The sequence below is a fragment of the Nuphar pumila genome, chromosome 12, assembly GCF_984573655.1.
Source record: "Nuphar pumila chromosome 12, dmNupPumi1.hap1.1, whole genome shotgun sequence".
Classification (NCBI taxonomy): domain Eukaryota; kingdom Viridiplantae; phylum Streptophyta; class Magnoliopsida; order Nymphaeales; family Nymphaeaceae; genus Nuphar; species Nuphar pumila.
Window position 1 is genome coordinate 65,997,422 of NC_143260.1, and position 127,699 is coordinate 66,125,120.

General features: G+C 37.1%; 2 protein-coding genes across 2 annotated transcripts; both read right to left on the minus strand.

Annotated features, from left to right (window-relative positions):
• Nucleotides 1-17,360: 17,360 nt before the first annotated feature.
• Nucleotides 17,361-85,151, minus strand: LOC149821002 (Peptidyl-tRNA hydrolase II (PTH2) family protein). Its single transcript, XM_089982244.1, has 8 exons — nt 84,931-85,151; nt 84,568-84,827; nt 83,202-83,260; nt 81,330-81,389; nt 76,418-76,487; nt 40,195-40,264; nt 40,044-40,070; nt 17,361-17,779 (listed from the first exon to the last, which is right to left on the minus strand). Exons 2-8 carry the CDS (start codon nt 84,766-84,768, stop codon nt 17,730-17,732), a joined length of 537 nt encoding a protein of 178 aa, XP_089838370.1. The 5' UTR covers nt 84,769-84,827; nt 84,931-85,151; the 3' UTR covers nt 17,361-17,729.
• A 37,796-nt stretch (nt 85,152-122,947) lies between these two features.
• LOC149821003 (E4 SUMO-protein ligase PIAL2-like) lies at nt 122,948-126,114 on the minus strand. The gene is made up of 6 exons (XM_089983776.1): nt 126,021-126,114; nt 125,017-125,084; nt 124,891-124,939; nt 124,686-124,758; nt 124,509-124,607; nt 122,948-123,473 (listed from the first exon to the last, which is right to left on the minus strand). The coding sequence occupies exons 1-6, from the start codon at nt 126,042-126,044 to the stop codon at nt 123,250-123,252; spliced, it is 537 nt and encodes a 178-aa protein (XP_089839902.1). The 5' UTR covers nt 126,045-126,114; the 3' UTR covers nt 122,948-123,249.
• Nucleotides 126,115-127,699: the final 1,585 nt, after the last annotated feature.

Below are 127,699 nucleotides of genomic sequence, written 5' to 3' on the forward strand. Positions count from 1 at the left end.
GTTCTTCCAAAACTAGAAAACCTGTTAGCACAAAAATGTAGGTTTTTCTGAACTTATCCAAAAAAATTGGAAATTATCCGATATTATTCAGATATAAACCCAAAATCATACCTCCTTTGATATAAACATGAGAAATAATGAATAAATTTTTAAAATAAACTTGCAAATTCGAAATTGGGGTCAAAATGCCCCTAATGACCTTGAAATCAGGGTTTTCTCAAAGAAATTTTGTAAATTTTGGAATTTTGAAAATCAAATGAAATAAATCAAACATAATATGATGCAATATGATGACATGCATGAAAACTTATGAAATTAAAAATTTGAATTTCGAAATTTAGATCAAAATGACCAAAATATCCCTGATAACAAGATGGCCTTGAAACCAGGGTTTTCTGAAATAAATTTTGCAAAAATGAGAAATTGAAATGCAAATGAGAATGAAATTAATCCTAATATGACATGTCATGCTTATTTATATAAATAAAACCCTAAAATGGCAAAAATATCATAAAATATCAAATTTAACTTGATTTTCGCTTCTGAATTTAAAGATAAAGTAACATATAAAGCAAATGAACTTAGATTTGAGACAAATTTGGCATGGACACCTAGACTAACCCTAAAAACAGAATGGAGCTCAAAAATATAATTTTTTTTGTATTTTCTTAATATGGAAAATAGCTAAAAATACTAAAAAATCAGAATTTTGCCTAAAATGTTGAGTCTAAATGGGATTTCTGATATCAAACTTCCATAAAAGTTTCTCAAAATTTATGGGGTCACAGAGGACTGTAAGTCCAAGATTTTTGCGTTTTACACATTCTAGTTTTGACATATGGTCGGAGCTGGACAACTCTGGCAAGTCGGATCAGAATCCGGTGACTCTAGGATTTAGGGGAAACAGACAGGTTTTGGAAAAAAATGTGGGAAAAATAGCAGACTGATGGAAAAATAGCTGAAAGTGTGGTAAAATGTCTCTGACAGAGAGAGGAAAATTTTATCTTTTTACAGTATTGGTATTCGGGTTACGGTCTGGAAATGGGCACACTGTTATCAGAGACCCAAATCTCTGAAATTTCTGGATATTGGAATCTGTCAGACAGAAAAGATAAATCTGTGAAAAATATTTGGACAATCCCAAAAATTCCCAAATTTTAGGAAATGACAAAAAAAATGGATTAGAAACAACTTTTGTGTTGAAAGTTTTTGCATTCGGGCTACAGGATGAGCAGACACAGTACATTAGATTCTGTCTATACCCTAACAAGGAAAAATCAAAGTTTTCCCAAAGGTCTGGGAAAATTGATTTTTGACAGAGGTCAAATCTACTTGTAAAGATCTAAAAATTTTTAGACAATTAGTAGATTCCACTGTGAATCTACTGTAGTTTTTAGGGGTGGATTCATATCTTCCATCTAGGGTATCTCATAGGTTCTTGTTTGCTAAAACTGAATTTGGAGTTTTTGAAGAACAGAAATCTCAGTTTGGGATTCGATTTGTTTGAAAGGGTTTTGAAACTCAAATTGATCCGGATTTTTGCAGAGAAATGAATATTAAACCCACACATTTATCATAAAAATTTTGAAATTTATAGACGAACAATTAAACATGAAATGAAGGCTGGACTGACGCTTAAAATCAAAACCTATAAACTAATAAGCAAATATTAAAGAAACTAATTAAAATACCCATAAAGCATTAAAATAATCTAAATATAAGGCCTATAATACGAAATTTACATGAATTTAATGATAAAATCAAAATAATCATGGGGGTACAATCTAAACTTAATTTTGATCCATCCATCGGAGGGATCCCATACTCCATGTAGCCTTAAGCAAGAAAATAAGGGAAATAAAAGAGTAAAAAAATGAAGCTCTTACCTTGGGTTTGCTGGGATTGGCTGAAGGAGAGCGGATGTGATGGAGATGATCCAATGTCGAGGAAGTTGAGGCGGTAGGTGGTCTGTGGCTGCAATGCTTTGTGGCTGCAGTTGTGGGTAGCCGCAAATAGTAGATCGACAAGGGAGAAGGCAAGGAGATGAAGGCGTCGGCTGGTAGTGATGGCGGTTGTAGAGAGGCTGGAAGAGCTGACTGCCTTCCTGCAAAGAGGATGCTGGATGGAGGTGTTGGAGTAGATGCCAAAGTTGAAGGTTGTTGTGTAGAAGAGGTGAAGAGAAAGAGAGAGAGAGATCAGTCCACCGTCAAAGCCCCTTCCTCCCTTTTCTTTTTTGTTTTTTTTTTAACTTAGGTGTTAATTTGCCTCTACCTAGGGTTTAATGAGAAAGAGAAAGTCTTTTACGTGAATGGGCTGGGCAAGAGGGAAAGGAAGGAAGGAAAGAAGGGAAGAAGGAAAAAAAGGGAAGAAGGAAAGAAAGAAAGAAAAGAAGAAAAGGAAGGAAGAAGGAAAAGAAGAAAGGAAAGAAAAGAATGAAGAAGAAGGAAAGAAAGGGAAGAAAGAAATGGGGCTGGAGGCTTGGTCGACCCCCTTGTGGGTCCCACCTCCTCTCAAAACATGAAATAAAATAAAAAAAACAAAACAATCAAATAAAAAGAAAATTGAAAAGAAACACATTTTTTTTAATAAAAGGGAAATGTAAATGAATAAGCCATCTCAGAGTGGGCTTATTTTTTAAATTTGAAATTCGTTTTGAGAATCTTAGGGGTAGAATAGTCTTTTTAGAAAAACTCTCGGATGAAACGAGCTATTTTTGGCAGTTTTTGAAATGAGCTCGGATTTTGAAGTTCAATACCCAGTTGCGAAGCAAATCCAGTATAGAATTTGAAAATTTGACTTTGAAAGAAATCCAAATTGTTTTTCTCGGGAAAATATTTCCAAATTTAGAATCCTGGGGGTAAAAATGTCAATTTTGGAAACCCAGGGTTTGAAATTGATTTCTGAAAACTTTTAAAACTCAATCTGGATTGAAATTTATTAAACTGGAGTTCTGGACTTCGAAAATGAAATGAAATGTGACGAAATGTTATGAAATGCTGAGAAATGATATGAAATGATGAGAAATGACATAAAATGACATGCAAAACGCAGACTCTGAATGAAGAATTTTGGATATTTGACCCCGATTGGTAGTTGTACCAGTTTAAAAAGCATTAAAATTGATAAAATTTGCAAAATGGTTGAAGAAATGGTTTTCAGGCTCTACCGAGCTAGAGTGACACTGAAAATTGGGGTTTGAACTGATTTAAACTGAAATGAACTGGATTGAGCTGGGTTTTAGAGTTTCAAAACTCAAATGAACTGATCAGACACTGACTCAACTGACCTTTCAGACTAAATTTTCAAGAAAAATTGCCATTTTTAGAGAAATGGTACGGAATGGTCACTGGAGTAAAGTGAATTACGAATCTGAGTTGGGTTCGAGCTAGAACAAAGGTCAGTAATACTGACATGAACTAAAATTGAAGCTCGAACACTAGCTCAAATGACTGAACTCAACTGTATTTCAAAAGTTCCAGCCTACGCTGGTCGAACTCTCAAATCAATTGTTTACTTCACAATCAAACCTTCGGGTTTCAATTTCGCAATTCTATCATTTCTAAACCTTCAGATTTCAATCTCTCAATTCTATCAGTTCCTAACCTTTAGGTTGCAATATTCTCAAAATTTCATCATTTTCTCAACCCTCGGGTTATAATCTCCCAAATTCAATCATTTTCAAACCGTCGGATTAAACCTTTCATTCAAAATTCAGCTTCTCATAACTGGTCAGGATTTCAAATCCAGTGTTTTCACTAGTCGGGATTTTAAAATCCAGTTTCTTATAACTGGTCGGGATTTCAAAATCCAGTGTTTTTACTAGTCGGGATTTCAAAATCCAGTCTCTCATAACTGGTCGGGATTATCAAAATTCAGTTTCTCATAACTGGTCGAGATTTTAAAATCCAGTTTCTCATAACTGGTCGGGATTTCAAATATGGTGTTTTCACTGGTCGGGATTTCAAAATCTAGTTTCTTATAACTGGTCGGGATTTCAAAATTCAGTGTTTTCACTTGTCGGGATTTCAAAATTCAGTCTCTCATAACTGGTTGGGATTATCAAAATCTAGTTTCTCATAACTGGTCGGGATTTCAAAATCGAGTTTCTCATAACTGGTCGGGATTTCAAAATTCAGTATTTTTTCACTGGTTGGGATTTCAAATCTAGTATTTTTCCACTGGTCGGGATTTCAAATCCATTGTTTTCACTGGTCTGGATTATCGAAATCCAGTGTTTCCACTGGTCGGGATGTCAAAAATCCAATTTCTTATAACTGGTCGGGATTTCAAATCCAATATGTTTCATTGGTCGGGATCCAAAATCCAGTTTCTCATAACTGGTCGGGATTTTAAATCCAGTGTTTTCACTGGTCGGGATTTCAAATTTAGTATGTTTCACTGGTCGGGATCCAAAATTCAGTTTCTCATAACTGGTCGGGATTTCAAATCTAGTGTTTTCACTAGTCGGGATTTCAAAATTCAATTTCTTATAACTGGTCAGGATTTCAAAATCTAGTGTTTTCACTGGTCGGGATTTCAAAATCCAGTCTCTCATAACTGGGCGGGATTATCAAAATCCAGTTTCTCATAACTGGTCGGGATTTCAAAATCCAGTTTTTCATAACTGGTCGGGATTTCAAATCCAGTGTTTTCCCTGGTCGGGATTATCAAAATCTGGTGTTTCCACTGGTCAGGATGTCAAAAATCTAGTTTCTTATAATTGGTCGGGATTTCAAATCCAATATGTTTCACTGGTCGGGATTTCAAATCCAGTTTCTTATAACTGGTCGGGAATTCAAAAATCCAGTTTGTTATAACTGGTCAGGATTTCAAAATCCAGTGATTTCTACTGATCGGGATATCAAAAATCCAGTTTCTTATAACTGGTCGGGATTTCAAATCTAGTTTCTTATAACTGGTTGGAATTTCAAAAATCCAGTTTCTTATAACTGGTCGGGATTTCAAAATCCAGTATGTTTCACTGGTCGGGATTTCAAATCCAGTTTCTCATAATTGGTCGGGATTTCAAATCCAGTGTTTTCACTGGTCGGGATGTCAAAAAATCAGTTTCTAATAACTGGTCGGGATTTTCAAAATCTAATTTCCCCCCTAAAGCTAAATCAAAGGTTCCAGCCACGCTAGTCTGTCTGTCGAAATCCAGTTTCTTATAACTGGTCGGGATTTCAAATCCGATAATTTCCACTGGTCGGGATGACAAAAATCCAGTTTCTCATGACTGGTCGGGATTATTAAAATCAAGTTTCTTTTAAACTGGTCGGGATTTATGAATCTAGTGTCTTTCACCGGTCAAGATTTCCAAAGTGTGACCTTCACATCATTCCTCTAAATTTCAGCCAAGGGTCTCATCAAAATCTATGTTGAATGATCATTTCACAAAGGATTCTCGAAAACTTTGTCAATTTGCTAAAAATATGTTGATTCCAATATTTTACTGCACAAAAGAGTCACCTCAAATTACCTCTAGTATTCTTTTCAAGAGGGTGAAGCTTTTGCGAAAAGGAATAAAATTCAAATCTTTTCTCTGTTGATCAACCAAAAGGATGTAAGAAATATCCTTGGTATGATTAGCGAAAGAAATATTCAATGATGTTGCAAAGCTAGAAGTGAATCAATATTGATCATAGCTATGGCGCATGTTTAAAGACGATTTTCGGGCAATCAGGCAGTGGAAATATCCTGAGCGATAAAAAGAATCCACTCAATCCATATCTCCACATTCATTTAAGCTGCAATCAAGTATCTGCAAAAGGGATCTCTCAATTGTCGTCAAGATGAAGACGAATATGAGAGCTAGACCCCCAGAGCCAAAGAAGATCTGGATCATCTCCGAGGTAAAGGAGTTTGTGACGGACCGTTCTAAGGAAAGTTCAGATCACCGCTAAGATGAAGGCGGATGTGATGAACCTACCGACAAACACTAAAAGATATTTGATTTTTGCTTTCATCTAAAGATTTTGACCAATGAGCTAATATCACCATTATAATTCCTGAGAAAAAGAAGGATCGGAGCATCTCCAAGATGAAGGAGTTTGTGACGTAACCTTCTCCGAAGAAAAAAAGAAAAAGCTAGGACATCTCCAAAATGAAGGATGATGTAATAAACTTCTCCCGAAACCCAAGAAAGCTCAATGTCTCAAAAAAAATGCCAGAAAGATCATTAAAAGAAAAGCCCCAGGATGTCAAAACTGTCAAAATTGCCAGAAATCATCTTTTCTTATGCAAAATTCTTTCATTAATATCTTTTCACTGTTTGCTTTTATGAAATTAAGAATGTCTCTTCTCTTCTCATATCAGGGAAATGGATAGCTTCCTTGAAGAAAATCATCAGCGCTAAAAAATTTGAATTTGACTCTTAAGACCGAGGAGTTAACCTCGTTGGAGGAATACTCTAGGTGAAAAGAGGGAATATCTTTTACACACACGTGCACATTCTCAAGCATTTGAATCAACTACGAGTTATCTTATTGGCAAAACTTTCTAGCTATCCAAAAATGAAATAAATATTCAATATCTATTTTTTGATGCAACCTAGTGTTGTTTACCTTTTTCAAAAGAGTTGTCTCATTCAGGCAATGTATCTCTTCTAGTCCCATCACGGTTTCTTCATTCGAGGATTTTGTACGGTCTCACCTGCTCAGGATAAGGGTTAAAACCTGAGCTTTCTATGAAAAGTCATTCATTCTCAAAAGTTGTTTCAGTCTCAGCAATGAGACGCCCAAGATCATCCCTTTTCCATGCTTTAGGGAACCCCATTTTCCTCCTTTCGCAACCCCCCTCTCGGATTTGTTCGTCCAAACTCCGAAGGTCCCATCATGGTTTCTTCGATTGAGGATTCCATATGGTCGTTTTGTTCAGGTTTGGATTAAACCTAAGCCTCGTTTTGATGAGACAGTTCTCCCAGTTCCATCATGGTTTTCCTCATCAAGGCATCCATACTTTGTATATTCATTTTGTAAAGGATCATACTTAAGCTTCATATCGCAGGGCATCTTTCTCAAAAATGTCCCATCAGGTCCTCATGTGAATTTGTCTTGCTATGTCTTCGTCCCATCCAGGTTAAGGGCTAAACCTGAATCATTCCAAAGATGATCTTGTCTCACCTATGAGACTTGATCAAAATTCCCATTTTTACCACTCCAGGATCTTCATCCCAAAAGTCCCATCACGATTTCCTCATTTCTGTTTTTTAGTTATATCATTTTCAAGGATTTCGTCTCCCCAAAGTCATTCAGGATAAGGTTTTAAACCTGAGAAATCATGTCTTTCAAGATAAATTCTTCCATACCCAGTTCGGATCTGTTGATTGAGGCATTTTTCAAAATTTGGAGTATTTTCTTTGCCAGTAAGTTTGGCTTTCAATCGGCTTAATAGCAAAGTGGAGCATCTGTGAACACCCTAAATTTTTCAAAATTTTGGGAATATTCCATTTTTGCCCCTGACCCATTTTCTGAGTAAATCGAGTCATTTTCACTCAAAATTCTAGTTTATTTCTCAGATTTACTAGAATCAAATCCATTTTACATATCTGACTCGATTTTGGATCCGGATCTAGTTCAAAATCCAAATTTGAGTCTCGTTATCCAAATTTCAAATTAAATTTACAAAAATACCAAAAATAATTTTTGAAAGGCTCAGACAGACGATCCGATATCCATTTGGATCAATTGCATTGTATTTCCTCAAGTCGAGGTTAAAAACTCGAATATTTTCTCGAAATCTAGATCCTAACCCATTTCTAAAGAAATTTCCAAAGATCGGGCTCGAATTCTCAGAAAACCCTTCTTTTGTAAATATTTCTCAAAAATACAAAAAAAATAGTTTTAGAATCCCTTATTTTCCTTCAGTTTTTTAGAGTTTTATTTCAAAAACACCAAAAAAAATAGAAATACAGACAAAATGAACAAAAAATCAAAAATAGAAAGGAAAAATACGAAAGACTGGTTGAGAGACCCTTTTTAGGTTGTTTTAGTAAAAACCCCTTTTTGAAAAATCTTTTTTTGAGAGAACCCGATTTTTGAAAAATGGGAAAAACTGCAACGGTCTTTCTCTCTCTTCTCTCTCTCGATCACGCTCAAGGTTCATCTCTCTCTCACTCTCGCTCAACCCTTCATCCCCAACAACCACTGTATGCCTCTTCCCTCCATTTGCTTATTCAGCAGATCGCCCATCCATTTTCAACCTCCATCCACCTTCGTCTTCCTCTCCCCGTTAATCTCCAACGAACCCCCCCCCCCCCCCCCTCTTCCAGATCTTTCTTCTGTCTCCTATATAAGTAATCATAGGGGAAGGCTAAAGGGATCCACTATTCACCCAATCCGATCATCAAGGACCCATCGATCGTTCCCGCATAGCTTTTCTCCTTATCCTCCTCCCTTCTGCTCCCCTCTTCCGGAATCCCTACAAGCGAAGTAAAGTTATCAGACTTCTCTCTTATTTCCCTTGAAGGAGAATCAACCTCTTCCTTCCCTCAGAATCCTCTGCAAACAAGGTAAGCACTTCCCAACTTCGTTTCTCTCAGTTGGTTCTTTTGATTTTTTGTTTTGTTTTGTTTTCGCTCCCATTTGAAGCACCATGGCAGCACTGATTTGCCTTTAGTAAATCAGCCTGCCTTTCGTGCAACAGTAATGGAACAATAGTTCCAACATTTCTTTATTTTCTTTTGTTCTTATCTTCTACCATTCACGCTGCAATCTTGGGCTCAGGTTGTCGGGTTCAGTAATTCGATAGGGTTTATCTGAATCCCAGCCCAATTTTACTGCTAAAATCCACCTTCATTTTGGTTTTCTGTTGAACTTTAGATTTCCTGTATAGTATTTGTTTCGGGGTCTGATTTATTACCCTTGTTGGCCATGATACTTGAAATTTTTTTATGCTACTTGCTTAAGTTTGATATTCATTATAGTTCGTTGAAAGGCTTTATATAATTCTACGTCTATACTATGTGTTGCGATAGATCGTTATTCCCTTTTTTTATATATATGATGTTATATGTTTATTCCCCCCTCCCCCCCCCTGTCTTCAAGCTAATTGTTCATCGTGTGTAATTTCCCATTTGCTCGATCAATATCCCAAGTTTATTCCCAATCTTTGATTTACATTTCATCTTCTACTTTACGGTGTTCATCATACTGCCTGTAATTAATGAGCATTAGATTTCATTTTGTTCCTGGAATCTGTTGAATGGTGATGTTTGGATGCCTTTCCCTATCCTTTTGTTATAGCATTATCAACCCATTTTCATCCAATATTAGTTTAACTCAGAATGAGAATTCGGCAATATGGCAGTCTTGAAAATTCTGAGTTCTGGGATAGACTACCTGAAGATAAAAAAATCTCGTTGGTCTGGAGGGTAATGTGAATGAGACCATGGTCATCAGTCACGATGAGTCGGGGGTTCGATATTCACCTTTGTCTCAAATCTCCACCTGCATCCATTCACTGCTACTTTCACAGCAGCCACACAATAGTACAACTATCCCCTCTTACCTAACATCTTTTTTTATTTAAGTTATGAGTTGCTCATCCAACCTACAGGGAATTGGTTGTTGTGGAGAATTCTCTGAAACATTGCATATCATTACCTCTGAGCAGGTTCTTGACAGATCCATGGGGGATTTCAATCAAACTCATAATTTCCTGTTTTCAATGACTTTAACCATCTTGTTAATTTTATGTTTTGGGTATCCCCAAGAAGATACGCTCTACGTTGGTGGTTATCCCCATAGCCATGGTCGATTTTCCTGCTTGAAACCTTAATTGTTTCTTTTGTGTTATTTCTCTTTGCTTTCGTTATCTCAAATCTTCTGCTTAGATTCTTGATCTTTGGCTGACGTCCTTCATGTCATAAAGTTGATTTTTGCATCCCTTCTGATTCGCTATTTCATGCACAAGGATGCGTAACCCACAGATGGCATCGAGAATGGCACATTTCATCACAGTAACCACTGCCAAAATCTGGTTCATAGCAGCATCTGTTGAGAATGTCTCAATCTGCTAAAAACAACTATTGGGATCAACCCAGAGATGGATTCAATTTGTTTGTTGCATGGAATCATTTGGAAGATATGTTTGCTTCCACCTCTCTTGTGTTTGATAGTCACGCCTTCCTACTAGTAATGGTTAAACCTGAATGTAGCAGAACCAAACAAGAGAGCGATCGGCCACTAGCATGATTCGGGGTTCTATAATAGAGGATGCAATTTTGATCTTTTCAACACATCCCTCGTCCATAAGAGCTGGAAATAATTCTTTAACACACTTATTTCAAAAAAAAAATCCCTTTTCCGAGATCATCTGATCTGGATTACCTTGAAGTGGTTAGCATCCAAATTATTATGAAATTCGGCATGATCATTCGATTTATATGTTTCATTGTATATTGTTGCAGGTTCGGTCCCCTCAGCTCATCATATATCTCCATGTTAGTCTTTTTGGTTCCTTTTGATATCAGTAGCATTGCATGATATTTCCATACCATGTTATATCTTCCATCCATTATATTCCATGCTGATAGAGTGCCTTGTATATCTTGCCTATGTTGATGCATCATTTTGTCTTGCCTTCACTATTGGTCTAACAGGATATCCAGCTGATCCAGTAAACCTCTTGCCGATGGCTATTCTCAAGGATCAAATCAAATTTACTTTACCATTTTATTGGCCATCATGATCATCAATAGCCCGCTATTACCCACACTATCAGTAGCACCCACCCTTCAGCCGCCTAAGTGCTTACAGCAGATACTTTGTATTGTTGTAAGTGTTTACAGCAAATATTTTGTTGCTATAAACACTTACAGCAGACACTTTGTATTGTTGTAAGTGCTTACAACAAATATTGTGTGTTGTTGTAAACACTTACAGCAAATACTTTGTATTGTTGTAAGTGCTTACAGCAAATATTTTGCATTGTTGTAAACACTTACAGCGAATACTTTATGTTGCTGTAAGTGCTCCCAGCACCTATAACAGTACCTTATATTGTTGTAACATTTACAACAACACTTGGCATTGCTACAACACTTGTCCACTTGCAGCAATGCCCAGCATTGTTGTACCTCCTTCTCTGCCTTCTTTTATGCTATATCTATGGCATTGCACCATATTACACGACAATCATGGCACCCCGCTCTTTTGTATATTCTGTGCAGGATCTTTACGACATGCATTTTAGCTTAGGCATTGTATCTGCACCATATAATCATAAGCTTCTTATCTGAACATGACATTTGCACTTTCACTTTGTATTTTGCATCTTGTTACCTTGTGCTAACCCATTTCTTTGCAGAGAATGTATGGAAAATATTATTTCCTTCCTTAGTTTAGATGTTGTAATTTATATTTAAATTTCCAAATTGTAATAGTTAGATTGCAATGATGGAATAATGAGAATTTTACACTTCCTGTATTAGATTAGAATGTATGAGCATATATATCTTAGAAATTGCTTGTTTCATACCATTTTCTTCTTTTATTGCCAAGATTCACAAATGGGAACATGAATGACACGTGCACCATTCTAATAAAAGGTAATTAAATCCTAAGTTGATGATTTGCATCAATGGCCATAGTCAGGGTGTGAACAAAACTTATGATTTTTGTCTTTTATGGAATAACATTGGATCCACACTGGATCTTTTCAAAAATCATCATATTTTGCTAAAGTTTTTTTCCTTTATCAGAGTTTAACTTAAAGTAAATTCAAAATATATATCAATGGCCATAGTCAGGATATATTGAGAATTAATTTCATTTTAAACTCTATAAAGGCACCAAAATGTATTTTATTCTTCACTTGAATTTAAATATGATTACTATATAATACATTCAATGACCATAATTAGGGATGTATTATAACTTCAATCTTATTCCAATTCATTTAAAGAATAAAATATGCTTTTTCAAAATACAATTTCAAATTCTTTAATTCATTTCATCATCTAGGATAGAACTACATCATATTTTCAAAATCCTTTCTCAAAATCCAAGTGATTTTGAGTATCTTATTTATTTCTCAAATCAGATTCATCCTTCTATCTTATTTCAAAGATTCAAATTTTAATTTCAAAGTCCAATTTGACTTTGAGATTTCAAATTCATTCTTGTATTCTAAATTCAATTTTTAATCTAAATCCAGTTTCAAAGTTCAGTTCAAACTCGAAAATTCAAAATCATCTTCATTTTCTGGATTCAAATTCAAATTCAATTTAGCATTTTAGATCAAATTTTAAAGTTCAATTTAAACTTTGAAATTCCTTATTCATCTTCTGATTTCAAAACTCAAGTTTTAAATCAAGTTTATCCTTTATTTTTTAAAATCTTCAAAGTTCTATCTAAAGATTGAATCTTGATTCTCAATTGAAAATCAAGGCTTTGAGATTGATTCTGAATCTCAAAATTTGATTTTTTCTAAGTTTTTAATTTAATCTGGGTTTTCAAAACCCAGATCCATCTTCAAAAGTCCCATTTGGATTTTCGAAATCCAATTCCATCTGGGATTCTAGATTTAGAACCCAGTTCCACCTTTGATTCAGATTCCCAAATCCAATCTCCATCTTGGATTCTAGACTTCGGATCCAGCTCCATTTTTTCTAGACTTCGGATCCAATCCCATTTAGGATTCCAGATTTCGGATTCAACTTCATTTTTGGATTCCAGACTTCAGATCCAATTCCATTTAGGATTCCAGATTTCGGATTCAACTCAATTTTGGATTCCAGACTTCAGGTCCAATCTCATTTAGGATTCAGATTTCAGATTCAAATCTATCCAGGATTCCAGATTTCATATCAAATTCTATTCCAAATTTAAAATCCAATTCCATTTCCAATTCTCATTTCCTAAGCCAATTTCAAATCCAGTTCTCAAAGTCTAAATTCAAATTCAATTCCTGTTTTATGTCTTGAATTCAAAATTTCTTGTTCAAAATCGATCCAAATTCAAAAGTCCATTATGACTTTGAGAATTCATTCTTATTTCAAAATTTCAATTCTAAATTCCTTTTTTCTTCTTCTAAAGACTTATCTTTCCAAATTCTGATCATTCCAAAACTTGGAAACTCAAGTCACTCTTTCCAGATATATTTCAAATTCTAAGTTAGATTCAAAATATAACTTTTTTTTTTCAAATCAATTTCAAACCTTTAAAATTATTTCTTCACTCCATTATCAAATTTATTTCAGAATCACTTGGAAAATTCCAAATTTCTAAATTGTTTTCTCAAAAGCATACATTTCTGCATTTGCATTGCTCCAGCATGATTCTTTGTGCATTTTTTAGAATAAATTCTTAGATAATATTTATGCAAAGCAAAAGGCATAAATTCGATCCTTGGTTCGATTACTCCTGGTAAAGGCGCCAAGAACGGTCAAACCTCATACCAACGAGCGAATCCCGTCTCTCCATTTTTTCGCAAATATTTCAAAATGGAGGCGAGTAATCTTTCAAAATCTTTTCAAAATTAAGGTCAAGTGAGTCCTTCGCAGAAGAGTTCATCTCTCTCTTCTTTTCTTTTCTTTTCTCTTCTCTCTTCTTTTATGTCTTTTATTTCTCCTTCAAAAAGGGAAATAGAGGCTAGAAAGGCAAAGAGAAGGAAGAGAGAGAAACAAAGAGAAAAAAAATTACAATGATCACAGAATGTTTTCTGCATAATTTAATCATTTGATGAAGTCTAATCGAGGATCGCTAAGGTACATTGAGACTAATCAAAAAAAATATTTCAGTACCTATTCTTATCATTCTGTCCAAGCATCGATGGGTTTTTGAAAGGATGCCCTCTAGTTCTTATAGTAAGTGACGTGTTTCTAAAAGAAATATAGGTTCTGCCTTTAGATGCTTCAAAAATCATGCCTATGAATTTTTTGACTCTTTATCAACAACTGAAAATACTACTGAAAATATCTCACCACAAGAATCAATACTATGGGCCGACAATAATATATATGCATATCTTTATTTTAGGAACATGTCATCTACCATAAGAATTAGAGGACATCCTTTCAAAAACCCATCCATACTTAGAAAGAATGATAAGAACAAGTACCGAAATTGATCTTTCTGGTCGCTCTAAATATACCCGAGCGATCCTCGGTTAGCCTTCATCAAATGATCCAATTAGGCGAAAAGCATCCTGAAGGACTCTTTGAATGAACCATATAGCAACTCTTTAGTTTGTTCTAATGCACACCATACTTCTTTGTAAGTAACCTCCACACATTTCTCGTGATTAATGTCATTCATGATTTTTCTTGGAGTTATCTTTTGGTTATTGTGCATGTATTTGTGAATAACACCTGAAATCTATTTGGAATGCACCTTTTTCACTACAAAGTTGTTCAGTGATCTACCATATGTATACTCGCTTTGGTACTTCTTCACTTGAAAGAACCCTACTTTGCGCACCTTTGTACAATGGATCTTCCTGTAGTAATCAACTGTCATCTGTGGGTTTTTTCATGTGTATACAACATTAACTTTGTTATTAAAGTTCTTTATGAATTTTGCTTTATACTTATTTTTTATCACATGTTCTTTCACAAACTCGCAATAGTGCTCGAGATCATTAAACCTTTTGTCGAAAGTAATTTTTCGATCGTTTGAGCTTGTTGTTAGCCACTAAAATTGTTCACAATCATGAAGTTGTTTGCTATTCAAGTCATCATATAAGCGAGATGTCTTCGCTTCAATGATTTTCAATTAATTTTAATTATAGGATAATCAATCGAACGAAAACCTATTGAACCACACCCCATTAGTGTAATACCATAAAACAGTTATAATGGTCAATAAATGTTCATATAACTTATATAACATACCAAGGGTTTAACTTCTCAAATGTCATTTATTCGATTTCATCATTGTCTTCCTCATCTCCCATTGACATAGAATAGTTATCATTTGATTCTTCACTGTCAACATGATAACTTCTACTACTAATTGAATGTTCGATTGCATAAACTAAATCAAAATTCATTGAATCTTTCACTTCATTTGTTTTCATGCATTCAACATTCTTGTATTTTCAACATTTAAGATTAACCATAAAAACTTCACTAGCACATACTCAGAGTTTTATGAAGTCCATTCAAATTACTGCATAAATTATAAAGTCCAATAATTTATACTTAGCTTTGTCATCTGCTCGGGAAAGCTAGATGTCATTCAAATTACTGCAATAAAGATCACTAGCACTGGTTTTCCTATGTGGTTTTATATCCTCTAAAATGATCATTTGATCATGTACAACAACAAATGTTCATTTTTCATTGCTTGCACGTCGAACATCAATATCCATAATAGGTTCGGGCAGCTGCATGCGCTCCGTTGCTTTAGCTGAATGTTTAAAACATCAATATCATTCACTATTTGGGATAGTTGGATGATCATCAAAGGACTGAGCTCGATAGATGGTGTCTGAGATAGATAATTATCCACTTCTTTTTTAGCTTTGCAAACAACTAAATAAACATCACCATGAAATAACATCCATTTCACATCATCATCCAACACATTTATCCATATATGTTAGCTATCTAGGTTCAGAGAAAAAATGTATTGAAGGATCATTGACTCCTTCACATATCTGATTTTACGAAACATCAAAATCATAAATTCATTATAGCTGCTATTTTTTTAGACAATTATAGATCTTCAAGTAGGGTGATCAATGCTACAGTAGTGTATTTGCAGATCTCTTAAGAAACTTTTTATATTTGAGATAAAATTCGCATATTTGGACAAAAAATTGCATATTTTTTTGAAACTTCACATATTAGGAGGGTACATATGCACACTTAAATATTTGCAAAGTTTCAAGGTTTGAGTTTAATAGGATCTTCGTACATATAATTTATATGCGAACTTCGTGATATCCGAAAAAAATGTGTAGACCGCTTTTTTAGGTAGGATTTTGCAATACATTGCGCGAACTTCATGAGTTTCACACATGCAAAGGGTAAAAAGTTCTTAATAAAATTGTCTATTTACGGTTTTGGTCATTGGGCAAATTTTGACAAGTTATAGAGTGTTTAGAAAAATACATCATTTTTTCAGTCATTTTTCATTTAAAAAATGCTATCGTGAGGATGCTGTAGCTAAATCCACACTGCTGTCATCGCCACTCCCAACCATGGCTCGCAAACAGACTAAAATGATTTAGCAACCACTTAAAGTCATCCAATCTCTCTCTCTCTCTCTCTCTCTCTCTCTCTCTCTCTCTCTCTCTCTCTCTCTCTCTCTCTCTCAATTCCCCAAGGAGAATTTGCATGACCTGCGAAGCTCTTTTCTACCGACCCCACCCCTGCTTCCAGCATGCACCAACCTTTAGTTCTTTCTACATTTTTATTTGTACGTAAAAATATTGATAGAAGCAAGTCTGATACTCATATATAATGTAATAGAAACACCTTTCGGATGGAAATATGCAAAATTTCCCACGCGATTGGGATGAATCACTTAAAAATCTGACAATGCTATTATTGTAGCTTCTTACATGAGTTTCATCCTAGCATCTAAAACTGATGTCTGATAGAAGATATGCCAGAATATACAAAAGCAACATGCAACTGCAACTAAGCTTTTTTATAGGCAAGCTGTGGAATAAACCCCATGGGATACAACGCCGGAGAGCCAGTTAAGATAGTGTGACCTAACCATCCAGCAATCTCATTCTTAAGCTTAAAACCCATTCAGGTAATAGGGCGACTCCGATTCAGGACTGAATCAAACAGAATCGGCCAACTTTCAACCACAAAAAGGCACGTGTCACAAAAATATTAAAATAATATTAAATCTATTTTGACCTTTTTTTATTTATTTGAAAATAAGCCAGTTCAGGTCAGTTTCGTGTTGATTTTCTGCCAACACGATACGAATTGGCCCAACATTGCTTAAAACCATAATTTTTTTCATGCACGCATGTCCCCAAAACTCAAAAACCCTACCAAAACCCTAAATATTTCTTTAATTCCATAGTAGAATCTTTCCATCCCACGAGTACTAAATAAAAAAAAATGTTTGAATTGAGGTAGATCATATAAAAAACAAGAGAGAGCTTGTGTTCTCGTTATTTAAGTGGTCTTCTAATCTCAGCATTATGCAACAAGCTGGCATGTTCTTAATTAAGGCAACAATCCAAAGGTACAGTAAGAGCTTTCAAACTTTTCCTACTAGGATAACTTTCCCACCTCTCTCACCTTCGGTCTAGGAGGATCAAGCAAAGCGGACCCAACCACAAAGAGATCCACCTAATAAGTTACCATGTGAATCAGTCACTAGTTCAACAAAAAAGAGGCAAAGAGAAGAAAATGTTTTCTGATTTCTGAACAAGGAAATGACCGCAAATTAAAACGAATCCATTAAATTAAAAGGGAGTCCTTGTATCTGTAAGATCAAGAATTGCTCCTTTACCTGAACAAGAACCTGCCTGTGACTTTCCCTACATATGCCCATAAAACACGAGCTCTTTTAACACATGCATGTTAGCAGAAGATAATTGTCCATGTTCGATAAGCAAAATCTTCTGTGACCGCAGAAGTGAAGGTGTAGGCATAGCAAACAAAAAACTATTACCAAATTTAAATGGCTAAAAGGTGGCTGGAACACGTCATATGCAAAAGAAAATTTGGGTGAACTAGTATGAAGACGAATATTCCACGTAGCAACCATAAGACCTTTGAATCTAAGACGAGTGCCTATTCATTCATATTGATACTATAAAAGCTTCAAACCACCAGTAACATCATCAACCACATCAGCAGGGCCTGCACAAGATCACAAATAAAACTCTTCACTACAGTTTTCAGTCATCAGACCAATGAAATAAAACATTAAGTTATGCCAACTGAAATGGTGCATGGAACTTAGATTTTAAATAATTCCTTCTATCATCAATTGAATGGTTACAACTACATATACTAAGTAGAAAATGCAACAATCTTGTTTGGGCTACTTGAAATGGCTAGGTATATTGAAAAAAAATGAAATACTCCAAAAGAAAAGATGCTTATCAAAGGAGATGGGCAAATTAACTCTCATGCCCAATCTTATGACAACAAGACCTAGGTATACCCTCCTTCCTGCTGGTGGCTCTCCTCCCTCAACCTACCCACCCCTTTATGTCCTATGCACAACAACCATATTGTTCAGGACTATTCTGTTCTCCAAGGTCAGCCATCCACACCATCAATCCTGTGCCCATCTCCTTTGCCAGTCCATATATTCCTCCGCCTGTCTCCTAGTCCAAACCAACCTCTTTTGCTTCAGTAGTAGGGAACAGGGGATGTAAACAGGCTGAAATCAGGTCAGATTCAGAAAGGTCATTGGCCATTTCATACCGATCAATGTTTCCAAGGCAATCTCCAGTAAAGAAGTATATGCTTCCACCTAAGTTCGTGTAAATTATAAACTAAGCTTAAAAAGGCTTTATATAGAGTCTTAGACAATTCCCAAGAGTATAGCTTTGAAAGGATCTGTCATTCATATAGTTGAATTCAAGAACAATAGATCAGTGTTGTAAGTATACCATATTGTATGATACTGTACGGTACGGTACGATACGTATCATTACTATTGAGGTTCTCGATATGATACACTCGTATTGCAATATGAGTGTATATCATACTCGTATCGGGTGTATCATACGATACATCCCTATATCGACCAGTATCATACAATACGGTATTAGTATAAGAAAACAAGTGAGAGATAGGTTTGCTTCACGCCTCACCTGCACATGAAACAGAAAGAGAGAGAGAAGCACAAAGCTGGGGCGGCAGAACACGCACGACCTCCAAGCCCTAATTCTTATATAAACATAAGTAAGAATACAATGGGATGATATTACAACATTGCCATTAATGAAACATCATTCTGCATGTTCTATTTAACGTGCGTATGGATCTGGATCCAGATCCAGATCCATACGCATACTATATTTTAACACCCTCCCTCAAGTTGTACGTGGTTTTGAAACATATACAACTTGCTCTTCAATAGCCAAAATTGGCGTCCTGTTAACCCTTTGGTAAACAAGTCTGCCACTTGATCTTCTGTTCGAACATGACGTAGTTCTATCTCCTTCATCTCGACTTTCTGCGTATAAAATGCTGATCAATCTCAATATGCTTCGTTCTGCTATGTTGAACAGGATTACACGCAATGTTTATTGCGCTTTGATTATCACATAGAATAAATGATCGAATAATTGTCTCCCCAAGGTCACTCAATAAGTGGCTAATCCATGTAGCTTCTGTCGTGCATGCAGCCATCGACCTGTATTCAGCCTCTGTACTTGATCGTGCCACTGCCTTTTGTTTTCTGCTGCTCCAGGACACTAAATTGTGTCCAATATATACACAATATCCAGAGACAGACCGTCTCTCATCTGGATCTCCTGCCCAATCTGCGTCTGTATAAGTGATGAGTTCATGCCCTTTATGTAGGTTATTGTTCTTGCGATAAACAAGTTTGTCTCCTATAGTTCCTTTTAAATAGCGTAGAATGTGCTTCACAGCTTCCATATGACCTTCCGTTAGAGCATGCATAAACTGGGATACCTGATTAACAGCATAAACTATATCAGGTCTGGTAAAGGTCAAATACTGCAACATCCCCACGAGGCTTCTATACATTGTAGGGTTGACACAAAGATGCCCATTTTCAGAGCTCAGCCTTTGATGTAATACACTGGGAGTGTTGATTGGTTTGCAATTCGTCATCCCGGCTCTTTCCAGAAGATCAAGAGTGTATTTTTGTTGCATGAGTGTCAATGTGTCCTGTTGTTTGTCAACTTCCACACCAAGGAAGTACCTCAACTCCCCTAAATCTTTCATCTTGAAAGTTTTTATTAAAAATTGCTTCACGTCTTGCACATGGTTATCTGAACTCCCGGTGATCACAATGTCATCAACATATATAAGAAGAAGTATAACGATGTCTGTCTTTTGATAAATAAAGAGCGAGTGATCCAGAGAGCATCTTCTAAAACCAATGCCTTGGATTTGCATAGAGAAACTTTCAAACCAAGAACGAGATGCCTGTTTCAACCCATATAGAGATTTCCTTAGTTTGCACACCCAGGCAGTAGGATCCTTCTCGGCATATCCAGGTGGTTGCTCCATATATATACTTCCTCCTTTAAAGTTCCATGCAAGAATGCATTTTTAACATCCATCTGGCTAAGCCTCCATCCTCGATCGACTGCTAGGGATATGATGACACGAACTGTACCCATTTTGACTACCGGACTAAAGGTCTCATCGTAATCTTCACCATATTGTTGTGTGAACCCTCGAGCAACAAGTCATGCCTTATATCTGTCAATACTACCTTCGGGTTTATACTTTGTTTTATAAACCCATTTTGAGCCAACAACATTCTTTCCTTCCGATCGAGGTACTATTTCCCAAGTGTGGCACTCATAAAGTGCTTCCATTTCTTCATTCATAGCTTCAGTCCAATGACAGGATTGAAAGGCTTCATTAAAACAAGTGGGTTCCTCCTGTTTTGTGAGTTGAGACATAAACAACTGGAAGTCAAGGGAAAAGGTCTCATAACTCACCCATCGTTGAATAGGATGCCTAATGCGTGACAACCTTTGAGCCGGATCATTGGCGATGCTTTCCACATTCCTCGGCCCTGTATTTTTGTCCCTCCTGGTATATATCTGTCCAGAAAAGCGTTCTACTGGAGGTGGCTCAACTGGAGATGGTTCAACATGCATCTGTGAGTCATCTAACTCTCTACTCAAGCCGAAGGAAGGACAATTCGCCTGACATGATTCTCCTGTATTAGCAACAAGATCTGCGCTCATCCATGGATCATATACCTCTAATTCTCGAGATGGCAACTCATCGGAGTCATTGATCTAAAAATTTTGTTCATCAAAAACAACATTCCTAGAGGTCCTAATACGTTTTGTAGTAGGGTCATAACATCGATAGCCTTTGTATTCATCCGCATACCCAACAAATCTGCACTTAGCGACCTTATCCTGAAACTTATTTCGCAGTGATGAATCAATATGTACGTAACATACACAACCAAAAACACGCAACTCATCATAAGAGGGATGTTGCCCAAATAAAGTATAATAGGGAGATTTTCGATCTAGAAGTGCCATAGGAAGACGATTTATGACATGAACAGATGTGTGAAAAACTTTTGTCCAGAGACTAACGGGCGCATTGCTATCATATAACATGCTCATCGCACTCTCGACAATATGCTTGTGTTTCTCTCCGCAACCCCATTTTGTTGAGGGGTATGAGGGCAAGAAACCTGTCGACTTATTCCTTTATCCCGAAGAAAGGCAATAAACTCGTTCGATGAATATTCTCCTCCACCATCACATTGTAAATGCACAATATCACAGGAAAACTTGGTTTTGACCATCGAATGAAATTCTTGAAATATTTGGAAAACTTCATGCTTATGTTTCAAGAAATATATCCAAGTATAACGGGAATAAGAATCAACAAAGATAACATAGTAACGACTGCCAGAAAGAGAAAGAATAGGTGCAGGTCCCCAAACATCAGAACAAATAATCTCAAATGGCCTTGAAGCTCTTTTATTAATGATATGAAACAGAAGAACATGACTTTTGCGGAGTTCACATGAGGAACATTTATTACTTTCAAAAAACGAACATAAACTAGACTCTGGAAGAAGACAATCAGATACAAGATTTTCAACAAATCCCCGACTACAATGTCCCAAGCGACTGTGCCAAATGTCTGGCTTATTACAATGATATGATGAATTAAAAACTTTCAATGAAGGGAAAAACAAAGGCTCTGAAGGCGAAGACACTGAAGAATGCTTGGACGACTTCAACTGGAGAACTGGGACTGAAGACGAAGACACTGAGGGAATCTCCTTGAAGACGTACATGTTTCATTGACGCTCCCCCTTAGCGAACGTCTCCTTCATTCGTAAATCCTTAATATAAACAGAAGATGGAGTAAATTCGACGGAAGAATTCATATCATCAACAAGTTTAGCCACAGAAACAATGTTCTTTTTAATATTAGGGGCAAGGAGGACATCAGACAAATGAAGTGAGGACTTTGACATAGGGATATGTGCACTGCCAGTATGACTAATGGAGTGATAAATTCCATCTCCCGTAACTATACTACATTTTTCAAAATAAGGCAATAAGTGAGATAACTTACCTGCATTACCTGTGACATGAGTGGCAGCACCAGAATCAACGTACCACTCGCCTTGCTCATTTTGCTTGATCGTCATCTGTGACAATGCTGATAACAAAAGTTGTTGCACATCTGTAGATGGCGCTTTCATGTCCACAGTAGAAGTTTTATTTTCAATTTTGTTTATTTTTCCTCTATTCTGCAGGTTAAACCAACAATCGGCTTTCACATGTCCTCTTTTGTTACATAAGAAACAAGTGGGCACTCTCCTCTGATTCCCTGCATTAGAGACACCCGAAATATTAGGTGTAGGTAAGATACCACGCCCTCCCTGTCCAAAGCGGCCTCGGCCTCTGCCCCCTTGATGCCCTGCATTCCCTCATCCAAAACCTACAGAAGTCTCCATAGCCAAAACTGAATGAGAACGAGCTGATTCATTTCCTTCTGCCCTTTGTTTCATAATCATCTCATGCTGGAGAAGTTTCGCTTGAAGATCGTCAAAATTGGGCAAGTGAGGAAGACATGTCAAAGTTGTGGTAAACATGTCAAAATCAGAGCCCAACCCATTAAGGAGTTGTTGTACTTTGTCTTTATCTGAAATAGCACTCCCAATAAGAGCCAATTGGTCATTAATACTCTTCAAGCGGCCTATGTATTCCATAACTGTCATGGAGCCTTTCTTTAAACTTTGAAACTCATTCTTTAAATACATAACTCGGGCTTCTGATATCTGAGAGTATGTCTGAGAGAGCTTACTCCATAAATCTGCCGCAGTGCAATCATCTGAAAGAGTAGCCAACACTTCTTGAGAGAGTGTTGACGTAATATATGCAACCAAAGATTGATCCCGTTTTCTCCAAGTGGTATACTCTGGATTCTTAATAGATTTGGTAAATGCATCACCCCTTTCATCCTTGGTTTCCTGCAGAATAAGCCGTGGTGGTACAGGAATGGAACCATCCAGATGTTCATCGAGATCCTGACTCCGTATAAACGGAAGTATTTGTTTGTTTCATGTTAAGAAATTAGAATGAGTAAGTTTTTCTGTAACAAGCTGATTTAAGAAACTTGTAGAGGGACTGGATGACGAGTATGAATCCATATCAATGGCAACAATGAATAGGCGAACAAAAAGGATTGAAGAAAGCAAACTAAGTTGAGATCACTTAATCAATCAGCAGGGCTGCAATAAGAATATGTACTTGTGCAACCAATACCTTGAAAGGGAATTCCTTTTTTTTTAGAACGAGAATGTAATCTGTTACGGTCTGCCTATAGGCGTTGCACAGAAAACTCTGATTTCACTACTGATTGAAAAGGATGGAAAACATCAAGACAAATTCGAGAAAATCTGATACGATGGTGAATGCTAGACTATGGCAATAAAAAATAAACAAAATAGTATGAATCAAGGAGTATTCACATCATAGACTTAGGAAAATATTAACGCACGTTAAATAGAACACAGTAAGTGCAGTTGGGGATAAAAGAAGTGATATCGAAGGATACAGTCAGATGATGATGTTGAAGATTTTAGAAGAAGTCGATGCTGATGTTAAAGAAGAAGAAGGACAGAGGAAGTCGATGCCGATGTTGAAGAAGAAGAAGGAGATGCAGCTGATGTTGAAGAAGATATTGACAGACGATGTTGACATACGATAGTGAGGAAGAAGAGATGCTGATGTTGAAGAAGTCTTGACAGACGATGTTGAAGAAAGAAAGAAGAGACGCAGTCGAAGAACAGGATGAAGGAGTCTTCTTCACGGCTGCCTTTTCAGATCTCGTTGAATGTGTGGCTGGTAGGGTTCCACAGTCGTGGCTCTGATACCATATAAGAAAACAAGTGAGAGATAGGTTTGCTTCACGCCTCACCTGCACAGGAAACAGAAAGAGAGAGAGAAGCACAAAGCTGGGGCGGCAGAACACGCACGACCTCCAAGCCCTAATTCTTATATAAACATAAGTAAGAATACAATGGGATGATATTACAACATTGCCATTAATGAAACATCATTCTGCGTGTTCTATTTAACGTGTGTATGGATCTGGATCCAGATCCATACGCATACTATATTTTAACAATTAGCACACTTTAAAATGGGCTGAAACATACTTTTTAACTTTTTGGTTTTAAATACCTTTTGAAGGCCGACTCCCTCATTTTTGTAGAGGCCATTAGAGGGGAACCCACGCACCCTAAGAGTCGTGAGAGCAATTTGAGAGTCGATCGATGCGCTAGGGAGAGGGATTTTGCGATTTCCATAATTTTCACTTAAGAAAGTGGGTTAAGATAAAAAAACCTTTATTCTTTGCTTTTTATTGAGTTTTTTGGGGAGAAGGTAGCATTAGAGGATCCGGCATGGCAATAGGGCACTCAAGTAATGAGTGAAAACTGATTAAAAATCAAGTGCAACTATTGTCAAAATGCTTTTCGGGTGGTATCTCTCGGTTGAAGCATTATTTAGGCGGGACACATCTTAATGTTGCAGCATGCACGTCAAGGAAATTGCCAGATGTCATGAAATGACAATGCCAACAATTACTTGATGGTCTTAGAGAAAAAAGACAACAAAGATAAATGAATGAGGCATAAATGGGATATACAGAGTCCTAAGAAGATGTGTATGACGAAAATGAGTTCTCTAATTCTGATCCTACGGCCCTTAGCAAAGGATCAGAAGTACGAAATTCTGTAGTGAAGGAAAAAAGTGTACCTGGTGCTAGTAGTAGTGTCGCTACGGGCACAAAAAGAAGATAAGAGAGTTCTTCAAGAGGAGATAGAGTTAGAAGCTTTATTAGAAGCTTTTTTGCTCCTAGGACTGCCCCTGAGACGCAACCCGACATTCGTACTGCTATGACTCATCAACATTTAGTCGAGCAAGCGAATGTCGCAGTTAGAACATGGTTCTATGGTGTTTGCATTCCTTTCAATGCAGCAAATTCCTTTCATTCTCAGGTCATGGCAGATGTGATAACCAATATCGATCCTAGATATAAAATGTCTTCATATCATGCTCTGAGAGGAAAAGTTTAGATACTAATATGAAAAAAGTGAATGAATATTATGATAAGATGAGGCAGTATTGAGAGAAACTAGGTGTAGCATCATGACAAATGGGTAGACAGACAGAAAGTCAAAGACCTTGATAAATTTTCTTGTTTATTTCCTCAAAGAAATTATGTTTTTTAAGTCAATTGATCTGTCTGATACGCCCAAAACAACAAATGTATTGCTCAGAGTTTTTTATCAGGTTATGAAAGAGGTTCAACCTCAAAATATTATGTAATTTATTATTGATAATGCAATAAATTATAGGGTTATAAGTAAAGAATTGGTAGAAAAATTTATGTCATCTTTTGGACCCCGTGTGTTGCCCATTGCATAGACCTCATGCTTAAGGACATCGGCAACATTGATGAGATAAAGCAAACACTTTAATGCTACCAAGAAATTACTAAATTTATTTACAATCATGCATGGGTTTTGAGCCTAATGTGAAAGTACACTGGTGGTTCTGAGTTGATTCGTATTACAGTTACTAGATTTGCTACGAATTTTTTGACAGTGCAAAGTCTAGTAAAGAATAAAGTTGCACTAAAAAAAATATTTTCATCATATAAGTGAAATGCATATCCCCATGCAAAAAAAGAAAGCCCAGAGAAATTATAGATATTGTATTTATAAGTGAATTCTGGGATTCATGCGTGAAATTGTTGAAAAGAACTATACTCTTAGTGAAGCTGTTTCGATTGATTGACAGTGAAGACATACCATCTATGTGTTATCTCTATGAGACCATGGATAGGGCAAAAGAGGTCATTAGAGATAATTTGAAGGGAAAAAAATTGTACTTCATACTACAGCATATTATTTAAATCCTGCATTTAAATACTCCCCTACATTTAATGTAATACTCGTAAAAAAATGCAATGGGTAGTTTTATTCATATTGGACCCGGGATCTGTTGCCCGGATCCAAAAAGGGAATATACCTATATATGAGTGTTAAAAATATATATAATAACAATATTTAATAAAGAAAGAAATAAAATTTTTTGGGGTTTGATTCACAGTTGGACCCATTTGGATCCAACCTGTGGATCCACCTTTATAACATGATCGGATCCACATTTAAAATCGAACCCGGATCCACGTTAGGCTGGATCCAACGCTATAAAGACGACCCGGATCCACGTTAGAGTGGATCCGGCATTGCGGGTCACGGTTCGGACCCAGACCCGGGCTTTGTTTTATAAAACACCCGAAAACAAGAATCGTGCCTAGGGCACGATTCTTGCAAGTTCGAAAGGGGAGGGGGAGGTTACAGCAAGCGTAACTGACTCCACCTTTCGCGGAGGAAGGCCTTCGTTCGATAAAGGGGAAGGGAGAGGGTCTTGCCCTCTTTCTCTCACGCTCTCTCATCTCTCTCTCGTCTCCCTCTGCGCAAGCCATCGACGATGCCCTGCAGTCGCTGGAGCCTCGACGCCGTGGTCGACCATCGCGGTTGGCCCTCCTCAGGCTATCTCGCTGCAGCAACCTCCTCTCGCCGCAACAGGTAGGATCTTGTACCTTTTCCTGTAGGTCTTGAATGAAGTCGGTGTGCGATTAGGGTTTGTCAAAGAAAGGGAACCGAGGGTTCGATTGATTCTTGGTTGCCGGAAAACCCAAGTTCGTGGGTTGGGGTTTTCGGTAGCCATGACATCCGAGCAAAGGGATACACTGAGGGAGTTCTTGGTTGATCGGTCTTGAGTCGAACATGCAGGGTAGAGTTCTGTAGATTATTTTGGGGGTTCCAGATTGCTATTAGAAAGGGGATTATGGAGTTCGGATTTTCTGATAATAGGATCTCTGTAATCTTTTTTTTGTTAAGTATTGAATGTGTTCAGGTACGATAGCTTCTTTTTTTTCCTGATATATGATTTGTGGTCTTTGAATCACTAATCCAAGTTTTGGGAAGAGGAAGAGGTAGGCTATAAGTTGCAGCAATGGGCTGTAGTTGCTAAAGATGAAGTAGGGACTAACTTCTCCCTCCAATTTGCTTCAAGTTTTTCATTGTCTTGAGTAGGCATATGATTCTCTCTCTTTTGTCTCGTTGTTCCTCTGAGCTAAATACTTTGGAAGCCTTGTTTTATAAAGAATTTGTGTGCCCCAACTCATTGATGATATAATTCTCATGGTGTTTTCTCTTTTGCTTGCTCTGGTCAATGGTCCCTACATGAATCATGCATTTGCAGTGGTAGAAAGATAAGAAAAATCTTTATGTCCATTCTTGTAGTGTTGTTGGTCCTTCATTACCAATTTTAGTTTTTTTCAATATTTATAGTCAGAATAGAGGTCCAAGGGGAGCTATGGCATTAACGACTTTGATATCGTTATGATGAGGTTGTTAAACTTTTTTTTTAAATGGCCGTTAGTCATTCAGTCCTAAGAAGATAATTCTTGTGATAATGCTGAAATATTCTTGTGTTTAAAAGTCATTTGATACTGTTTAGTTGAATAAATGAAATAGCTTCATTTACACTTTAGTTTATGCATTAAGATATTTGGGGAGTTTCACTAGGTGACTTCAAATCTTATTTCCTAAGAGTTTTGTGGATGATGTTCTCAGAACACAGAATTTTCTTCATTAAGCACAAGTGCACAGTTTCCATATTTATAGCTTCAAGGCTTAAATCGAGAATTACTTCTTGATGCATGTGAAAGCAATGGTTGTAGTGCATATACCTCCAGTGCTTTTAACAATTCCCTTTAAATCACAGAACTAAACAAAAGCCCCTGCCCAATTAAATACGGGGAGTCAACTGCAAACATAGGCCCATCTTTGAGACAAGCTTGGCTATATTGCATCCTCGTGGGCTGCAAGATAACTTGTGCACTGAGACTTTTCATGTAGCTATTCAATTGTCTATACTAGGATGTTGCTTGTATTTGGGGTCACATTTAGTTACATGTAGTAGCAAGGAGCAACACATATTTGGAAGATTCAACATTTGGACCGAGAATAGGCCTATGGCCTTTGTAATTGCAGAAGTTTATATCTACAACATCTTCTCATAATACTTGATGAACGCATATCTGCTGTTTATGTTACAACAAAATGTGCAATTTTAATATCGGCAAATCCAAGTTAAAGTAACAAGATAGAAGTACAATTTAAATCCGTTAGACCGGTTTAATATGACAAGATTAAAAACATAAAGTTGGACAAACATTTTGCTCGAGAAAAGATTGAAGGTGAGCTTTAGGCTAAAATTTTATTTAGAGATTATGCAAATGACAAATTGGTTTACTAAGATCCTTGAAGGGGTGGTGTTAGTTCTAATGTTGAAAATATTTTTGGTAATATCTAACAATGGGATCTTTTACATAATGGCTTTGATGTATGCTAAGGCATTTATGGAACTTTACTGAGAACCGGTTATACACAGTGAGATCAACCTAGAGGGGGCAGCCTATTACCTTTTCCTCTCTTGTTGTTGTCATCTAGCCTTCTCTCTTCTCTGATCTTTCGTATGAGAGGTCTTATTTTGATATAGGCGGATACATGATATGAATGTGTGCAGCCCTGAAATTTCAATTGCTAAATCTGGGTTATGTTCATGTGTGTGGATGTTAACACATGAAAAGGTTTCTTGTGCCTACATTGATGGGACATGTTTATTTATCGTGCATTTATGGATTTGTTTTGAATACATGTGCCTACTTGAAGTCGATGTGTGTTTAGCATGTAAAATCATGCATAAAGGTTCTCATGTACTTATGAATTATGGATGAATGCATGTGTGTTAAGTGATTTCATAAAAGTACTTGCACGTGGATGGTAAACACATGCATATGATTATGGTAACTCATGCACATTGTTAAATTGGTTTGAATGGATATGCATTTGGAGGCATGCTGACCTCATTGCATAAATTGCAAGTTATGATTTTTGCATTCGATGCATCGATGGTCTAAATGAATCATCACAGGCCTGAAGAGCCTTGAGCTTTGGTTCGCTCTTTCCTTAATTGTTTAAATGCATCACAAAAATCATATTTTATATTATTGTTCAATATTGCACTGTTCAATGTTGTTTTCACGGGCTGGAGTCTCGTGATGGTTCTCGTAGGGGTAGATGCGAGCTTTTGCCTTGTTTTTTCAGGTGGAACTGCAAAAACTCAATAATTGGCTCTTAATAAAAAGATAATGAATAAGAACAGTGTAATATACATTCTGGGATATCTCATCTGGAGTATGAGAATCTTAGATATTCGGTCTTGGGGAGACTGTGAGGATACAAAAACTCTGTGTTCTGTAATTTTGTCTCCTGAATCCGATATTGAGGTTCTTTCTTCTGGCCACGGTTTTAGGGAGAGTCCGCCACTTTACCTGGGAGTGGTGTGTTTTGACACAGTTGTTGTTTATGGTACCAAAGAAGTGGCACTTGTGGATATGGGGTGTCCCCGACATTAGATGTGGAGGTCTAATGTTCCGATGGATGGTGTTGTTTCCTGATATCGGTCGAGCGCTAAGTTGGAACTCAGTAATAAAATACAAATTGTGTGTTAAGCTACCCTGGGAACCTACTTGACCTCGGGGTTTGTACCCGTTTGGTGTATCCGCGGGCAACGGTAATTAAAAAGAGGAACTTAAATTATATGCATTTAATAGGGCATGCATATGGATAGAGAAACTTAAGAAAAGATAATAAGAGGATTCATGCATTTTCCTGCTATGCATTAGAACATGCATATGTTATCTATTTTCTTAATTGTTATATGTTTGGTGGATGCGTGATGTTTAACTTTTAATGTATGTTAAATGTCTTTTACTAAAATTGTGCATTATGGTATGGTTTAATGTTTCTTTATGCATAATGGATGTACTTTGTGGTATGAATGCGTACTTGAATTATGAATTGTCATAATTACATTTCTCTAAATAATTGTGTGGATTCATATTGTGGTTGTGGGATATATAAATCTTGTTATTGATGTTACCTGCCAGTTAACTTCTGATAAATTGTTGACTATCGCAGCATAAACCTTTGTTTATTTTTGGAATATACTGAACATCATACTTGACACCCATATCACATTCTGGGTTCATGATATACCGCATTAAAAGTTACAGATTTCCTACTTAGACAGTTGTAGTCTAATTCCTATAAATTTCAGGTGAAGAATTGGAGTTAGGAGTGGTTGCGGGATGAGGCTTCGATCGGGATTTTGGATTTATTGTTCCAAGGATAGTGTGAGGACTCTGATCTAAATTTTCATTGATATTGAAATGAAAAGAATGTTTTGGTCTTGCTCCATCTGTAATGTTCTGGAATGCTTAGCCCTATGGTATGACTGGTTTCCGCTGTATTGAAAAAAAAATCCCTCAAAATTTGGGTTAAGATTTCGGGGCGTTACATTTAAAATAGACAAGGAAGTTAACAAGAGACTTTTGGATTGCATCAAAAGGTTAAACCCTGAGTGTAGCATTCAAGATCAAATTCATAAGAAAATGAAAACTTATGATAATGTATTGTATGATATGGGGAGACCTCCAATAGTGCAAAAATGTGTCACGATGTATCCAAGTAATTTATTTTGTCTATTTCAATTTTAATTTCATATTGTTATTTAGTTATGATGTATTGTATGATTGTATCTGTTATTGTCTTACTGATTTCTCATTTTCTTGTTTTTTTAGACATGTACTAGGCCAGGTTTGGAAGTGATGTTTTACATTTGAAAGCTTTTGTCATTTACATTCTTAGCCAAACGTGTAGTGCAAGTGGATGCGAGAGAAATTGGAGTGTCTTTGAGCAAATCCAAAAAAAAGAAGAAATAGATTAGAGCACAAAAGGTTCAATGACCTCGCCTACGTTCGCTACAACTTACGACTGAGGTAGAGGTATATAAAATTATAAAATTATAAAATTTATTTGTCATTTTCATATGTTTATTTAAATTTTTTTATATCATTCAAAACCCAACTAATTTTAATTTTTTCATGTCATCTTTTAAGGCAAATCAAAAAGTTATCATCAAGAAGGCACAAAGAGCAATTTAATCTCATCAGTTTGGACCCCTTCCTTTTAAAGATTATCTTATGGCTTCTCTTTGTTTTGTAGATAGGTAAGATACAATAGGCATATCCCTGCCAGTACATCAAGAATGTTGTTACAATTCCATTAAATTTGGAAACCACCCAGATGTTTTATCTTTCCAGATGCTAGTCTCCCCCAGGGAACCCAAATGAGCTGCATTACAAGCAATCAAGTAACAAGAGTGAGAAACCCATTCACCTATAAATTTGGAAAAGGGTGATACCTTATTGACTGGATCCCGTTTTCCCTCTCCCTTCCAGTGAGCGATTCACAATTCCAACAATGTTTTGTCTGGAAGACAGAACGATTATTTGTTGATGATTTTAAAGTAGGTTCAAAAGATCAGCCCCAACAATGTCTCGTCTAGAAGACTAAACAATTATTTGTTGATGATTTTTGAAGTACGTCCAAAATATCAAATTATATATAAATTACATTAAATAATACATGTAGAAGATAAACCGAGCCCTAGATAGAGAGAGAAGAGAGAGAGAGACGGCTGCACAAGAAACACAAAACTCGTTATGTGATTAGGGCCTCTCTCTATGTTAAATAGAGAGAGGCTTAAAAGCATAATTACAATAAAGCCCCATTATAAAAGCAAAATTACAAATAGCATATTAATATAAAAGAACTTTACTTAAAACCACCTATTTTCAACACTCCCCCTCAAGCTGGAGCATAGATATCAATCATGCTCATCTTGTCACAACATTTTGAGAAATTTGGTCTAGCGAGAGGTTTTGTAAACATATCTGCAACTTGGTCTTCCGACTTTAGATATTTTGTAGTGATATGACCAGCTTGAACCATATCCCTTACATAGTGGCAATCAACCTCAATGTGCTTTGTTCTCTTATGAAATACAGGATTGTTCGCTATATATGTTGCAGCTTTGTTATCGCACATCATGGTCATGGGAGAGGACACCTTCACCTGAAGATCAAGAAGAACAGTACGAACCCACATCAATTCAGCAGTTGTTTGGGCCATAGCCCGATATTCTGATTCTGCACTCGACCTAGAAACCACATTTTGTTTCTTACTTCTCCAAGAGATCAAGTTGTCTCCCAGGAACATACAGAATCCTGTGGTAGATTTTCTATCCACTACAGATCCTGCATAGTCAGCATCAGAATAGGCCACTATCTCCAGAGTTCCACCTTTCCTGAACAATAACCCCTTTCCAGGAGAAGATTTTAGATATCTGAGAATCATAATATTTGCATTCTAGTGTACCTCAGTTGGTTTGTCCATAAACTGACTAACTTTACTTACTGCTAAAGCAATATCTGGCCTGGTCACAGTTACATACAATAGTTTCCCTACTAGAGAGCGATAGCTTTTGCTATCAACTAGTTTTGACCCTTCTTCAAACAACTGAACTTTATGGTCCATGGGAATATTTGTTGGTTTAGCTCCCAACATTCTTGTTTCCTTTAATAAGTCAAGAACATACTTCCGTTGAGACAAAACCATCCCTTCACGGCTCCTGGCAACTTCTATACCCAGAAAATACCTCAGTGAACCAAAGTCTTTTGTAACAAAGTGTTTTTGAAGATGAGCCTTTGTGGCATCAATAGCTTTCACATCATCTCCTGTAAGAATAATGTCATCCACATATACCACCATAACAACTATGCCAGAGCTAGTTTTCTTTATAAACAGTGTATGATCTACTGCTGACCTATTAAAGCCAAAACGTGACATCACTTCAAACAACTTTTGAAACCATGCACGAGGACTTTGTTTCAAGCCATAAATCGCCTTTTTCAGTCTACACACCTTCTGACACTCCCCCACAACCTCGAATCCTAGAGGTTGTTGCATGTAAACGGTCTCAGATACGTCCCCATATACAAATGCATTTTTTACATCTAATTGGTTCAAGCTTCAACCATGCTGAACAGCTACTGAGAGAACAAGACGAATGGTACCCATCCGTGCAACAGGAGAAAAAGTTTCAAAGAAATCAATACCATATGTCTGAGTATACCCTTTGGTTACTAATCGGGCCTTATACCTTTCAATTGATCCATCAGATTTGTACTTTATAGTATATACTCATTTACATCCAACAATGTCAGCATCTGTTGGGGAATCAACTAGATCCCATGTATGCTGAGATATTAAAGCATCCATTTCTTCTTACATAGCCAGCTTCCAGCGAGTATCAAGCTCTGCCTGCTGATAGTTCAGAGGAATAGTTTCAGCAGATAAAGCTGAAATAAAATATTTCATCTGATTTTCAATTCTGGCATCGGAGAAAAAATGAGATATGGGATATAAGGTACATTGTCGTGTCCCCTTGCGTAGAGCAATTGGCCTGTTATCACCATCATGAAGATCACTATTGTCAGTAGAACTTACCTCAGGGGAAGAAGAAGATGAAGGCACTTGCGGAGGTGGATCTCTACGCACATATACCAATGGAGGATTATGAAATCTGGAAGAGGATGAAGTTTGGTTCGGGAACGAGGGCACGGATTCCAAAGGAAAAGGAGGTATAGGTAATGGACAAGACTCAGCTGAATCAACTTGCAGCGGGGAACCAGTACTAGAGTAATAGGGAGTGGATTCCAAGAAAGAGACATCTGCACTGACATACTCTCGGCGAGAAGTAGGATCATAACATCGATATCCCTTTTGATTTTTGGGATAACCGATAAATATGCATTTTGTAGCTTGAGCAGCTAATTTATCACGATCAGGGCCAAGTTTGTGTACAAAGCAAACACAGCCAAATACTTTGGGCGAGAGGGAGAAGAGGGGGGTATTGGGTTTTAGGATATGAATTGGAATTTGATCACCCACAGAAGAGGAAGGCATGCGGTTGATCAGATAGCAAGCAGTTGTAATTGCATCTCCCCAGTATAACGTAGGAACATTAGATTGAATCATAATGGTCCTGGCAACATCAAGTAGGTGACGATGTTTTCGCTCAGCCACCCCATTTTGTTGAGATGAATAGGCACAAGTTTGGGGTTGGATGCCATTATCTTGGTAAAACTGTAACAGACTTTTTGATTTAAACTCGAGAGCATTATCAGTGCGAACAATCTTGACACTAGATTCAAACTGAGTTTTTATTTCAAGAATTAAAGATTTGATAATACTTGGAACGTCAGATCGTTCCTTTATTAAAAACACCCATGACAACTTAGAGAAATCAACAATAACTAAATAGTATCGACACTGAGTCCTAGTAGGAATCTTACTAGGACCCCATACATCTGCATGAAGAAGTTCAAAGACTTTATTACTAGACTGACTCTGACTCGAAGGAAACGAACTTCGATGATGCTTGTCCAGCTGACATGCTTCACACGGAAATGATGTAGTGGAAGGAATCTGAGGAAAGATTGAACGAAGCTTTGACAATGAAGGATGACCAAGACGACGATGCCACTGAACAGGACTGAATGAATGTTCCTCTGCAGCATGAACAGTACCCATTGGATGATGTAGGTAGTAAATTTCATTTTCTTCATAGCCTCCACCAATCTTCTTCCCCGTCAGCAAATCCTGAAAATGACAACCCATTGGATCAAATATTACTCTACAGTTTTGTTCTTTTATAAGGCAACTAACAGAGAGTAAACTTTGAGGAAATTTTGGAGCATGAAGAGCATTTTTCAACTGTAATGAGGAGGGTATAGAAATATTTCCCTGACCAACAACCGGGGAGGTGCTCCCATCGGCTAATGAGACTCCAAGTTGAGCCTTAATATCCTTTAGATCTGAAAAAACAAGTGAATTTCCACACAAATGTCTGGATGCACCAGAATCAATAATCCACTTATTGTGAGTCGGATGAAGAGGATTTCCAGTTGAATAGGCAACCCCAGCTACAGGAGAGGTGGAACTCAAAGGACGAAGAGCTATCAGCTCATCATATTCAGCACGACTGAGGGTGATACTACTGTCACTTGCAGAGATATTTTCATGTGCCTTTGTTGCCTCGAGAGTAGTAACATTTGCTTTAGGAGCATATGACTTTGATGAAGAGGAGGTTGGACAGTCATGATTATCCCAGCAACGATCTTCTAAATGTCCAGATTTTCCACAGAATGTACATTGAAGCTTTCCTCTGCCTCTCACACCTCGTCCGCGACCTCGTCCTCTGCTATTCTGAAGATTTCCACGCCCATAACCAGATGAGACAACTAAGGCAGATGACTGAGTCACAGGCTGAGACTGTGGAAGTGAGATCGCAAGTCTGCTCAGACGATTATATGCCTCAGCAAGAGTAGGTACATCCGACCCAGTCAACATTTGGACTTTTGCAACAGAGAATTCTGAAGATAAACCTATAAGAAACCGAGCAACCATAGTTTGTTCTTGATGATCCTTTTGTTTCGAACAACAGAGGGGTCTGTGAGCATTAAGTCTTTCAAACGCAGCTTTTACGGAGGCATAGTACTGGGCCAAGGTTTGATCTCCCTGTTGTAAATTATATATTTTATGTTCAACTTGTAGGATACGACTCACATTCGTCTCTTGTGAGTATGTATCTCGAAGATTGTCCCACATCTGTTTGGCCGTATTATAGTAAATTAAACCATCTGCAATATGGGGTTCGACACTATTCATAATCCATGACATAATTATGTCATTATCTTCATCCCAGGTAACATATTTTCCCACCTTTTCAGTGGGTTCGTCTTCCAACAAGATATGTTTTCTACGATGTCCAGATACCGACATCATAAATGTTCTGGACCACCTGGCATAGTTAGTGTCATTCAACCTTACAGACGAGCCGTACTAAAATGGATTGGCAAATGCCTTATATTTTCCAATATTTTCCAATTTTGAATCACATTTCGAAGTTTCAGCCATACTTCTGGTTCCAAAAAAAAAACTGAACAGACTCCAATCAAAACAAAAAAAAAAACCGTGTTACACTCACACACCAACTGATATTCCAAACAGCAGTTGTTCACACACGAACCAAAAAAAAACCCCACGACAGTATTGAGCAGCAGCCCATAAACAGAAAAAATCAGCACGTCAGTGAATCACGACCACATATCTTCTGCATACGCAGAACCTGTTTCATAACAAGGGCAGCTCCCCAGACATGTACAGCTCGACAATCAGTCATTTTTCAATCACGAGCAACACCACTACGAGTTGGATTGTTGTTTCTTAAAAAAAAACAGGAAGTCACGACATGAAAGCACGATAAAACCAACGCAGGGCCCAAAAATCAGGGTATCACGGCTGAAATAGAATCACTGATCTCTTTCAAACATTCACTGCAGATTAGAAAGCAAAGATAGTAACCCACAGAAACTAACGTGCTTCAGTGCAGACTGTACCCATTTCCACGATATCAGGATCTCACAAAAAAAACACCAACAGCAATCAAAAGACTGTACCCATTTCCACGATATCAAGATCACACGCAAACAAAACACCAACAGCAATCAAACAGGGCCCCAAACAGGTGCAGAATCACGGCAGGAGCTACCAACTCGGCAGTAGGTAGTCACGAGAATAACAAAAAACCGAGGAGTTACGAAACCCACAGCAAGCATCCACGACCAGAAGCATGCACAGATCTGTCATCAGATCTAAAAAAAATATTTAATCGCTGACCTGATTGGAGGAAAAAAAAATTCATTGGGTCGAAGTTTGATCACGATCAAGAAAACCTCCACGATCGACTGTGCTTTTAATCACACTCAATCACGCTCCCACGATCGGCTAGGCTTTGATACCATGTAGAAGATGAACCGAGCCCTAGATAGAGAGAGAAGAGAGAGAGAGAGAGAGACGGCTGCACAAGAAACACAGAACTCGTTATGTGATTAGGGCCTCTCTCTATATTAAATAGAGAGAGGCTTAAAAGCATAATTACAATAAAGCCCCATTATAAAAGCAAAATTACAAATAGCATATTAATATAAAAGAACTTTACTTAAAACCACCTATTTTCAATAATACATACACAGAATATTAATAACTGAAATACAGTGTATATAATATATATATAATAGTATATATAATATATATATATATATATATTATATACATTGTATTTCAGTTATTAATATTCTGTGTATGTAACAGGAAGAAGAAAAAAGAAAAAACAAGAAGAAAAGAAAAGAAAAAGGAGGAAAAAACAAGGAAAAAGGAAAGAAAAGCAGGAAGAAAAAGAAAAGAGAAGAAGAAAGAAAAAAGGGAAAAAAGAACAGGAAAAACAAACTCAGCAAGCAAGAGTGAGAGAGAGAGCGAGAAACAGGGAGAGAAGGAGAGAGAGAGAGAGAGGGATACCTTTTGTTCTTTTCATCTTCTTGCTGCAGAAAACTGAGAGGGAGAGAACGAAAGGGCGCGCGCGCGCGCGAGAGAGAGAGAGAGAGAGAGAGAGAAAAGGGGAAAGGGCACTGTCCTTCCCCTTTTTATGTCACCTTTTTGGAAAAAAGGTTGACCAAGTGATCAACCAAATTAAAAAAAAATAGTCACCAAAGGCTTTTCTGCTTAGGTGAGCTAGGCAACGCCTAAGCGGTAAAAGAAGGCCCCATCGCCCAAACCCAAAAACCCAAGCAATGAGGCTGTGTTGTAGGCACCGCCTTTGACAACTAAGATAATATGTTTTAAAAAAACTTAGTTATTTAAACACTTAATTGTTCATAAACTTGGTTATTTTGTTTTTGTTTATGTAATATGAAAGTATGAGTCTTATGGCATGTTCTTAATTGCAAGATATTTAATAATTTTCATTGTTCTTGTAAGATATGCATGCAATATTATCTATGATTTTATATTAGTTGATGTTTGATGATGTCTTATGCAGCTCATACAAACATAAATGTTTCATATGTGATTTTATGGTTGTATTTTGTGCAATTCATCATTGTTTATGTGATATGATTTTTTTAGAATTTTTGCCATTTTTTCTGATTTTTTTGGATTTTTTGAAAATTTTTGTTTAAAATTTAGTGATATTTTATGATATGATCTTAATTTGGGCCCGACTGACACAGGTAATGATACAATACTTACAACCTTGAGCTCAATAGTTTTGTGCCTTCAATAACACCAAATATTGACCATATATATATCATCACTAGAATATGAAAACTATCGTATATATACTCACTAGAATAATGAGAACTACATTGTGAACATCGATTTTCATGGTTATTTTGTTCTTCTCTTGAATCTAACCGTACGAATGTGATCTACATGCTTGGTTTTATAAGGACCATCTCTTGAATCAACCGATTATAATGCATAAACAAGATTTTTTTTAAGGCTTTAAAATCATCGGCTCATAATCTTCACATTTTTCATCAAAAATACACAATCCAAGAGTTGATTCCTAACAAATTTACTATGCCAAACATATCTACATGGTTGAATTTACAAAAAAAGTGTTGGAAACACCCATATTTCTAGTTCTCATATTCTAGTGACTCTCTATATATACATATACTACTAGTCCAGAACCCATGCAATGCACAGGAAAGAAAGCAAGAAAATATATTAATTGACTATTAAATCACAAGAAAATGCAATTGCAAATAAAACAAAAAGGGTTTATAGCTTACCAGCTAAATAGATAATATCTTCTATATCATGATCGCTATGCTTTCTTACCCTTTTTAGTCAGGGGCTATGCTTTCTTACCCTTTTTAGGCAGGGGCTCCCCCCTATAGATGATGCACATGAATTTAGAAAGTAGAGAGAGCCCTATTTAAATGGTGGTTTAGGAGCCTTTGTAGATAAATTTGATTAAATGATCTTAAAAAGCAAAGAAAACCCATTTTAAGTGGTGGTTTAGGGGCTTTTCATCTTCCCATGAGAACAGCTAAGAGAAATGATACATTGTTGCATGTATTCTTGAAAATCCAATGATTTAGGAGCATTTCATCTTCTTCAAGAAAATAACCAACGGAAATGATACATTCATTATGTTTTTAAAATGCTAACCATTTCCTAAATAAAAAGTGGTTCTAGTATGCATGAAAAACATGCAATATTTAATGGGCATTAAAATGAATGGAGAGCTAAAGTGAGAGAAAAGGGGGAGGGGTGGGAGGCAATAGAGAGACTTGTATTGGGGGGCTGCATTGGAATAAGGGTAGAAAGGTTGCAAGTGATAATGAGAGAGAGAGCCTGCATTGGAAAACGGTAAAGCAATAGCATGTGGTAATGTGTGTGTGTGTGTGAGAGAGAGACAGAAAAGGGGTGGGAATGCAAAGTATAGTTTCTAACAGAAATGGACCCACATGTGATTGACTGCGCTCGACAATACAGAAACCATGCCCAAGTGTTGCACCCGCACCTACATGGGTGCAACTCGGGTTTGATGCTCTTTTAGGAGTGTCCATGTTACATAGAGAATAACACTTAGAGATTATAATAATGTTCATCGGACAATATATGATAGAACATCCAATTGACGACATTATGTTTTAATTGATGCCAAATATAATGAAACAGAAAACAATCTTTAGCGACAAGCTCACACATCAACACCCAGTAACATAGCCTATTAAAACCTTGATGGAATGCAGTTGAAGCCAGCTCTTGAACAGATTGGAATAGATAAAACATCCCATTTATTTTTATTCTATGTGACTTGTCCACATTGTAGCCAATCTGTTCTTCAATCTAAGGATCAAACATATTTAAGAGGGGATGACCTTTACAAGTTTAGGATAAACTAATGGAAAATCTACATTTATAAATTCCAAAGAAGTAAAGCAGAAAAATTTGCAAAACCCCATTTCTAGTACTCAAAGGGAAAAAGAGAGATAAAAAAGGAAGACTTACCAAGTATAGCCATCACAGTTCTTGAATCTGTCATAAGAAATCGATACAACATTCATTAGCATGCATTTGTTAACAAATGTAGCTTGTGGAAAAGTAGCACACATAAAGCTAAACTGTAACAGCAAAGTAACAATGTCTGTCTAAAGCTTACTTGGTGCAATTTGTGTTCTCCCTGCATCAATTGTAATATGAGTTGGCAATTTTAAGGACTTTGCTCTTTCCTGTCACAAGTTGTAATCCACAAATATAATTAGTTATCAGTGTGTTAACAAAATTAATCACATCAAGTGAACCCCAACAAGCAACCAAGGCCCTAGGTTGCCGCGTGCACACACACACATGATCGCAAACACCATCACACACACACATGCACAAACACACATGCACAAGCACATGTGCACCTAAGTCACAGGGACTCGGCAAAGCAGGTGCCGCACCCGCGTCGATGCGACACGGGTGCGTGTGCGGCACCGGGTGCGGTCAACACGACCCTGGGTGCGGTCAACGCACCCGGGTCATTTTCGTCCACGTTTCGGACGTTAAAAAAAACCGATGAAGAGGAGAATTAGAGCAAAAAAAAATTTGCCCTAATCTCTCCTCTCCCACGCAGCTCAGCTCGAGCTCTCTCCTTCCGACGCCACCTCCTAGGCTCCTCCTCTCCCTTGTCGCAGGTATGTACCCTCTGGTTCCCTCTTGCTCTCTTCTTGTGTCGTCAGGGGAGGGGACGAGCCCCCCCTGCGCCCTCTCACTCTCTTGTTGGGTCGGCAGGGGAGGGGCCCCCCCCTCTCGCTCTCTTGTTGGGTCGGCAGAGGAGGGGCTGAGCCCCCCCTGCTCCCTCTGTTTTCAACAGGGGAGGGGTTGAGCCCCTCCCTGTTTTTGGTAGGGGAGGGGCTTGGCCCCTCCCCCCTCTCGCTCTCTTGTTGGGTCGGCAGGGGAGGGGCTGAGCCCCCCCTACTCCCTCTGTTTTCGGCAGGGGAGGGGTTGAGCCCCTCCCTATTTTCGACAGGGGAGGGGCCGAGCCCCCCAACCTGCTCCCTTTGATTTCAGGGGAGGGGCTGAGCCCCCCCTCTCACTCTCTTGTTGGGTTGGCAGGGGAAGGGTTGAGCCCCCCTGCTCCCTCTGCTTTCGGCAGGGGAGGGGCCGAGCCCCCCTCTCGCTCTCTTGTTGGGTCGGCATGAGAGGGGTTGAGCCCCCCCACCCCACCCCCGGCTCCCTTTGTTTTCGACATGGGAGGGGGTCGAGCCCCCATCCCTGCTTCTTCTTATTTCAGGGTAGGGGCTGAGTCCCTCCCTGTTTTTGGCAGGAGAAGGGCAGATCCCCCCTCCTTGCTCCTGATTTTATATATATATATATATATATATATATATATATATAATTGATTTGAAATTTTGAATGTATTTTTTTTTGTGTTTTCAGGATAAAAATGGTGGATAAAGGAAAGAACTTGTGTCATCCTCATCCCAACATGTGAGTTTTGTTGTTAGTTTTGCTGATAGTTGTAGTGGGATTGATGATGTGGGGTCATTATGGGTACACGTAGATAAACTTACAAAAACTGGAGAAGGAGGTGGTGGAAACAAGAGATTCGATGCAAGCTCTGCGAAAGAGATTTTGTTGGGTCTTACACAAGAGTGAAGGCTCATTTGTTGAAGATATCATGCAGAAAAGTTGATGAGGCAATGCGAAGACAATACAAGAAGAATATGAGAAGAGAAAGACAATGGCCGATTCTTGTGCAGTTAGTGTGCCATTTGCAAGCCACCAAGAAGATGCTGAAAAAAAAAAAGTCAATGTAGGAGGTAGAGGAACGATACAAGCAGCATTCAATACATATGGAAGAGAATAATTGGATAGAAAAGTTGGGAGTATTTATTTTAGTTCACTCTCATTTAATGCGGCTAAAAATCTTTATTGGAATGATTTAGTAACATCTTTGGCAAATTGTAATTTGAGTGGTTACGTGCCTCCAAGTTCAGAAAAAATATGAACCACACTTCTTGCAGAAGAGAGGGCAAATGTGGAGAGGTTTTGTAGATTAAAAAATATTCATGGGAGCAAAATGGAGTTTCTATTGTGTCTGATGGATGGACAAATATTCAAAGGCGTCCATTGATCAATTTAATTGTTTGTTCCAAGGTTTTAAAACTCGCCGAGTCAACTCGGTGACTCGGTTGACTCGGCTCGGCTCGGCCCTCCAGCGAGTCAACCCGGCAAGCTAAACTCGGTCTGCAAAGACTCGGCTGTGACTCGGCCTGACTCGGGCGAGTTCTGGAATGTTTAAAATTTGATTTTTTGAGTATTTCAGAATAAAAAAAAAATTGTAATATTATTGAGAATATTGTTGTTACTTTCTTAATGTCTTCAATATGTAAAGAAGACAATATGTGACTATGATCTAAGGTAAATGTTATTGGATATGAATCTATTTCTAGAAGCATCAGGCAGGACAATCTTCAGATTCAACAACAACTAATTAATATTTTATGATCAAGTAGATTGTTGCTTTTATTATGTTCTACACAATTATATTTTTTGCAGTTTCTTTGCATAAATGCATTTAATATTTTGCTTTAAACTTTACTAACATGACTATATAACAAGAATTTGGTTTTCTCCTCACACCTTTCCTCTTTGCCCCATGTTTATGAAGGCATAATAGACAAGAAACTGGAACAAAGTCATACATAACTTTGGCCTTAACATCCATAGAGTTCCAAGTTCCAACATCTACTTGGTGCTTCTTTCTTGTCCTTTCAGACTTCATATTTTCTTTGTATCTCATATAGGCTATACCCCTTTAATCAGAACCAATTGTCCTCACCTTGCCTTATCACATCCAACAAAAATTTCTCTTTTATTTATAGGCATGTGCATTTTTAATGCATAAAGGCATCTATGTAACTGGAATAAATTGTGCTCTTTCATTCCACATTTCCAACTTATTGCTCATTAATGAACAAATTATCCACATGCTACGATCTCCTTATTTAAGTTCAACCCAAGATTCTACATGGAGCCAAAAAACATCTCTTGTTTATTGAAAAACAGGGTTTGAGACAAATTATATATTGTTTTTCTTTTAAAATCAAAAGTTAATAAAACCTGGTCCGAGTCACCGAGTTGACCCGCCGAGCCACGAGTCAATAAAGAACGAGTCGAGTCTCGAGTCACTGGGTTTTAAAACCTTGGTTTGTTCGCTTAATGGCCCAATATTCTTAAAAGCAGTTGATGCATCTGGGAATATAAAAATGCAGAGTATTTGAAGGGATTGTTTATAGAAGTCATAAAAGAAGTGGGTGATCAGAAAGTAAATCATTACAGACAACGCTCTAGTTTGTAAAAGTGCAGCGTTAAGTTTGGAGAGTGAGTACCCTCATATTTTTTGACTCCCTGTCTAGCACACAGCTTAAATTTGGCCCTAAAGAGCATCTGCAACCCCAAAGAAAAAAAAAATTCATAAGCATATGCTTTATGTTCATGGATTGAAGATTTAGAAAGAAATGTCAAAAGCATTAGAAATTTTGTTGTTAACCACCATCGTGCTAATGCTATATTTAATAGGCATTCTGACTTGAAATTGTTGAAGGTCGTTGAAACACGTTTTGCGTCCATCATTGTGATGGTGAAAAGGATTGAAAGAGTGAAGAATGTTTTGATTAACATGGTGACTGATGAAAATTAGACATTCTATCGTGCTGATGATGACATCAAGGCTCAAGAAATTAAAAAACTCATTCTTGATGATGAGTTTTGGGACAGAGTCATATACTTCCTTCTATTTAGAAAATGTTAAGAGAAGTTGATAAGGATGAGCCCATGCTTCACAGAGTTTATGAAATGTGGGATAATATGATTAAAAAAATACAAGTTATAGTTTTCAAGCATGAAGAAAAAAATCATGCATTGGATAATTCAGAATTTTTTAATCATATTCATTCAATTTTAGTCAGAAGATGGGATAAGAGCAACACTCATTTGCAGTGCATGGCACATTCTCTTAATCCAAAAAATTATGCAAATAAGTGGCAGGCTGGTGGTATTGGTTGTGTCCCTTCAAATTTAAACTCAGAGCTATCAAGACATAGAAATATGTGTATGACAAGATTTTTTCCAAAAGCATATCTTCTACACCAAGTCACACGAGTTTGAAGAATTTTCATCTTCGAGATTATATAGACCAGAATTATTCGCGAAAGAAGAAGATAATATAGATCCTATCACATGGTGGTCAACATTTGGATCAGAAACACCTCTTCTCCAACGTCTTGCATTAAAATTGTTATCGCAACCTGCTAGTTCATCTTGTTGCGAAAGAAATTGGAGCACATATTCTCAAATCCACAACATGAAGAAAAACAAACTCACCAGCAAGCGTGCAGAGGATTTAGTATATATTCATTCAAATCTTTGATTACTTTCGCGAACCAATGATGAATACAGGTACTAATTTGCTCTCTTAGTTATTTGATTATTTCTTAGTTTTTCATTTAAATATACTTGTATTGTATTTAACATTTTCAAATTGGGTTTGTAACACAGGCAAGGAACATCCAAATTTTTGGATGTAAACCCAAAAGAGTGTGACTTCGAGGGAGAGCATGATTTCAACATAACAAACATGGATTTAGCTGAGTCCAGTATTCCTTCTAATGATGCATTTGATGATGAAGAAGAAAATTATTAAGATCCATTACTTCATCAGGATATACTTTGGTATGCAATTTAGTTCTTTTCTGCTTTACTTATTTAATTGATATTTAGGTTGATTTATGTAATTGCTTTACTTATTTGATTGATATTTAGGTTGATATATTGCATGCATGATGAATGATATTATGACAATGTAAATTGTTAAATGTTAACGGTTAAAACTTCAAAATTATATAATATATATATATTACATTTTTGCCCCTGTCGCACGCCCGCACCCAAGGTTTTTGAAAGTGCCGCACCCCCGCACCCGCACCCGCACCCGCACCCGCATCCATGTGACATAGATATGCACATACAAATAAGACATGTACACATACACATACACATACACATACACATACACATACACATACACATACACATACACATACACATACACATACACATACACATAATAATGTGCTTATCAAAGCTAGCATATATGGTCATTATGCTTTCCCATGCTCCTATGGAAACTCCAATAAGTGAAACATAACTGTGCAATATGTACTTGTGCATTTGATTTGTCTGGCTGTGGGTCGTTAGATGAAATAGAGAAGACGGTGACTGTTTATAATGGCAACTTTTTTTCCACTAAGTTGCAGTGTGCAGAACTGCTATTGGCAACATGAGCATGCAAGACAGGGAAAAGACGACGCAAGATACAGACAGCAGTTGTAACAAGAATAGTTTAATGCTGGAAAGAGAGCTAAAGATATCATTTTGCAAGAAAGAAAACGCAGTGAGAATTTTATTACTCAAGTATGCTCAACCTACTGACAGATAATTTCACCCATTAGAATAACCTAGAGAAAACTTATAATGTGTTAGGAAAATAAACTTTGGTTTGCTACAAAATCTCCATTAAATTATAAGGGAAAGCTGTTCTTTTTACAACTGTAGATTTGATGTCCTTATGCAGGATGGTGGATGTTTCTTCAACTTCTTTTGATTTGAAGAGTGGGCACATGATGTGCACAAACTACCTATGATCATAATGGTGTACATTGTTTTGACTTGAACAGTGATGAAATGTGGGAATGAAAATGACCGCAGGTGTGGATGGGGAATCCATGGGTGCACCCAGATACAAGGGACCCCCCAAAGGTTTCAGGAGAGGGGGCCCTTCTTCATCGGGTTCTGGTAAACCTCAAAAAATTTGGTCAGAGGTGGTAGGCTGTCAACTGAAAACATCTAGAGATGGTGGTAGTAGATTGAAGACGGTGATGGTAGATGAGAAGAAAGCATTGATGATCCCTAAAGGTAGGTATGCAGAAATGATCAAGCAATATGAATGGACTATGATTGCTGGTCTTGCGGGTGACGATCAAAAGAAAAAAATGGAGTTCAAATTAACTTTTGGAAATCTGAGTAGGATGCGGTCCCAGATCATGAACATCAAGTTTTTATCGGGTAAACATAGTCTGTTTTCTATCAAGGTGACTAGAGAGGAAGACATGAACTTTATTATGAGGAAAGGAGCATGGAAACTATCTGAAACTATGTCACATAGGTGCGGGTGCGGATGCGGCCCTTTAAAAAAACTTGGGTGCGGGGTGCAGGGAGGGTATATATATAATTTTTAACAGTTTTAAGTTAACACTACGTGTATGTGTGTGCATTTATGTATTTATATATATAATATAGATAAAAATGGACTTGATTAGGGTTAACTGAATCTACTTTTGGATAGAAATGGACCTCAGTGTGGTTGACTTTACCTAACACAAAGGAAGTTGTGTCCAAGTGTCGCACCTGCCTAGGTGCGGGTGCGACGCGGCTGCGGTGCCCTGTTAGAAGAGTCTGTGTTACATAGGTCTGGAAGGGTGTTGATGGTGAACAAGCAGAATCCAGAGGTGGGTTGAAAATTAGAGATAACATCGAAAGTACCTCAATGGATCCAGCTGCCTGAGTTGTCCACAGAGCTATGGATGGAAGATTTTTTCGAAGGAGTGGCCGAGTATCTAGACGCTAATTTATTGGAAATTGATTCATATACTAGAAGTATGGATAGAGTCCTATTGGCCTGAATTTGCTTGGAAGTTCCGGTTAATTTCCAACCTCTGAAAGATATTGAAATCATTTCTGAGGAAGGAAGATGTACCAGTCAGCCTATAGAATATGAAGCATCAGTCTCTTACTGCATGGTATGTGGCTCTACATATCACAGGAACGGAGCATGTTTGAGACGACCTCAAAATGATAATCAGGTTATAGCTGATGAGAAGGCTGCATCTGAAAATAAATGGCATCCTGCAAAACTGTCGAAAGTATGGAGGACGAAATCAGATCAAAGAATCGAAGTGCAAAATAAATTTGATGCTTTAAATGATATGGATGTAGAAGAGGAGTTGGGGAGTGATAATGATGTGTCACTAGTTAAAGAGGTTCCAGGTCAAGATAAGAGTTCGTTGAACTCAGAATATGCTCAAAATGGTGTGGAGATGAAAAAAGGCTGGAATCCGGTAAGGTTAGTAGAATCACTGATCAGATGACTTCAGGGTCTGGCATGATAATGTCACATTAAGAAATAGAGATGGAAACTGTTCCCAATGAGGACAGTCTTGTCAACAAGGAGGCAATTGTCAAAAATAGCTCAAATGATAAGGGGAAGGATTTATTGCAAGAAGATTCCAATCTTCAACTTGCCATTCAGCTAAAGGAGATATCTAATCCCTATAAAGATGGCCACGTCAACAAGGAGGTAATTACCATGAGAAGTTTGAATGAGAAAGGTAAGGATAAAGTGATAACGGAATCCAATTATCAACATACCATACATGATGTAACTGCTAGTCATAGCAAAGAGATGGATTCTTCTGGAAAAAGGAGACCTTACAAGAAATTGGAGTCCAGTAACATCCTGATCTTAACGGGTCCAAAATTTAATTGGATCTAAGAGATCCAGATGTGGATCCATTGAAGGTAGTGGATCTGGGGATAACGAGATCAGAACGGATATAGGGGGAAGCCCAAGTCCTAAGGCAGGAAAAAACAAGTCAAAAGTCATTAGTATGGCTGAACAAATAGAGGAGTTAAGAAAAAGAAAGCAAATCTTGAAAGGGAGCTGGTGTGGAGAAAATTCTCAAACGGGATGTAAATACCAACATACCAGAGGGAAGTCCAAATGTTACAGATAGGGAGGTATCCTCTACAGAAGACTGGATTGATCTCAATGTTCATGCAAAATGAAAGTATTATATGTGAGAAATCACACACCTTGGTTTGTCGGCTGTACTGCAGAAGACGAGAGGAGAGAGTGGCGGCAATGGGTAACCTTTTTCTTCATCAGAGAATCATGTCCCACATTCCTTCATATATATTTAATACATATTGGATCGGGTCTGTGATCCTTCAGTCCAGACCCGAGATGGATATATAGAGATACGGGTCCAGATTTGGACCCGTATGAACATATACTATCTTAATAGTCTCCCTCAAGTAATGCATGATTTTGTACCATGGACAACTTGTTCTTCAAAAACCAAAAGTGAATTCTGGTAAGCCCCTTAGTAAGCAAATCTGCCACTTGATCAGTCGTGGGAACATAGGTTGGTTCAACTTCTCTATCTTCGATCTTTTGCCGAATGAAGTGTTGATCAATCTTTATATGCTTGGTACGACTGTGATGAATGGGGTTGAAGGCAATTTGTATCGCACTCTGATTATCACAAAAGAGATTGGTGGGCATAATAGATTATCCGATCTCAGTCAAAAGATATCTCAGTCATGTAGCCGTTGTTGTGGCAGCCATCATAGATCGGTACTCAGCTTCTTTAGTGGGTCGTGCAACTGCACGTTGTTTTCTGCTACTCCATGCTATCAAGTTCCAGTCAAGAAAAACACAATATCCAGAAACTGATCGCCTATCATCTGGATCTTCAGCCCAATCTGCATCTGTGTACACATTTAATCGATGTCGCTCCCCTTTGGACTTGGACTGATGGTAAACTAGACCATCTCCAAGAGTCCCTTTTAAATATCGAAAGATTCTCTTAACATCATTCATATGCTCTGTTTGTGGGTCATGCATGAATTGCGACACTTGATTCACTGCATACACGATGTCTCGTCTAATGAAGGTGAGGTATTGAAGCATACCCACGAGACTACGATATTGCCTGGAGTCTTTATATGATTCTCCATCCTAAGAGCAGAGCTTGTGATTTAATACACTAAGAGTGGATAGTGGTTTACAATCTGTCATGCCTACCTTTTCCAACAAATCCAAGGTATATTTGTGTTGGGTTAATGAAAGAGATTCATTCTCTCTATCCACTTCAACTCCCAAGAAATAACGCAAGACTCACAAATCTTTCATCTTGAACTGTCGACTCAATAAGGCCTTGGTAGCTTCTATGTGTTCATCTGAATTCCCGGTAATAATAATATCATCCACGTATATAAGAATCAAAGTACGTACCTGACGATCGCAGAAAATAAACAAAGAATGATCAAGATGAGAACGAATGAAACCATATCGCTGAACTTCAAGGGAAAAACTGTCAAACCATGAACGAGAAGTCTGTCTTAACCCATAGATGGCTCTTCGTAGTTTGCAAACATGTGTGCTAGGGTTGTATTTTGCATAACCAGAGGTTTGCTCCATATACACCTCTTTTTTCGGACTACCATGCAAAAATGCATTTTTGACATCAAGCTGACAGAGAGTCCATCCATACTGAACCGACAAAGACAAAATTAATCGAATAGTTCTCATCTTGACCACAAGACTAAAGGTCTCATAGTAATCTTGCCCATATTCTTGAGTGAAACCTTTTGCCAGCAACCTCGCCTTATAGCGTTCAATAGATCTATCAGGTTTATACTTTATTTTATAGACCCATTTAGACCCTACAACATTTTTGTCTGATGGTCTGGAAACAATCTCCCAAGTCCCACACTCATCTAAGGCTTTCATTTCCTCGTTCATGGCTTCAACCCATTTGAGTGACATAGATGCTTGTGAAAAACTAATAGGTTCATCTTGATTTTCAATATGGGAGATGAAAAGTTGTAAGTCTGTAGAGAAATTGTTATAACTAACTCATCTTTCAATAGGATGATGAATCCTCTCAGGCCTTCTAGTTTGCACATCGGTTTGTTGAGCATTGTCTTTATTTCGCCGAACATATACAGCACCTTGGAACTTTGCAATATCTGAAATGCTAGGCATAGTGTCTTACGTATTTGGTGACTCTTCCCTTTGCAAGTGCACATCAGGTTTATTCTGTTCAACCGATAGTGTATGACATGAAGAAGCATCGTGAGTAGTCATTTGATCGAACACCTCAGCAGCGAGCCACAGTTGATAACCTTCATCATTCACGTTGTGTTCTTCTACCTTTCCTGAGCTCTCAGTATTTTCATCAAACACAACATTCCGTGAAACTTTGATGCGATTAGTAGTGGGATCGTAGCAACAATAACCTCTATACTAAGCAGCATATCCAACGAACTTACACTTGCATGCCTTGTTTTGGAACTTGTCACGTTGGAAACTCTCAATATGAACATAACATATACATCCAAACACTCGCAGATCATTATAATCAGGATGAATCCCAAAGATTGTAAAATAAGGAGATTGATTTGCAAGTAATTTCATTGGCAGTCGATTTATGACATACACAGCAGAATGAAAAGCTTTCATCCACAAGCTTAAAGGAACACGAGTGTCATGTATCATGCTCAATGCACTTTCTACAATGTGTCGATGTTTTCTTTCCGCCACACCATTTTGTTGCGGTGTGTGAGGACAAGATATTCGACGACTTATTCCATTATCCTAGAGAAATTCAGTAAATTCCTTTGATAGATATTTTCCCCCACCGTCGCAATGGAAATGTTGAATTTGAGATGAGAATTGATTACAAACTAGGGCACAAAATGAGCGAAAAAGCTTAAACACTTCAGATTTGTGTTTCATAAAGTAGATCCAAGTGTATCTAGAATAACTATCGATAAAAGTGACATAATAGCGGCTGCCCGATAAAGAGGATTGTGGGGCAGGTCCCCAAACATCAGAATAGACAATTTCAAAAGGTATAGAAGCTTTTTGATTTATTGATTGAAATGGAATAATATGACTTACATAAATGGCAACTAGAAGAAAGAGAAATATCAGACTCAATACTCAAACTAGACTGTAAAACAAGTCCACTAGACATAAGTCTTTCAATGAATGAACGATTACAATGACCGAAACGACGATGCCAGATTTCTGGCTTATTACACTGAGACAGATTAAAATAATCTTCGAATGACATTGGCTGAACTGGCTGTGAATTTATTATTTGAGCAGCACGAACAGAAGGAGACTCCTTGAGGACATACATATTTCTTTGTCGTTCTCCTTCAACGAGCGTCTTCTTCGTGAGAAGCTCCTTGACACATACAAAAGGAGTAAATTCGACAGAAGAATTAGTATCATCGACAAGTTTGGAAACAGAAACAATATTTTTAACAATGCTAAGTGAGTGATAAACATTAGATAAACGAAGTGAAGAATTGAAAAGTGGAAGAGAATGTTTCCAACATGAGATATAGGATGGAGAACACCATCTCCAGTTTTAATACTAAATTTACCACAATAAGGGATAGGTTGTGAAATCTTACCAACATCACCTGTCACATGGGCAGTAGCTCCAGAGTCAATGTACCAAGTCCCCTGCTCAGACTGCTTGAAGCTCAACTCAAAAAGAGCAAAAATTAAGAGATTCTTCATATTTTCCTTTTCATCCCTTGCTTGTCCTCTAATGGAAGGCCAAGCACCATTAAATTTGTCTCTGTTTTGCGGATTATGCCAGCAATTTGCCTTAATGTGCCCCTTTTTATCACACTGAAAACATGTTGGTATATGTTTAGAAAATTGATTCCCTGGGAATGAATTGGGTGACATGTTGGGCGTGGGAAGTAATCCACGACCTCCTTGATTCCCTCTTCCCTATCCACGTCCACCTCGAAAACCTCCACGTCCTCGTCATGTCACCATGTTTGTGACAAGAACCTCATGATTGCTGGAATTTAGAGCCAACTCCTCACCTCTAATAGTGACTTCATACTGCAGTAGTTTCGCGCGCATATCATCAAAGTTAGTCAATGAAGGAAGACATAGAAGAGAGGTGACCAATGTAAGAAAGTGAAAAATACGCTACAACAAATGTCTCTCAACAAGTTCTCACAAATACATCATAAGAACCACAAAGGTTCACAAAGAGAACTCAAGAATACACACAACCCGAAACGGGTATAAAAATGAAAAATAAACAATTTTATTGATTTGAGATAAAAACCCAAAACAAGAGTAAGTATTTACAAAGGGAATAGCCCCATATTTATAGAGAGGTAGAGAGAAGCCTTAAGAGAGCTGTTGGGGAGTCCAACAGCTCTTTTTGGATTTACCTTTTTGACTTGGTCAAAAAGGTAGCTTTTTGACTAGTCAAAAAGGTAAAGGCCAAATCAGTTCAATGATGGACTGGTTTGGCTAATTCTAGTTGTATTTTAACTAGAATTAATTAAACGAAAAATCCTAACTAGAAAGGAGATAAAACATTACATGTCTATGAGATTACATATGAGATATTATATGAGATTACATATTTTAACACTCCCCCTCAAACTTACAGTTGGATAACCGAAAGTTTGCCTAAGAGAAAGTGAAACCTAGGAGCAGCGAGAGGCTTGGTGAAGAAATCGGTCAGCTGATATTCTGAAGCAACATAGGGAAGATTGATGGTGTCACGCAAAAATTCCTCTCGAACATAATGGCAATCCATTTCTATATGCTTGGTGCGTTCATGAAATGTCTGATTGCTTGCAATATAGATAGAGCTATTGTTGTCACACAACACAGATTTGATGCTTTTGGACTTTCAACTCTCCATATCGGAAAGTAGACGTCGAAGTCAGACTAATTCCATAGTAGTTGTAGTCATTGCCCTATATTCAGCTTCAGTTGATGAGAGAGAGACCTTTTGTTGCTTCTTACATCGCCAAGACACCAAGGATTCGACTAAAAAGACACAAAAACCTGTAGTTGAGTGGCAGTCATTTGGATCACCACCCCAATCTGCATCAGTATAAGCAAGCAATTCTAAGTTAGAGGAAGCGGATAAAAATAATCCTCGAGAAATAGAATTTTTGATATATCTAATAATACGCAAAACTGCTCCCATATGAACAGAAGTTGGAGCATGTTGAAATTGACTGGCTGTATGGACCGCATGTGTAATGTCAGGTCTTGTGATAGATAGATACGATAGAGCCCCAACAAGTTGCCTATACGGAGTCGGATTCTCGAGTGGCTCTCCATCATCAATCTTCATTTTGACATTCACAATCTCAGGAGTATCAACATGTCTTTCATCTGAAATACCTGACCTGGCAACAATATCTAATGCAAACTTAGATTGAGTTAGCAAGTAACCTCTAGGTGAGTAGGCAACTTCTATACCAAGAAAATATTTCAAAAAACCCAAATCACTCATTTCAAAATGTGTTTTGAGAAATTTTTTAATATCATAAACTCCTGTTTATCACTTCCAGTGATGATCATGTCGTCAACATAGAGTAGAAGGATGATAATACCTGCATCAGAATTCTTAACAAACAAAGTTGTGTCAGTATGACAAAATCGAAAACCAAAATCAAGCATAACCTTACTAAACTTATCATACCAAGCTTTTGGAGCTTGCTTAAGACCATATAAAGCCTTGTTTAGGCGAAGTGTTTTCTCTTTAGGTATATTCATTCCTGGTGGTGGGTCCTGTAAAATTGTCTATGAAAAGACAATACGCATACGAGCACAAATAATATAGAAAAGATGTGCACGAAGGCACTCTCACAACACTTGAATAAAGTACGCAAAAGCGTAAAAATAATAAACATGCACAATAGCATGTATTTTATAGAAAGAACCAAATGCTTGAGACTCTCAAGCTTAGGGAAAACAAGGGGGGAACACCCCTATTTATACAAGAAAGAGGAGGTGCAAGGGGGCTCCCAAAGGAGTCGTTGGGGAGCCCCCAACGGTCACATTTGTGACCGTTGGGGGCCCCCAACGACTCTATTGGGGGACCCCCAATGCACCTTTTATGAAGATGTACAAAATAAAAAGAATAAAAATACAAAAAATAAAAAGAAAGAAAAGTACAACATATTCCAAATGGAATATGCGCAAGAAGGGAAATTACAATTATACCCTTATCGGGTAAACATAAAAATAAAATAAAAAATATATAAAAATATATATATTTATATAGAGAGAGATACATATACATATATATATATTATATGTATATAAGTATATATATATTTATATTTACATCAACGATTTTTGGGAGATACATTTTAACACCACCCCTCAAACTTACGGTGTGATAACCGCAAGTTTGCCAAGGAGGAAATGAAATCTGGGCGAACATAGAGCTTTGGTGAAGAAGTCAGCAAGCTGATACTCAGACGTTACGTATGGAAGATCAATGACCTTCTTCAAGTATTCTTCTCTGACATAATGGCAGTCCATCTCTATATGCTTTGTTCGCTCGTGAAAGGTGTGATTCTTGGCAATATAAATTGCACTTTTATCGTCACAGCACAGCTTTGTTGGTTCTCTGATAAACACTCCCATATCTTCCAAAAGACTTCGAATTCATACAATTTCCATGGTGGTAGATGTCATGGCTCTATATTCGGCTTCAGTGGATGACAGGGAGACCTTCTGTTGCTTTTTACATCGCCATGAGATCAAGGACTCACCTAAGAAAACACAGAAACCAATGGTAGAGTGACGGTTACTAGGGTCACCTCCTCAATCTGTGTCAGTATAAGCAAGCAATTTCAATTCAGAAGAAGAGGATAGGAATACTCCCTTATTCACTGTTCCCTTCAAATATCTGATGATGCGAAGCACAGCACTCATATGAACGGTTGTAGGAGCATGCTGAAACTGACTGGCGATGTGTATAGCATGTGACAAATCGGGTCGAGTAATGCTAAGATACATTAAAGAACCTACCAACTGCCTATAAGGAGTAGGATCGGTTAGAGGAACACCATCGTCAATCTTCATTTTTGCTCCCACAACTTCAGGAGTTTCGCATACTTTGTCATCAGAAATACCTGACCTGTCAATAATCTCGCAGGCAAGTTTAGACTGAGATAGAAAATAACCACGTTGCAAATAGGCAACCTCAATTCCAAGAAAATATGTCAGAAAACCTAAGTCTGACATCTCAAATTTTGAAGTCAAGACGGACTTAATACCCTTGACTCCTTGAACATCATCACCTGTAATTAACATGTCATCAACGTAGAGCAACAAAATTACAATCCCTGCATTAGATTTTCTAGTAAATAAAGCAGTGTCAGTATAACATGAGGAAAAACCATTTTCCAACATTACACTGGTAAATCTATCATACAAGGCTTTGGGGGCCTGCTTTAAACCATAGAGAGTCTTTTGAAGACGAAGAACTTTATCTTTAGGAATTATCATGTCTGGTGGGGCATCCATATACACTTCTTCGTTAAGATCACCATTTAAGAAGGCATTTTTAACATACATTTGAAAAATGTTCCAATTTTTAATAGATGCAATAGTAATAAGACACCTAACTGTAACCATTCGAGCTACAGGTGCAAAGGTTTCTTCGTAATCAATTTCATACTCTTTTGCAACTAAGCGAGCTTTATACCTTTCTAGAGAACCATCGCTCTTAGTTTTAACTTTAAAGACCCATCGACAGCCTATAGTTTTCTTTCCTATAGGTAGAGTTTGGAAATCCCAAGTTTCTGCCCTTTTAAGAGCATTAAGTTCACTTTGCATGACTTCTTGCCATTCTATACATTTTTTAGTTTCTTCAAAATTTCTTGGTTCAAAATAAGAGTGAATGGCACTAAGACAAGCCCTATATCGGGGTGAAAAGGAGTCAAAAGATACAAAATGAGTTGGAGGTCTTTTATTCCTTTCAGATCTTCTATGGTCAAGAATAGGAGAAAGCTCACTATATTGATCAATAGCACTTCTAAAGGTGTCTTGGTTTCTACGAGAGTAGGTTATTGACTCACTTGGAACCCTACTTTCTTGTTCATTAAGTGAGTTATGTTCACCAATATCTGCATCATTTTCCTCATCATGGTTTAATGATACCTCATCATCACTAGATATATCATCATTACTAGACAATAAGTCAAATAAGGAGTAATCAAAATTTTGTTGTTGAGAAACATTTTTTTCAAAACCACTCTCATTTTCTAAAAAAGTTACATTTCTAGAGACATATAGCTTATCATCTCTAAGGTCATAACAACGAAAACCTTTTTGAGTTTCGGAATAACCAAGAAAGGCACAAGGAATAGCCTTGGGAGAGAGCTTGTCATTCTTATCCGTAAGTATGAAACACTTACATCCAAAGACTCTTAACCTATTATAATCAGGTTCAAGCTTATGTAATACTTCAAAGGGAGATATTTTTCCTAATATCCTAGATGGTAAACGATTTATCAAATAAACAGAAGCAAGAGCTGCTTCAGCCCAAAAGTTTTTAGGAATATTTTGAGATATAAGAAGGGTCCTAGTGGTCTCAATAATGTGCCTATGTTTTCTTTCAGCCAACCCATTCTGTTGAGGTGTTTTAGGACAAGACCTTTGTTGAATAATTCTGTGATCCTCAAGATATACCTTAAATTGATTGGAGAGATATTCTCCTCCAGAGTCACTTCTAAAAATCTTTATGTTGTTGTTGAATTGATTCTTAATCATTGAATGAAAATTTTTAAAACATGAAAACACTTCATGTTTAAACTTAAGAAAATATATCCACGAATATCTGGAAAAATCATCCACAAATATTACGTAATAAGAAAAACCTCCTTTTGAAACAACAGGTGCAGGTCCCCAAACATCCGAATGAACAATTTCGAAAGTTTTAGAAGAGAACATAGTTTTTTGCTCAAAAGGTAAACTTCGCATTTTTCCGAGAATGCAGTCATTACAAGAAAAAGAGCTTTTACATAGGTCTTTTGCAAAATGTAAATATGATAACTTGGTGATATTAGGATGACCAAGTCTTTTGTGCCACACATTTATATCTTTATATCGGGCAACATTACACAAAACTTTTGGAACTTGAAGAGATTCCATATAGTATAAATCTCCTCTTCTAAAGCCTTCCCCAATCAATTTCCCGGACTGGCGATCCTGTATTAAGCATTTATCATAAGAGAATTTAATATCGCAGCCATGGTCCGTGAGTTGAGAAACAGAGAGGAGATTTAAGTTTAGGTATGAATCTGATTTTTGGAATAGAAAATTCTTGAGTTTCAAAATTACCTATTCCTTTAATTTCAAGAGAGGTTCCATCAGCAGTGGAGACATAAGATAGGGAACCATTTTTCGAATAATCGGAAAGTGAAAAAATGTTTGGGGACATATGAAAGGATGCACCGGATTCCAAAAGCCAAGAGATTTTACCTGGAGAGGAAGAAGTGGATACGGCCGCACCGGAGGTAGATCCCTTAAGGAGAGGTTGAAGAGCTTCCACTATTTGATTTATAGAAAGGGTCCCACTCGAAGATGTCTCATCCTTCTGTGGTACACCAGTGGTAGTCATGGCTAGAAGTTTCTTCCATTTGGGACATACGGGTTTGATATGCCCCGGTTCTTTACAAAAATGACAAATAGTTTTGCTATAATCCCTTCTTCCTCTTTGACCACCATTTTCACCTTGATTTTGAAATTTAAAGTGAGGGGGACGATAGGTTCTTACATTGTTTCCGGGTCTGGATACGGCATTGACCTCACTATTTTCTTTAATATTACAAGGGACCGCAAGAACATTTGGTCCTTGTTTACATAAATTCATACGAGTCTCTTCACCACTTAATTTGGTGAGAACATCTTCAAGAGAAGGGGGAGAAAAAGAAGAGAGAAGAGATGACCTTATTTGCTCAAATTCGGGCCTTAGCCCATTCAAAAAGTTGAAGAACCGATCTTCTTCAAGTTGCTTGTGACGGAGCTCAATTGCGTCTCCACTCCATTTTGGTTCAAGCATTGCAAGCTCATCCCAAATAGAGGAAAGATCGGCAAAGTATTCCCTAATCGTCATTTCACCTTGAGTAAGGGAGATAGCCTTCTTTTGAAGGTAATACTTATGAGAGAGATCCCTTGAGGTGTACATTTTTTCAAGATAATGCCAAGCTTCCGATGCCTTTTTGAATTTAATAATGTTGGCATTAATCTTGGTTTCCACGGATGAGAAAAACCATGAAAGAATCTTAAAATTCTTCATTTCCCATTCATCGTGTTTCTTGGAGTATTCTTCAAGGGCTTTGGTTCTTTCTTCTCCCTCAAGAATCTTGATTTCGCTTCCATTTACTACGGTAATCTTGGGTTCTGGTTCTGGAATTGTGCCAAGTACATATCCCCATAGGCCCTTTCCTTTTATATGAGCCTCCATATTTCCGGCCCAAACATGATAGTTGAACCCATTTAATTTGAAACCAAGAGCAAAATGGGACTCTTTTTCGCCCATTAGAGAGTAAAGAGGTAGAGGAAAAAGCGTACCAACACAATATTTCCAACACCAACTTTGCACAAGATTCTTCTAAAATATTTGAGAAGAAAGATCCACCACTTCAAACTTCAAAGATCGGAAGGCACGTTTTTCGAGGCACTCGAAAATGGAGAATCCCACGATCTTCAATAATCAACCTTGCTCTGATACCATGTAAAATTGTCTATGAAAAGACAATACGCATACGAGCACAAATAATATAGAAAAGATGTGCACGAAGGCACTCTCACAACACTTGAACAAAGTACGCAAAAGCGTAAAAATAATAAACATGCACAATGGCATGTATTTTATAGAAAGAACCAAATGCTTGAGACTCTCAAGCTTAGGGAAAACAAGGGGGGAACACCCCTATTTATACAAGAAAGAGGAGGTGCAAGGGGGCTCCCAAAGGAGTCGTTGGGGGGGGGGGCAACGACTCTATTGGGGGACCCCCAATGCACCTTTTATGAAAATGTAAAAAATAAAAAGAATAAAAATACAAAAAATAAAAAGAAAGAAAAGTACAACATATTCCAAATGGAATATGCGCAAGAAGGAAAATTACAATTATACCCTTATCGGGTAAACATAAAAATAAAATAAAAAATATATATAAATATATATATTTATATATAGAGAGATAATATATGTATATGTATCTCTATGTATATAAGTATATATATTTATATTTACATCAATGATTTTTTGGAGATACATTTTAACAGGTCCATGTATACTTCTTCAGTTAAAGTTTCATTTAGAAAAGCATTTTTAACATCCATTTGAAAGATATGCCATCTCTTTATTGATGCAAGAGCTATTAGGATTCTAACAGTGGTCATTCTAGCTACTGGGGCAATGGTCTCTTCATAGTCTATTTCATATTCTTGAGAATAGCCTTTTGCCACCAACCGGGCCTTGAATCTTTCAAGAGTGCCCTCACTCTTGGTTTTCACCTTGTACACCCAGCGACAACCAATAGGTTTCTTGTTGTTTGGAGGATGGTCTTGAATGGTCCAAGTATTTGCTTTTTCTAAGGCTTCTAATTCGACTTTCATAGCCTTGACCCATTCTGGTTGATCTTTAACTATATCATAACTGGGAGGTTCTTCATAGGAATGAATTAGAGAGGCTTGATGTTTTGGTGAAAAAGACTGATATGACACAAACTTTGCAGGAACCCTCGAGATCCTAGTGGATTTTCTAGATGAAGAGGCAGATTCATGTTCCCTTGTGTATTTATCCAGGGCACACTGTCTTTCTAAATTTCCTCGTCTAGAGTATTGAATACAATCTTGACTATTTCTATGAGGATCAGAATCAATCACATCCATCTGATCATCTAGATCAATTTCTCTTTCACTATCCTTTGGAACTAGATCCAACAAAAAGGAATACTCATCTATTTCAGTAGAATTTTTGTTTTCAAAAAAACTTTCATTTTCTAGAAAGGATACATTCCTTGAAACGTATAACTTGTTGTTTTTAGGGTCAAAACATCTGTATCTTTTTTTATTATTTGCATATCCTAAAAAAGTACAGGGTGTAAAATTGTCTATGAAAAGACAATACGCATACAAGCATAAATACTTTTAAAAAGGAAGTGCACGAAGGCACTTTCACAACACTTGAACACAATACGCGAAAAGCGTAAAAATAATAAACATGCAATAATGCATGTGTTTCATAAAAAAGAGGAAATGCTCGAGACTCTCAAGCTTGAGGATTTACAAGGGGGAACACCCCTATTTATACAAGAAATGGGAGGTGCAAGGGGGCTCCCCAAAGGAGTCGTTGGGGAGCTCCCAACGGTCACAATTGTGACCGTTGGGGGCTCCCCAACGACTCTATTGGGGAGACCCCCAAGGCACCTTTTTGAAATTACAAAAAGGAAAAAATTAAAAAATAAAGAAATTAAAAAATAAAGAAAAAAGTTACAACATATTCCAATTGGAATATGCGCAAAACAGTAAAAGGACTAAAATACCCTTTTCGGGTAAAAAAGGGGAAAATGTATAAATATATATACTTATATATAGAGATACGTATACATATAACATATGTATACGTATCTCTAAGTATATAAGTATATATATTTATACTTACAATAGGGTTTTTGAGTATACATTTTAACACCCCCCCTCAAACTTACGCTGTGATAACCGCAAGTTTGTCAAGAAGGAAATGAAATCTAGGCGAACAAAGTGCTTTTGTGAAGAAGTCTGCAAGTTGATACTCAGACGTCACGTATGGTAGATCAATGACCTTCTTCAAGTATTCTTCTCTGACATAATGGCAGTCCATCTCTATATGCTTTGTTCGCTCGTGAAATGTGTGGTTCTTGGCAATGTAAATTGCACTTTTATTGTCACAGCAAAGCTTTGTTGGTTCTTTGACAACTACTCTCATATCTTCCAAAAGGCGTCTAATCCATACTATTTCCATGGTGGTAGATGCCATGGCTTTGTATTCGGCTTCAGTGGATGATAATGAGACCTTCTGTTGCTTTTTACATCGCCATGAGATCAAAGATTCTCTTAAGAAAATACAAAAGCCAGTGGTGGAGTGACGGTTACTAGGGTCACCTCCCCAATCTGAGTCAGTATAAGCAAGCAATTTTAATTCAGAAGAAGAGGATAGGAATACTCCCTTATTCACCGTTCCCTTCAAGTATCTGATAATGCGAAGCACAGCACTCATATGAACGGTTGTGGGAGCATGCTGGAACTGACTGGCGATGTGTATAGCATGTGACAAATCAGGTCGAGTAATGCTAAGATACATTAAAGAACCTACCAACTGCCTGTAGGGAGTAGGATCGGTTAGAGGAACACCATCGTCAATCTTCATTTTGGCTCCCACAACTTCAGGAGTTTCGCATACTTTGTCATCAGAGATTCCTGATCTGTCAATAATCTCACAAGCAAGTTTAGACTGAGATAGAAAATAACCACGTTGCGAATAAGCAACCTCAATTCCAAGAAAAAATGTCAGAAAACCTAAGTCTGACATCTCAAATTTTGAAGTCAAGACGGACTTAATACCCTTGACTCCTTGAACATCATCACCTGTAATCAACATGTCATCAACATATAGTAACAATATTACAATCCCTGCTTTAGATTTCCTAGTAAATAAAGTAGTGTCAGTATAACATGAGGAGAAACCATTTTCTAGCATTACACTGGTAAATCTGTCATACCAGGCTTTGGGGGCCTGTTTCAAACCATAAAGAGCCTTTCGAAGACGAAGAACTTTATCTTTAGGAATCGTCATGCCTGGTGGGGCTTCCATATACACTTCTTCGTTAAGTTCTCCATTTAAAAAAGCATTTTTCACATCCATTTGAAAAATATTCCAATTTTTAATAGATGCAATGGTAATGAGACATCTAACTGTAACCATTCAGGCTACAGGAGCAAAGGTTTCTTCATAATCAATTCCATACTCTTGCCCATATCCTTTTGCAACTAAGCGAGCTTTATACCTTTCCAGGGATCCGTCGCTTTTAGTTTTAACTTTAAAAACCCATCGGCAACCTATAGTTTTCTTTCCTATGGGTAGGGTTTGGAAATCCCAAGTTTCAGCACTTTTGAGAGCACTAAGTTCTTTTTGCATGGCTTCTTGTCATTCTATACATTTTTTAGCTTCTTCAAAATTTCTTGGCTCAAAATAAGAGTGAATGGCACTAAGACAAGCCCTATACCGGGGTGAAAAAGAATCAAAAGAGACAAAACGAGTTGGCGGTCTCCTATTCCTCTCAGATCTCCTGTGATCGAGAGTAGGTACAAGCTCACTATATTGGTCAATGGCACTTCTAAAGGTGTCTTGGTTTCTACGGGAGTAGGTTATCGGATCACTTAAAAACCTGTTTTCTTGATCATTGAGAGGGTTATGTTCTTCGACATCACCATCAATTTCCTCATCGTGATTTGATGATACATCATCATCACTAGATATATCATCATTACTAGCCAATAAATCAAAAAGGAATGAGTAATCAAAATTTTCTTGTTGAGAAACATTTTTTTCAAATCCACTCTCATTTTCTAAGAACGTTACATTTCTAGAAACATATAACTTATCTCCTCGAAGATCATAGCAACGAAATCCTTTTTGAGTTTCGGAATACCCAAGAAAGGCGCAGGGGATAGCTTTGGGAGAGAGCTTGTCATTTTTATCCGTAAGAATAAAACATTTACACCCAAAAACACGTAACCTATTATAATCAGGTTCAAGTTTATATAAGATCTCAAAAGGGGATATTTTTCCTAATATCCTAGATGGTAAGCGGTTTATCAGATAAATAGAAGCGAGGGCTGCTTCAGCCCAAAAGTTGTTAGGAATATTTTGAGAAATAAGCAGGGTCCTAGTAGTCTCAATGATATGCCTATGTTTTCTTTCGGCCAATCCATTCTGTTGAGGGGTTTTAGGACAAGACCTTTGATGAATAATTCCGTGATCCTCAAGATATGTTTTAAATTGGTTGGAGAGATATTCTCCTCCAGAGTCACTTCTAAAAATTTTATATTACTATTGAATTGATTCTTGATCATTAAATGGAAGGTTTTAAAACATGTAAAAACTTCATGTTTGTACTTTAGGAAATAATCCATGAATACCGGGAGAAATCATCCACAAAAATAACATAGTAAGAAAAACCTCCTTTTGAAACAACAGGTGCGGGTCCCCAAACATCGGAATGAACAATTTCGAAGGTCTTAGATGAGAACATAGTTCTTTGCTTAAACGGTAAACTTTGCATTTTTCCGAGAATACAATCATTACAGGAAAATGAACTTTTACATAAATCCTTCGCAAAATGTAAATAAGATAACTTGGTGGCATTAGGATGACCAAGTCTTTTGTGCCATATGTTTATATCTTTGTTCCGGGCAACATTACAAAATGATTTTGGAACTTGGAGAGATTCCATATAGTATAAGTCTCCTTTTCTAAAGCCTTCCCCAATCAATTTCCTGGACCGGCGATCCTGTATTAAACATTTGTCACATAAAAATTTAATATCGCATCCATGGTCCGAGAGTTGAGAAACAGAGAGAAGGTTTAAGTTAAGTTTAGGTATAAATCTAATTTTTGGAATGGAAAAACTTTGATTTTCAAAATTACCTATTCCTTTAATTTCAAGAGAGGTTCCATCCGCAGTGGAAACAAAGGATGGAGAAACATTTTTTGAAAAATCGGAAAGTGAAAACATGTTTGGGGACATATGAAAAGATGCACCTGAGTCCAATAGCCAAGAGACTTTACCTGGAATGGAAGAGGTAGACACGGCGGCACCGGATGTAGCTCCCTTGAGAAGAGGTTGAAGGGCTTCCACTATTTGATTCAACGAGAGTGACCCACTTGATGATGCCTCTTCCTTTTGTGGTACACCGGTGGTGGCCATAGCGAGAAGCCTCTTCCATTTGGGACATACGGGCTTGATATGCCCCGGTTCCTTACAAAAGTGACAAATAGTCTTGCTATAGTCTCTTTTTCCTCTTTGTCCACCATCTCCTCCTTGATTTTGGAATTTGAAATGAGGAGGACGATAGGTCTTTACATTATTTCCGGGTCTTGATACGGCATTGACCTCATTGTTTTCTTCATGATTACAAGGAACCACAAGAACATTTGATCCTTGTTTACATAAGCTCATACGAGTTTCCTCACCACTTAATTTGGTGAGAACATCTTCAAGAGATGGAGGAGAAAATGAGGAAAGAAGAAATGACCTTATTTGCTCAAATTTCGGTCTTAACCCATTCAAAAAATTGAAGAACCGATCTTCTTCAAGTTGCTTGTGGCGGAGTTCAATTGCCTCTCCACTCCATTTTGGTTCAAGCATGGAGAGCTCATCCCAAATGGAGGAGAGGTCGGCATAATATTCCCTAATGGACATTTCACCTTGAGTAAGGGAGAGGGCCTTCTTTTGAAGGTAATACTTATGGGATAGATCTCTTGATGTATACATTTTCTCGAGATAATGCCAAGCTTCGGATGCTTTCTTGAACTTGATAATGTTGGCATTAATCTTTGTTTCGACGGATGCGAAAAAAAAGAAAGAATCTTGAAGTTCTTCATTTCCCATTCGTCGTGCTTCTTGGAGTATTCTTCAAGAGCTTTGACCCTTTCCTCTCCCTCAAGAACCTTGATTTCATTTCCGTCCATCACGGTTATTTTGGGTTCCGATTCCGGAATAGAGCCTTGCACATAACCCCATAATCCTTTACCTTTTATGTGAGCCTCCATGTTCCCGGCCCAAATATGGTAGTTGGACCCATTCAACTTGAAGCCAAGGGCGAAGTGAGACTCTTTTTCACCCATTAAGGAGTAAAGAAAAAGAGGGAGGCGTACCAACACAATGTTTCAACTTCTAGCTTGCACAAGCTCCTTCTAAAATATTTGAGAAGCAAGATCCACCACTTCAACTTCCAAGAATCCGAAGGCACGGTTTTCGAGGCACTCGAAAAAAGAAGAATCCCACGATCCTTAATCACCAACCGAGCTCTGATACCATGTAAAATTGTCTATGAAGAGACAATACGCATACAAGCATAAATACTTTTAAAAAGGAAGTGCACGAAGGCACTTTCACAACACTTGAACACAATACGCAAAAAGCGTAAAAATAATAAACATGCAATAATGCATGTGTTTCATAAAAAAGAGGAAATGCTTGAGACTCTCAAGCTTGAGGATTTACAAGGGGGAACACCCCTATTTATACAAGAAATGGGAGGTGCAAGGGGGCTCCCCAAAGGAGTCGTTGGGGAGCTCCCAACGGTCACAATTGTGACCGTTGGGGGCTCCCCAACGACTCTATTGGGGAGACCCCCAAGGCACCTTTTTGAAATTACAAAAAGGAAAAAATAAAAAAATAAAGAAATTAAAAAATAAAGAAAAAAGTTACAACATATTCCAATTGGAATATGCGCAAAACAGTAAAAGGACTAAAATACCCTTTTCGGGTAAAAAAGGGGAAAATGTATAAATATATATACTTATATATAGAGATACGTATACATATAACATGTGTATACGTATCTCTATGTATATAAGTATATATATTTATACTTACAATAGGGTTTTTGAGTATACATTTTAACACAGGGTATAGCACGGGGAGAGAATTTATCATTCTTATCTGTAAAAACAAAGCACTTGCACCCAAACACCCTCAGTCTAGAATAATCAGGTTTTTGTTTATAAAGCTTTTCAGTAGGAGAAATATTCTTTATTGAGGATGAGGGCATCCTATTAATAAGATACACAGCAGTTAAAATAGCTTCGGCCCAAAAAACTTTAGGAACTTGATGTGTGATAAGTAGTGTTCTAGTTGTTTCTATAATGTGTATGTGTTTTCTCTAAGCTAACCCATTTTGTTGAGGGGTATAGGGACAAGATTTTTGGTGTGAAATTCCATGTGAGTTCAAATATTCTTTAAATTCAATTGATAAAAATTCTCCCCCTAAATCAGTGCGAAATATTGAAATATCATTCTTAAATTGATTTTTGACCATATTATGAAATATTTGAAAAAAAGAGAACACTTCAAATTTGTGTTCGAGAAAGTAAATCCAGGTATATCGTGTAAAGTCATCCACAAAAATTACATAGTATAAAAACTCACCTTTTGACGTAACTGGTGCAGGACCCCAAACATCAGAGTGAATTAATTCAAGTGGTCGAGTGGAGACAAAAGTTCTTTCTTGAAATGCTAGTTGTTTCATTTTTCCAAGAATACATTTTTCACAAGTGAAAGTTTCAAAATTACAAATTTTTTCCATGTTTGGAAACTACTATTGTACTGTATTGTACAGCATACTGTACTGTATTGTACTGTATTGTACAGCATACTGTACTGTATTGTACTATTGTACTGTATTGTACCACTCGTACAACATATAAATATCAATGGAAAGGGGAGAAGACATCATTGCCGCCCAACATTTTTTTCTCTCTTCCCTCTTACCTCTCTCTCTATCTCTTGCTACGATAGTAAGGTGACTCCCACATCTGATTTCTCACATGGTATCAGAGCCAAGGGCGTGGTAATCACGATCATCTGGAAGGCCCCTAAGGACCTTGACGTGCGTTTTTGGGCGTTCTCAAGGAAAGTGTTTTTTTTTCATCTTTTCTCTGTTGTTTCTCCGTTGAATCACTATATTTCGACGTCGTTTCTTCATTTCCTCATATCGTGCATCTTTTCCTTCTTACATATTCTGTTATCCCCAATTTTATCAACCCTAATTTCTGTTTTCCCCAAATTTGGGAACCCTCATTTCTCAAAAGTGCCTCTTTTCTCAAACTTCTTGTGATTTCTTATCTATTTCTTGCAATATAGTTGATAAATCGTACATTCTGCACGATTAACTAAAAAATCGTGATTTCCAAAACTCAAAAATTTCTGTCCGTACGGTTCTGTCCGTACAACCTACGAATTTTTGTCATGCTGTTTGATTCATCTTTGATCTTCTTCCTTATGGATTCTAAAATCAGCCCCGGATTTCTTTCTCAACTTGTTTCTCACAAATTAACTCATGATAACTACTTACTTTGGAAACGCCAAATTCTGCCGTTTATCCGAAGTCATGGTCTTTCCGGGCATCTGGATGGGGGATCACCCGCCCCACCTATGACTATTACGCAAGAGGTAACTGGTAATGATGGGAAGGTGAGTTGCATTGCTATTCCAAATCCTGCGTATGATGTTTGGTTTCAGAAGGACCAATCTGTGGTTGCCTATTTGACTGCCACGTTATCTGATCGTATATTACAAACTATCTCTGACCATTTTACTGCTGCAGAACTATGGAGACATCTTGCTCACTCTTATTCACAGGTTTCTGAATCACGTGCACTTCAACTGAAATGGCAGTTCCAATCTATGCGAAAGGGAACTAAGACCATTACTGAATTTCTAGGGGATATCAAAATTATCATTGATCAGTTGGCCGCTATTGGATATCCTGTTTCTGACAGAGATGTTGTTCAGCAGGTATTGGGAAGCCTTGGGCCCCAATATCGTATGTTTTGCACTGCATTACAGGTTGCCTCTACACTTCCATGCTTTGAGGATTTACAGGCCAAACTCCTACAGTATGAAGTTAGTTTGACTCAAGATCATCTTATTGATGATCCTCATCCTGTCATGTTTACATCTGGGTCTACCTCATTTCGTCCACCTGCTGCTCATATGGGCCGTGGAGGACTCCTTCCTACTCCTACTGCTCCACCTGCCACTAGAGGTACCCGTGTCCCTACTTGCTTCCATTGCAACAAGCGTGGCCATGTGAAAGCAGATTGTTGGCACAACCCACAGAATCGCAACAAGGCAGGGAGGCCAGGACCAAGAGCTGGACAGATGAATGTTAGACAGTTTCAGGGGCAGCCGCAGGGAAATTTTCGAGCACATCAGGGTACTGATCAGGGACAGAGTGCAGGGTTGCCACATGATGTGCAACAAATTCTGATGACTGCATTTAACAACATGAATTTGCGTCAGAATGATGATGGAGTTTGGTATATTGATTCTGGAGCAGCCGCACATGTTACTTCTGATGCAGGTAAACTTTCCAACATGGTTCCTTATATTGGCACTGGCACTATTGTCACGGGAGATGGTTCCCACCACCTTATTTCTCATACTGGAAATGCATCTCTCTCTTTGTCACAATCTACACTACCATTAAAAAATGTCTTACTCACTCCTGCCATTGAGAAAAACATTTTATCTGTTTCTAAATTGGTTGATGAAACAAATTCATCCATGGAATTTACTCCGTCTTCTGTTTGTCTTAAGGACCTTCGAACCAAGAAGATGCTCGCTAAGGGTGAACGACGCGAAAACATGTACGTCTTCGAAGCAGCCCCCGGGACTTTGAAGACGTCATCTACCGTGTCTCCATCTTTTCCTGCTTATTTGAGTCAGTCTTCTTCTGTTATGCAATGTAATAAGCTAGTTTCTTGGCATCGTCGGTTAGGTCATTGTAGTCAAGGGTTCCTTGACAAATTGTCTTCTCAGGGTTTTATTCCCAAAGTCAAATTAGATCATAAGTGTCCTAGTTGTAATGTCTGCAAGAGTCATGTACTTCCCTTTCAAAGTATCAATAAAAGAGCTTCCAAGCCATTTGAAATTATTCACTCTGATGTTTGGGGCCCAGCTCCTGTTTCATCTCTATCTGGCTCTCGTTATTATGTGTTATTTCTTGACTCTTTCACTCGTTACACTTGGATTTACTTTATGAAATCTAAATCTGAAGTGTTCAAACTTTTCAAACAATTCCATGCTCTTGTTCAGAACCTTTTCAATTCAAATATCACTTATTTCCAGTGTGATGGTGGTGGAGAATACATATCTCATGATTTTAGTGAATATTTAAAGGACCATGGCATCACACGTAACTCCTCTTGTCCTTACACTCCACAACAGAATGGAGTAGCAGAACGTAAGCATCGGCATATTGTTGAAACCGCGTTAAGTATGATGCACAATATTGATATTTCTTTCTCTCTTTGGACTGAGGTCTTTCACACTGCAGTGCATATCATTAACAGGTTGCCTATGGAATTATTAGGAGATCAGTCTCCTTATTATTTGTTTCACGGTTCTCACCCTTCTTATGATGATTTGCATGCTTTCGGATGCATTTGTTATGTCCATGTGGATCATTCTTTACGTAACAAGTTTCAGGACAGAGCAGTTCAGTGCAGATTTCTGGGATATGCCGATGGGTATAAAGGATATAGATGTTATGATCCTATTTTGGGTAAGATTAAGGTGTCTAGAAATGTTGTTTTTGATGATGACCATTTCAGCACTTGTGATACTTCTCAGGTATATGAGCAAACTACTTATGATCCATGGCTTTGTGATACTTTGCTATATGACTCTATCAGAGATCCTGTTGTTGATGAACCAATTCAGTTTGAAGCAGACAACTCCATCATCCAGGATGCACCTTCACGGTTTTCAGGTTTGGTTTATGTTCGTCGAGGAGCCCCTTCAACTCCATCTCACGAGGCTCCCCCTCTTCGACGATCCACACGTGAAAGGCATCCTATCCATCGTTGGGTTAGTTACAACAATTTTTCTCTTGACTTTCAGTTGTTTCTAACCAATGTGGCCAAAGAGAAAGAGCCGTCTACTTTCCATCAGGCAGCCCATTCTCGAGCTTGGGTTGAAGCTATGAACGAAGAAATGGCAGCACTTCATGAATGTCATACATGGGATATTGTTCCTCGAGCTGTTGATAGAAATGTTGTTGGTTCCAAATGGGTTTACAAGATCAAGCGTAAACCAGATGGTAGCATTGAAAGATATAAAGCTCGCCTTGTTGCACGCGGATTCACACAACAATATGGGCAAGATTATGAGGAAACTTTTAGCCCTGTTGTCAAAATTGGCACCATTCGTGTGATCCTCACTTTGGCACTTCAGCATGGTTGGTCTCTTAGCCAGTTGGATGTCAAGAATGCGTTCCTACATGGGGACTTGAAGGAAGAGGTGTATATGGAGCAACCTCCTGGATATAGTGAACATGATGCGGCTACATGGGTTTGTAAATTGAGAAGGTCTCTTTATGGTTTAAAACAGGCATCTCGGTCTTGGTTTGAGAGTTTCTCCATGGAAATTCAGCAGCATGGCTTTTCTAAGAGTATACTTGATCATTCTTTATTTATGTATAAGAATGATCATGTTACTACTTGGGTTCTTATATATGTTGATGACATCATTATCACCGGGAGTGATGATGCACATATTGCCTTGGTCAAGTCTTTACTCATGGCCAAATTCAAGATGAAGGACTTAGGCCCATTGCGATACTTCTTGGGAGTTGAAGTCGATAGACAAGATGATCGACTCACTCTAAGTCAACACAAGTATACTCTTGACATTCTTCACACCACTGGTATGATTAATTGTAAACCTCTCAGCACCCCATCTGTCTTAAATCATAAGTTTAGTGCAAAAGAAGGCCAATTATATCATGATTCCACTTTATATCGCCGCATTGTTGGTATGTTGCAATATCTTACATTTACAAGACCTGACATTGCTTATGCTGTAAATCAAGCATCTCAGTTTATGCATGCTCCCACTGATTGTCATATGGAATGTATTAAGTGTATTCTCAGATATCTGAAAGGGACTATTGGAGATGGATTGCTCTATCACAAAGATGAAAGCTTCACTACAGGACACCGTTTACTTACATATTGTGATGCAGATTGGGGTGGGGACCCTGATGAGCGTAGGTCGGTTTCAGGATATTGTGTTTTTATTGGCCCAAATATTGTCACTTGGAGTAGTAAGAAACAAAAGGCCATTGCTAAATCCAGCACTGAGGCAGAGTACAGGGCAATGGCAGCAAGGACAGCTGATGTCACTTGGGTACGGCATCTTCTTCAAGAGTTGAATGAACCTATCTCTTCCTCTCTGCTTTTATGTGATAATCAAAGTGCCATTAATATTTCTTTTAACCCTATTCATCATTGTCGCACGAAGCACATTGAGATTGATCAGCATTTTGTTAGACAAAAGATTGAAACAGAAGAAATTGAGGCTTCGTATGTCAGATCAGAAGACCAAGTAGCAGACATCTTCACCAAAGGATTGGTTAGTCATCAATTTTGGTTACTTAAGGGCAAGTTGAGCATGATTGAAGATCATCCTCAACTTGAGGGAGGCTGTTAAATATGTATATGTAAATGAATATATTTCTGTACTGTATTTTACCACTTGTACAGCATACTGTACTGTATTGTACTACTGTACTGTATTGTACAGCATACTGTACTGTATTGTACTGTATTGTACAGCATACTGTACTGTATTGTACTATTGTACTGTATTGTACCACTCGTACAACATATAAATATCAATGGAAAGGGGAGAAGACATCATTGCCGCCCAACATTTTTTTCTCTCTTCCCTCTTACCTCTCTCTCTATCTCTTGCTACGATAGTAAGGTGACTCCCACATCTGATTTCTCACAACTACTGAAGCTTGGATATACAAGGGTGACCAAATCTTTGGTGTAAAAGATCCAAGGCTACTTTTTGAACATTGCAGCATAATGTTTTCTTGGGTAATTCCAAAAAATCCATCTAATATAAGCCTCCTTCTCTATGGCCTTCCCCAATCAGCTTCTCTGACTGGTGATCCTGTACTTGACAATCATGAGAAGAGAAAGAAACATTACACCCATGATCAGTTAATTGAGAAACAGATAAGAGATTTAGATTAAGTTTGGGGATATATCTAATCTTTGGAACACAAAATCCTTTTGAGTTTTGAGAGTTATTTTCGAAATTTCCTATTCCTTTTATCTCAAAGGATGTTCCATCCGCAGTAAAAACACTCGATCCACTTGAGTCATAACAATGCGACACTAATTTTAAATTTGGTGTCATGTGAAAAGAAGCACCAGAGTCAAGAAGCCATAGGGGTTTACCTGGATCGGAGGTGCCAACAGAAGAGATCGCAACTCCAGTTGAGGGAGAAGTTCCTTTAAGAAGAGGTTGTAGAGCCTCCACCAACTGAGACAGGGACATGTTTCCAATGGATGTCTCATTTGATTATTTTGATTCAACAACAGCTACCTTCTTCTCATAAGATTTTTTCAACTTTGGACAATAAGTTTTAACATGTCCGGGTTCATGACAGTAATAACAAATAACTTTTCTCCTTTCAAAATCGCCTCCTTGCCTTTCATTGTTTATTCTCCCAATATGTGGAGGTTTGTATGTGCGAATGTGATTACCTGGTCTAGATACAGCTAAAACTGTATCATCATCGCTTTTGTCGACTCGTTTCTTGAGTCTATTTTCTTTCATACTTAGCTCTTCAATGGTATTTTCAATAGAGGGAATATTTCGCCGATGTAGAAGAGCGGACTTGGTTGATTCAAATTCGGGTCTCAACCCATTTATAAATTGGAAAAAATGCTTCGCATTTACTTGATTTTGGCGAAGCTCAATGTCTTGTGGACAATGCCACTTTGGTTCAAGAAGAGTCAACTCTTTCCATAGTTCGGATAAGCTATTGTAGTATTCTCTAATACTTCTCTCTCCTTGAACCATATTCCGAACCTTTTCTTGTAAGTTACATATATGAGCAATATCTTTAAGAGAATTCATTCTCTTAAGATATTCCCACGCATCATTAGCATGTTCAAATTTTGCGAGACTTGAACACTTCTTTATGTCTACACTAGAAATTAGCCAAGACATGATCTTGGCGTGACCCATTCTCCATTCTTTCCATTCCTTTTCATATGTGGAGATGGCCTTAGTTTTTTCCACCTCCGAAAGAGGTACTTCTCTTCCACCTTCTTCTTTAGTGAGCGTTAGTTTAGGTTCCTTATCGGTTCCATCAACTAAGCCCCATAGACCCTTTCCCCAAATAAGATGCTTCATGATTGAAGCCCATGTTACATAGTTTCAATCGTTGAGTTTTATGGACGTAATGGTGACATTATCATTGTCATTCATTTTACAAGCTTGGGAATGAGAGGGGAAGAAGAAAAGCAAGTGGGAAGAGGAATATTTTAACCACAAAGATCGAAAATAAGTAGCCTTCCACGCCCTTCAAGGCTACACACGAGCACTCCTTCAAAGAGACTTCACTTTCTTGAAGAGTAGTTGCATGGCACGCTTCCCAATACACGTCCACCGACCTTGCTCTGATACCATGTAAGAAAGTGAAAAATACGCTACAACAAATGTCTCTCAACAAGTTCTCACAAATACATCATAAGAACCACAAAGGTTCACAAAGAGAACTTAAGAATACACACAACCCGAAACGGGTATAAAAATGAAAAATAAACAATTTTATTGATTTGAGATAAAAACCCAAAACAAGAGTAAGTATTTACAAGGGGAATAGCCCCATATTTATAGAGAGGTAGAGAGAAGCCTTAAGAGAGCTGTTGGACTCTCCAACGGCTCTAATAGAGCTGTTGGGGAGTCCAACAGCTCTTTTTGGATTTACCTTTTTGACGTCAAAAAGGTACCTTTTTGACGTCAAAAATGTACCTTTTTTACTAGTCAAAAAGGTAAAGGCCAAATCAGTCCAATGATGGACTGGTTTGGCTAATTCTAGTTGTATTTTAACTAGAATTAATTAAACGAAAAATCCTAACTAGAAAGGAGATAAAACATGACATGTCTATGAGATTACATATGAGATGTTATATGAGATTACATATTTTAACAACCAAGATGTGATAGTCAAATCCAAGACCATTCAACGCCTCTTAAACTTTCTCTTTGTCAGGAATTACACAACCCACCATGGCTAATTGGTCTATGATGCACTTGACTTTGTTCATGTATACTGTAACCAATAAATTCTCTTTCTTCAAGAGCTGAAACTCTCTCTTTAAATGTAGTTCTTTAGCTGAACATTCATCTGGAATAGCCACTAATACCTCTTGAGAGAGTGTAGAGGTATTGTAAGCCACAATCGCCTGATCTTTTCTTTTCCATGTTGCAAACTCTGGATTGTGAACTAGTTTATTAGAAACCTCCCCTTTATCGTCTCGTTTTTCCTGCAGGACAAACTCTGGTGGTGCATGATTCATTCCATCGAGGTATCCAGAGAGATCCAAACTACGAATAAAAGGCAAAAATTGCCTCTTCCAGGTGAAGTAATTCGAGTTATTCAATTTCTCAGAAATGAGTTAACCAAGAAAACTGGACGGGAGCGAAGGGGGATCCATGAGAAATGATAAACACGGATTGACTCAATAAAAGGAATCCAAGGAAACAATAATAAGCAGGGAAGCCTTTGTTCAGTTGTGCAGCGAACCAACAACTGTCTGGTACCCTTTTTTTTTTGCACGGACAGTCTGATGGTAGTCAGTCAGAAATAATCTGTGAAAACTTGATTTGAGAAATTTTTGATCTGATCTAAAATTTTGTTGATACAGAAACAAACCTTTGAACTCTAGGAGTCACACGTGAAAGCAGAATTTTTTTTTTTTGGAAAAATGATTTGTTCTAATCTAGTGTGAAATTATCAGATCTGAAATTTAAGAAACGAATAGAAGAATGATCGCGATTTAGAAAATCAGGATATGAAAATAGGAGCCACACACGAGAAAGAAAACTTGATTTTTCGTAACCTAACCAGATCTAAATTGATTTGTCTTGAAACGATAAGATCTGATCTGGAATGATCGAATCCAACGTTAGGGAAAAGAGAGAAGATGATAGAAGAAACTGGGTGATTAAACAAAAAGAGAAATCTGATCTGACACGATCAGATTTAAATTGACGTTGAGGAGAGACAAGATGATCAAACGAGAAAGAAAATTTTTGATCAAATTGATTTTCAGGAAATAAAGGGAAAAGAAACTGGTTTAGAATCAAAGGAAGAAATGAGAGAAAACCCGACATGATCGATGGACCTCAAGTTGGCTCTGATACCATGTGAGAAATCACACACCTTGGTTGGTCAGTTGTACTGCAGAAGATGAGAGGAGAGAGTGGCGACAATGGGTAACCTTTTTCTTCATCAGAGAATCGTGCCCTATATTCCTTCATATATATTTAATACATATTGGATCGGGTCTGTGATCCTTCAGTCCAGACCCGAGATGGATATACAGAGATACGGGCCCAGATCTAAAGTCGTATGAACATATACTATCTTAATATTATCTTAGAATGTGAGAGGCTTGGGTAGATCCAGGGCAGAAAAGAGATTTATGACATTTATGATTAGGAACAGAGTTACCGGAAGCGCCTAGGGTAATGGGGAAGTGCGCTTCCCCGATACGCGCTTCGGAAGCGCGAAACATCGCGCTTCCGAAACGCGTAGGGAAGCGTCCCCCTTTTTTGGGAAGCGCGCTTCCCCCTCGCTTCCCCATTTTTTTCATTTTTTCACTTCCCCTCGCTTCCTAGGTCGCTTCCGGTTCGCTTCTGAGACGGTTTGTAATTTTCTTCTAAGTGGTCCCACGCTTCCCCGCTTCCTACATTTTTGAAAGTGCCTCGCTTCCCGCTCCCGCTTCCTCAACTGGCAACTCTGATTAGGAATCAAATTGATTTGGCCTTTTTTTTAGAGTGTAAACTCTCAGTTGGTGCAGCTCAGAATTCTCACAGGAACATGAATATGAAAATTTTTAGCGTAAATGGATCCCCAAAAAGTGTAACTACATAGCCTGTTAACTCACGAAGATGGGGGTTCTGGGAATGAATAGGGTTTGGAAGGATAAACCACCTGATTGGTTTTTCTCAGACATGTTTTCTAAAGTGTAATCAGTTCTTTGTAATCTGGTAGGGGTCTGCCTAACCTCAGCTTGTCAATCCAAAAAAAAAGAGTGCGCTCATGATACAACTTTAACCCATAAACAGGTTCTTGTCTTTATTCAAAAATATGATTAAGACTATTTAATTGCACATGATGCTGGAAATACAAGATGCCAGAAAAAGGCTATTTTTTCTTAATTTTGTCAACACTAATATTTCCATGTTTGTATCTTCTAATTTTGGATAGGGTAGTTTGCTTGTAAAAGCATGTATTCATTATGAGGAATAAGAATTACCAACAAAGAAGCTAGTTTTAGAACAAGGCAAGTCTTTATCCTTCTTTTCTTTCAGAGATTCAAAGTGTCTGACATAGAAACAATGAGCCTATGTTTTTTTTGGGGTTTTTTTTTCTAATTTTCCTTCATCAATTCACCATTTCTCTGCATTAGCTCCCTTCTTTAATAAAAGACCTAGACATCACACAGTTTTGTATTTTCCTTCTCTTACCATACAGGAAAGAAAGAAAGATACAATGCTTTTTTTACAATAACAAAAGTCTCATGCAAGTTGGGAACTGTCAAATCTCTCTCACTAATAAATGTCATATTGTCAAATTACTAAAAAAATGTCATTTTTATAGTTTGACACTGAGAAATAGTAGCGAAAAAAGCTAAAGTTTCTATCAGGAATGCTAAAGAAATTAATTAAACCTTCTAGTTTCCTTGGGATTCATGCATCTTAAGCTCAACTGTTGAAACTTGAAACTCTACTAGGCGATAACGAGAAATCTGCTAAACAACACGCTAAAAGGTTACAAGATCACATATAAGCACTTTAGGACAGCAGGACTGACATACCTGCAGAACCAAGAGTTCTGCCTCACCTTCAACTTTCAAAACCACCTTAACTTGCCCACACATCTCCCATCTGCAATAAACCAAATCCACAGTTTGAAAGTTAATGTATCAGTAAATGATGATTTAATTGATGCAAAAAGGGAGAGAGAGAGAACTTAAGTTCAATATCATGATATCAGCAAATATCTAAAATGATGAATTCATGGTAAGGTAAATTTACTATTTACTTTCCCTTTGTCACATCATGCTTGTTAGTCTTGTTTATAATGAAATCAAACAAAAGAAAACAAATTAAATTAGGACTAATTCTTTGAAATAAGATTTTTTCTAATCATTGTATCTTGCAAGAATAGAAACTTAGGCAAGTGCTTGAAAATATGTATAAAAAGAGCATATTTCATTTAGTTTCTTCATGCCTACTATAGCTAGTTATTTTGGTTGTTTACTGACTGCTTCAACTATAACCCCAGCTTTATTGATTGGTCTAAGAAAAATATGACTGCTAAATTCATTGGCCAATATATTACCAAAAAATTGAAAACTGAGTTCAAGGTTTTTGAAATTTCCAAACACATTAATGGTAAAACTATTGGAGGTTGATCATCTATGTATTGAAATAACCCAATCCCTTGTTAGTAAGCTTGCACAGAAATTATCCACTAATGTGGGTAAAGCTAAAGCAACAGTAGCATTTATATCATCACAGGTGTAACTAATTACCCATGAGGCAATTGTATGATTCTCCAAGGCAAAAGAGAACCCAACCACTTAGAAAGGAAAACTAGATAAGAATAGAGTTCCAACAAAAGGATGGTTCATATCATCCCACTGCTCGTGTTAAGAGAATTATTGCTAGTAGCCTTCAACCATTGTTTGTTACCTTATACATTTCATAATTTCGAGATTAAAAGAAATCTGAAGTCTATGTTCTAGCCAAACTAATGTTTATATTGTTTTCACACATTTTTTGTGTTTCTTAGAGATCTTTTTACAGAAAAGACATTTGTTGAAATGGTGATACCTCTATATCATCAAAGAAGCTTTAAATGTGTCCAAGTCATAAAGCTCGAATTTTAATTATCCTCCTAATCACATTCCTTAAATGACGCTTAATCAATCCAAAGCTTGCACACTGTCGGATGACACTTCTAAAGTTTTTATCTTCTAATGGTATACTGATAAATTTCATAAAGACGAGAAACCAGATAGTTATTATTGATGTTTAAGCTGTCAAATTTGTAAGAAGCGTGAACTTCTATTCCAAACTCAAAATAAAAGAGTTTATTTTCCTTTTAAAATTCTAATTCAGATGTTTAGGACCTACACCTCAGGATTATTTCTCTTCTTCTCGTTATTATATTATTTATCCATTAACTACAATACATTTACTTGGATATATTTATGCTATGATATATTTCTTGTCTCCATTCCCTTGTCCAAAACTCCTAATAGCATTGGGAACTTTGAATGTGATGGTGGAGGTGATTATGTATCAGCATATAATTTAGAAAATTACCTCTATCATCATAAAGTCTTATCCACATACCAAGGTCAAAAATGTTGTTGCCACAAGAAAACACTAACACATTGTGGAGAATGGATTGCCATCATAATTGGTGCACCATTTGAGTTGTGGACTAAGGGCTGTCATAATACCAGTCATACAATGAATATGTTTCCAACAAACTGTTGAGTGACAAGTCCCCTCATTACATGTTACAAGCAAAATACCTCCCTTATGAAGATCAGAACATAGTCACAGATCTCGTTATCAGGATTTTCTCAGCAAAGGAAAACCTTGCAATAAATTTTAAAAAATTACTTTTCTTGGGAAAATCTGGAGACAATATCTGTGTATTTAATTTTTAAGAACATAGAAGCATAGTCACTTGTATCATTAAAGGCAATTTCTCGGCGAGGGTATTTCTCGTAGAGATTTTCAAAAGTTGATAAATCTCGGGAGTTTAAAAAATTCTTCCAAGTAACAAAGTTGGAAGCAAAATAAATGGTAACAACATAGACCAGCACTTCATGAGGGAAAAGATAAAACATAGAGAGCTCAAAGCACGACCTAGCAAATGAGGCAGAACCCCCTTGTTTGGGTTTTTTTCTCACATCTAACAACATAGATGTGATCTACAGGTTTTGTTTACTGGGAACCGGCTTTTGGATCGCCGGAATCTGATTTGTATGCAAGTCCTTCTGGTGATCCAAAAATCAATGGCTGTGAAGGCATCAATTTTTTCCGACTCATAAAAACATATTTTTTCATTGAAAAACATGATTCAAGAGTCGATTACTACTAAATCGAGCAAGCTGAACACATCCATGAGGTTAGATTGTGTCAAAACAACTTGCACCATGAGATTAAAGCTAGATTGTAGGTACAATCACTTGAAACAGACATAAACCATATATAGATATAAGCAGGCTTTAGGGCACCTGGTTTTGGCCCCCACCCCCTTTTTCCCACTGCTGAACCTCTCTCTGATGAGGCGAGGCAAGGTGCTCTCTCTCTCTCTCATATTTTCATAACTTGAAGGCCAGGTGTTACGAAGCAGACCTAGGTCTGCTTTGACCCCGGTCTATTCAGACCTGGGTCAAAGCAGATCTGTGACTTGCTTATGTCTAAGTTCAGAGCTGGGTCAGCTCCAACCAAGGTCTGATTTAGACCTGGTCTAGTTGGGTCCAGCTGGTTGGACCCAGATTGGAACCAAGTCTGAATCCAATCAGACCAGAACCATATTCATATACATACATACATACATATATATGTATATGAGAAAATATATGGTGGTTTTGTACCATGATATCATACGGTGGTACACACTCTACTTTGCAGAGATTTAGCTACCAAAGTGTAAATCCAACCATACATATGTGTTTAACATGATTTATTTAGTATATTAAAAGGTTTTATCATGTTTAATACACCATAAGATTCTATTTTGTGTAATAGTGAAAATCAATGGCTCACAATTCATGAAAATAAAGGTGGTTTGAAAATGGTATAAAACATCATATCTGAGTCAACTTTAACACATGAAAATAATAAATAGAATATGCTAAACATGATCAAATGGTTAGATTTTGCTTTTGGAGCTTAGATCTTTGTAAATCAAGTGTCCACAACAAGCTCTGGTGGTACAGTACCAGCATAAAAGCGCAATATATATATATATATATATATATATATATATATATATATATATATATATATATATATATTCGAAATTGCCATGTGACACCCTTCATGCCCATAGGTCATTAGATGCCACATAAAAGTGACTAGTTCGATAGCACTAGCCATGTTGATATCTTACCCCCAAAGGTTAAGGATTCCAGCCTATGTCACAGGGACTCGGCAAACCGGGTGCCGCACCCGCGTCGATGTGACGCGACACGGGTGTGGCACCCGGTGCGGTCAACCCAACCCTGGGTGCGTTGACCGCACCCAGGGTCATTTGTGTCTAATTTTTTTATTAAAAAAAATCTTCTGGGGGCGCTGCCCCTCAAAGACCCCGCCCGCTGACCGCGCAACGGGACCCGCATCAGGGGGGAGCCCCAGACCCCCCTTTCTGCAAGGACAAAAGCTCTGAATCAGGCTCCACAACTCATCAGCTCGACCCCTCCCCTGCACAAATTATATATATATATATATATATATGTATATATATATATATATATATATAATTTTTTTTGCCGCACCCAAGTTTTTTGAAAGTGCCGCACCCCCGCACCCATGTGACATAGATTCCAGCCTATATTTCTTCCCTGATGCATTCAGCAACGGATACCTAGAAAGTAGAAACCATTTTAAAGCACCAAATTTTTATGTGCTCACTTCCAGTGGTATTAGTACACAGTGAGATATATTAATGTGTCAGCCTTTTCAGAATCAGAAAAGAGAAAGAGAAGAAGGGAGCATTTCATAGCATCAAAAGTTTCTCCCTTTGTATGGGCCAACACACCCCGTCAAACAGGGAAGAAAAACCTCCCTGCTTTTTGCATTAATGGGAGGTCTTTCTTCCCGGTTTTCCCCCATATAAAGTTATCTCTGGAGATAACTTTATCTCCAGCATCAAACACGCCCTAAGTATTAGTGTTAGAAGCTGTTTACATATTATGTTCTAGTTAGAGAAGAGTTATGACCACATGAATGCCCTTGTGTTTGTTTACCCTTTGTAATTGCAAGTCGATGCATGTATTCTTCAACATTTTCGGAGAATATTCTTTATTATTATAAAATTTCAACCTACAATCAGAGTTCAACATATTCTTCTTTTCACAAAATTGTGTTCAACTAAACTTTGGCCATGACAGTACTAGGAGCACAAATGGATCAGATACAGGCTGAATCATGCCAGACCCGAGTCCATGTCCAAAATACAAAAAGTCGATCTGAATCCATCTCCAGATTTGAAGCTTATCCAATCAGGTAGATTGGGTCTGAACCCAAGATATATGTGGTCATACTTTATCCAGTAAAAAAGATTAAAACAAGATTTATATGTAAAAAATGCATAGGATCTGATTTGGATCTGGATCCAAATTAGATCCGACTTAATATACTAACCCAAATCTAATCTGAAGTCAAAATAAATCCAATTCAAATGCACATTCAAATCTCTCTAAGGATTTGTATAACATGGTATACTCAGATTGGGTATCCAACTATATCCACTGCATTTGCACCTGACACATTCATCAAATAATTTTTTAAATAAACAAGTTAGGTGCAAACAAAAACTAACACTTGATAATTTCAACATTTAATGCTAAATGGGACATTAAGCATCAAGCTGTGTTTCCCAATGAAGTCTCTAAAGAGAATGAGCAAGAATGGAAAATAAAAATAAGCCCAACCAAATCACCACATAACAGTTTTGAGAATACGGATGAGAGAGAATACCTTTCTAATGCCTTTGGTGCCCTATATATGAGCTTCTTATAAAGTCCTAGAGTTGCATGGCTACACATACAAAAAGAAGAAAATATGACTTGATCAATGCAATATTTCCTTTCCAAAATCAGGAGGAAATAGTCATCATAGAGCACATTCAAAGCATGTATGGAAGAAACAGGAAAATAAAACACAAGTTTATCATTCTAACATGATCATGTACCAATTGGCTTGATATGTTACCCATTAGTCATCTTGTGAAAAACACCTAAGACAATTGTAACCATCCAAGAAATAGGCACAGCAAATCTTCCACACACAAACAAAAGAAGTTGGGCTTTTTTTCCTTTTGGAAGTAACTAAAAGAAACATACTTAGCACAAACAACTTGGGAATCACGCCATAAAATGAAGCAAGTAGCTTCAACTAACCATAGAGTCTTTAGAACAATACATATTTTTGTCTTAGATATAATATGCATTATGTTAGGGCATAACTGGATCATTTATTCATGATATGGAAAGAGGTTAGCAGTTCAAAATAGAGTAGCACGGTATCCACATAAGGTTGAGTCATATCTGGGACTCCACTAAAATGTCAGACTTGACTAAAATATTTGTGCTTAAAGTAAACATAAAGAATAGAAAAGAGATAATCCAAACACTAGCCTATTTTCCAGATCTGTGCACTGATATAATTATGAGGATAGATTTTTTCAAATTTAATTTAGAGTATATCAGGTTGGCAGAGTTGATTATACATGTAAATGCATTTCTTAGTAGGGATGGCAGTGGGGCAGGGCGGGGCGGGGCGGGGACAAGGTCTCCACCCCCGCCATGCCTCAAGATTTTATCCTCCACCCCCGCCCCGCCTCCCTGGCGGGGATGGATTTTATCCTCCACCCCCGCCTTCATCCCCGTTTCATGTCCTCCATCCCCGGTTCAAACGGGGATGAGGCGGGGCGGGGCGGGGATATTGCGGGGAAAAGTGGTCGGGGCGGGGATGAGGCGGGGATCGTGGCAGGGACGGGGCAGGGCGGAGAAAAGTGCACGTCCATCCCTGCCTCCACCCCCGGACGGGGATGGATTTTAACCTTCGTCCCCGCCTCCATCCCCGTTTCATACCCTTCATCCCCGGTCCAAACGGGGCGAGGCGGGGCGGGGCCCCGCTTTCCCCCGGTCCACTGCCATCCCTATTTCTTAGCACCAAGTGCTTGGATCATTAGTGGGACCCAGAGCTAATCCCTAACTAAACAATAGAAATATTTATGCTATAATGCTTTTCAAAGCATACCAGAAAGTATGCACCTGCAAAACTTTGTATACAAACATACTGGCAAAATCACTGTCCAGAAGGCTTTTAGGCTTCCTGAAATTTATAACTTAATGTTTTTACCAAATTTACCTAGTGGTGTATTTAGGTAAATCAACTTTCTGGATTCCTTAACAAAAACTAGTTTTTACTATATAAAAATAAAAATAAAAAATAATAAAAATAAAAAAATAACGTATGTCGAATACAGATATGTGTGTGTGTGTGTGATGTATTTATGCATGAGAGAGAGATGAAAGAAGTTAATACATTTCTACAGCATTGTATCATAGCATATTAGAAAAAATGTTCACATGTAAAATAAATTAAAAAACGGATAGCTAATGAAGGAAGCAAAATACTGAATAAATTGAAAGTTGATGGATTTTGTTGAATCATGAAAATAATTAGTTCATCAAATAACAACAATGTTCAATTTATTTGAAAGATAACTGATGCAGAAGGAAAGAATTTGAAAGCAAAAAAGGCATGGCATAAAAAATATATTTTCAATTTATTAGAATGTTGCAACAGAATTACGTGAACGAGTGTGATCAAGTATTACATTACCTGCATTGAGCAGCAATCTTCCCTTTCCCCATCTTCAAGTCATTTCTTACAACCAAGACCTGTGGAATAGTCAAATGCACCATATCATTAGCTGCAACACAACATTAAGTGATAAGAACGGGAAGAACAAGCAAGAGAACAGAGAAAAATTATCACACATCCAAGGGGATTACCTCAAGGAAATTACCCAATAAGATTAACTCCCTGACTTCCGATCAGCATGATCTACATATTTATTCTCTCCCCAAAAGCCAGATATCTGGTCATTTGGATAAGCCTTATTCCCTACTTCCTATTGCAGAATTTACCCTTGTAAAACAGGCTAATGAACTGTAAAAAATTAAACGTATCTACACTTCAACTACTGCACGTATCATTAAGGGTGTGTTTAGGTTCATAATCACCTAATATTGCAAAATTTTGACTTATTACATATTCTAACATTAAAAAAAAGGGTCAAGATATGTGCATCTATGTTTATACGAGTCTACTTGTACAGACAAAACATACACAAATGTGTGTTGTGCGTGTGTGTTGTGTGCAGAGAGGGAGAGAGAGAGAGATGTCCCAGAAACCTTGAAAATTTATGCGTAGCATTTGGTACTATCAATAGTACCTATTTCCTAGCAAAGCCAATCAACTCTACAACAGTCCACTAAATAACACATATATCAGACCCAAAAAATATCATTTTCATAGTTCATTTAGTGACATATGCGTTTCAGATTATATGATTTTGATGTTTACTTATGTTTGTCAATAATTTTAACAATTCGTTGCCCATATAGAACCACAATTTCATGATCGAAAAAATTGCTTTTTACATCAGAAATAGCTACATCCAAAATGTCTCCAAATAAATTAACCATCATAAAACATATTTATAGGGTCCAATTCACTAGATAACATTTGCATTTATGGATTTTTTACTAGATAGTATGGCATCATATATAGTAGCAGATATAAAATACATGTGACTTGGAACTCCATCAATTTTTTAATCCCAGGACACTTAATTCCCAAACCTGGGTGTTTGACAATGATGCAGGATTCAAATCCCTGCGTATTTGGTAGAAGCTTAAATCACATAATTTCATCATCTCGGCAGATTTTTTTTTCTGGCAATCAAACTCCATGCAGTGAATGGAATTCCAATCCCCGATATCACAAAATTTCAGACAATCCAATGATATGAAGAATGTAAAAATGATAAGTAACAACCATTCAGAATGTACACTGGGGAGGAAGTGGTAAAGCCAAAGCAAATTCTAGACGATCTCATAAGATTATAAATCGGGAAGTTTTTGCTGCTTTCGGAGGGAAACGGGACACCAATTACAGAAAAGCCCCAAAGAACAAAGCCCACCATTTTAAAATCTTCCAAGATAGCCGCTAGCTGCTCGATCTCATGGGGTTGAACCTTCTTCCGACGCGACTCTGCCACCCCATTCGCCGGAGAAGCAGGAGGGGTGGTGACTCTCCGCCGTTTACCGATGAGATAGTGCACGAGAACGAGGCACCCTGCTCCGAACAGAGTGAGCGCGCCGCTCAACCAAGCGTCGCACATCGACTCCTACTGCCCCTTCTTCTCCAATTGGGTTCTCGAAGGCGAAGTTTTCGTCAACACTGCAAATTGCAAAACAAAGGCAACTTTTCAGTTTCGTAATACGCATCAAAATGATCGAAGAGGAGGATTAAGGTTTTGTGAGGGCGTATCCGATGGGCTTACTCCGATAAAAGAGTTGGGTGGAGGATCTCTCAGGCGAGCGTTTGAACGGGCTTCCCGCTTCGATCGTAGCGTGGCCCCATTGGATTGGATCTGAGGCTTCCTAGGTAGTGAGCGATCCCTTGGGGGAATCCAAGGGAGGAAGGAAACCCTAGAAGGCAGGGATCAAAGAGGCCCCCTTCTTCCCGTTTTCCTCTCCCTTTTGTCTCTCCCCAGTTTTGTATGACTTACGGATTAGGTCTTGGATCTCATCCTAGTCTAGAAATCCAATTACCGAGTAAATCTCGAAAAATCTAGGCACATATAGATATAAATTATAAAGTACAGAATTTTTATAAAAAAATAAAATTTATATAGATAGATATAAATTATAAAGTACGGATTTTTTATAAAAAAATAAAATTTATATAGATAGATATAAATTATAAAGTATGGAATTTGAATAAAAAAAAAAATTTATGTAGCAGAAAGTTAACCATTATTGTTAAAATCGGTTCACTGGGTGAATCTGTTTCTTAAAACAAAAAAGGAAAAAGAAAATATCGGATCGATCTTTTACCATTAAAAAAACAAAAAATAATAATTTTTTTAAGCTCTTAAAAATATTTAAAAAACCGAATAGAAACGACCTTGAATTGGCCCCATTTTTAAATGAGCACGCACACTACACTAAACGGCCAATGTTGTTTTGGATGCCGTTCATCCATGCGATGAACGGCAGCCAAAACACCATAGATGGATAGGTCGTTACTTGGATGAGTCCCACAAACTTTTTGAGGGCCATTAATGTTTTAGATGAACGGCATCTACAGCCCCAAAAAACAACGGCTGAAACATATTCATCACATGGATGAATGGCAGCCAAGGCAGCTCCGATGGTTTACCATCAGGGCTGCATCGGACGAGATGTGCTCTGAATCGTCCGACTCAGACCGGTTTTGATTAGGGATGACAGTGTTTGGGGGAAAACGGGTTGTCGCCCCATTTGGACTGGGGATGGAGCACATGAAATGAGGATGGAGGCAGGGATGGAGGTTAAAATCAAAACCCGTGCAGGATGGAGGAGATGAGCTTATGCTTTTCCCCACCCCCCCTTTGCCCCGATCCCTGCTCCGCCCCCATCCGCAATCCTTCTTTAGCGATGACAATGGACCGAGGAAATAAGGAGCCCACCCTGCCTCACCCTGTTTGGACTGGGGATGGAAGACATAAAATGGGGATGGAGGCGGGGATGGAGGTTAAAATGAAAACCCGTGCAAGGATGAAGGGCAGGATTTTGAGATGGAGCTGGAGTGGAGACCTTGACCCCTGCCCGGTCCACTGCCATCCCTAATTTTGAAGACATGAGCAGAAACGACTTGGAAAAGCATTTCTATTGTATTAATAGCATAATTAATAAACATGGTATTTTCAAGATAGCTGAATTTTTAAAATGTTGCATTTTTCATTATTGTATCAGAGTTTGAAATTTGCAATAAGTCATATTTGTGACATAGGGTTATAATTTAGGGTTGTTGATGGATCAGGCCTATGTAGGGTATTCGAATCGGCCCGACCTTGAAATACTGGTTGCATGCACAAAAATGCCAATTCCAGTACTGCTTTTTGTTTCGACTTGTACCAGACCCAAATGATATATGGGTCGGACCCAACTTTACCCTTGTATTTTGTATGTATTACAAGTAAAAATATTTGTTAAATACTCTTTACAAGTTGGTTAAAGGCTTTCATTTTCTCAACCTCACTTAACCATATAACTAGATCACGTGTTTATGTGAGCAGTACATGTTGGTGTTTTCTGAACTACAAACACAGAAAGTGTCTGTATTCCTCATCGAGTGCATGCAGGAAATTTGGCGTTCTTCTCAACCGATCGACGCCCACAATGAACCCAGGCTTTAGGTCGATGATGAGCAGGACCCTGTTTCACGTTATTAGAATGTGGAATTTTGGCAAGATAAATGCTATGAATGTCTCATCATTTTCATAGCATCCTACCCCTTATATAATGAGAGAAATAGGCAGTTACGTGAATGTGGTCTCTCCACATTCACGTAACTCCCACCCACTAACCCCATTATGTGGCCACTAATGTGACTCACTAATGGTTGCCAAACCGGGTCACACTGTGGGTTGGACCTATAACCCATAATGTCCAACAGTACAGATTATGGTTGGAAAACCATATGAGACACTCGTGTCTTGGCTCATATAGGCTCATATAATGGGCTTGATTTGCATAACTCGGCTCATATAGGCTCATTCACTAATAATCAATATATTTTGAATATATTTTTTGTTACAAAGTGTAAAATAAATGGTTGAAGCATTTGCTTTGGAGTTTAAATTATGTTGTTTCTACCTTTAAAAGATGCGTTCTTGTAAATGAATCAACACTTTAAGCATGGAGTTTTAAGTTACATTGCTTTAGTTTTCAAACAATATATTTGTCCATAAACCATCCAGCTCAAACTCGGTTCGTTTAGTTCAGACTCATCATCAATTCAAGCTTAAGCCAAGATTGAACACTTTAAGCATGGAGCGTAGACTGCCCCCCCTACATAGTTGATCTTCATGGGCAATGGAAGAATCGTGACCAGTAAGACAAACTTGCCTTATAGTTCAGACTCGTCATTAAGGGTGTCAATGGGTTGGGTTTACCCGAACCAAACCCTATAGGGTTTGGGTATGGTGATAAATAATAAGACTTGGTTAAGATCCGGGTTCGGACTCAAGGTTCGATTAATACATGAATTTAGGTATAGTTTGTGAAATTTTATATTAGACCCGGGCCAAACCCGAGTTCTGATTAAGACCCACGATTTTTCAATGAAAAAATGGTAAAAAAAATTATTATTTTATCGGGTTTGGTTCATGTAGTTCTTATCAAGTCCAGGTATAGTTTCTCTTACAGTGAACCCGATTAGACCAGGGCCCGAACATGATACCATACCCAAAAACCGGGGCCAAGTCTGATTCTACATGGGTCCGAACCAAACCCGACCCGTTGACGCCTACTCATCATCCTGACCCCGCAAGCAAGTCGACGTTTGTTTAGCTTGTTGACAAGTCCTGATTCAAATGCTTCCTATTGGGATAGATACCAACATGTCCCCAATCGTTGGTTGGTTAGAGCTGCACTTAACCAACTTCAATGACAACCTAGGTCTGGACAGGTCCATTAACGTTAGTGAGCCTAAATAATCTCATTCAAAAAATTGAGTTTGAACTGCATGTCATCAGTTTATGTAGTATTTTAGGAGTAGGTAATTGAATGTTTGGAGTTTGTAAGAAAAAAAAAAAGAATAACCACCCTTGATGCTAGAGCTTATTCAGTAAAGGGTTTGGTTTATTAGTTGTATGTAGGATAACATTAGACTTATATTACTTTTAAATATTTATAGGTAATTCATATGTAGGCGCCTAATTTATGGTGAATTCATGATTGAGGTTTCAACTTTCAAATATTTAGGATAAAACGCCTCATTTTTAAGAAATAGCTTTGTTTATTTATTGTTCACCTACCTCTTGTGTAACTTGTAACTGCAAAAGCTAAGACAAGCAAGCACTAAAGTGCACCCTGTTGGCAGAGCCAGACCTGTAAAGAGGCCAATGAGGCTTGGGCCCCTGGGCCCAAAAAAATTTTGGGGACCCATTTTTAAGGCCCGAGCTCCCCATTTGTTTAGAAAAGGTTCGGGTAAAGGATCAGATCTGGATCCTTTACCCGACCCAGATCCGATTAAACATTAAAAACCCATGCGCCCCCTCGTCTTCTTTAATCTAAAACCCATGCGCCCTCTCGTCTTCTTTAAGAAAAAATCAGTATATTTGAAAATTCTGAAACGTGGGCCCATATTTAAAATTAGGGGCAAAAAAGTTGGGCCCATTTCAGCGTGGTGTACCCAGGGGATAAAATGGAAGCCAAGCTCTCCATGCGACGCCCCCAGAATTCCCGACTTGAAAATCCTTTAAAAATCCTTTGGATTTCTCGGTAAACTTGTTTTTTTTTAAACAAGTGCGCAAGTGCGGAAGTACCAAAACAAGGAGACAAGTGGCGAACTCCGGGGCGGGTCGCAAAAGTGAAACAACAGTGAAAGAAACAACTTTATTAATCATTTTACAAGTAGTACAAATCATTTCCTTTATACAAAACCAACAACAGCCAAGATCCTCAAGGTTTCCAGAAGTGTGGGTTCAGAGTCCGCTGTCGCACATCGAGCTTCATCGCACGCCAAAGTAACACACCTGTATCCCCATAAAATGGGGTCAGTACTCTTTCGAGCTCGTGAGACAAACCAATCACAAGATACCATATGTGGAAAATGAGAGTACAGTTTAACAAGAACACATAGCATGCTTAACTAATTGAACAATTACATCCTAAGCAAGTGTACAAAGTCACACATGGATCTATAAGAGAATGTAACTAGCATGAATCAATGCAATTGGGCAAAACATGAGCGTTTAACTACGACTATTCATTTCACAATTCATATCAATTTGTAAAGTATGCATCATGGAACATAAATCTCTAACACAGTTTGTAACATTTGTAACATGGTATGCATCAGAGAACATCAATCACTATTGTATCAATACAAAGGACTGGGACATGCGAACATATGTGACCTCGTGAACTGTGCACAGATACAAGTGGAGAAGTATGCGCATCGTGTCATAAGTGCGAGAACTAGTCAAGTGATATTACAAAGCATTATACATTTTGATGAGACAGTTAGAAATATTTTGCCACGGTAAAACGTGACTCACAAGTTGTGCCAAAGTTCATAAACCATGTATTACAACCATAAGCGAGCTCGTCTCGCTAAGTGGGTCCATTGCCCGCAACAAAACTTGCCAAGGAGTTGCTTAAGTCTCAAAAGACTGTAATCTCAAACATGAATCTCGAGAATCCCTACGTACTTAGGGAAAATACATCAATTTGCCATGCAATTCGTGAAATCAAGTATCACGACCATGCGACTATATTCATTAGTGCAAAAACTTACGTGCTAAAGTGTGTGTGGCCGTTTTCATGCCGATCAAACACCATCACAAACCACGCCACAACACATGTTAATACTTTTAAATAAATATATATATTTTGTGTTGTGCCTTGTAAGACGAGGGAAATGCCATACTCATGTATTTCTTTTATCCTACGCCATAAGTTCCTCAATTACGCCAAGAACTTATCTTATAAAAAGGCATTTAACGAGGTATTATTGCAAGCATTTGTGTTCTTATTGCGACAACGAACACATGTGCAAAGGGCTAAACACATCAATGAATTTACCATTTCTTTGTGCATTCATGACCGAATATACATATAAAATTGCTTTGGTCGACAAACACAATTTATTGTGACACAACGAGTCAAAATCCATAACGTTCTTGGGGTATTGGACCCCGTGCTGCGTAAGCACTTGCAGCCGCCCAGGCTGCAGCCCGAAGCCCCACTAACAACGCTAAAGGTGTGGCAAAAAGAAGGAAATCCAGCTGCAGGCTGGAGTTGTCCAAAGCTGACCTACCCATCTAGCAGTGTATCGGTGCCATGAGGCACCACCCACTCACTGAAGGCCCGGTTTGGGCGATGCTGCCAAACTGTGGCAGCACCCACGACGAGGTGACAGCAAGCTACTTGTTGTCGGTGCTGCACCACCGGGACCAAAAAAGGTGGTCAAGGGAAACTACACCGCGCGGGTTGCGGCCATAGCGAAGACCCCCAAACGATTGCACTCAGACCTGACAAGGTTTGGACCGTGTGTCCATACTTCACGAGGCTCGGCTACCAACGAGTGAAGGGGCGCAGGCCTACCAGCCTGCACCCAGTTGCAGCCCAACTGTTGCAATGCTGCAGCATGTCCATGAGGCACCAGCCAACACTGAGGGGAGAGGTGCAGGCCCAGCTGCCTGCACCCAGCTGCAGCCTAAACACGGCATGGTTGCAGCAAGGTTCGAAACAAACCCGAAACAAAGGGCCTAACACCCTTCCTACCGAACTGGGTTCGGCCAGACCTATGACCGGTCTGGACCGAGTTCGGTCCAGACCATGTCAGGCCGAACAGGGTGACCAAACCCCAACGCCACTGACTGGGCTCGGCTCAAAGGTTACACCATCAACCGTGAAGAGAAAAGGGCGCCTAGGCTGACTCGTTGGTGGTCGGTCTGGGGTCACCCCAACAGAAAACATGCGTCCAGAAATTTTCTGGACGCCCAAACAGAAATTTGAGAGTGGAGAAAAGAGAATGGGCTCAGCCCGACCACCCCGAGCCAGCATTGCCCGAACCCAAGAGGGTCGACCCAGTTGGGCATGGCTGCTGGACAAAGGAGTCAGTCTAAGGCTTCCTAGCCAACCAAATCCCTGCTTGGAAGAAGAACTTTGGCGGACACGAAACAAACAAAAATCAAGATGCAACACCCCCAAAAGAAAACGCACAATATGGCTTCCAGCCATTGTGCAACCGAAAACTGTCACAATGTATGCAACATACACGTTAAATCCATAGTCTGAAATGAAAGCATGTAACATATTGCAACAAATGCAAGAGCATGAATAAAAATTTGAACTCATGGCGTCCTACCACTATTTTGCTCAATGCAATGCATGCAACAAAAAACAATGGCAATGAGTAAAACCCAAAATGATTTCAAATGGTAAAGCCCAAAACGATTTCAAAAGGCACCCTACTACTACATTGTACTACAAAGATGCATTATAAGCATGAAAACCACATTCATGAGTTGTGTAGGAGTGTCTCACCTTCGAGGCTTTAGTGAAGATAGAGATGAAGATGCTGCTTACAGTTGGAGCTGCAACAAGGTATCACAACACTCTAACTCTCTCTCTCACACACGGTTTGGAGAAGGGAAGGAAGGGGGAGAGAGAAGCTCCATGGAAAAACGCTCAAGGTGAATGAGCTCTTTCTCTCTCTTAAAACTTTAAATAGTTAGGTTAAGTAAATGGACGACTGGGATTAACCCAACTAGGATGAATGGTTGGGGTGCTCCACGCCCCCCTATAGCCAATGCATGTTGAGCTTTTAAAACATTTCAAAAATGTTTTCAGAAATGCCATTGAAAAGGCTTTGAAATAGGCTTTAAAACTTCAAGGATTTACAAGGGGGCGCCCTTGGCTGCTGCCCCTTATGCCCAACCGGTTTTGGTAATTTGAAAACTTTCAAATTGTTTGCAAAAATGCCATGGGGCGCCAGCCCCATGCCTCTTCTTTGGAAAACTCGCCCCTCATAATGAAGCTTTATGCTTCATTATGAGTTCTTGAAAAGAACCATGGCCAATCGTGGCGTTCTTTTCAAACACCATGCAAAATCTTTCAAATATGCCACCCAGCTGGTCCACCCTTAACCAGCTGGTCAACCATGTCTAAAATTGTCCTCGAGAGGGGCACCCAGATGAGTTGGGCCTCCTCTTGCCGATCCGGATCCAAATCCAAAATCGCCTATTGTGATGTTTCAAAATAATGCTTAATTAATGCATTAAAATATTAAATTAATCCCAATAAATCATTTAGTTCTCTTCAAAACCTCAATTAACATGGAATGCTCAATGCCTTTCAAGAAAATTCACATTCGTTTGCAAGAATTAAGTGTATTACGACTCGCGTCCAATCGTAGAGTAAAACTCGTAATTCACATGCACTGACGAGGTTTTTACGTCGTATAGGTCCCAAATTTGGGAACAAGCTATAAAAATATATTATAAATTAACCCTTAGAATTTAAAGGTCAATTCGTCCAGAATTAGGCACTTCTTACTTACATAGTGTATCTACGCGATTTTCGGGTCGCGCGCTCAAAGCCAAAATACAAAATATAGTCAATTCATATCAAATTACGTGTTGTATTCTCATAAACAAACGAAAGCATGCATTCCAACTCAAATCAAACAATAAAGTCCTCAAAAAAATTTGTGGGTCTTACACTCGACCCCAAGCGTCTCTCCCAAAAGGAAGCTATCGTTGGTGATCTCCTCTATCTTCTCCTCCAACCATCTCTTGCTCTCTCTCTCTCTCTCTCTAGAGCGACCATAGCGTTGAAGCGGTGTCTCCCCTCTTAACCGTCCTTCACAAAGATGGTGCTTCCCTGCAATAGCTCTCGATCGGGAAGATTTGTGATGACAGTCATTGTGCCTCCCAAGTCCAAGTGAGTTTGGATGTTTTTTTGTCTCTTGAATGTTGTGTGAGTTTTTTCATTTTTTTTCTCTCCTTTGGAAGGGGTGATGCAAATCATGTGAATTTGTACTAGATGTGATTGTTTCCACATGAATCCATTAGGGGGGTTTTGGTTTGGGATTCATTTTTTTACTATCCAAAAGAAGGTGGATGCATTTTCTGGGAAATTTTGTGGTGGGGTGTGATGAAAGTTGTGATTGTGTGATGTGTTTTGCTTTTCGGTGCCTACTTCATGAGATTGGTTTCTTGGATTTCTGATTTTTTTTCGACACCGACATTTTCAATTTGGGCTCCTCATTTGCTTTCCAGAATTTGAGGTGCACCTTATAAAATCTCCCAAGAAATTGAAATTTGATACTTTTGTATATTAATTGCTCATTAATTTTTAGGTCGTTAATTATAGGTATTTTTGTTAAATTTCGATTTCTAATTTGTGATTTGTTAATTATAGGTATTTGTGATTTGTTAATTATAAGCAACAAATAATGCCTCCTAAGCATAATTCTGGTGCTCAAAAGAGAAAAAGAAGAGAAAAGAAAGCAATATTAATTCAAGGTCAAACCAGAGCTATCAACAAATATTTTAATAGAACTGTGGAACCAAATGAGGAAGCCCATGAAACCGTGGATCTGAATGAAAATAAGGAAGCCCATGAATTCATGGATATGGATGAAAATGAGGAAGTCTATGAAACTATGCATTTAAATGAAAATGAGGAAGTGAATGAAATTATGGACTTGAATGAAAATGAGGAAGTGAATGACATCTTGTTTCAAGAAACTGAAGATGGAACTTGAACTAAAGAGATTAAAGAAACTGAATATTCATCTACGAATTTAGAGGAATGTGCAAATTAGAATAACATCGATATGAAACTCCAAGATTTTTTAGTATAAATGGGTCCAAAGAGAGTGGATGACCTTGTTTCTTAAAGATAGAAACAATAGGCATTTTGATTCATCACATTATACACGTGTACTAACAAATGAGCAGACATTTGATAGAAGATGGCTAATATATTCTATCTCTTTAGATAAAATATTTTGCTTTTGTTGCAAGTTATTCAAAACACCATAAATGATAAGCAGAGTGGGGCAATTGGGCAATCATGGATACAACGATTGGCATAATATGCATAGAAGTCTTAGAAATCATGAAGCTACTAGAGATCATATGAAATGCATGTTTTCTTGAATTGATTTAAAAAAGAGGCTCAAAACAAACTAAACAATTGATCAGAGTGTGCAAGTTCAAATCAAGAAAGAGATGCAGCATTGGAGGCAAGTTTTGACAAGAATAGTCTCCATTATGAAAAGACTTGCCAAAAACACTTTAGCATTTCGAGGAGATAATGAGAAACGCTATGGTGAGAACAATGGCCTATTTTTGCAAATGATAGAAATGGTTGCTGAATTTGATCCAGTAATGGAGGAGCACGTTCGGCGTGCTTAAGCACGAGAAATTCAGTATACAAGCCTTGGACCCAAAATTCAAAATGAGTTGATTTTGACATTAGCCAACAAAGTGAGAAGTGCAATCATTGTGAAAGTTAAACATGCAAAATATTTTTCAGTAATTCTTGATTGTACTCCTGACGCGAGTCATGAAGAACAAATGTCTCTAGTACTACGATGTGTTGATGATTCGATAGACACACCAAAAATAGAAGAATATTGGATTGATTTTTTGAAGGTGGATGATACATCAAGACTTGGATTGTCAACTGAATTGAAAAATGTGCTAACTACACTTGGGCTTGATATTGATGATATAAGAGGGCAAGGGTATGGCAATGGCGCTAACATGAGTGGAAGACACAAAGGTGTCCAAAAAAGAATACTTGAAATGAATCCTAGAGCTTTCTACACTCCATGTGGTTGTCATAGTCTTAATTTGACATTTGTGGATATGGTGGAATGTTGTCCTAAAGCTAAATCTTTCTTTGGAGTAGTGCAACACATCTACACATTGTTTTCTTCTTCTCCAAAGAGATGGAATTTTTTTAAAGATATGGTACCCGGTCTTACTCTAAAGTCATTGTCACAAACACGGTGGGAAAGTCATGTTGAGAGTGTAAAAGCTATAAAAGATCAAACTACACAAATAAGAGATGCTTTGCTTGAATTGGCTGAAAAAGTGAAGATTCCAAAACAAAGAGTGAGGTCGAGACCTTAGCAATTTTTTATTTGGAGAATTTTGAGTTCTTACTTGGAATGGTGATTTGGTACAAATTGTTAGATGCAATTAATAATGTCAGTAAGTTTCTTCAGTCTGAAAGTATGGATATTGGCATTGCAGTCAACCTCTTACAAGGACTTATTGTATTTCTTGATGAGTATAGAGAATGTGTATTTTCCAGTGCCTTGGATGAAGCTAAGAAACTAGCGAGTGACATGGGGTTTGAACCTAAATTTCAAGAAAAACGCATAACCTGAAGAAAGAAACAATTTTATGAAAGTGGCAGTGATGATGTAACACTATCAAGTGAAGAATCTTTTAGAGTAGAATATTTTTTGTTTATAATTGATCGATCTTCCCTTCAACTCCGGTTTGAACAATTTAAACAATATGAAGAGACTTTTGGATTTTTGTTAAACTTAGAGAAGTTGAAGACCGAAGCCAATCCCTTAAATAGCTTAAAGAAGTATTGTGAGAAGCTTGAGAAATTTTTAAATCATGATGGACGTTCAGATATTGATGGTTATGATTTATCTACAGAGTTGATGACCCTGAGGTGTTATTTAACCACTGAAAGAAAGGCAATTGATGTACTACGTTATTTGGCAAAATTGAATGGTTTATTCCCAAATGCTTATATTGCTTATAAGATTTTGCTAACAATACCAGTTACCGTTGCATTAGCAGAAAGAAGTTTCTCAAAATTGAAGTTAATCAAGAATTATCTTAGATCAACTATGTCTTAGGACAGATTGAATGGATTGGCTATGTTGTCAATTGAGAAAGAAATGGTTGAACAACTTGATTATACTGATTTGATAAATATTTTTGCATCTAAAACAGCTAGACGAGTAGTGTTTAAGTAGTTTATATAAATATTTTAGACATTGTTATTTGATATAATATAAATATTTAGAATATCATATTTGTTTAGTAAAAATATAAATCTTATCGTTATTTAAATGATGATACTATCAGGTTGTATCTTATTCTCTTGACTTTCTTGTTTCACTGTAATTTCTGATTTCTAATTTTTGTTAGCAGTTAATTTTTGCTAGTTAATTACTATTAATTTTTGTTAGTTAATTTCTGTTAATTGATATTATTGCTAGTTAAATCTAAAAATAATATAAATATTTATATCAGTTAATCTCTGTTAATTAATGTTGAACAACTTGATTAAACTGATTTGATAACTATTTTTGCCTCTAAAACAATCAGACGAGTATTGTTTAGGTAGTTTATATAAATATTTTATACATTTTTATTTAATATAATATAAATATTTGGAATATTATATTTGTTTAATGTGAATGCAAATTTTATTGTTATTTTGATTCTTTAAAAAAAAATCAGATACTATTAATAGGGGGCCCATTTTTTCCCTCTGCCGCGGGCCCCATAAAACACAGGTACGACCCTGCCTGTTGGCTATATATGGTAATTGAGGCCCTCACATGCATGGAATTCACGCGTTAAGGAGAGAGAAGGGCGCTCTCTCTCATTAACGCATGGATCACCCATTCAATTGGCAAATCCAAAAATATTTTCTCAAAATTATTATAAAAATTGTTTCATAATAAAAAAATGAAATATGTTTTTTATTTTTCTAGATTTTCTGCATGCATGGATTTACATTCCCATTCAAAGTTGGGAAAACGTCTACCCAAAGGAAGGGTTATTTAAGCCCCAACCCCTGGACACTGCAGGATCATTCAAAAACAAAGAATACCCCTTGAAGCAGGTCATATTTGAATTCTCCTCTCTTTTCACTTTGTCTCTCTCACTCTCTACGCACATTGGCGATCCACATCCTCGAACACCGTCAGTTGTATCAGAGCCATACCTGATGTGCACAGAGACCCAACCTCAACGCCCTTTTGCTCAAAGCCACTGATCGTCGCTCGAATCCATCATTGATCACCACTTAAAGCCATCGATCGTTGGTTGTCGATTGCTCACTGAAAACCAAAAACATGAAAGTGTTAAATGGTTAGTACTTGTTTTCTTTCGAGTGTCGGTCACCAAAAATCTAGCCACAGTAACTGGAAAACTCTTAGAACTAAATCTGGGTATAGAAAATAAAAAAAATAAGAAAAACATTGTACCTATTTTGGTCAACAAATCTGAGTCATTGTTGTTCGAGTCATCAAAACCCAAGTTGTTTACCCGAAATCCTCTGTAAAAAAAAGGGAGGAGGTGAAAGGAAAACCACCCTTCACCAGGGACTCTTCCGTCACTAGGAACGGGAAATCCCTTCGGATGCATACGGATACTAGCGAGGAGCAAGAGAGCGATCCGCTTATGAAGACCCGATCCGAAAAGTCTTACCACAGAAAATCCAAGCCTAATTTGACCGGTTTGGATCCAAATGAATTTTAGGGGCATTTTAGTTATTTTACAGGCTTTAATTTTTTGAGACTTTTTTGTTCATCTATCTCAAAAAATTAATGTTGTTATGTGGTTCTATTTTTGTCTTTTAAAATCACCCATTTTATATTTTATATTTTATATTTTTATTTTATTTTATTTTATTTTATTTTTTTAAGTATTGGATTTTAGAAATCCGGATAGTTCTGGTATCCTGTAGGCTTAACTTTGGGTACTAGAGGGTATATGGGAAATATGAGTAGTCTTTTATTTATTTTTATCCAGCTTTGGATCTAGACCTTGGGTCCATTCTTTTGCTAAAGGTCCAATTTTCAAGTTGGATCTTGAGAGGGATAAAAAACTCAAACTTTTGATCTACATTGACCATCTTGAGATGATGCATTTATTGGGTCAATGTGGATTTGGATCCATTGTGTTGTAAGATTCATTACATGTGTTCTTGTTTCATTGAATGTGAGGTGAGGTGGCCTCTTATGTCGCCAATCCCTCTTTAAGTACCTCACCATTCATCCATTGGCCCCTCTTGAGGTGTCACCCAGCTGCCCTCTCTTCTTTTTTCAGGATGATTTTTTATTGGACACTTGAGTGGTGCAAGGAGAGTGTGTATTTTGCATTGAGGCCTCTCATTGGCCTCAAGAGTGGCTGCCTCCCACATGGTCAATGAGAGGTCATGCTAGTTTTGACTTCTCTATAAAAGTATATTGAAAAAAAATGCAGAGAAAGTTTTTCCTCTTGTTTGTAATTTTTTGAAGCTCCGAAAATGGCTGAAATGCTTACATTGAAGGTGACATGAGCTTGAATCCTTGAGAGTTCAATTTTGTCATGAGTGAGGAAATCATGGGTTCTTGAGGAACTCATGGGGAGTGTTTTGGCATGAGCTGCAAGGTGGTGGAGATTGCTCCTATAGGAATTCGTGGTGAACCCTTGTTGTTGCCATGAACCCTTATGTTGTTGGTGTTAACTTGTGGCAGTCGTGGGCTGCATTCTTTCCGTTGTTGTCATTGTTTTGGAAGAACGTCGTGCTTGAATCGACCAATCTTCATCATTTTTTGTTTGACTAGAAAAACTTATTTATTTTGCTGAACTTGTATTGTGAGTATTATTGTTTCTTGAATCCGTCAAATTATTGTTGAGTTTTTATGTGTTTGTAATATTTGAAACTTGAACATCTTTTGAAAGAATCTGAATTTGTGAAGTTATAATTTTTATAAAAAGCTTGTGTGGTTGATCATCTCTCTCATGTTGCTTATATTTTTTTCGATCTAATCGGAGTTGAGTTAAGGAGAAAGAGATATTGACCTTATAGAAATCACCTTTGGAAGTGTGTTTGAATGTAGGTTTAACTTTAAACACCAAAAGGTAAAATCAAACCTTAATTTGGTATGTTTGTACTCGCTATTTGATTTTTCAAAATTTTAGTCTTTTTGACCCGGTCACAGTGTTTTGGGTATATCTCTCTCTTTTTTAATCAAATTTGTGCATGCTTGGATTCGTTGGAAAGTGTAGAATTTTTTCAACAACTTTTGTGCTCTATTCGTTGGTAAATTTTATTCCTATAGTCTTTAAAAATGGATCATAACAGAGAGCTTTGTCATTTCTACACTGGTGTTCTAGTTTATTAGTAAGTCTCAGTATTTGTGTGATATCTCGTCACCCCAATATTGAAATGTTGTGTTCTCAGATTCGTTAGAAAGATAACAAATATATCTTCAAATTTTATGTTCTATCTATCAGAAGATTCTATTCTTATAGTCTCTAAAAATATACTCGAACAGAACAAGCAGTTCTTGAGAGACTGTCTTACTGGCCCAACAGTTAGGTATGATAATCATTGTGTATCTCCGTACCCTGACATCAAAAAAATCTGTTTTTTAGTGCGTTAGAAGGATCATTTTCTCTTATGTATTTTCTCAGTTTTATGTTTTTCCAAAATTCGTGATCTACTATGTCAAATTTCAGTAGTAACAATCCCTGCCACATTTTTGAAATCTCAATTTAAAAGCTTCCATAATAGAATAATAGGTACATTGTCTTGGTCGTAAACCGACTCGTGGTCGGTTTGCACCATTGTTGGTATCAACGCCTTGTAGGGTCTTGTATGATCCTAGTGTGTCCTTGGGTGCATTCGCCATGGATGGGCAAATAAGGAGTCATGGTCAAGGTGACTATAATGTCAAAAATGAAGCGCACAATCTTAGATGTAAAAATCGTGACTTGCGGTGACAAGTCAAAGAGTTGACTCAAAAAATAAATGATTTTACTAGAGAGAGAGTCGATCTGAGCACAGTGCTCATGGATCTCGAGGGTCTCATGATGCGAGTTAGTACAACTCCGATAGCAAGTTCGATTCCCATATGCGTTCACATTCGGGTAGGAACATGGATCCACCTAGAAGATCCAATTGAGAATCTGGTCTTAAGTTCGAAATCCATGAATTTAAGGGACCTGGCATTCTTGAAGAGTTTTGTACTGGATAGGTGAGATCAAGGAGGTCCTTGAGTTCAAGGAGGTTCCCGAAGAGAAGAAAGTAAGATTAGTTGCTCTAAGGTTGAAGATTCGGGCCGCCGCTTGGTAGAGACAACTCAAGCATACTCATATGCATCAAGGAAGAGCACCTATCGAGCATTGAGAGCACATGGAGCAGAAACCTTGAGCTCAGTTTTTACCTATTAACTACCATAGAGTTATACCAAAAATAACCTCAAGCAAGGTGCAAAGTTGGTAAATCAATATACAGGAGAATTTTATGACCTCGTTGCTAGAAATGATAATCATGAGAGCGAGGAACAATTAGTTTCAAAGTACATAGGTGGTTTGAGCTATCAATTATAGGATATGCTCAATTTTATAGAATGTTAGACTTTATCTGAAGCTCATCAAAAATCTAGATAGTGAGAGAAGTCTTTTCAAAGGAATGCTTTGGCTATACTGAGTCAACCCATGAAAACCACTAGTCGTGTACCTATCGCACCAACTAGTAAGTCAGTACTACCCCATAGACATCCCAATGCAAGTATCTAACCTAAGAATGCGAGTCAGAGCATTCAAGAATCATCTCAATCTAAGCCAACTAGTTCAGGTGTCCCCATTAAGTGTTACACTTATGGGAAATCAGGTCATAAGTACACTGAATGTAGGGGTAAAACTTTATTCATTGAGGGTATACTTGAGGAGAATGACTCAGGTTTTGATCCAAATTTTAAGCCTCATTATGATATGGAAGATGAGGAAGTCGAGGAGAAAGTTTAGGAGATTGATGTTGAGAACTTGTTATTATCTAATAGAGGTGAAGCACTCATTTTTAGGAGGATTTATCTAGCACCTAAGCAAGACCTTAGTGAAAGGTGGCTTAGGAACCACATTTTTTAGTTTGTGTGCACCATCGATGGTAAGGTATATAGGTTTATCATCGATTCAGGATGTTGTAAAAATGTCATCTATAGAAGTTGTGTCCAAGTTGAAATTGAGCACAAAGTCCCATCCTAGGCCATATCAAATGTCGTGGCTTCAAAAGAGCATGGATGTCTGTGTTAATCGACAGTGTTTGGTTAAATTTTTCATTGAAAACTCATACTTAGACCAAGTTTGGTGTGATGTTCTTCTCATGGATGTGAGTCATTTGATTCTAGGCAGACAGTTTGATAGGTATGTGGTGTATAATGGTAGGACAAATACCTACTCATTCATATATGAGGAAAATATGATCAATTTGTTACCTTCTAGGGATTTGCCACCATTATCATCATCTTTATTATTCAGTGCATTTCTATCTTTATCTACAACCCCCAAACTCAACCCTACTCCATCTAAGTCTATAGCCCATAAGGCTAAGTTGTCCAATGCATTCATAGCTAGGCATGAGTTGGAGGTCTTAGAGCTGTCCAAGGTTTGTTATTTTCTATTGTCTATAGATTCACCCTCGAGTGAGCTTGAGTCTCCACCTGTAGAACCTAGAGTCTTACCATTGTTAGAAGAATTTAAGAACATCTTTCTTAAAGAGCTTCCACCCAGTCTACCACCTTTTAGGGATGTCCAATACTAAGATTTGCATCCTGGTGTGTCATTGCCACATGTACCCCACTATAGGATGAGTCCCACAGAGTATGAGGTACTTCGTAGGTAAGTAGAAGAGTTATTAGAAAAAGGACATGTTAGAGAAAGTCTTAGTTTTTGTGTTGTTCATGTATTACTTGTACCCAAGAAAAATGGTACTTGGCGGATGTGCATGACGATGACCAATTAGATCAATTGACAGGGTTCCAAATTTTTTCTAAGCTCGATTTGAGAAGTGGTTATCATCATATTAGAGTTAGGTCAGGGATGAGTGGAAAACTACATTCAAGACTCGTGATAGTCTATACGAGTGGCTTGTGATGCCCTTTGGGTTATCCAATGCCCTATCTACTTTTATGCAAACATAAACCAAATTTTTAGGCCACACAGAGAAAAAATTTGGGTAGTCTATTTTGATGACATATTCATTTATAGCAAGAGTGAGCATGAGCATTTGCATTTACATTTGCATCATTTAAGATTAGTCTTTGACATACTTAGGAAGAAACTATTTTATGCAGCGTGTGATAAGTGCATGTTCTTGGCTACTGAGGTTTTATATTTAGGATATGTTGTGTCCACGAAAGGTATTTTTGTCAACCCTACAAAGGTAGAAGTCATTAGAGATTAGCCAGTAACAAACTCTATTACTATTGTTAGGAGTTTTCATGGGTTAGCATCATTTTATAGAAGATTCATACCATATTTTAGTAGCATTGTTGTCCCATTGATTGACTGCATAAAGGGCAAAACTTTTTAGTGAAACCTTAAAGCCCAAAAGTCTTTTGAGTTATTAAAAGCTCAACTATGTTCTAATTTTCTTTTAGCTTTATCAAGTTTTAAACTTGCTTTTGAGTTATCTTTTTATGCTTTGGGTGTTGATATAGGTGTAGTTTTGAGTTAAGAAGGCAAACTCATTGCCTACTTTAATGAGAAACTTAATGAAGTCAAACTGAAATATAGCACCTATGATAAAAAATTATATGCTATTGGTAGAGCCCTAATGCTTTGGAGGCATTACCTCATACATAAGGAATTCATTTTGCATACTGACCATGAAGCATTAAATACATAAATGGTCAACATAAATTGAATGAGCATAGAGCTAAAGGGTAGAGTATTTGCAAGAGTTTAATTTTGTTTTGAAGCACAAAGCGGGAAAAGATAATATTGTAGATGATGCATTAAGTAGGAAAAGTTCTTTGCTTTATACTATGAAAATGTATTTTGGGGATTTGAAGAATTTGCTTCTTTGTATGCTAGTGATAGTTACTTTTCTAAAATTGTTAGTGAAATAAATGAATCACATCACGATGATTTTTCTTTAGTAGATGGATTTTTGTTTAAAGGAAATTTACTTTGCATACCTGATTGTTGTCTTAGAGTTAGGCTTATTTCAAATTTGTATAATGAAGGTCACTTTGCTAGAGATAAAATCATGAAACTTGTCTCTTCAATATATTTTTTGCCACACATGAGAAAAGATGTGACTAGATTCGTAGAAAAATGTCATACTTATCACATAGCTAAGGGTAGTGTCACAAATGTAGGATTATATTTATCCTTACCCATTCCAGAAAAACCTTGGCGGGATATGACTATGGATTTTGTCTCAGTTTTACCTAAAACATCACATGGGTTATATTCTATTTTTGTTGTAATGGATAGGTACACAAAAATAGCTAGGTTCATACCATGTAGGAAAACTATGGATGCTTCACACATAGCGGATTCATTTTTTAAAGAAGTCTATAAGCTACATGGTATTCCTAAAACCATAATTTTATATAGAGATGTTAAGTTTGTAGGTCATTTTTTGAGGCAATTGTAGAAGAAATTAGATACCTTATTGCATTTTAGTATTGTTCATCATCCACAAACTTATGGTCAAACTAAAGTTAATAAATCTTTAGGTAACTTATTGAGAGCTTTAGTAGGAGATAAACCTAAGTCATGATCCCACATACTTGCCCAAGCTGAGTTTGCTTACAATAAATTTATTAATAGATCCACTTGGTTTAGTCATTTTGCTATTCTGTATGGGTCTAATCATTTTTCTCCTGCAGATTTAGATCATATTACTATTGTTGGTCCTATTTTGAATATTGTCATGGATCATGTTTCTTTTTTATATAATATTCATAAGCAGGTATATCAAAAGCTGTAAGAAAGCATTGGTAAGCACAAGACTAGTTATGAAAAAAAATGCCGAAAGGTAATCTTCAAAACTGGTGTTCTTGTTTGGGTTACTTTGACAAAAGAAACATTGCCTACTGATATGCATGACAAATTAGCCCATAGGCATATTGGTCATTGTGAAATTACTAATGTTATCAATGATAATGCTTACATGGTTAAACTGCCAGATCATTTTAAGATGTCGAATGTATTCAATGTCAAGCATTTGAAGCGATACTAAGGAGGATCACTTGAGGAGGACTTGACTCTGAGGACGAAGCCTTCCAAACCAGGGGAGATAATGCAGCTCATCTAGAGCATACGAATATTAGCGAGGAGCAGGAGAGTGATTTGCTTCTGAAGACCCAATCCAAAAAGTTATACCCCAGAAGATCCAAGCCTAATTTGACATGTTTGGGTCCAAATGGATCTTAGAGGCATTTTTATCATTTTATATGCTTTAATTTTCTGGGATTTTTTATTCATCCATCTAAGAAAATTAATGTTGTTATGTGGTTTCATTTTTGTCTTTTGGAATCACCCATTTAAATTTTTTGTTTTATTTTATTTTATTTTATTTTTATTTTTTGAGGTTCTAGATTCTATGCTTCTGGTATCCGTTAGGCTTAACTTTGAGTACTAGAGAGTGAATGGAGAATATGGGTGTTTTTTTTTTAATCCAGCTTTGGATCTAGACCTTGGGTCCATTCTTTTGCTAATAGTACAATTTCCAAGTTGGATCTTGAGAGGGATCCAAAAATTCAAACTTTGGATCTATATTGGCCACCTTGAGATGCATTTTATTGGGCCAATGTGGATCTGGATCCATTGTGTTGTAAGGTTCATTACATGTGGCCTTGCTTCATTGGATGTGAGGTGAGGTGGCATCTTATGTGGCCAATCCCTCTTTAGCCAGCTCACCATTCATCCATTGGCCGCTCTTGAGGTGCCGCCCAACTGCTCTCTCTTCTTTTGCATGATGAATTTTTATTGGGCAATTGAGTGGTGCAAGGAGGGTGCATATTTTGCATTGAGGCCTCTCATTGACCTCAAGAGTGGCTACCTCCCATATAGCTAATGAGAGGCCATGCTAGTTTTGACTTCTCTATAAAAGTATGTTGAAAAAAATGCAGAGGGCTTTTTGCCTCTTGTTTGTAATTTTCTGAAGCTCTGAAAATGGTTGGAATGCTTACATTGAAGGTGAGGTGAGCTTGAATCCTTGAGGGTTTGGTTTTGTCATGAGTGAGGAAATCGTGGGTTCTTGAGGAACTCATGAAGAGTGTTTGGTGTGAGCTGCAAGGCGGTAGAGATTATGTATGTGTCTGTAATTTTTTCATCTATGTTTATTTGCAAGTCTCGTATACAAGTGTGGTGCACCTCAGGTTCTTCGATTGTCCCTCTTCCATGCAATTCATGAACTTTAAAATTGTCTTTATATATTTAAGATAAAACTTGTTTACTTTTTTATCTATTATTCGATATTGTTTATATGTATGAATTTTTCATACTGGTTTGATCTTTAAGATTGTCTCCTTATCTAGCATGCTTTAAATGTTATGTAAATGTTGTAGATGTGAATACTGAAGTTATGGTAGATGTAGTTATGGAGGGATGAAGGAAGAGATATAGTAGTCTGTGTATGAATATTTTGCATATTTTGTTTCTTGTAGGATTTCAATTGTGAATGTTGAAGTTATAGAGGGTTGAAAGAAGAAATATAGTAGTATGTACATAAATGCTTTGCAAATTGTATTTCTTGTAGGGTTTCAATTATAAATATTAGAGTTATAGAGGGTTAAAGAAAAAAATATAGTAGTGTGTATGAATGCTTTGCATGTTGTGTTTCTTGCAGGGTTTTAATTGTGAATATTGGAGTCATGGAGGAAAAAACATAATAGTGTGTATATGAATGCTTTGCATGCTGCATTTTTTGTAGGGTTTTGATTCTAAATGTTAGAGTTATGAAGGATATAATTACAAAGGGTTTAAGGAAGAGATATAGTAATGTGTGAATGAATAAATGTATAAGCAGGTTTTGTAGTCAATAAATTGCCTGGTTCATAAATGAATGATTTTATAAGTAGTTTTTGTATTCAATGAATATATAAGCAGGTTTATGAATGAATAAACATGTGTATATTATTGATTGTATAAGCAAGTTCACGAATGAATAAATGAACATGTATATAATATATAATGATGTATAAGCAAGTTCATGAATGAAAATGTATATGGTTTATATTGAATATATAACCATGTTCATGAATAAATGAATGAATGAACATGTATATGGTATTTAATGCATAAGCAGGTTCATAAATGAACATGTATATAGCATTGAATGTATAAGCAGGTTCATGAATGAATAAACATGTATATAATATTGAATGTATATATGAGCAACATGAATAAATTAATGAATATATGTATGTATGTATGAACATATTGATAACGAGAAAATAAAAAAAAAGCATCCGTACTAGTGCAAAAAATGCACTACAAATGAGATCTTTACTGGCATGAAAAAATTTTGTGCTAGTAAAGATAATATTTTTTAATTAAAAATATGAAAAAATGTCTTTAGTGGAGGCATATTAGTGCCAATAAAGATGATATTTTTTAAATTAAAAATATGAGAAAATCTCTTTATTGGCACCATATTAGCACCAGTAAAGATATTTTTATTGGCATAAATTTTGCACCAATAAAGACAATGCTTATTGGCATGAACATTTCACACAAGTAAAGGCCATACCGATAAGACCAACTATAGTGCACTTACTAACGTAACGCCAGTGCTAGTAAAGATCTTTACTAGCACTTTTTCTGTTTTACTGGCATAATTTTTGCGCCAGTAAGGGTGAACTTTTTTGTAGTGTGTGTGCTACCAAACTAAGAAAGACTGATAAACTAAATGACACCAACTTTTATATCTTAAAGTGGAGAATTCCTCTTGCACTCACTCTAGAAGGCATTGAAAATGCTTTAACCAAGAATGCAATACTTCATAACTTTCATTGATGATTACTCAGGATATAGTTATATATATCTGATCGCATAAGTCTGAGGCATTAGAGAATTTATAGAATATCGTCAAGAAGTTAAAACTCAACTTGAAAGAAGAATTAAGGTCTTAAGGTTTGATAAAAAAGGAGAATATACCTCAAATGAATTTTTTGAATATTGTAAAAAGAATAAAATTAGACCTCAAACAACAACACCTGAAATACTATAACAAAATAGTGTGACAAAAATATATAATAGGACTCTCCTTGATATGGTAAGATCCATGTTGACTCATGCGTCATTACCTAAGGTATTTTGGGGAGAAGCTATTTGCACAACTACTTATATTTTGAATAGTATTCCATGTAAAGTCATTGTCTCTACACCCTATAAATTATAGATTGGTAGAAAATCAGACCTAAGTCATCTTTGAAGATGTTTAATAGTTCACATAAAAATTATATATCGATCATGAGATTAGTTTGATAGCAGATCTATAAAATGTACCTTTATTGAATATCCTAAAGGATCCAAAGAATATAGATTTTATCATCCTGATAAGGGTTTAATTGAAAGTAGAGGCACTGTATTTAGGAAAGAGCAAAACATGAAACCAATCATCCCCAAAACAAATGAAGATAATTTATATGATCACATCTATGATTTTGATGATTCTCAAGAGCAGTCAAATTGTAATGCCCTAAAATTTTAACCAAAAAATATGGCTACTTTTTTTTAACAACTCTTTAGAATACAACAAAAATATTCATTTTGGTTCCGGTTAGAATTTTGGGTGGGTTACATGTATTTTAACTCAATATAGGACTGGATCCACTTTCCATATCAGACTTGTGTCCAGGTCTAAATCATGAATCAGTTTCAATCAAGAATCTGAATCCAAGATAGAAATAATATATTTCAATTTATGAACCAAATCAAATCATTCATCAATTAAATGAATTGTTGTAAACATTGGACTATATAGCCCACAACAGTGCCAACAAAATAACAAGTCTTAATAATCATAGATTGTTTTTCAAAACAAATCATCAAGACTAAAAACATTGGTTCTTGGCATCGCCTGTAGCATTCTGCAATCGCTTCCGCTCATTTACTCATTACCTAAATAGTTGTGATATAGGGGTCAGATTCATCAAGTCTCAATAAGAACACAATAACATTGCATATATGTACAGAACCAAGTATACATGTAATCATACATTCTTTCATAACATATATATTGCAACATAACAATCATAATACAATCAAATGGACAATTATAACAATTAAATTCATGCAACATATTATATAACAAAAATAAATCCATAATTAAGTATTTGAATTATTAAGGCATGTTTTTAATACAAGTTTATTAGAAAATAAATCTTCTCAAATGTAAGGCCTTGTTTCTCTTGTTTACCCTTCTTACGGGTACTCATAGGACATGACATCATATTATAGGAGACCACTTGAGGGTTTATTATGCCATGTATTTTAATAACTTGAGTGACTCTACTAAAACATACCTATTGTGGGCGGTTCACGATTGAAAGAAATCTCACAAGCGACAACAACATAAACATAATGCATCCTAAACTTTTGTAGAAGACATGGACATACTTCCCTAGGACAATAGTGGTAGTCCAATCCCTTAAGCTTCGAGGATTAGAGACCAGATGATCTTTCTCAATAAAAAAAAACTATAATGATCCAACAAAGTGTGTACCACCTACCCTCTCTGAAGTAAGCTCAAACTAAATGGGTTGTTGGGTTCTCTTTATTAAAGACAAGGGTTTATTGTATTACATCACTGTAAAAGTATCTTCAACAAGATACTAAAGTCAAAGGAACGATATAAATGTGCAAGCATACACACACCAAGAACACTTGGAACACTTGTGCACCAAAAGCACAAAATACGAAATCACAAAAGTGCAAATGCACTCATAAGTTTTATAAACACTAAAATGGTTGGGCAATAAATCCCAACAACCACTACCAAATACAAGAGAGAGTGCCCATATTTATAGGGCTAAAGGAGACCTTGGAAGGGGCTCCACATAGTCGTTGGAGCCCCTCCAACGGTCACAAATGTGACCGTTGGAGGGGCCCAACGACTAGTGTGTTGGGCCCCTCCCAAGGTAGGTACAAGGCATTTATTAAATAAAAAAAGAAAAATAAAAAGGGAAAAAGAAATTACAAAACATATTCGAAAAAGAATGTGTAAAAATGTCTAAACTACCCCTAAGACTAAAGATAGAATTATATATATATTTTACATATATAATAGGTAGATACATATACATATATTATATATATGTATATGTATTACCTTATATATGTAAAATATATATACGAAGTTACAAGATTGAATTACATAATTTAACACCCCCCCTCAAACTTAGGGCAGGATGACCGATAGTTTGCCAAGAAGGAAGTTGAATCGCGGAGCACACAAGGCTTTGGTAAAGAAGTCTGTCAACTGATATTCGGACGTAACATAAGGAAGATCAATGACTCCTCGGAGATATGCTTCGCGAACGTAGTGACAGTCCATTTCAATGTGTTTGGTCCGCTCATGGAATGTGTGGTTTTTCGCAATGTAAATTGTGCTCTTGTTGTCGCAACACAGCTTGGTGGGCCCTTCTATTGTGACTCCCATGTCTTCAAGCAGTTGATGAATCCAAACAATCTTCATGGTAGTAGTTGCCATGGCACGATATTCAGCTTCTGTTGAGGAGAGTGACACCTTTTGTTGCTTCTTGCATCTCCATGAAATTAGTGAGTCACCTAAGAATACACAAAAACCAGTGGTGGAGTGACGGTTATTTGGGTCACCTCCCCAATCAGAATCAGTATAAGCGATTAATTTTAAATCGGAAGAAGATGACAGAAAAACTCCCTTGTTTAGAGTACCCTTTATGTATCTTACGACTCGTAAGATGGCACTCATGTGAACGGATGTAGGTGCATGCTGAAACTGACTTGCAGTATGGACTGCATGGGATATATCTGGTCTGGTAATACTCAGATACATCAGAGATCCTACAAGCTGTCTGTAGGGTGTAGGATCCAAAAGTGGAACCCCATCATCAATTTTCATCTTTGCTCCTACTACCGCAGGAGTTTCGCAAAGCTTCTCATCCGTAATACCTGACCTGTCAATGATCTCAGATGCAAGCTTAGTTTGAGATAAGAAATATCCTCTAAGAGAGTATGCTACTTCAATTCCCAAAAAATAAGTTAGAAAACCCAAGTCAGACATTTCAAATTTATCTTTTAAGATAGATTTTATACTCTTAACCCCGTTAGAGTCACTCCCAGTGATGAGCATGTCATCAACATACAGAAGTAAAATAACAATCCCTGTATTGGATTTTCTAACAAATAGAGCAGTGTCAGTAAAACAAGAGGAAAAACCATTCTCAATCATAACAGAGTTAAATTTATCATATCAAGCCTTCGGGGCTTGTTTTAGTCCATAGAGAGCTTTTTGAAGACGAAGTACCTTTCCCTTAGGAGCCTCCATTACAGGAGGAGCATCCATATAAACTTCTTCACTTAAATCACCATTTAAAAAGGCATTTTTAACATCCATTTGATAGATGTTCCATTTGTTGATAGAGGCAACGATTATCAGGCATCAGACAGTGACCATACGGGCTACAGGAGCAAAAGTTTCTTCATAGTCAATACCATATTCTTGACTATATCCTTTTGCAACCAAGCGAGCTTTATACCTTTCAAGGGATCCATCACTTTAAGTTTTTACTTTAAAAACCCATTTGCATCCTATTGTTTTCTTACCTTTAGGAAGATGTTGAAACTCCCATGTTTTGGCTCTTCTCAGAGCCTCAAGTTCACTATCCATTGCATTAATCCATTCAGGGCACTTTCGTGCTTCTTCAAAGTTTCTAGGTTCTATATAGGAGTGAATGGCACTAAGGCAGGCTCTATATCTTGGTGAAAAAGAGTCATAGGAGATGAACCTAGAAGAAGGCCTTCTACTTCTTTCGGTTCTACGAGGGATTATTTCATTCTGTGAACCACTGGGACTGGCATTACTATATCTGTCAAGAGCACTCCTAAAGTTGTTTTGATCTCTATGAGTATAGGTGATAGGGTCTCTAGGTAAGTCAATATGTTGATGTGACGAAGAAGGCAAGGAGGAGTTTTCCTCGGTTTCAAATTCATTTGGGTTACTTTGATCTGACTCATTATCACTAGTATCATCGTCTTTATTCAGTAAATCGAATAAAAAAGGAGTAATCCATATTTTCATTTTGAGGGTTACTATGTTCGAACCCACTAACATTTTCCAAAAAACTCACATTTCTGGAAACATACAATTTATCACTTTTGATATCATAACAACGAAACCCCTTTTGGGTTTCGGAATAGCCAAGAAAGGCACAAGGAATGGCTTTAGGAGAAAGTTTGTCATTCTTATCAGTAAGAACAAAACATTTACACCCAAAGACCCTTAATCTGCTATAATCAGGTTCCTTATCGTACAGTTTTTCAAAGGGAGAAATTTTGTTTAAATTCTTCGATGGGAGTCTGTTTATGAGATAGACAGAAGTAAGGGCTGCCTCAGCCCAGAGATTTTTTGGAATGTTTTGAGAAATGAGTAAAGTCCTGGTTGTTTCAATGATGTGCCTGTGCTTTCGTTCGGCTAACCCATTTTGTTGAGGGGTTTTCAGACAAGATTTTTGGTGAAGAATACCAAAGTTTTCAAGATAACTTTTAAATTCATTTGAAAGGTATTCTCCACCAGAGTCAGACCTAAAAATTTTTAAACATCCATTGAATTGATTTGAAATCATTGTGTGAAAACTTTTAAAGGTTGAGAAAACTTCATGTTTATGTTTAAGGAAATAAATCCAACAAAACCTAGTGTAGTCATCTACAAAGATCACATAATATGAAAATCCTCCTTTAGACATTACCGGAGCCGGTCCCCATACATTGGAATGGTCAATTTCAAATGGTTTTGTCGTGAACATGGATCTTTGAGGAAAAGGCAAACATTTCATTTTCCCAAGAATACATTCATTACACAAAAAGTCACTTTTACAAAGATGTTTAACAAAAGGTAAATAAGAGATTTTAACAATATTGGGATGACCCAATCTCTTATGCCATACATGAATGCCTTTGTTTTGGACGACGTTGCAAAATTGACTCTTAGGAACTTGAAGAAAATCTACGTAGTAGAGGTCTCCTCTTCTAGAGCCTTCCCCAATCAATCTCTCGGACTGGCGATCCTGTATCCAACATTTATTAGAAGAGAATTTTATATCGCAACCATGGTCCGAGAGTTGGGAGACGGAAAGAAGATTTAAGTTAAGGTTTGGGATAAAACGAATTTTTGGAACAAAGAAGTCTTGTTTTTCAAAATTACCTACTCCTTTAATCTCAAGAGATGTTCCGTCCGCGGGTGAGACAAAAGATGGAAAAGAATTTTTAGAGAAATTTGAAAGAGAGCAAGAGCTAGGGGTCATGTGAAAGGATGCCCCGGAATTTAAAAGCCAAGATGTCTTACCGGGGGAAGAGGATGACATAGCGGCTCCGGAAGTGCCTCCCTTGAGAAGAGGTTGGAGTGCTTCTACAATTTGTTGAAGAGAAAGAGACTCATCTGATGAAGAAGATTGTTCTTCAACTTGGGATGCCATAGCCGTTGCAATCAATTTCTTCCATTTAGGACACAAAGATTTGATATGTCCGGGTTCTTTACAATAGTAGCAAGTCACTTTGCTATAGTCTCTTTTGCCATATCGATCATTTCCTCCTTGACCTTGATTCTTGAAATGAGGAGGTCTATAGGTTTTCATGTTGTTTCCTGGTCTTGACACGGCATTAGCCATTTCACCATCTTCTTGAGTAGAGGAAGCAACAAGAATGCTAGAATTATTTTTGCCAATCCCCATACGGGTTTCTTCACTACTTAGCTTGGTGATAACATCTTCAAGCGAGGGAGATGTGAAAGCGGAGAGAAGAGAGGACCGAACTTGTTCAAATTCGGGTCTAAGGCCATTTAAAAAATTGAAGAACCGGTCTTCCTCAAGTTGTTTGTGCCTTAATTCGATTGCCTCACCACTCCACTTAGGTTCAAGAATTGCGAGTTCGTCCCAAATAGCGGATAATTCGGCAAAGTACTCCCGAATGGTCATGTCATTTTGTTGGAGAGTCAAAGCCCTCTTTTGGAGAAAGTACTTGTGGGATAAATCTCTTAAGGTGTACATTTTCTCAAGATATACCCAAGCTTCGGAAGCCCTTTTAAATTTGATGATGTTGGCATTTATCTTGGTCTCAACAGATGAGAAAATCCAAGATAAGATCTTGAAGTTCTTCATTTTCCAATCATCATATGTTTTAGAATACTCTTCAAGGGCCTTTTGTCTTTCATCCCCTTCGAGGATCTTGATATCCCCTCCTTCAACAATGGTAATTTTAGGTTCCGGTTCCGGTATGGATCCATAGACGTAACCCCAAAGGCCCTTTCCTTTAATATGAGTTTCCATATTACCGGCCCAAACATGATAGTTTGAGCCATTAAGCTTAAACCCAAGAGAGAAATTAGAGTCTTTTTCACCCATTAGAGAGGAAAGAAGCCAAGGAATAATATGTACCTCAATTACTTTTCGCGTCTTCCTTGATACGAGAGACTCCTAAAATATTGCTCGAAGAAGGTGATCCTCTTTGATTTCAAAAAACTTGAAGGCACACTTTTCGAGGAATGCTAGAGAGGGCGAATCACAATTCTCCTTTTTCAACGAGGCTCTGATACCATGTAAAAGTATCTTCAACAAGATACTAAAGTCAAAGGAACGATATAAATGTGCAAGCATACACACACCAAGAACACTTGGAACACTTGTGCACCAAAAGCACAAAATACGAAATCACAAAAGTGCAAATGCACTCATGAGTTTTATAAACACTAAAATGGTTGGGCAATAAATCCCAACAACCACTACCAAATACAAGAGAGAGTGCCCATATTTATAGGGCTAAAGGAGACCTTGGAAGGGGCTCCACATAGTCGTTTGAGCCCCTCCAACGGTCACAAATGTGACCGTTGGAGGGGTCCAACGACTAGTGTGTTGGTCCCCTCCCAAGGTAGGTACAAGGCATTTATTAAATAAAAAAATAAAAATAAAAAGGGAAAAAGAAATTACAAAACATATTCGAAAAAGAATGTGTAAAAATGTCTAAACTACCCCTAAGACTAAAGATAGAATTATATATATATTTTACATATATAATAGGTAGATACATATACATATATTATATATATGTATATGTATTACCTTATATATGTAAAATATATATACGAAGTTACAAGATTGAATTCATAATTTAACAATCACATGTACCTTTCATGGTAAGTACTCTTGCATCTAATTTGAGGTAACTTGCCAAAATTGTCTTTCTGGCAAGAGCACCATAGTACCCATTTATGGCAGTTACACAATTTATTAGCTCATTCATGTTGACAACTCATTTAGTATGTTCTTGGTACCTTTAAACCAACTGAGCATTTATATTCCCGCATCCAATTTGACATAATTTTACGTGTCCATGTATGTTTTTCATAAGTTCATGCACTTTTGATATCATATTGGTTCTTTTTAACCATTTACTCAATCATGAACATTCACACATGCATGCATGCTTTTCATGATTTATAGTACATTATCATCATATGTCATATCACATATTCATGCACTTATGATACCACATTAGTTCTTTTAAACCAATTGTTCATCCATAAGCATTCATGTATGTATGCATGCTTTTCATGACTTATTGCACAACATAATCATATGCCACATATCATAACATCATGCTGCATACTATAACATCATGTTGCACATTATAATATCATGACAGAATTTAAAGCTTAGCATTCAAACCAAACACACTGCCTCAATAGGCCCACATACTATTTATTAATATGTCACATATCCATTTGGTTCACTTCTAAAACCATGTCATATTCATCTAGTTCACTTTTGTAACCATCTTATGTATTCAAACAAACAATCTCCTAACTTATGACTGATAACACAAAATTTACATGTTATTAGAAACTTTGTCATAAATTATATAGAATGATTTAAGCTTTAGACTTTTAACAGAAGGTTCTTACATATGTTACATGCATTCAGGAAAAAACCCATACCTTAACTAATTACATATCAGGAATTAAAAATTTTGTAATACAGACTATTTTTTATCACAGAACAATCTTGTCCAATTCTGTATCTCCAGTGAAAATTTAGTTATAAATCATCCAGAAAAAAATGGATATTGAGATTTTTATTGTGGGTGATTTGTTATATCATATTTAAGCCCATAAAAATTCAGAATTTAATTCAATTCCAATAGAGAGCTAAAAATCTCGAAATACATACTATTTCTGTTATTTGACAGAATGTGTTCCAGAAAATTATAGATTATGGGTTGTCTTCTGTGATTTTTAGTTTCCAAACCATAAAAAATCGACCTCTAAGCATTTAACCTTGTGTTCTCCTATATCTATATTAACACACCTTCAAATCTCAGCCACAGATCCTGAGTATTTTGGGAGATATGATTTTACAAAATATTATGTCTTCATAGACTCTTTGTTAAGACATAATTTATGTGCTAACTTTTAGAGAGCATATCTCTCAACCCACAATTCTTCTAAGTATGAGATCTGATCTACGATTACTTTCATATGTATGAAACAACCTTATAAATTTTAAGAATTTATGGGTCTATGGTTTGGGAGAAAAAAATGTATCATTCTAACTGGTTAGATCAAAATACACAAAACAAAATAACAAGAATCAATTAAAAACTTCATGTTTTCAATAAGAACATTAAGAAAAACCATCCAATGATTTTAAATCCATCAAGAACTCATCATATTCATTCATACAAAAATAGAATCATGCTGTAAATATAGAAATACAATATATAACATAAATCTAATATCAATAATCAACTATTTTTCAAAGAGAATGTTTTCTCTATAAATATCTTTTTTCAAAAGAAAACATGGTTTTAAATCCTTCATGCACAACACAATATAAGTTTCTATATGAACCTAGGCTGATATATGTGCTCATACGCATTCGAGGATTATCCCACAATATGCTCATGTATTCTAGCACTATACACACGTACAAAGTTACTATATACCCACCTTAAAATCATTAGATCTTACGTATAATCTTTCCAAAATTCATCTCTGTCAGTCTACTTCTTTCCACAGCTGAACAATTGGTGGAAATGCAACCACACCCCTAGACGCCAATGGGGTTCTTTTCTTTCGAAGAGGGTCATGAAAGAGTAAGAGAGAGAGGGAAAAAGAGAGAGAGAGAGATAGAGGCCACGTGATAGAGAGAGGAAAGGAACTCCTCTCTACGTAACTTTTCTCATGAGACCCCTATCTAATTAAGAAAATCTCCCCTTATGCAAATCTTAGCTAATTAAGTTTTTTAGTAATTTATGAATCCTAGCTAATTAGGATTCTTAATGCAATAAGGAAACAATTAAGCAAACTTAGCTAACAAGGTCTTCTAATTAATTAATAAAACAATTAAGTAAAGATAAGCTAAGTAGGAGGAATAAGGAAAGTTGGTGGAGATTTACCACCTTGTTTGACTTGGCTTGAGTCCATGTCTTTGACTCTCATTCCAAGAAGGCCAACATCCAATGGGCATCCCACTATATGGATCCTAATTATACTATCCAACGTTTGTTTCTATATCTAAATACAAAAAATTAAAAATATCCAAATTTAAATTTAAACCAAACTTGAAGCATGAATTTTATCTTTATTTTTCAAAAATTATCAAAAAAATCTTTGATGTTATATCATTCCCCTCTTAAAAAAATTGTCCTCAAAATTCAATACAAGGACTACTCGAACAAATTGGGGTATTTATCTTTCATACTAACCTCAGGCTCTCATGTACATTGTTTGATGTTTTTCATAAAAAATGCATTCTCGATAAACACACAAAGTTGTGCTCAAACAATAAGCAACACAAACAACTACAAATTTTAAAGTAGCCCATATCTAAGGTAGCATGTGCAAAAAAGGTTGGTCAGTTTATCGGCACATTTCAATCTCCCATCTTGGAAGCATCTAAGGAGGGGGAGGGTGACCCATTGGCTTGCACTGAAGTTGTTGCTAACCTCAATGCTCAGATAGATGAAGTTGGAGATACGATCACTTGCAGTAGCAATGGTGAGATGAAGATAGAGAGGACAGAGGAGTTACCTCACCAAAGGGATGAGGTTAATGTGGACCCTCCTCAGAAAGTAGATGCGAGTGAGATTCATGTGGCTAGATTGGATGTAAACCCTAAGACTGAGGTTAACGCAAACTCTCTTCAGGAGTCTGAGGTTGATGTCATGGAGGAGAAAGCACAATATTTGAGGAAGAGGGCGCAATGGAGAAGTTGGTCTAATGATCATTGACAAATATTTTGTTCATTTGTTATTTAGTAATCATTATCGATTTTATATTCAATCATTGATTAAATTGTCACATATATATACATTAAATCATTGATTAGTTTAATATTTCTATTATCCATCGATGCAATTAATTAGTTTATTATGTATGTGTGAAGCATATAAAAATAGATATTTCTATATGTGTAATTTAATGATTAATTTAACTGATTTCAGAAAAATTAATTTTGATTGCAAGATCCGCAACTAATTGATTCAGAAGAGCCAATATCTCGCATGCACCGAAGCTTATCCACACATTTGGTGTAGTGGATGATGAAATAACTGTGTTGTCTAATAGAGAACATCATTATGTTCTCTTGTCTCATAGCGGACGATGTTCCGTTCTGCTATCCCGTAATGGATGACGATCTGTTCTGTCATTCCATAGTGGACGACAATTCAGAGAGTCATTCCCTAGTTGAACAACAAAATCTCTCTTTTGTCGTTTGAATTTTGAGGGGTTGCCTGATTCCTACTGGATACCTGCAAACACTTAAGAGGACATCATTAACCGAGCATCGTAAAATTTTGGTGTCTACACTAACCCCAGCTTGCCTTTAACAAAAAAAAACTATGAAGATAATTAAATCTCAAAGCATGAAAAATTCCAAAAAAATAAAAACAAATGATTGACAAAAAACTTGGATATCATACTTTGGTCAAAGAGTTACATGCAATGATATTGTATTCTATCACTCTATCCAGATAACCAAATGCATTTGGTTTAAATTCCCCTATTCTTTAGTTTTTTTTCATATGAAGCAACATGTGATATATTGTCTTGCCTATACTTTTCAATCTTTTTTTGTAATAATACTATGGTCGAAATAGGGGTGCATGTGATACCTTTTTTGGCAGCTTGCGACTGCTAGCTATGTGGCAGTGTTATGGGGAATAGTTTAGCAGAGATTAAGGATGCATGTGGTTAACACATATAATTTATTCCATGAAGAGAGAGATAGCAAGGTTACATTATGTCTATCTGAAACATTTCGCCCATTTTTTGTGGTGAATATTGGGACTTTCATTCGGTGTGTAAGAGGGATGGTGCTTGTGGTGAGTGTGTTGACACATGGTGGGCTACCTATCAGATTGTTCTGAATGGGGGCGAAAGGAGTTGCTTTGGAAGATCCTATAAAAGGAAAAACAATTTTCGATGTAGAGGCCATTGAGAGGAAAAAAGACAAGGGCAATGTGTGTTACAGTCCAAATTTCAGAAGATGGTACATATCTGAGCTTCAGGATCCACACGCCTTTCCCTGCAGGGAGTGAGGGCCGTCTAGGCCTAGGTGGGAACCATATGGGTGATGTAGCAGTTAAGGTGGTTTCTTCATATGTTGAAAAGTTAAAGGCCACGTCTACTAATTTGAAGGAGGCGGAACCTGACACATGTTATAGGTAGTGTCAGCAGGCGGGGGGGCATGAACCATGAGATCCACATGGGACGTCCTCCATTTCCAAATACTTCATAATCTTTCTTAAAATTAATTAGAGTCTCAATTGTTTCTTTTTCTTAATTATTTAGGAGTTTTAATTAATGTAGAAGTATTGATAGAGATTGGCCTTTAAGAGCCTCTCTCTTATTAAGTTTTATGTTCTTGGTAAGATTCTTTGTGAAGTTACAGTTGGTTTAGGATTGGACTCTAGGCCTCCATTATATAAATAAGGGCTGGAGAACTCAATTAAAACATTGAATAATGTTAAAGTTTTCTCCGACCCTCTCTTTCCCTCTTTCTAGACATCCCTCTCTAGCCTCCCACATATTTCTCCCTCTCCTCTCTATGATTCACATGAGGCCATGCATCCCTACATTGATTCTTTATCAATTCCAAGGGACCAAGCCCTTCTTGTACCCTTGTCTTGCAACAGAGTGCCTCCTTACTTACAAAACCTAATGTTAGGGCCCTATCAGTCATGGTTTTGCCAATCAGTCAATCTATCAGCTTTGTCCCAAGTATTTATATATTTTCTAGATTCCTATCATACCCTAAGACCAGTTATTAACCTTTCCTAAACCTGCCTAAGTTGTATAGACCAAGACCGCATTCGAAGCAGCAATATAATCTCATTATGCGGCTTATTTTGCCTTTTTTAAACTCCTGCAATGCCTTGACCACACTTGAATGTGTCAACCCCTTTAAGACCTCTCTAGACCTACTACACAACCTCTGGAACTGATCCTAACTTTAGCTAAGACCCTACCGACATCTGTGACATGAAATACAAAAATTGCATCATACCAATTCGATAGAATGTGTAGTTTTGCCCGTTTGACCTCATCAGGCCCTCCAACAACCCAGTCCGACCTCTCTAACCCCTAGCACCTATATCATAATAGTGGATGACTGTAGATATGCTTGAATTTGAACACATAATTTATCATTAGTCCCTCTTGAAATTCCATTAGAGGGGGGGGGGGGGGTGAATAGTGAAATATGAGATAGATCGATAAATTAAAAAGTAAATGCAATAAGGCACAACACATAAAACACAGGATTTATACTGGTTCGGTCGAGTCACTAACCTACATCCAGTCCCCAAGCAAAACACTTGAGCTTTTCACTATAACATCCGAGTTACCGGATAAATAGTATAACATCTTCTTCCTCAGAGGTCTTCTTCTCTCAACAGAGAAGGGGAACACACCCTCTTTCACAGAGGTCTTTTTCTCTCAACAGAGAAGGACAACACCCTCTTTCACAGAGGTCTTCTTCTCTCAACAGAGAAGGGGCACACCCTCTTTCACAGAGGTCTACTTCTTTCAACAAAGAAGGAATACAATGATTAACAGAAAGTTACAATACTTCCTATAGAACCTTCAGAATGATATGAATGCACAAATGAAGGATTCTCAGAATGTTCTGTTATTTTCACTCAGACAATACTCTTTGTCAAAGAGCTATTCTTGATTTTTTCTCTTTCTTTTCTCTTTTCTTTTTCTAGGCTCTCTTTCAAATATCGAATAAGAATTTTTCTCGTTGTAAGCTCACATGTCCTTGTTTGAAAAACTAATTTGTTTGTGTTTATATAGCCTTCAAAAAACAGTCGTTGCCTTTTTGAAATGATTGTCTTTTTGGGATGTGAGATGTCAAGTCAATTCAAAAACACCTTTGTGTACAATATTGCTTTTTCGAAAAGGTCTTCTTTCCATAAGTGTAATATTTTGGAGTAGACTATTCGTTGTAGTATTTTAGGTGTGATATATTTTGTAAAAGGTTTATTCTCATAATAAATGATTTGTAGTACATGGAACATTGGATTTTAAACCATTATGTAGTTTTGTCTTTATTCAAATTAATGATTTGTAGTACATTAGTATTTTATTTAGAAATCGTCACTTCTTGACTTAAATGGGTGTAAGTACTATAAATGCTTTGAGTTCTTTATTTTGTAAATAGTCATATCTAAAAATACTTTATGATGTGCTATTTAATGTCTACAGAGAGAATGAAGACTTTAAGCAAGTCGACATTCTTGAGTGGGGTTAAGATAGTCATTTCTAAAAAGTTTTTGAGGTGTTATTTAATGTTTTACAGAAAGATTGATGACTTTAAGTCGACATTCTTGAGTTATATAAGGTAACTGAAGTCTTTTCTAAACATATTATAATAATATTAGTTTTCTTTGTTTAGTTCAACTAGCCGATTTTTATGTTTTTCTTTTCCTTACATACTTGAAATCATTACTTTTTATTACTTTTCAAGTTGTCTTATACATGATAGAAGGTACAATTAATGCTTTTGAAATCATGAGCTATTATATCTTGTCAAAATACCTTTTTCATAAAAGTTTGTAAGAAGGTACAATGATTAGATTTAAAAAAAATGCTTTTTGAAAATATCGTATGCTTTTATGAAACATAGCTTTTGTGAATGAGTGACTTGATAAAGCATGTAAAATGCACTATGCATGCTTCTGAAGGTTCTGTTACATATGACTCTAAAGAAGAAAAAAAATCTTCATCTTGAAGTAGCCGATCTCTTTAGATGATCTTTAAGAATGAATGGCCTATCAAGCTTTTTCTTCAGAGAGTATGATTGCACCAAGGTTGTACTTGAGCAGGAGGTCTCCATCAAATACTCGTTAAATACATGACAAATCATATTCAGTCATAATATAACATTATTCATGAAGGCATATTATCATATCATATATGACAGTGTGTCATCAAAATAGAGTCTCAACACCTCTTTTCTATACTAATCATGCATTATATCTATATTTGTTATCTTGTTTTTTCTTAATTATACCACTCTTACTTGGTCTAAAATAATTTTCTTTAAAGCATTTAAATGTCTTGTGTATCACCACCTTTATAGAATTCTTATTTTAACAACCAATTTGAACATTGTACCATTTTCCTTGCATACAAATTATAAAAGTCATATGCAATATATTCATCATTCCATGCCAATATTTTGGCGTACAACTACTATTGACATAAATAACATTATTAATGGGAGAATGTGCATGATCAAATAATCTAACATCATCACTTGACAAGGTAAAATTCATAAAAAAAATATAAAATAGAAAACAAATAATAGATATAGTGAAAAACAAACATGACATATGTGGACTGAATTTATGAAGAAAGTAATAACGGTAAACAATGAAAGAAAATAAAGAAAATGCTAAATCGTATAGTAACCTACTAGTTTATTTGTTAACATGACAATAAAAATTAAAAAACATAAAAATTAATTATCTCTTTGTTTTACTTCATAAGAGAGTTCATCACATCTTTCAATAGAAATAACACTTTCACTACAAGAAAAACATGTATTAGCGACGGACGCTAGCCGTCGCTAATCCATCGCAAAATTCGTCGCTAACGTGCTTAGCGACAAATTAGCGACAGATAGCGTCTGTCACATAATTCTCGTCGCTAAAATGCGACAGAATTTATCTGTCGCTATGCCGTCGCTAATTAGCGCCAGATTGGTGATGGATTATGTCTGTTGCTAATCCGTCGCTAATTAGCGATGGCGTAGCGACGAATTATATCCGGATATAAACCGTCACTAAATTTTGGTCTCCAATTTAGCGATAGATTAGCGACGGATTAAAGTCCATCGCAAAACATCGCCTGATTGAAATTGGTGACGACTATCCGTCACTAATCCATCGCAAATTTTAAAAAAAATTAAAAAAAAATTGAAATATAATATCGAGAATAAGTTGAAGAATGCATAATCTATGCTTCCTGAGCAATTAGGAGCAACTGATTTTCTTTCATTTTCCTGTGCAAATGCATAAGTTTTGTACCTGTGTGTGTGAGAGAGAGAGAGAGAGTTCAATAAACAAGAACCTGTATTGGACCGTGCATGCACTACTGCACACAATGACAGCATGTTCTTGCACACAAACTTAAGCTATCACTAATTATATTAGAATGCAACAGGACAAGCTCAGACAGCCTAGATATAAATTAATATACAATCAAAACTGTGGAATTTTTTTTATTAAAACTGTGCCTAAATGTTGTGCACATTTTCTCATGGAGTTTGTTAGCCAGTTACAAAGTCCTGAAGATCAGGTCCTCAAAAGGACGCAGGAAATAATATTAAGTTAAACAATATCACCACATTATTGAACTCATACCCCTTGCATACAAGGTAGCCCATCATACCAAATCTTTCATTGCAACTACATATTTATTACAGAAAGATCTTAATTATTTCTTAAGGGATGAGGTTATATTTAATCATACCAAGATTAAGATTGGGGACATGGTAAAAGGAGATGGAATCAGTCAGCAAAAAAAAAGAATAAGGAATAAATATATTTATCATCATCTAGCATTTAAAAGTGACTACAAACTTCTGTGCATTCACAACAAACCTGTAGGTGGTTCATCTGTATATAATTCCAAATTCGTTGCAAAGCTTCGGATTGAGGCATCTCTCTTTCTCCAGTGTCGAAAAACTTGCTAAGTGCATCAGATATTATAACAGGAGGTGAACCACTTCCAGCACCTTGAGCAGGAGACTCTAAGTATGATGCTTTCAGCCTTTTAGGCTCTGGACCTGAATCTTATAAAAAGAGGCAAAAAAAACTTAGCAACTTGCCAAGCAGCATCCTGTCCTCATTTTAGTGATGAACCCAAGACTTACTTGCTGGTTCAAGTGGCAAAATGTGCTTCGCCAAAAGCTTATTTATCTTAAACATATCAGTACAGTCTGTCTCAAACACCAACTGCAATGTATCATTACAAATAATCTTTCTCTTGTTACTTGGATCTTGAAGATTGTTTTTTCAGATAAAATAAATAAATTGGCAAGACGACTTGGATGAAAAAGTTTTCAGCTTCACACTGTAAAGAACCACTAGTAACATCATGTTGAAATGTGGCCTATACAGGGGACAAGAAAGGAAGAAAGGAATTCTGTATCGTTTTTCTCGATAGTAATTGAAACATTATTGTGTCAGAGGAAGGTCAAAAAGCTGCTGAGACCTTTAGCGGTCAACTTTATCTAGTATGTTCCACTCAATGAAACAAAAAGTATTGTTCTTTTGGAAGTGCTCTATAGTAATCATTGTTCAAGCGCTACCAAGGACTTTTTGTCTTCTGCTGAACCATTTATCAATGAAAAAGCACTTCATTAAATAGATCTTGAGTAACTTTCAGCATTTGGTTATCATTTTGGCAATGCAGAAAAATACCACAGTAAATACTTAAACCATTATTGAAGAGTGAAAATGACACATCAACAACACGGGAAGAAAGAAGACAGGAACAACTTCTAGTTAAAATCAACCATGAAGACCATCTGTCATGATCAAACATCAGCTACCAATAAAAAACATTACAAGGTTACATAACGAACTGTAAAACCATTGTGAGGAATGGCACTAGTTTTACATAGCTGAGATTATGTTGGCTATAATAATCAAATAATTACCAAAACATAAAGCAAAACATTCCTGTGATACTTATATCCAATTACAACATAGAAAGCTCTCTAGTAGCCCATCTTCCAAATACAAAACAAGCATTACGTTACTGACCACTTATTAATTATTCAATGGACCTATGGCTTAAAAGAGAAAAATCATGTCACCTGATGAAAATGCTGAAACTGCAGGTTGCACATATTCTTTCAGTGTAGTGGCATTAGGAATTGTAGTAGTCATTACAGAAACTGCAATGATATAATTACCTACAGATAAATCACGTTAAGCAGTGAAGTTGATAAATAATACATCTGCAAGCCAGTTTATTGTTGCATTAGATATACCAATAGCCTGTAAAACATTTGTTCCAACTTTAAGCATTCCAGTGACATCTGTCGGAAGTTTTGGTCCATGTTCCTGACAAAGAATAGAGCACACAGGGAAAGTAAAAGTTGAAGATATGAGCAGAACATTATTACAATTTGTCAAGCAACATCATAACTTGTATAGTTTCTTTTTCTCTCAAAATAAAAACTTTGGTATACATACCACTGATACATTAGTTCTTCTCCCCACTCCTCTTCCATTTATCAAGAAACTACAATCTCAACAAATTAAATTATGGTTTCTTGTTATCGTGTATGCAGGAAATAAAACGGAAGGAAGCAAACTTACTTCACTTGTGGTGGACTTGTAATGCATGAAGAAGTCTCCAAATTGTCAACCTGGGACACAAACAGCCGCTGCAGGAAAAAAGAGCATGCTCAAAAGCTGCAATATGTTTTCCAATTTTTTAACAAGGATCTAAGCTCCAGTAAAAAGGATATTCTTTTTCAAAAGAGCTAAAGTAAAAAAAAAAGTTACAGGTGAAATTCAAGTTTAAAATTTCTTTTTAGGACCTAAAGTAAAGACTACCATCTGTCAAAAAGATAAATAAATAGCCTCAAAATGACCGACTAAAATTATAGAAACAATCAAAATTTTCAACACTTATTCTCTAAAGTGACAGACTCAGAACTGATATTATCAGTCCATATGGTCGACATCAACTTTGCAAACATAAGCATGAATATAAGATTGACACATCAGGCAAGGGATAATAGTTGTCCCTCTTCAAAACAAACTCAGTCACCATTCTAAGAAGAGCACTTTAACATTAGTATGTGAATGCACAACACATGATGACATGTTAAAGACTACTATTTACTTAAATGCCCCAGTACAACTATTTGAAGTTGCAGAACCATAATGAACTACATGGGTTCTCCTTGATGAAAAACCATTTGAAGATGTTCTCACCAAATTTTCTGCTCCATGGCTTAATGGACACTTTTCTGTTACTTTTGGGCGTTTGATGACCTTTTTGACTGTGAGTGCCCATTGCTTAATGTAGATGGTTCATGGCTTTAGTGAGTACATAAAACCACTCGAATGGGAAAAAAAATGGGAAAAGATGATTCCCCAAAATTGGGAACCGCCTTCCCCCTTCCCCTTATCGCGTGATAGGGGGGACGAGGATAAACCTCACCCCCCAAGATCGTCGGGTGGAGGTGAGGTTTATCCTTACCCAAAGCCCTCACGGTGTGTTTCCTCCACCCGTCGATCAAACAAAAGAGTGACAGAGAAAGAGGTGTGAAGAAAAAAAATCGACAAAGTTGCAGAAAGAGGGGGAAGCTTACCGGAACCACTGCCGGCGATACCATAAGTACGAATCCTTCTTCTTCTTCGTGATTTTTTGGTCGATCTGAAGGCCGGTAGCCATGGTTGCCGATGAGTTGCAGAAAAAAAAAAACTCTTCAAGAGAGAGAGAGGGCCAGCCGACCGGCCGCCCTGCAACAGAGAGGAAGAGAGAGAGGGCCGGCTCCATCAGCCGACCCCTCTCCATATGAGAAAAAAAGAAAAAGTCAGAAGTAGTTGTGCCCCTTCCACCCTTTTCTTTATCTATGGCTACCGATCACCAGGTAAGTAAAACAAAAAAAAGATACAGAGGGAGGGAGATTTTAGCTCCCTAATTTGGTTCCTTCTAATTAGCGTCAGATTTAGGAATGAATATTTCCCTCGCTAATTCCGTCGTTAAGTCGCTATAATTTTTGTGATGAAATTTTTTTGTCGCCAATTTGTCGGTAATTAGCGACAGAATTTGTTCCGTCGTTAATTTGAGAAATATTTGAAAGATTGACGACGGATAATGTTCTCTCGCTAATTTCATCGCTAATTTACGATGAAAAAAATCCGCCGCAAATATCCGTTAATCAAGGTTTTTCTTGTAGTATTTTAAATATTTTAAAATAAAGAAAAAATAGTTAGCAATGAAGCAAATAAACCTTGCAAATACATGGTCAAAATGCATATAAATTGGATAAAATAAAAACTTGTGCATAGAGTATTTAAACCTTTCGAAGAAAGTTTATAGTTCACTAAAGATCCCAAATATCAAGATCTTTGGTGGCTACAATTTGTTAATTGCAATCTAAATTGAGTCGAGTGCCTTAAGCACATTATCTTCCTACTTATCACCAATTTCCAACTATGATAAAACTGCATAATGGTGAAGGAGGTGATGCTTTTTTAAGATCAGTCTTTCTACTTATTGTATTAGCTACAACTTTGTTTTTTATGCAGAAGTGTGCTCTCTAAATTTATGCCGGATATATCATTTAGCATTTTTTTTTGTTTGGAGACATTTGCTTATTTAAATTAGTAATTCCGTACACAAATATTTCCTTTTTTTTTGTTAATCCCATTGCATTATTGACACAAACACTTTAATGACTTATCGACTGTTTTGTACAGGGAGCAGTTTTATGAAAATGGAGAACCAAAGTGTTCAACATATGCCATGTCACAAACATGTGGAGTTTGTAATTTATTGACATTGAGAGCAAAATGCTGGATCAAGAAAAGGGGGCAACCAACCTTCTTTCCAGTCATCTCGTTTCATGCTCCCTTATAAAAGGGGCCTTCTTTCATTGGAAAGAGAGACTTTCTTAAAGAGAGTGGAATAAACATTCCTATGTGAAATATATGGTGGGGTCACTTAATAAACGAAAAAAAACATCTTTCCCATGAAAATGGGTTCACACTACTTATGAGAAAGCATTTTCCTTCTGAAGTCATCCTTTCAAGGGAAAGTGGCTTCTTTAGGTGGGGGGTGTATTCATAGCGAAGTCCTGTTTGCATTATTTGTTTCTAACTCACGGTGGGCCACTTAGATTTAAAAAATTAGGTTACCGTGACTTTTCAAAGCTATTTCTTGTCTCCCAAGTTACTATTTATAAAGCGTCACCTTTTCAGTACTTTGGAATCTTGCCATGGCGTTGCTAAGGGTACGTTCAGTGTTGTGAGAGGAAACTGTACG

Coding starts and splice junctions, on each gene's coding strand:
- LOC149821003 (XM_089983776.1), bottom strand. CDS start 126,044: ATGGTATCGCCGGCAGTGGTTCCG. Junction 124,759..124,890: donor GAAGAACTAATGTATCAGTG/GTATGTATACCA, acceptor ATTCTTTGTCAG/GAACATGGACCAAAACTTCC. Junction 123,474..124,508: donor AGTTTCAGCATTTTCATCAG/GTGACATGATTT, acceptor TATAAGATTCAG/GTCCAGAGCCTAAAAGGCTG.
- LOC149821002 (XM_089982244.1), bottom strand. CDS start 84,768: ATGTGCGACGCTTGGTTGAGCGGCGCGCTCACTCTGTTCGGAGCAGGG. Junction 83,261..84,567: donor TCTTGGAAGATTTTAAAATG/GTGGGCTTTGTT, acceptor ACTATTCCACAG/GTCTTGGTTGTAAGAAATGA. Junction 40,265..76,417: donor CAGAACTCTTGGTTCTGCAG/GTATGTCAGTCC, acceptor AACTTGTGACAG/GAAAGAGCAAAGTCCTTAAA.